Source organism: Biomphalaria glabrata, chromosome 8 (genome assembly GCF_947242115.1).
Source record: "Biomphalaria glabrata chromosome 8, xgBioGlab47.1, whole genome shotgun sequence".
NCBI classification, from domain to species: Eukaryota; Metazoa; Mollusca; class Gastropoda; family Planorbidae; genus Biomphalaria; species Biomphalaria glabrata.
The window spans coordinates 12,500,339-12,615,629 of record NC_074718.1 but is presented as its reverse complement, the minus strand read 5'-3'; the positions used below and the strand labels follow the sequence as shown (position 1 = coordinate 12,615,629).

The 115,291-nt window shown below is 37.3% G+C and overlaps 5 protein-coding genes and 6 non-coding genes across 11 annotated transcripts; 9 read left to right on the top strand and 2 right to left on the bottom strand.

Annotated features, from left to right (window-relative positions):
* The first annotated feature begins 7,845 nt into the window (after nucleotides 1–7,845).
* Nucleotides 7,846–7,917, top strand: Trnag-ucc (transfer RNA glycine (anticodon UCC)). Its single transcript has one exon. It is a non-coding gene; the product is annotated as a tRNA-Gly (tRNA).
* A 7,766-nt stretch (nucleotides 7,918–15,683) lies between these two features.
* Nucleotides 15,684–18,775, top strand: LOC129927717 (zinc finger CCCH domain-containing protein 18-like). The gene is made up of 4 exons (XM_056038081.1): nucleotides 15,684–16,050; nucleotides 16,503–17,315; nucleotides 17,505–17,654; nucleotides 18,753–18,775. Exons 1-4 carry the CDS (start codon nucleotides 15,684–15,686, stop codon nucleotides 18,773–18,775), a joined length of 1,353 nt encoding a protein of 450 aa, XP_055894056.1.
* A 2,295-nt stretch (nucleotides 18,776–21,070) lies between these two features.
* On the top strand, nucleotides 21,071–21,141 carry Trnag-gcc (transfer RNA glycine (anticodon GCC)). Its single transcript has one exon. It is a non-coding gene; the product is annotated as a tRNA-Gly (tRNA).
* A 2,984-nt stretch (nucleotides 21,142–24,125) lies between these two features.
* Trnag-ucc (transfer RNA glycine (anticodon UCC)) lies at nucleotides 24,126–24,197 on the top strand. The gene has a single exon. It is a non-coding gene; the product is annotated as a tRNA-Gly (tRNA).
* Nucleotides 24,198–37,493: 13,296 nt separating this feature from the next.
* LOC106060208 (alpha-amylase-like) lies at nucleotides 37,494–52,775 on the top strand. The gene is made up of 11 exons (XM_056039511.1): nucleotides 37,494–37,642; nucleotides 38,695–38,828; nucleotides 41,351–41,502; nucleotides 42,434–42,628; nucleotides 45,233–45,404; nucleotides 45,766–45,905; nucleotides 46,723–46,879; nucleotides 48,076–48,248; nucleotides 50,872–51,034; nucleotides 51,859–52,012; nucleotides 52,532–52,775. Exons 1-11 carry the CDS (start codon nucleotides 37,600–37,602, stop codon nucleotides 52,564–52,566), a joined length of 1,518 nt encoding a protein of 505 aa, XP_055895486.1. The 5' UTR covers nucleotides 37,494–37,599; the 3' UTR covers nucleotides 52,567–52,775.
* On the bottom strand, nucleotides 40,364–40,435 carry Trnag-ucc (transfer RNA glycine (anticodon UCC)). Its single transcript has one exon. It is a non-coding gene; the product is annotated as a tRNA-Gly (tRNA).
* On the bottom strand, nucleotides 43,894–43,965 carry Trnag-ucc (transfer RNA glycine (anticodon UCC)). Its single transcript has one exon. It is a non-coding gene; the product is annotated as a tRNA-Gly (tRNA).
* Trnag-ucc (transfer RNA glycine (anticodon UCC)) lies at nucleotides 49,770–49,841 on the top strand. The gene has a single exon. It is a non-coding gene; the product is annotated as a tRNA-Gly (tRNA).
* Nucleotides 52,776–59,076: 6,301 nt separating the features above from the next.
* LOC106060207 (alpha-amylase-like) lies at nucleotides 59,077–75,290 on the top strand. The gene is made up of 11 exons (XM_013218007.2): nucleotides 59,077–59,717; nucleotides 60,312–60,445; nucleotides 60,799–60,950; nucleotides 64,656–64,850; nucleotides 65,428–65,599; nucleotides 69,332–69,471; nucleotides 70,351–70,507; nucleotides 71,150–71,322; nucleotides 73,316–73,478; nucleotides 73,954–74,107; nucleotides 75,042–75,290. The coding sequence occupies exons 1-11, from the start codon at nucleotides 59,675–59,677 to the stop codon at nucleotides 75,074–75,076; spliced, it is 1,518 nt and encodes a 505-aa protein (XP_013073461.2). The 5' UTR covers nucleotides 59,077–59,674; the 3' UTR covers nucleotides 75,077–75,290.
* Nucleotides 75,291–82,435: 7,145 nt separating this feature from the next.
* Nucleotides 82,436–94,563, top strand: LOC106052694 (alpha-amylase-like). The gene is made up of 11 exons (XM_056039513.1): nucleotides 82,436–82,595; nucleotides 84,035–84,168; nucleotides 85,801–85,952; nucleotides 86,922–87,116; nucleotides 89,173–89,344; nucleotides 90,383–90,522; nucleotides 92,222–92,378; nucleotides 92,562–92,734; nucleotides 93,452–93,614; nucleotides 94,060–94,213; nucleotides 94,424–94,563. The coding sequence occupies exons 1-11, from the start codon at nucleotides 82,556–82,558 to the stop codon at nucleotides 94,456–94,458; spliced, it is 1,515 nt and encodes a 504-aa protein (XP_055895488.1). The 5' UTR covers nucleotides 82,436–82,555; the 3' UTR covers nucleotides 94,459–94,563.
* Nucleotides 94,564–97,848: 3,285 nt separating this feature from the next.
* On the top strand, nucleotides 97,849–112,654 carry LOC106080281 (alpha-amylase-like). Its single transcript, XM_056039514.1, has 12 exons — nucleotides 97,849–97,968; nucleotides 102,664–102,745; nucleotides 104,585–104,718; nucleotides 105,447–105,598; nucleotides 106,736–106,930; nucleotides 107,488–107,659; nucleotides 108,391–108,530; nucleotides 109,265–109,421; nucleotides 110,146–110,318; nucleotides 111,232–111,394; nucleotides 112,182–112,335; nucleotides 112,522–112,654. The coding sequence occupies exons 2-12, from the start codon at nucleotides 102,706–102,708 to the stop codon at nucleotides 112,554–112,556; spliced, it is 1,515 nt and encodes a 504-aa protein (XP_055895489.1). The 5' UTR covers nucleotides 97,849–97,968; nucleotides 102,664–102,705; the 3' UTR covers nucleotides 112,557–112,654.
* The last annotated feature ends 2,637 nt before the right edge of the window (nucleotides 112,655–115,291 follow it).

The following is a 115,291-nucleotide window of genomic DNA, read 5'->3' as shown; positions in this document are numbered from 1 at the left end:
TGAAAAAAAAATGGCGGCGATTGAGCTATAAATTCTAGGACTAACATTTCAGCCAATATATACCTTTGATCTTTAGTTTTGAAAAGTACAAAACTGCCATATTCCCAATATTTTGTCTTTGTTTCATAATCATAGACATAGGCAAATATATATAGGTTTGTGATGTGGATCTACAAACTGATCTTTTCCCAAATATTTCCGATAATAATTTGTTCTTTATCGTCCAGTCTATATATATATGTCTATGTGTGTACCATAGGACTCGATGGAGGAACAGAGGAAGTAAGATGGCCGATGATTAGCGATCAATGACATAAATAAATATAGACTGAAAAAAGGAAGTAACTTCATGTAACTTGAAAACATGTATATCTATTGTTGTCGGATTTCCTAATTATGAAAAGTTGCATGATCTTCATTCTTAGAGATTAAACAAAGCTACACTGCCTCCTTATTTACAATATATATAGGTGTGTATCAAAGTTAAAAAAGCACTTTTATACTGTTAATAAATGCTTTTTAATAAAGTACACAAAATTTTCGTTTCATAAAACTCTTTAATTGGCCAGTCTATATTTATTTATGTCTATGTGATTATTAGTTTGGCTCTAGATGTAGTTTATAATTGATTATTAAACGTTCTGTTTTATATCACTTACGTTGAGGTTAATTGCTAAGTTATAGCAATATTCTAATGATAATAGGCCTTTATAATAATAATAATAATAATAATAATCTTTATTATCCGTAAGGAAATTTGTCTTACAATTTGTGCATTACACCAAACAAAAAACATTATAACTATTAGAAACCGAAGTGTACATTCACACCAGACGCACTCATAATTTACATGTGACAAAGTTTATACCAGATTGTTCTTATTTAATAATTTGATTGCCAGGGGAACAAAAGAGTGTTTGTGTCTGTTTGTCTTTGCTATCGGTGTCTTGTATCTCTTTTGTGATGGTAAAATCACAAAGTCCTGACACAAAGGGTGATTCTTTATTTCGAGGATCTTGTTAGCTTTTTTATAGATGTTTGTCTCAAACAACTGCCCAAATGGGGTTTGTTTTTTGCCAATGATTTTGCCAGCAGCATTTAGGATAAAACATATTATCAAGGCCTTTTCGCTAACATTAAACGAGGACAGTTTTCTTAGTAATCGTAATCTTTGCTGCCCTTTTTTGCTGATATAATCAGTATTTGCAGTAAAATTTAGTTTATTGTCTAGGATAGTACCAAGGTATTTAAAGGTTTGCACAATTTCAATAGTCTCTCCAGCTACAGAAACAATATCATTTCCCTTCTTGTCCCTACGAAAATCGATTATCATTTCTTTGGTTTTTTTTACATTTAATAATAAAAAATTATCTTTACAGTATTCCTCAATGTGTTCTAGTTCTTTGAAATACTCATTTACGTCTGAGCTCTCTGAGAGCAGGGCAAGAAGAGCCGCATCATCAGCGAATTTTGTGAAGGAGCAACAATAACTATCGGATTGAAAATCATTGGTGTACAAAATGAACCACAATGGCGATGTTACAGCCCCCTGGGGCGCCCCTGTGTTAACTATGCGTTCATTAGATATAACATTGTTTACCCTAACCCTCTGAGCTCTCTGGGTCAAAAATTCATTAGCCCATAGTATTATGTATGGACTAATCTGCAACTTCAATGAGTAAATGAAGTTGTATAGTGTTAAAAGCTGATGAGAAGTCCATAAAGAGCAATCTTACATAAGTATTCGGTAAGTCCAGATGTTTGTAGACACAGTTTAAAATATTTAGGATGGCATCGTCTACACCTTTACCCTTTTGGTAAGCAAATTGTAAAGGGTCTAACTTATTACAAAGATCATTCAGAAGAAACATTTTAACCAATTTTTCTAAACATTTAGACACAATGGAAGTAAGTGAAACAGGTCTATAGTCATTCATTTCCTTTGGTTTGGAAACCTTTGGCACAGGTACAATTATAGATGACTTCCACACAGGTGGTATCTCATGGTTTAGTAATGAAGTAGAAAAAATATCTTGGAAAGGTTCAGCTAGTTGTTCAGCACATTCTTTTAAGATTCGCCCTTTTATTCCATCAGGCCCACCAGCTTTCATTGGGTTGACGTTTTTGAAAATGTTACAAACTTGCTCTTTAGTAATCGCTAATTCTAAGCAGTTGTTAACATTGAAGATCTAGAAATACACAAAATGTTCCTGAACATTAATTTATAAAACTTTTGTCTGAATAGGGCCTTGATGCGGAAATACCCGAAGACGTAATCTATTCAATGATTAAGATGTTCTAATCTTCTAGCCCAATTTAATTTCGTGTAAACAATGTTCTACTTCGTTGTTAAGTAAAACAGGCTAAGTCGTGGTTCAAAGTTGGTCTAAGTCATTTTGAAAAAGATTATTAAAATACCTGCAGATTTGGACTTTGGTCACAACGGACTGACCAAGGCTGTGAAGTTTAAAGCCTACAAATACACGATCTCGAGTTTATAGCAATATTTTAATGATAATAGGCCTTTAGATCTAGAAATATACAAAATGTTTCTGAACATTAATTTATAAAACTTTTGACTGAATAGGGCCTTGATGTGGAAATACCCGATAGGTCGATAGTCAAAAACCTGTGGCAGTAAGATCATGGAACAGAGACGAAACCTTCAAAATCCTTTGGACTAGTTTTAAAAAACACGCAAAAAAAATGTTTAAAAACTTTAAAAACAAAGCTTATTTAAGTGAAAGAACCGCAAAAATCACTGCCATATATCTCAAAAGCATAGGAATAAATTCCCTTCGTTGTATATAAAACACAATTATTTATTCCCACCAATTGGCTAACTGTTTGGCAATGTTTTTTTTTTTTATTGTTTCATGTATTTTTATCGACTAGGAATAATTATGCGAAATTTCAATTTGATCCGAAAATTGAAATTGGGAGAAAAAACGTGTCCAAAACGTGATCAGGGAAATAGCTCTACAAAAACTGTAGCAGACAGACAGAAAGACAGAGTGAGTTGATTTAAGTTTTTTAATAATTTTGTAGAGCGCTTTTCACGCTTTAATATGCTCAGTGCGCTATGGACCAATCTATTGTAATAACTTAAGTGAGGCAACTCAACGAGGACATAGACGTTTATTTACATAGAGACATGACAAACACAAAGGGCATCTGCCTTGAGTACAGCATCTCCATATTGGCTCTCTACTTAGGCGGTAATCGTTAGTCTCTTCATGTCGACATCTTGTTCTAGTCTGGTTACTAGAAGTGCGCATCTCTGCACTAGCCTGGACGGTGGTGCGCATGGCAAAGTCATAACATTGCCCCCGTCTTAGCACTTTTCGTCCCGAAAAGAAACGCTGCAGCGGAGCTTTGACAGTTCAGGTGGAGGTCGATCGGTGGGAACCACAGACATTAGGGTGTCTGTTGCCCACAAAGCCATCTGCACAGTTTCCCAGGTCGTCGCTTCCTCTTCTTCCAGTTGGCAAGTCTACGCTTGAGACGATATCGTGGTTGCTGCTTTGACTTAATGACGGTAGTCTCTGATGCCAGCCACTTAACACAAATGGAGGTTGTGGCGATCACTGTAGATTCCAGGGTTGTTGTTCCAAGACGCTGAGTCAGCGGACCTTTTTCATGGATGTCTCGTGACATAGTTGTAGGCCCACTGGTAGCCATGGTTTCAGGCACATAGTCTTTCTCAGCTTCATCTGTAAGGTATGCCCATGAAGCATCCTTGTAATGTTCATCCACCGCTACATTTCTGTCAAGTTCAGATCTTGTAGCTGGGTTTCTTGGCATGGGCACTGTCCCCGCAGGACGCCGCATATACAGTTCATGTCAATCGCCTGGATGCAGTTGCCAAGCATCGAGTTCTCTCTTATGCCGCTGCCAAAGTCAAATTCGTTGTTTCTGTCTCGGCCATTGTTGGGGCCCGTATTCGCAATTTCACTCGAAGACATCAAAGGCAAGGAATCAGAAACGGTCTTGAGGCTTTCATGGCTTGAGTTCTTATGAAAGGTACTGACAGATAAACAGAGGTCTTTAAGGTCCACAGCAGACCCAACGTTGTCTTGATCTGTCCGGCCCGTTAAACTAAAAAAAAAGGATGTAGAAATTGCAAAATTAGTTCGGTTAAGATAAGGAGGGTTCGTTCGTTTCGGTTCGTACCGAGCAGTTTCAAAGTTCGATTTCGGTTCGGTCATAAGTGAGGTTCTAGTATGTTGGCCGATTTGGTGGAGTGGGAGGGGCGATATCATCATTCCCCCCCCCCCCTCGCATAAACATTCGAGTTAAATAATAATAATAAAAAATACTTAAATATTTTATTGTAATTCTAATAATTCCATTATTCAAACTTGGGACAGAAAAAAAGGGGGGGGGGAGTTTAGAATACGCTTAGCGCCGCGTCCCGCCCGGAATTAAACCTCTTGCCGAATTGAGCGAAAACCTGCCACATCTTCAAAGCTATCTCCATGAAGAAACTTTTACATCGCTTACAATTTATGTATGCAACACTATTTCGAGAAAAAACAAAAAACAACTGACCATAGGCCTGCTTAATATAGGTGTGAGACACTGACTCATTAAGAAATTTTTTACAACCCTTGAAATTTATGTAGGCAACATTATTTTGGAATGAGTATTGCCCATATGTCTATTATATGTTGCAAAGTATTTGTTTTATGAAAAATTCAAATGAAAGTGTTTTAACTAATGCTTTTCATTAAGCCTAATAACTTAATTTCGCTATTACATAATTTCATAACATCGAACCGAGCCAAACCCGAACTTTGGACCTGACCGAACCGAACCGAACCCGAACTATACTCGTCATCGAACCGAACTGAACCCGAACTTAAATCTGACCGAACCGAACAAAACCCGAACTTTAAAAGTTGGCTCGATTCCCATCTCTACTTCAAACAAGACAATAAACAGATTCTAAAGTTATTATTCTATTATTCGTTTTTAACTAATTTTCAATCAAATAAGAGTTCCTTTTAGGCGAGTGTCTGCATTAGTAACGATAGCAATAAAAAAAATATATTTCTATATATAAAATAAAATAAAACGCTCTGGATTTAAACCTGATGACCCCAGTCAGTCGAACGTGGACAGGATTCCTACCCGAATCAAGTACACATTTTAAAAAGCTTGCAAAGCATTTTTAGGAAAATAAATATTTGATTTTTTTCATGATTGCCCTAGCGGTGGTAGCTTTAAAATCTAATGTTTTATTTATTATAAAATAACAGCAATCTATTCTATGCGCTTAATGGCCCGGATTGATTTAACAATCATCATCACTCATTCATCACTGACTCTCTCATTAGCCGAGGAAGAAACGATACGAAAATATCGCTTATATCTCATACCTTGGACAACGAAGATATTTTCATGATTGAGACCACAGCCGTTAAATTAACCAAATAGATCTAGCATTCTTTATTCGCCATTTCAACACCACATGTTTTTGAAAGACCACATAATTCAGAATTTGCACCTCAATGTTTTTAATAGCTAAAGTTTGTACAAGTTGTCCTTCCTGTTCGCTCCAACATGTAGGCCTAATTTCAATTCTACAAATTTACACTTATTTTTAACCTGATCTAGAAAAGAAATCTTTACCATCTGAATCTGAAGTATTTTATAACGACAACCTTCTGTTAAAATGAACGTCTGTAATTTATTTTATCTATGGCCTCCTTCGGTCGCGAAGCGACTATGGATCATCTCATGGAAATGAGATGAATTCCTGGGCATTAGCTGTGGTCGGAGCGATGTCGCCCACACATCAGTTCCCCCCTCTCCTCGTAGCTGATGTATCTAAAGGAACGGCAGTGCCTATACAGTTTGGGGTCAGCGGTTCTGCCAGAGTGTAGCACTGGGTGCATCAAACGGCCTTAGGGTCGCCATCTCCTGATTTTTCCTCAGGGTTGACTCCCGAAGCCTTTCCTATGATTGGGTAAAGCTGCAAGGCAACAGAGGTTTGAATTCAGAGTTATCCTTCTCTTAGGTGGGTAGCCAGCCATGGCTAACGAGCTCCTCCTACCCGAAGCTTACTGGTTAAAGAGCCAGTTACTCGCCTTTGCCCCTTTCTCCAGTTAGTGAGAACTGTTCCGCCGGACTCTATATCTGAGCCACACGTGAAGGTCAGGAGTTGGACTGGTTGTCAGAGGCTATTTGAGACGCATGCCAATAGGAAGCATTTTATAGGTAGTGGAGTGCTTACATCCATTACCACTTCCGGCAATGACAACCTTGCGAAACCAATTTATAATAAATAATTAAATGGACATGTAGATCTAAAACTAAAAATCCAACAAATTCTCACAGTAAATATGAGGCTAAGACCTACAAATCTAGATCTAAGCATTGTTTCTTATAGAGCTCTTCTGAGAAATGGAAGTGGAGTTGGGGTGAGGCGATATTTAATTTTTTTTGAAAAAAAAAAAAAAGCAATATAAGGCCTATCAACTGCATTTTATTTTTATCGAAAATGGAAAATAACTTTTACATAATTTGTAAAAACAGTTGTAAATATGAAGTTCTTTCACTTAGATGAGCTTTATTAAAAAAAAAGCATTTTTATTTTAAGTTTTTGACAGCATATTCCTGATTTCTTTTGTTTTTGAAACTCAAATATTTGCTACGTGGATCAATGCACTGCGCTAAACATATAATTGTACACTTGAAGGAACTATACTCATAGATATACTAACCATCAAACACAGAATAAGAGTTAAACTAAAAAACACAAAATTCACAAAACGGTGAAACAAATCGAACTAAAAAAATAAGCTAAACAAAACAAGACAAAGAGAGTGAATGTAAACTACCAAATCATAGGCGGCCTCTATGTGTCCGCTGTTTAGTAAGCTATGCCATTAAAATGAGGTTTCGATACGTTCAGACCAATTATCAGTAGCTCATCTTCAATCTTTAGAAATCGAAGATTTCGTCCATAATCAGAAGCTTTAATCTATCAATTTATTTTCAAAATCCAATCTGCCTCGAGGAGTCGTGGTGGCTGAATGGTAAAGCGCTTGCCTTACGAACAGAATGTTCCGGGTTCGAATTCTGGTTAAGACTGAGAATTTAAATGTCGGAATTGAAGGCGCCACTAATTCCATCCAGCTCTAATGTATATCTGACATTAGTTGGGGAGTTGGGGAAAAGTAAAGACGATGGTCGTTGTGCTGGCCACATGTCACCCTCCTGAACCGACACAGATGACCTTAACATCATCTGCCCTATAGATCGCAAGGTCTGAAAGAGGTACTTTATTTTTTAAACTGCCTCCCTAGAAAATGCAAATTGACACCATTATTCCCTGTGATTAAATAATCTCAAAACGTGACCAGACTTGTTGACTGTCTGTAAAAAGCAAGCAAGAACAAAGCGATGAACAGATGGATGGCAATATCTGATGTATGTCATCTTTTCCCGCTCTCTCTATATATATGGCTCTCTTCTTGGCACCCTGCTAGAAATCCCCATAAAGAAGTATTGATAGGCAAAAGTAAACTTTAATATTCCGAGTGTTTCTGAAGTGTCGATTAGCACCTGTTTATTAAGAAGGTAAAGTGCCATAATCCTTGACCTACCATGGCTGATTTCTTCAGGGGCATCGCATGGTGAAGAGGTGACCTTCTTGCTGTGTTATTACTGATACAATATGGAAATACTAACGACTCGTGTGCTGAGATACGTTACAGGTGAAGTCCAGCTAATTGATCTTGTCTACTCTAAATTAATTAAGCACGGCGCCTGAGGGGCGCTTAAGACACACTTTCTTCCCTCAAACTCTAAGACGGCCTAAACAAATCTTCATGCGTAGCGTCGGTGGTGTAAAGGTTAGCATGGTTGCCTTCCAAGCAATCGATCCGGGTTCGATTCCCGGCTGACGCATTTTAAAAAATCTTTTCTTTTTAAAGTTGTTATTCCTTTTTTCAGACCCTCTTAAGAAGAAAAGCCGTTACTCGCAGTGTCCCTCTGTCATGCTGTTAAAACTACAAAACCATTAAAATTCCTATTTCACCTAATTTCTGACTTGCAAAGTTTAGGTGTACTGGCTACTATTTTGTCTTCTCAAAATGAGCTCACATGTTTAATTGTTTTTTAATTCTAATGATTTTTTTTTTCATAACTATGCATTTTGTCAAATAAGAGTATAGAAAATATAGTTTCAAACCTTGCAATCTATGGGGCAGATGATATAAATGTCATTTGTTTCTGTGGCCCACGGTTAAAGAGGGTGTCATGTGGCCAGTACAACGAGCAAACGCCTTAACTTTTTGCCACCTAATGTCAGGTACCGTACCTATAGAGCTTGGTGGACTCAGAGGCGCCCTAAAGATCCCGAAATTTAAAATATCAGTCTCCACCAGGATTTGAACCCGGGACCCCTCAGTTAAGAAGCCATGCACTTTACCACTCAGCCTCCTTAAAATGATAGATAAAAAAAACCTATATAGTTTTATTCTGAATAGTCAATAGGTCCAATATTTAAAGGAATATTCAATGAAATTATTGTTTTGTAATTCTTCGTTACATCTATACACACAGTCTTGTTATGTGTCAAAATATTCATTTGGAGTTAAACGACCTGGGTTTAAATGACAGGGGACTAATTGTCCAGGGACCAGCGATTGATTTAGGCTTAGGGCAATGAGGCATCTTGACATCGAATGATAATGTCAAAAGTAAAAAAAAAACATTTAAAATAAATAGGTAATGAATGAAAATAATCCTAGCAAAGCCGGGTTAAGTAAGTAGCAGGTATATCTATCTATAACTATCCAGTAGTATAGATAGTTTGTAGACTTGAGAAGTTCATATGGTATTTAAAAGCAAATTGTATTTTTTTTTCATAATTATGACTTTCGACGCTAAAGGAGGCTACACAATGTGACGTTTATTATCAAAGAAAGTGGATACAAATAGTAGGTATTAATGTTGTCAACTATTTCCAGTATTATCTCCCTTGTATAAGCGCACTAAATGTTTAAACTAAAATACAAACGAAATGAGTGAATAAAGAGATCGTACTTGACAGATGTGGTGGTATAAGTTGAATGAGTTCCCTTGAGGGTTCTTGAGTCCTGAGTGAACATTTTAATGCATTTAAAAAAACGATCATGTAAACATTCACCAAGATACCCCTTTCTTCCCTCCCCCTTTTTTCAACTAATCCAAAAAGCGAAAAGATCATAGCGCATTCTGAAAGCTAGAAGCTAAACAAAAACAACTGGTAGACTATTTCTAATCGTACAGATTTATTATGTCTGTGTCATTGGTAGGCTACATATTTAATTACTTGCGTCATCCAAGCTTATTGATACAATATGTAGGTCACAGCTGGGGCTGAGTGGCCACTGGAAACATAGCACTCCTCGTTAATCTTTGGACTCAAAGACAAGCCTATCATTTTTGAAACATAGTTTGTAGCTTCTGTAAATACATGAACTGCCATCACCAATGACACAAGTCCCCTGTGAGTTTGATGGCTTATAAACATCTTACTTCTTTGCCTTCTATTAAATGTTCCTTCTCTCTGTTCCACTACTTACGTTTATTTAAATATCATTGAGATACGTAACATGTCATCGTTTAGAAAATAAAAACAAGAATCTCAGCAACTTGTGTACAAGTCAGAAGTCATTAATAACAATTGCCAAGGATGTAAAACTCACCCGCTGCCTGACAGTTGGAGTCTATGCTACCATAAAAAGAAAGCAATTTTTTTTCCTTAACGGAACACATCGCATATTCTGAGTATTTAGCGGAACACTTGGGTAATTATTTTTAGAGAGATTAAATCACGTAATGGCCTACTAGTTAATTATTCCAGTAGTTCGCGGAACACAGTTTGAGAGACACTGAGATGAGGGATGATTAAGTATCGAGATCCTTAACGGTGAATTCCAATCGAAATATTACGACAGGAAAATCTTTCAATAATATTGTAATAACTGAAGTGAGGCAACTCAACGAGGCACATCGATATTTATTGACAAGACATCACAGGTACACAAACAACATCTATCTTAGGCACAATCTCTCCATATTGGCTCTCTACTTGGGCGGAAATCGTTTGTCTCTCCTAATGTCAACATCCGACTTGTTTAGTCACAGATAGTGCGCACCATCTTTCTGCACTATCTTGGATGGCGGTACGCATGGCAAAGTCATAACATTATGTATGGACAACTTTAACAGTTCATTTATTTATGTGTGTGTAGAAAAACAAACAAGTCAAATATCATCAATACATTTTCTAAAACCCTTTTATACATCTTATAGAGCAATTATTTTGCTCTTGATAATGTTAAACAATAAAAAAGGGAAATTTTTTTTATCCCGCCCCATTCTCCCCCTTCCCCCACGCCCCTCCCCGAGAAATAAAAAGTCCTGGCTAAGTGAATGTATATATCTAATAGACTTTTGTCAGTAGGTAACACATAAATAAACGAATAGAACCTAAATAAATAGTTCTAGGCCTCCCACTCTTTCTAGCAACGCCACGAAATACTTGTCCCCCCATCAGATCGGAACCTTACAAGTTGCACACTTCACGTTTAGCAGAGTGGGTTTTAACAGTACAAGTGGCTCTGGGCCACTAGGGGATCAAGGGGGGAGGGGGGACCGATGACTTTGACGGGCGAAATTTTAATTAAAAAAAAAACTTACACTTTGTGTACAATATTAATCATTTTTATTAAGAATATTTACTAATTATTTAATTTTAATCAGTATACCTATTCTAGTTTTTGAAATCTTAACGGGACATACGGACAGCTAGTAATCAACCTTTTTACAAACAAACAAAAAAGACTTTTATTTACAAATATATCAAGGTTCAACTTAAAAGTAGTAGTGAAATGAATCTTTAAACAAGATAGAGCTCAGTAAAAAATTCAATGTTTCTGTCTGATGTCTCCTGTTTCTCCTCTTCCAATTGCCCACCTGTATTTGATTCAGTGGTTTCATCAGAATCTGTTCAGCATACACCCCAAGACATCCGCCCAACTGTTATGGTTACATCACAAAAGCCCGCACACTCTATAAACTTCCCTAACACGAAGATTATGTTAGGACTCTCCCTCACTCCCAAAGCCCATACCACCTTTGGCGTTCCACCTGGTCAGGTAGGCCACATATGTAATCGGCTCTTTTTTTCTCTCTTCCTGGCACCGAAAACCAAAGATAAATTAATTCATTTGTCATTCGAAATTCTCTTTTTAGATTACTAGAGATAAACAATCTCTTTGCAACCATTAATTAATTACTTTGTTTTTGGAAATTCCCTTTTTGAGACAACCATTTTATTAAAAGTAGTACTTTTCACTTCATTTAAAGTCGCCTTACGAGAAGGCAATACATTAGACAATGATTGGACTACTAAAGATGTATTCCTTAACCATCACTAATTATTTTAGTTTAGTGTAGGTTATAAAAGTAAATTGGTCAAAAGGAAGTAAAAATGGACCTCTTGGAGGTTCGCCTTAACATTTAAAAAATAACAGTTTGACCTTTCTCTTTAGGTGGGTGGGATAAACCGACAGACGAGGCATACAAACTGAAAAATAAATACGTTAAGAACAGTGTATAATGAGGGAGACACAAATAGCACACAAGACCAACAGACCTTCGGAATACAGACATGCAACGCACGATACAAGTAAAAAAAATGAAATACACACACAACAACGCTTACTGCACACACAACACAACATAACACAAACACACACACAACAACGCTTACTGCACACAACACAACATAACACAAACACACACACAACAACGCTTACTGCACACACAACACAACATAACACAAACACACACACATCAACGCTTACTGCACACACAACACAACACAAACACACATACAACAACGCTTACTGCAGACACAACACAACATAACACAAATACACACTCACACAACACACACACACAACACAAAAAACAACAACACACAAACAACACAACACAACAAAAGCACACACACAACACACACATACAAACACACACACCAAAACAACAACACACACACAACACAAAACACCTAACAAACACAAAACACACACATACTACAACAAACATACAGACAACACAACACAAACACACACAACACAACATCACAACAACACACACAAAACACACACACACACAAAACACACACACAACATACACACAAACACAACAACACACACAACATACACATACAAAGAACACACACAGAAAAAAACACATTACACACACACACACAACAGAACACACAACACAACAACACACAACAAAACACACAACAACAACACAAACACACTCACACAACACAACACAACGACACAACTACACACACACAACAACACCACACGAAACACAACACACACCAAAAACACAGACAACAAAACATTACACACACAGACACATTCTACTTTCTGCATATAGTATAGATAGACTTAATAATATTCTAATAATGATAGGCCTTTAGATCTTTCTGCTTTATAGTATAGATAGACTTTATAATATTGTTATGACTCTACATTGCGCACTGTCATTTGGCGCGATATTGTGTACCATAGGACACGATGGAGAAACAGAGGAAGTAAGATGGCCGACGATTAGAGATGTAAACAAGAAGGCCTGAGATGTGACTCTGGGTTTGGCTCTAGTTGTAGTTTATAATTGATTATTAAACGTTCTGTTTTATATCACTTTCGTTGAGGTTAATTGCTAAGGTATAGCAATATTCTAATGATAATAGGCCTTTAGATCTAGAAATACACAGAATGTTCCTGGACATTAATTTATAAAACTTTTGTCTGAATAGGGCCTTGATGCGGAAATACCCGAAGACGTAATCTATTCAAGGATTAAGATTTTCTAATCTTCTAGCCCAATTTAATTTCGTGTAAACAATGTTCTAATCTTCTAGCCCAATTTAATTTCGTGTAAACAATGTTCTACTTCGTTGTTAAGTAAACCAGGCTAAGTCGTGGTTCAAAGTTGGTCTAAGTCATTTTAAAAAAGATTATTAAAATACCTGCAGATTTGGACTTTGGTCACAACGGACTGACCAAGGCTGTGAAGTTTAAAGCCTACAAATACACGATCTCGAGCTTTGCCTTTCTCTAGGAGTTTGAACAGTTGTGAAACAGTGAGTCCATTGAAGTCCCAGTTGTCATAATCATAGTTGAAGTTAGGTCGATAGTCAAAAACCTGTGGGAGTAAGATCGTCTAACAGAGACGAAACCTTCATAATCTTTCGGACTAGTTTAAAAAAACACGCAAAAAAAAATAATCTTTAAAAACTTTAAAAACAAAGCTTATTTAAGTGAAAGAACCGCAAAAATCACTGCCATATATCTCAAAAACATAGGAATAAACTCCCTTCGTTGTATATAAAACACAATTATTTATTACCACCAATTGGCTAACTGTTTGGCAATGTATTTTTTTTTTATTGTTTCATGTATTTTTATCGACTAGGAATAATTATGCAAAATTTCAATTTGATCCGAAAATTGAAATTGGGAGAAAAAACGTGTCCAAAACGTGATCAGGGAAATAGCTCTACAAGAACTGTAGCAGACAGACAGAAAGACACTGTGAGTTGATTTAAGTTTTGTAATAATTTTGTAGAGCGCTTTTCACGCTTTAATATGCTCAGTGGGCTATGGACCAATCTATTTTCGTTGACTTACGGGGGATGTGGAATCTGGGAGAAGGTTTCCATGCTGCCGTTTGGCGCTAAGCAAATACAACTTTACTCGATGAAGGAAAATTTAAGCAATTAAACAAGTTACATAAAAATAATATAAATTATTTAGTCAAATATGTTTATAGCAATAGTCATTTAAAATAACAGTAGCCTATAACTTAATATGATTCCAAAAATTGATGCCAAAATTTTTTCATTATCAATCAGGGTTTCCCTACAAACTACGAATTTCATTCATCATTTCATTCATCATTTCATGTACGATAGTTCCTAATGACACGCTAGGTTGATATCATTGTTTCGTTGGCTTCTGTTGTGTTAGTGCTGATGGCGGGTCTTTTGTTAGAGCTTTCTTTTGTGTTTTATTGTGACGAACCGTTTTAGCTCACTCAAGATATCACTCAGGTCTAAGCATTTAATTAATTTATTTACTCGCTATTAATCATCAATTGTATTAATTTAGCCAATCAAGCGCTAAAAACACAGCCACCACCCCTCCAACCCAACCCCACCCCTTTGGCATCGATGTCACATTTTACTATCCCCACTTTGACACGTGTCACACTAGACTCTTGACAAGATTACACTCCCTCCATCTATCGTGGCAAACATCCGTTGACCCCTCCCCATTTCCGGGAGCGGCTGGTCACTTAAAGTACCCTTTCAACTTAATGCCTCGGGCAACGCTGTTCGTCTAGCACTAGCCATTATCAAGGTATAATCTCCCTTGATTTTGGCCGAGCTCCGATAATCTCCCCTTCATAATTCACCTGACCACCTGGGCTGATTTCCTGGACTTTCAACTCGCGCCTTCGCGCAATGTCTATCTCCCGGAAACTCTCGTCACGGTCAAGCGTGGACCCCCTTTGTCAAAGACGTCAAATAGTCTAGACCACCTTTGCACCTATCTCCCGCCACTCACCCCCCCCCCTTCTATCCACGTGTATATGGACAAACTTCATCGTCCGATCTCATTCACGCTGGAGAGCCCACAGGGAGCACATCTAACTCTTGCTTGAGCTCTAGACTATTTTCATTCCCTTATTTCACTTTGGATTGGTGCTTTTATCTATAGGCTACACCCGCCTGAAAACTTAGCAACCTAAAGCTGATAGCAGATTTGCTGGCACCAGATCTGTAGACATCAGACCTACTCATCCTTCAAGAGTCCAAGTAACAACGCTAGCCACAGACTCGTCACTGGCTTAACTGATTGGTAGACGCAGCTTAGCTCTGCAACCATACAAGTTGGACTGCACACGGAGCCTGGATCCACTACGCCAGCCCACCAGCAGACAGCATCAGTATCAGCCACACCAGTCTCACCAGTGCAGCACCGGACCAAAAGCTAAGCAACCAGCCTAATGACACTCAGACCACTTGGTTCTAATATCTGATGATGATAGTCCTATATATGTAAATACGCTAGATCCCATACTAGCAAATGTACGGCATTTCACCTTTCATTATCTTATTTTGTATAATAAACTGTACATAAGTTTACATCTAAATATAGTATTTGTTGCCTGCATCATAACGCTGTGCTTGTGGTTTATATGTGCAAGTAAGGATTCTCAAACTATAAAATCCCCTAGACACCCAAAACGGCCAATATCTTAATCCGACTTGTCACAATGGCGAGCCTAGTCCGGGATTTACCCAACTAATACTGCAAGCACAGCAGGCAACTCCCCAGTATTTTAACTATCATCATTGTTAGAGTACAAGACTATAGAGTGTCATTCAGAGCTATATTATTTACATATTTTGTATTGCTGTAATTGTACTTCTTTTACAGGTTCTTAAGCACCAAACAAAGGTTAATACCACCTTTCCTGTAACTCTTAAGTAATTGCTTTCAGCAGCTCCATCATCGTCTCCACCTCTTACTCTACCTTCCGCCTTTCCCCTTCATCACCCACCCCTCACCATCCTAGCACCCCTCACCACCATGGCCAGTGGCACACGCTCCAAAGCGGACTCTGACATGAAACAAAAAATAGCTGAACTCAGAGAACTCGCGGCCGTCATGTATGACGATGAGGCAAAGCAGAAAGAATATGTGAGGGCAGAATTTGAGAAGGAGAGGGAAGAAAGTAGAAAGGAGAAGGAAAGGGAACATGAAATAGCTATGGAAAGAGAGAAAAGGGAAGCTGAAGTAGCTGTAGCTATAGCTATAGCTAAAGAAAAGGAAATCACGGAGCGAGAAAGGGAAAAACAAATAACTGAGAGAGAAAGGATAACCGCGGAGAAAGAAAACGGAACCGCCAGTCAAGCTTCCTCCGGATCTCGCCCGGCTAGCCCTGCCTCCCAGCAAAGTTCCTCAAACGGCCTACCCCACATGCCAATGGAGCACTTCGACGACAAGACAGAAAACATCGAAGTTTATCTGGTCCGCTTCGAAGAAGTTGCGAGCTACTACGGTCTGCCAGAGGAGAAATGGTGCTTCCGGCTATCCCAATGCCTCAGAGGCAAAGCCTACGAAGTATACTCTAAACTCCCCTCCAGCCAGCGGGAAGACTACGCAGCCCTCAAACAGGCGCTACTCGTCCAATTCGAGCTGACTGCCGAGGCTTACCAAAAGAAATTCAGGACATCCCGCCTAGAGCGCCGAGAGACCTACGGAATTCTCTGCGACAGGTTGGACAAATACCTGAAGAGGTGGCACACTCTTAGCGAACTGCCAGAGACCTTGGACGGCCTAATGAGCCTCATACTCGCAGAGCAGTTGCTAGAGTGCCTGCCGAACGAAGTCAAAATCTTTGTTAAGGAGCAGCAAGCCGCTACACCAGCCGCATAGCTTCAGCTGCAGACCGGTACGCGACTGCCCGCAAAGACGTTAAGGACACCAAAAGCAAGACCTCAGCCTCGGACAAACCAGAGGACCAGCCAACTTCTTCCAATAAACACGCTCCTTCTAGCCAACCCGCTCCTTTTGCTAAACCCCAGCACCAAAAAGCACCTATCCAAAGACCAGCCACGCCTACTAGCTACGACAGACGAAGCCACCCGCCTCGACATGGCCAGACCAATAACCATCACCGTGACCGGAACAGCACGAGTGATCACAGGCCCAATCGACAGCAGCAGGCTCCACGTACTGTGTCAGCCATGACTGAGCTCCCTGAACCCTCTTTGCATAATCAGCCATCGCCTCTTGATGAGGAAGAGGAGGACTATTACGTCATATCAGCGCTGACCGTGGCCCCTGAACCCACTGCTTGTGGCCTTACCCAACCGATACCGCCTCACCCCACCATATCACCTCCTGGGGTAGAGACTATTCTGATTAACGGATCTCCTGTCCAGGCACTATTCGATTCCGGATGTGAGGTGAGCTCTGTCATCAGCAAAGCACTGGTCGACCCATCGGATCTCACTGGTGGATCAGTGACGGTCCAATCTCTAGACCGTGGCATTCCTCCGAAGGCTTATCCTGTCGCTAGGGTCCACGTAGAATGCAAGTACGTACATGGCACCATTGATGCAGTAGTCATGGACTCGCCAGTGTACGACTTCGTTCTAGGCTCCAGGTACATACCTCTAGGAGTTGTCAATAAACCATACTTCTCTCTGCCTGTCGGTAGAATGACAAAGCAGAAACGTGGCAGCAACCAGCCGGTTGGAAGCCCTGGTCGCCACTCTATCAAACCCTTTACTGGCTCTTCAGCCAAGCTCAAGCCGCGCCACCCTGGCACTGGCACTGCTAGGAAGTCACGAGGTAAGCGAAATACCTACACTCGTGAGAGTTTTTGTAACTCCCGCTCTTCAGCTATCAAACCACTAATGCCTGGCACTGATCCTGCCAGGAAGTCACAGAGGAAAGTAAACTTTCACTCTCGTGAAAGTGGGCCTCATCACGGCTCCACCCAGACTTTAAGGCCACTCTTCCCTGACATTGACCGTGTCTGGAAAATTAGAGGTAAGCCGATCAATCGCACTCACGAAGAAACGCCTCACTATGGCTTTAGAGATAAGCCCCGTCCAACATACGCGCATTGGGCCCTCCGCCATAACGTCCATCCCACTTACTGGTCTGCCCCAAGAAGGAGATGTACCCAATCCTATCCACCCGGCCTATTTCTCCAGGTTTCCAGAATTGCTCCTTCCACGTGGCAATCCGCCTGCGGACAGAACCTAGGCGACAGCGGACCCTTAGGACGGACACCCCTCTGGACCTTGGCAACCTCTTAACTACTGGGAAAATTTTCTTAAATGCTACGACCGACAGTAGACGAAACTTGAGTGATATCAACGTTAGTACTTTATAGATCTTTTAACAAAGACCTATCTTACGCGGGGAGGGTTGTGACGAACCGTTTTAGCTCACTCAAGATATCACTCAGGTCTAAGCATTTAATTAATTTATTTACTCGCTATTAATCATCAATTGTATTAATTTAGCCAATCAAGCGCTAAAAACACAGCCACCACCCCTCCAACCCAACCCCACCCCTTTGGCATCGATGTCACATTTTACTATCCCCACTTTGACACGTGTCACACTAGACTCTTGACAAGATTACACTCCCTCCATCTATCGTGGCAAACATCCGTTGACCCCCCCCCCCCCTTTTCCGGGAGCGGCTGGTCACTTAAAGTACCCTTTCAACTTAATGCCTCGGGCAACGCTGTTCGTCTAGCACTAGCCATTATCAAGGTATAATCTCCCTTGATTTTGGCCGAGCTCCGATAATCTCCCCTTCATAATTCACCTGACCACCTGGGCTGATTTCCTGGACTTTCAACTCGCGCCTTCGCGCAATGTCTATCTCCCGGAAACTCTCGTCACGGTCAAGCGTGGACCCCCTTTGTCAAAGACGTCAAATAGTCTAGACCACCTTTGCACCTATCTCCCGCCACTCACCCCCCCCCTTCTATCCACGTGTATATGGACAAACTTCATCGTCCGATCTCATTCACGCTGGAGAGCCCACAGGGAGAAACATCTAACTCTTGCTTAAGCTCTAGACTATTTTCATTCCCTTATTTCACTTTGGATTGGTGCTTTTATCTATAGGCTACACCCGCCTGAAAACTTAGCAACCTAAAGCTGATAGCAGATTTGCTGGCACCAGATCTGTAGACATCAGACCTACTCATCCTTCAAGAGTCCAAGTAACAACGCTAGCCACAGACTCGTCACTGGCTTAACTGATTGGTAGACGCAGCTTAGCTCTGCAACCATACAAGTTGGACTGCACACGGAGCCTGGATCCACTACGCCAGCCCACCAGCAGACAGCATCAGTATCAGCCACACCAGTCTCACCAGTGCAGCACCGGACCAAAAGCTAAGCAACCAGCCTAATGACACTCAGACCCCTTGGTTCTAATATCTGATGATGATAGTCCTATATATGTAAATACGCTAGATCCCATACTAGCAACTGTACGGCATTTCACCTTTCATTATTTTATTTTGTATAATAAACTGTACATAAGTTTACATCTAAATATAGTATTTGTTGCCTGCATCATAACGCTGTGCTTGTGGTTTATATGTGCAAGTAAGGATTCTCAAACTATAAAATCCCCTAGACTACCAAAACGGCCAATATCTTAATCCGACTTGTCACATTTATTTTGCTTTATTCTTTAAGTTGTAGTTCTAAAATCGTTAATAATATAATATTGTGAATGGCGGCCTCAAGGAACGCGTATTTTTCTTCTTTAGGGACGCAGGCTTGGGAGGCATACCAGATTAACAGTTCCAGTGGTTTGTTCTGGTATGGTCCGTGCATCCATGACATTGGGCTGTGGGCTTCGCTTAGTGATTGAATTATGACACTGAACTTAAGGTGTGCTATATCTATTGTAAATACTTTGATTAAGTGTACTTGCTTTGTGACTACCATTGAGACTTGATCATTCCTATCAGAACACTTCATTTGTTCATTACATTTCTTGCTAAACTTTCGCTCTTGTTGTTCACTAATGTCAGTTCACGTTATTATTAACTAGTGTTCTTGTTGAACCATTGTAGTTATTAACTGTTCAGTTGATTGACATGTATTCGATGTTTAGCAAGTCACAGTTTTATATGCTAGTACTCCTTGTTCTGGTTTACACTGTTCAGGTGGGGAGGGGGGGCGAAACCCGGGAACTCAATGCAAGTAATAATAAAATTTGAGATTAAAGTGTTGTGCGACATAATATACAAATATTAATATGTAGCTTATATTATATAGATATTCAACCAATTTTGTTCACAAACTATGATTTCTCCATAAAACTAGGACCCCCCCCCCACTCTAAGGGTTTAGATGGGAAGGACAATAGATGTATTCGCCCCTCCCACTCCACCAAATTGGCCAACATACTAGAGGGGGGGCGAAATAATCTTAAAAAAAGGTTGAAATATATAATTAGAATATACTTTTAACATAAGTAATAAATTCGTATACAAATTGTGTTATTTCTATACTACAATTCGTCCGCCCACCCCTACGGGAGGGGGAGGGGAGCGATCCCTTCCCCGTATCTGACAGTGACTAAAGCTTTGTTTTTTGTAAAAGTATCTAAAATGTTTTTCTGTTGTGACTGTTGTTGTTTATATTACCACCAGACACTTAAACAGCTCGGGTCCCTTATTTGTACATACACTGTGTGAAAAACTCTCGGTAGTTACCATGTTTCAAATACTACCATTTTGGGCACCCAGCACTGTTTTACTGTGAAATTACATATATTGGTTACTTTCCTTGGGTACCTTCGATGAAGTCCAGTAGGGAATCGGCGCCGGAGGCGCCATTATCCCGTTGATGGTTAGAAAGGCTTTTATCCAACCACCAGGCCTGGACATGGGGCTCTTCACCCCTGTCCTGTCTGAGGGCACCCAAAGGTAGACGGCCATATCGGTTGACTGGCCCAGACCGGTCCGTGCCGTGTACACAGCGCACCGTCCCGGAATCTTAAGTCACCCGCTATAAGTGTCAGGGACAGCGCTAACTGCGGGGAGCTTGTCTCATATTCCTATACTGTAACCGCCACTGTTCCGTGCAAGGGCCGCCAATCCAGCAATCTGGAACTGATGACGACCCCCTTTGTGGAACGGCGTGGCGGACTTTTTGGACTGGGTTGCAGGTTACTTGTTCCATCCCCACCCCGAGTGAGATAAAAAAAAAAAAAAAAGCTCACCCAGGGAGACCTGCTAGAAGGCCTTGTTCGCTACTCGTTCTTAGCCTGTCCAGATCCACCTCTGGATGTTTCCACCGGAGGGCCACGCTGAGGCGACTGGTAGCTGGAATTTCCTTCCTTGGGTACAGAACTATATTAAATTGTGTGTTAAATTTTGTAAGTCTGCACTTTCATTGTTTATAAACCAATATAAAACATCGCATCGGTGGTCTAGTGGTAGAATACTCGCCTGCCACGCGGGTGACCCGGGTTCGATTCCCGGTCGATGCAATTTTTTTTTTGTTGTAAGTGGAAAAAACATAAAAAAATTTCGACATCTTTTTTTTCTTAAATAATAATAACAATTAACATTATGTCAAAAGAAATTTTTAATTTCTTCAATTTCGTTAAAAAAACGTACTGACAAAGTGACATGTAAAAAAAAAATTGAATAGGGAAATTAATAGTATATGTAGATAACAAACTTGGTCTTGTACAGCCTTGTAGAAGTCTTTACCATTTCTCAATCCTAGTTCATTAAATTAATTGGTTTTGTTTATAACTTTTTATTATCTAACGAGCTGAAATTTTTCAATTAAACCCATAATGCTTAAAAACACATAGTATACATATTTAAGATATGTCGCTTCATGAAGTACTTAAATTCATGGACAATTTTTATTTGAATGTTCCGTTAATTATCTATGGTACGCAGGGAAACTAGCTAGTAATATTGTATTTTTCTTATTACTTAGTATAAGTAATTGGTGATTATATATGCCCAACCTGCGATCACAGCTGTGTATCAAGGATTGGCCTCTTTAGTCACACAAGAAGTTGCAAAGGGAGAAGATCGTCTCTCAAGATGTAAAATGCCACAGTATCAGCAACACACCGGATACACATTTGAAACCAAAAGAATATCCGCTGCCGAGGACAGACGCAGACGGCGAAAAGAAAATCTTAATCGACCACCTGCGGACAATGGTTTTGCCTGCACTGTTTGTAGCAAAATATGTAGGTCACTATTGGGGCTTCGCGGCCACTGGAAATACTGCATTCCTCACTGATCTTCGAACTCGAAGATAAGCCTTATTTTTAGAGTCGGCAATACCCTTATACTTAGGTATCTTTCATATACACACTTACCCTTATACTTAGGTATCTTTCATATACACACTTAGTAAAATCGTTTACTGTATCCAGTTGAAGTGTCAGACTCTTTAAAGATTTGCTTTACTGAACGTAGTACAGGGAGACAAAAATATTTGTGTTAGATTAAACACTACTAGCGAACTATTTTTGTTATCGTTGTAGTAGCAAGTACTATTTTCTTCTGTGGAGGGACAGAAGTAATGCCGAGGTGTTCAGCATGTTTCATAATCAGGGGCGGACTGGCTATGTTGGCATTGGGGCAAATGCCCGGTGGGCCGGTACCCAAATAGGCTGTCAGGGCCACAGAAAGGGCCGTATGGATGCCACTATGAAGGTTTTATAGGCCTACTATTTTCTGATAAAAGTGACCCTTTGAGAGTCGTGTTTAAAGAAAAATTAACAGACTCTACAGTGTACTACTAATTTAATCTAACACATTTTCCCAAATAATGAGATAGCCTACACCCGTAGACGGTGTATACCTTTAGGCTTCCTCCTTTTAGGACCTACACACTTAGCTATCAAAAAGCAACATAAGGCTTATATCGCATTTGAAGCTATGGAGTTCACTGTAGGCATGCATACAGTTATAGATACATTAGGAAACTAAACCTAATGATTTTGATGACAGATAGACCTATAATTGGATGTACTTCATATGGTATACAATGTGTGGGCCGGATGGTATAGAAATGCCCTGGCCGATTTTGACACCCATTCCGCCCCTGTTCATAATGTATCAATGTATTTAAAAACAAGCAAAATATTATTTTCTTTTACCTTTACCGATAGACGACAAGCCCTTCAACGCAAAGAAACCGACTCTTATAGGCATATGGAATGTAAGAGCCCTGAACCAATGCGGTAAACTGGCCCAACTTTTATTTGGAGAGTCAGTTACACAGATCGAGTCTCAAACAAGGAAATCCTATGCCGAACTTGGAGTCGAACACTTAGTGAGGTTGTGACAGAGCGTCGCATGAGGTTTGCGGGACCTGTTCTACGACAAAATGAACTACGCATACCAAGAGTTGCGATGACATGGAGTATGTCTATCTTACCAGGTTGTTAAAATCAGTTGGACACACGGACTATTTCCAATCTGGGCAGGGAGGATGTGTAGCTATTTTAATGTAATGATAGATCTACGAAAATGCTTGATTAACCATGCCAGTGTGTTATTTTCTTGCCTGACCACTCGACATTAAGCAAACACTATTGCAAAACGAGCAATGAAAAAAATGTTGGGTAGTCTTGTAGCATTATCGACTACACACGTACAGTACACTAGGCCTACATGTGTACGTCTAGCTGACCAGGTTGTTAAAATCAGTTGGACACAGTCTATTTACTTTATGGTCAGGAAGGGTGTGTATTAAGATGCTTAATTTTCTAGAGTTGGTTATCCCTAATCTTTTAGATCTATATAGGCCTAACTGTCGATTTAGACCTAGCTCTCAATAATAATTAAAGTCTTAAGACTAGACTCTATTATACGTTAAGGGTTCCTCTAATGTTAAGCTATAAAAAAAGGTTTACTTGATGTTCCTGCAGTTAATGAATTATTGTTTGCCGCATATGAATTGATTAGAACCACAAAATATTGACCTAACTCCTTTATCAGATTCCCACTATAAACAGAAATTAGACCCCACCACGTGACTCAGAAAAAAATCGAAACAACCCCATTCATAATATTGCATAGAAGCTTTTGGCAAAAATGTTTAGCATTTTATAATACTGCTACTTTCAAGTGCAGATGTTGATTCCCATAACTTTTACCAGCATCTTACTTTACCCTCTTCAAATGTAGACTCACAAAATAGTTAACTGCATCAATTTTTTCTTCTTCGATAATCAAAGCTATTGATATCACATGACCAGAAAACAGGGATGTGCGTTTCAACCCTGACCACATGTTGAAAAGTTTTAAACATTTTAATTAAACATTTTAGTTAGTTATTTTTTTTGGTCCAGCTAAAAATTGTTAACTTTTAAGTTAACTTTTGCCCATCACTAAAAATAGCAACACACTTGAAACCGTGCTCCATGCTAGCATAGGCCCTGAGGCAGTAGTGATACAAACAAGAAGATTATATTTAAGCTTCAATAGAATGTCAGCGTCGGTGGTGTAAAGGTTAGCATGGTTGCCTTCCAAGCAGTCGATCCGGGTTCGATTCCCGGCTGACGCATTATTTTTTTCGGTCTATTATTAAATGTTTAAATTATTATTTTGATATCCACCAGGTAGTGGTCAATTTTACGAATTTAGAGACGGTAGTCTAGAACTAGACATCTAACCTAAACTGTCCATCACTCTTGGGAGGTGGTAATTAAAGTGCTTGGCTACCGAAATGCCTGGGGTCTCGAGTTTGAGTCTCGATAACAACCCGAATCTTTAGAACGCCCCAACTATTTACGGTATCATTAGCTGGGGAAAGTAAAGGTGGTTGCGCGTTGTGCTGGCCACATGACAAACTCGTCATCGTTTGGCCATAGAAAAAAATGGTATTTTCATCATCTGACCTATATTTCGCAGGGAACACTTTACTTTTTTTTGTTTGTTTTTAAAGATCTCATGGGAAAATGTCCGTTAGTGTAATTTTAAACCCTCCGCTTTGATTCAGATCTCAGTTAAATTATTATTATTATTATTGTCATTATTATTATTATTATTATTATTATTAGTAGTAGTAGTACCTCCCTTGATAAAGCTTAAAAAATATCCCGCCATGATAACAGAAGAAGTACAGTTAAAGACTCTTTACTATCTAAGAACAAAATGCATTTCGCCTGCAGTTTAAAGTCTTGCGTTAAAAAAAAAAACAATCACAAAATCTTAAGTCTTGTGAAAAGAACTGTACAGTCTTGTTGTTGAACAGCATTTGATTCTGTGCTGCGCCAAGTCAAACAGCGTGTCAAGGTCACCACCAGAACTAGAGGATGTTTACATTCTTGCATTTCCCAGAAGTTGTTGTAGAACTCAAAAGGAAATAACAACAATGTCAATTGTCGCAGTAGAGATCATTCACTTCTTCTTCTTCTTCTCGCCAGCTTTATTGCTGCTGAGCTGTCAGCTCTTTTGCAGACTGTGCCAAGGAAAAATGGTGTGCTATTTTCTTCAGTTATTCAGCACTCCCGTACAGGGTGCTGGTTATATTGGGCTGTGGTTGTAGTTGGGTCTTCCTACGGTGGATTAGGAAGGGGCATTCAAATAGGATATGCTTTACGGTTTCATAGGTGTGGGCGCAGTGTCTGCAAAGGGGGGAGTTTTGTGGAGTTTATTTTGTTCAGATGGTAATTTAATAGAGGTGTGTGTTCAGATCATTCACAAAATTATCGAAATATTCTGACAGTGAAGGGGCAAATTAGAAATTTGTGGTCCAGTAGTGATTATGTTGAATTTATTTCTGTGAATTTGGTAATAATTTTTTTTAAATTTTTTTTTTTTTTTTTGCGTATTCTTATTTGCAATATTCTTGAATGATTCAAATTTCGGAAATTAAAATATTCAATTTCATAACGCGGGTTTCTGTTAGTTCATCATTAAATTCCGTAAGTTTCTGTTAGTTGACCATTAAATTCCGTATGTTTCTGTTAGTTAACCATTAAATTCCGTATGTTTCTGTTAGTTGACCATTAAATTCCGTATGTTTCTGTTAGTTGACCATTACATTTTGTATGTTTCTGTTAGTTGAACATTAAATTCCGTATGTTTCTGTTAGTTGACCATTAAATTCCGTATGTTTCTGTTAGTTCACCATTAAATTCCGTATGTTTCTGTTAGTTAACCATTAAATTCCGTATGTTTCTGTTAGTTGACCATTGAATTCCGTATGTTTCTGTTAGTTAACCATTAAATTCCGCATGTTTCTGTTAGTTGACCATTAAATTCCGTATGTTTCTGTTAGTTGACCATTAAATTCCGTATGTTTCTGTTAGTTGACCATTAAATTCCGTATGTTTCTGTTAGTTGACCATTAAATTAAATATGTTTCTGTTAGTTGACCATTAAATTCTGCATGTTTCTGTTAGTTGACCTTTAAATTCCGTATGTTTCTGTTACTTAACCATTAAATTCCGTATGTTTCTGTTAGTTGACCATTAAATTCTATATGTTTCTGTTAGTTGACCATTAAATTCCTTATGTTTCTGTTAGTTCACCATTAAATTCCGTATGTTTCTGTTAGTTGACCATTAAATTCCGTATGTTTCTGTTAGTTGACCATTAAATTCCGTATGTTTCTGTTAGTTGACCATTAAATTCCGCATGTTTCTGTTAGTTGACCATTAAATTCCATATGTTTCTGTTAGTTGACCATTAAATTCCGTATGTTTCTGTAGTTGACCATTAAATTCCGCATGTTTCTGTTAGTTGACCATTAAATTCCATATGTTTCTGTTAGTTGACCATTAAATTCCATATGTTTCTGTTAGTTGACCATTAAATTCCACATGTTTCTGTTAGTTGACCATTAAATTCCATATATTTCTGGTAGTTGACCATTAAATTCCGTATGTTTCTGTTAGTTGACCATTAAATTCCGTATGTTTCTGGTAGTTGACCATTTTATTCCGTATGTTTCTGGTAGTTGACCATTAAATTCCGTATATTTCTGGTAGTTGACCATTAAATTCCGTATATTTCTTGTAGTTGACCATTAAATTCCATATGTTTCTGTTAGTTGACCATTAAATTCCGTATGTTTCTGGTAGTTGACCATTAAATTCCGTATGTTTCTGGTAGTTGACCATTTAATTCCGTATGTTTCTGGTAGTTGACCATTAAATTCCGTATATTTCTGGTAGTTGACCATTAAATTCCGTATGTTTCTGGTAGTTGACCATTAAATTCCGTATATTTCTGGTAGTTGATCATTAAATTCCATATGTTTTAGTTAGTTGACCATTAAATTCCGTATGTTTCTGGTAGTTGACCATTAAATTCCGTATGTTTCTGGTAGTTGACCATTTAATTCCGTATGTTTCTGGTAGTTGACCATTAAATTCCGTATGTTTCTGGTAGTTGACCATTTTATTCCGTATGTTTCTGGTAGTTGACCATTTTATTCCGTATGTTTCTGTTAGTTGACCATTAAATTCCGTATATTTCTGGTAGTTGACCATTAAATTCCGTATGTTTCTGGTTACGCTTAATTATAGCGGGACCACTCTTTATAGTAGACCTCAACACTTGTCTTCGAACGTCACTTCCGCTTATGCTTATGTTAAAGTAGCGTGACATGTTGTGGTGCAAAAAATATACACCTTACATCCATTAGGCCAGGCTAGGTCATAAAAAGGTCAGGCTTGGTCATGATGAAGTCATGTTACCAGTTTATGTCATTGGTAGACATAGGTATAGAGGACGCATGCGTAGACGTAGGTATAGGGGACGCATGCGTAGACGTAGGTATAGAGGACGAATGTAAACCCCTCCTTTCAAATCCCACCCCCAGCCACAAATAATATATATATATATATATATATATATATATATATATATATATATATATATATATATATATATATATATATATATATATATATATATATATATATATATATATATATATATATATATATATATATATATATATATATATATATGTACATATGTTATTGTGACAGGTTGGGAAAAGTGATGTGTGTTTGGCGCGTTTAATGTCTAGGGGATGATTATTTTTGAAAGCTATCACACACCAACCCGTCAGCATATAAATCGGGAGCAGGCACGCAACGAACAATGGAGCGCGCTCGAAAGGAGAGGGTGTCCGCTCAAGGGGCGCAACTCTTGTTAAAGTAAAATGAGTAAAGGGGGGATAATTGATATCTCTTTTCTAAACGCAGTATTAGTGCGCTAGTAAAATTATCAAGGCGGTCAGCCGAGATAAAGGAAATAAAATAAGATGTACAAATATATACATGGTTGCATCAACGACCAATTGAGCAACGTAGCATTAATAGATTAATGCAATACTTAAATAAATACCTATGTCATGTTTATGTTTTCTACTTACGACAGTGAGAAATACACAATGCACTAGTTAAATATAAATGAAATAATAAAATGCACATAACAATCTACACTGAGAAATATGCACAAAGTACCAAAGATGGAACTTGTGATTAAGTTCGGCTTACCACCAGGTATTCCTCTAGGAGTAAAAATAAGTGAAATAGTCCAGACTCGACTGTTCAACGAGAATGAGAAATAAGAGGGTCTGATTTGATATGGGTCTACTTTATATTGGCCTGGAAAATGCGGGCGGAAACAGGAAATGTCCTAGGCTAAGAATTATCCTACACGTGGGTGAATTAGACTTGAGATGGGAGTCGCACCTTGGAAAGGTCAATGGGCATGTTGGTCCGCGTGATCTCCTAGATCAAAGAGAGACGTGGGAGAAGGGGGGGATGGTGACTTCAACTGCGCCCGTCAGACATCCGGCCGGTAAGATCAAAGAGACTGTGTGTATCTTTGCCCCGGTCAAGGGAAGATAAATCGAAAGACGCGGCCTAGCTATCTCCAATGTGGTCAACTAAGTCTAGCCTGGAGAGGAAAAGGTGGTGCGGGTGAAGAATTTGGGGGTAGGATGGGGAAATAACTAAAATAAAATAAATAAATAATGAATAATAATAATTAATGCTGTGATAAATTTGAGTGACTCTGACAGCGAGCTTTTGACTTGTCACAGTTATCATAGAGCTGTTTCCTAAAGTGGGGTACTCCCAGTGGTACGGGAAGACATTGGAGGTGATACGCATTGCATCTCAATAACTATGCAGATTTTTAAAAAAAATACCCATTCATACTGTTTATAATTATAATGTTCTGTTAATAAGTTATAATAAATTATCAATAAGTTTTAATTCACTTTCTGTTAATATTATTTTATTTTATATTTATACAAACTCATAATCGGTGTTGTTATACATCTTCAAAATAAATTTCACAAAGATCGGGAAATGAATAGGATGTTTTTGAAGGTCCATAAGATAATATTTTATTTCACCAACTGAACACTTGTTTGTTAAAGATTTATAGTCTTCGATATTTTTTTTTTAGTTCTTTCCTAAAGTTTTCTTTTAATTTTTTTAATAAATGTTTATTCAGTACTGAAGAGATTACCTTGCCAACAACACATAAGACACTAATGTAAGTTTACGGTTTACACAACAGTTCACATTAAAATTGTTCATAACCTGTCCAAACTTGACGATCACTGGGTTGTGCATTCTTTTTTTTTTTAAAGAAGGAGGAAACCTCAGAATTTGTGCTATTCAATTTTAGCTTTATCATCATAGGAATCCTTGGGCCTTAGGCCTCTTTTCTTTGCCTCTTTTTTGGGCTTTATGTGCCTCTTTTATGGGCCATCTTGCCTCTTTTGTGGGCTTTTTTTTTATAGGTTTTTATTTGTAAGTTCTAATAATTTACAAGTAATTAAATCATAAACAATTGAAAAGTGATTAATACCTTAGAAATATAATAATAGTAATAGAAATATTACTTAATATCAAAGACATACTACCTAACCATTGAAACCACTAGAGACAGAAAATTGATACAAGTATCCTTTACCCCAGAACAATCAACACAATATAAAAATTCCCTGACCCCCAACACCCCATTTCTGGAATACTAATTGGACAAGTATATGAAAATCAAGCTACATAATTTTCTACCCTAAAATCCATTATTTTCCTAAATGTCAATTCTAAGTGATTAGTATCATTTTATTTTTTAGTTTCGGCAGCTTGTTTAAAACAATAGACAAGTTAACATTTACATAGTTGCCACAGTTGGCTTCTAATAAGTCCCTTACAGTACTTTTAACTTTAAGGAATAATGGACATTCCAAATACACATGTTTCTCATTATCAGCATTTTCAAGATGGCATAATTTACATTTACGGTCATTTGCCCGTTTTCTAACCATAGGGGTCATCCCAAAGATAAGTCTATAACTTATCTCTCTAGCTTTTGGTGGGATATGTTTACTGTGTAGGTTTATGAATGTGTCCTTGAATCCTGTCACCCTCTCCCCCACTTAATCCTATTCACTAGACTTTCATGTAACAGCTTTTTGAGTATTGTGTATGACTCTTTGGTTTTGTTGTGTATTAAATGTTCATTACCAGGTAAAATTCTTGAAATAGATCTGTAAAATGGATGAGTGACTGTACCAAAATAGTGAGGAGTATCATTCTGTATTGGAAGAAGACTAATTAATCTTAAACCATAATAGTAAATTGTCAAGGGAAAGTTTGTTGGGTTTCTAACTACTTGACCTACAAATTTTAGCCTTAGCGAATTATTTTTGTTTTGACATCTTGTAAGTTTATCCCCCCCCCCATCCTCTTTGTTTTGAATGAGTGTAGTGTGCTTAATGCTCCTACATTAAGGGTTGCTTAATGCTCCTAAATTAGGGGTACACCGAATAGTACTTTTTGATATCCGGCCGGAGTCCCAATAGTGTTTTTAAATATAAAGCTTCTAATTAACTTGTTCAGCTTGTTTATGAATTAAGGAGGTGGCTCTGTAATGTTAGCTAAATAGACAATCTTTGGAATGACCAAACTATTTATCAATACAGCTCTACCAAATATTGTAGAACCTGTGTGCTGAAAAAGTTTAATCAAGTTTGAGGCTTTGACAAAAATATTCTCCCACTGTTCTTTACAATAGAACAAAGGATTACAGGTATAGACAATACCACTAATCTTGATTTTATCTACAATTTTGACAGCGCAATTCTCTTTGAATTTCCATTTCCCTAGTCCCATTACAGAGGATTTATTTATATTTATATTTGAACCACTAGTGTTGATATGGTGCGCAAAGGTGCACGCGTTCAATATAATAAAGTATCATTCTCCGCCATGACACTAATGGTTGTTGTTTGTTTATTGCTGACTGTGAACCTAGATCATAATTAACATGGTGGCAGCGGTATATTAATGATCAGAGGTAATCATTAATCAGTATATAAAGGTTTATTGTTTGCAATAATAAATAGGCAACAATTCAAGGCTACGCCGTGCAATGGCAGCTAGAAATTTCCTTCCTGTACCCGAGCCGCTCGAGGTAGAAGGAAACATGGCCGCTAATTGGCAAAAGTTTCACCGGAGCTGGCGAAACTATGAGTTAGCCACTAAATTGTCGGAAGAATCAGAGGAGGTCAGAGTGGCCACCTTTCTAACAATTATAGGGACAAAAGCGATGGACATATATGAAGGTCTTGAAATTGAGAAGGGAAAAGAAAGAAAGATGGAAGAAATAGTGAACAAATTTGAAAGTTTTTGCATTGGAAAAACGAATGAAACTTATGAGCGCTATGTGTTCAATACGCGTGAACAGCAAGAAGGCGAGGACATTGAAAAGTACATAACAAATCTGAGAAGACTAGCAAAAACGTGTTGTTTTGAACGCCTGGAAGATAGCTTGATTAGAGACAGAGTAGTTCTTGGTATTAGACATGAATGCCTCAAAATGAAATTGCTACAAGATAGTAGTCTCACATTGGAAAGGTGCAGAGATATTTGCAGAGCATACGAGACCGCCAACAAACAGTTGAGACAAATGCAAGCCGACCCTCCAATCATTGAGAAAGTATCAACACCTTCAAGAACAAACATTCAGAAAGGTAAATGCAGGTATTGTGGAAAGATTCACGAATACATTAAAGAAAAGTGCCCTGCATGGGGTAAAATGTGCCTAGCATGCAGGGGGAGACATCATTTTGCTGTAATGTGCAAAAAGAAAATTCAGCAGGTGTCAGATGATATGTCTAACGATGAAAGACAGATACAGTCGGACACAAGAGATGATGTCATGATGGTAAAAAATGAATGGGTGATGTCTTTGGAGAACCACAAAACGAAAAGGATGACAGCAGTTATGACAGTAAATGGTCACCGTGTAAGGTTTCAAATGGATAGTGGAGCTGATGTAAATACCATCCAGGAAAAATACGTAAATAAGAATCAGATAGGAAAGGCAACGCAAAGATTACTAATGTGGAATAAGACTGAAATGAGACCCTTAGGGAAAGTCACTCTAACGACGAGAAATGAGAAAACTAACGAAACATTTGAGGTGGAATATATAGTTGTACCAAATAATCTAGCATGCCTTCTAGGTCATGAAACTTTAACAAGAATGAAGTTAATCAAAGTCAATAAAGATAGGTTCATAGCATCAGTAGTGAATAACCAAGAAGAAGACTGTAGTCCAAAGTTTACTGGTGATTTGGGTGACTTAGGAGAAGTGTCTTTAAAGATTGATAGCAGCATTAAGCCCAAGGTTCTGCCGTGTAGAAAGATCCCTATTGCTTTACAAGAAAGAGTTAAGGAGGAGTTAAAGACCCTAGTGCAGAGAGGAATCATAGAACCAGTGATAGAGCCTACAGAGTGGGTGAGTCAGATGGCAATTGTGGAAAAAGCTAATGGAAAAATTAGGATCTGCATAGATCCACTAGCCCTGAATAAAGTTTTACTAAGGGAATTCTATAATCTTGCTACTTTAGATGACATATTGGCAGATTTGAACGATGCCAAAATATTCAGCAAATTGGATGTGCAAGAAGCTTTCTGGCATGTCAGACTAGACACAGCGTCATCTAATTTGACAGCAATGATAACCCCTTTTGGTAGATACAAATGGAAACGATTACCATTTGGACTGAAAGTGAGTTCAGAAATTTTTCAGAGACGATTAAATCTAGCACTAGAAGGACTGAAAGGCTGTTTCAATTACGTTGATGATATTATAGTGGTAGGAAGAGGAAGAACGAAAGAAGAAGCACTCAGAAATCATGATATTAACCTAAGAGAGCTGATGAAGAGATGTCAAGAAAAGAAGATTAAACTGAACCATGAAAAGTCTGTTTTTAGAACAGCTGAGATTAATTTTTTGGGTCATATTATTACAGAAGCAGGAATAAAACCAGACCCGAACAAAGTATCTGCGATTTTGAGTTTGAATTCTCCAAAAGATATTTCATCAGTCCGAAGATTCTGTGGCATGGTTCAATATCTTGCAAGATTTGTTCCAGACTTGTCGACAGATTTACAGCCCATAACAGAGTTGGTCAGAAAGAACACACCATTTGTTTGGTCTGATCAATGCACACGAGCTTTCAACAAGATAAAACAGAAAATATCGACTCATGGCACATTGATATATTTTGACCCTAACAAAGAGCTTACATTACAAGCAGATAGTAGCCAAAATGGGTTAGGAGCAGCGTTATTACAAGATGGCAGTCCAATAGCATATGCTTCTAGATCATTAACTGATACTCAGAAAAGATGGGCACAGATTGAAAAAGAATTGTTAGCAGTGGTTGTTGGTTTGGAACGTTTTGACCAGTATACGTATGGCAGGACAGTTATAGTTCAGAATGACCATAAACCACTGGAAAACATCCTTCAAAAACCACTCAGTTCTGCTCCGAGAAGGCTACAAAGTTTAATGATGCGTCTTTATCGTTACGATATCCAGTTTCAATATGTCAAAGGCAAAAATTTGTTCATAGATGATACTTTGAGTAGAGACCCATCAGAGGAAAAGAGTGATATCCCTGATGTTTGTGTCAATACAGTGGGACTGGCAATACCAGATGCAGTGCTGGAGAAAGTCAGAATCTAGACAGAGAAAGATAGAACATTGCAAACACTTATTCAGTATATCCTAAATGGATGGCCAGACAAACATAATAGTTTACCTGAACTCAAACAATATTTTTCACTTAGAGACATGTTAACATACGAAGACGGACTCCTGTTGAAAGGAGAACAAATAATCATACCGATATCACTTCGCAAGGAAATAGAAGAAAAACTCCATGCAGCACATCTGGGAGTAGACTCAATGAAAAGAAGAGCAAAAGAAACAGTTTTCTGGCCTGGATTATCAGCTCGAATACAGGAAATAGCCAACTCATGCTACATTTGTCAGAAAAATAAACCAGCAAATCAGAGAGAAGAATTAATACAGCACGAAATAGGTTCTAATCCGTGGGACAAGATTGGAATTGATTTATTTCAAATGTGTGACCAACAATATCTAGCCATAGTGGACTATTATTCAAATTTCATAGAGGTAAAAAACATGCAGTTGACAACAACACACGCAATTATAAAGAAACTGAAAGTTTTATTTGCAAGATATGGGGTGCCCAAAGTTTGTATATCTGATAGCGGACCTCAGTTCACATCGGTATATTTTTCCAAATTTATGATGGAATGGGGAGTCACTCATTTGAAATCTTCTCCAGGACACCATCAATCCAATGGAAAGGCTGAGTCAGCAGTTAAAATTTTGAAGAACATAATGAAGAAATCTAGAGAATCAAAGTCAGATGCTTATGAAGCTCTTCTGGAATTTAGAAATACTCCAAGGCAAGACACAAATCTAAGCCCAGTTCAGATGTTTTTTGGTCGGATGACTCGAACACTGATACCAAACAAAAGGAGTAACATTAAGATTTCTACATGTCAAGAGAACATTATGAGAAGGAAAGAAAAACGTCAGATGAGTGTAAAAACATCTTATGATAAGAGGTCAAGAAATTTAAGTCAGCTGAAAACTGGACAGATGGTCTATTTCCAATCTCCTAATGACCCAACATGGAGACGTGGAAGAATCCAGTCTCAAGTCAATCAGAGAGCTTATATTATTCGAGGTGACAATGGTGCAGTGTACCAAAGAAACAGAGTGCATATTAACCCGAACAGAGAAACAGAAGAAGATATATTTCCCGATACTGATAACAACTTACAGGACAATAGAACTCAGGATCAACACGTTCGCCACTCATCAACTCATCATTCCCTGCGACCAAGGGATCAGTTGAAGAAACCGACAAGATTCAATGACTATGTGTCTTAATGAACTATTGAATGTTGATTTTTAAATGTGATATGTTTCATACTGATTGAAGCGTATACATGTATGTTATGTTTAGTTGTTTATGTTGTGGTTTTGTTTTATTTTTTTTCTATGATACTCCCCGAAATGTTTTATTTTTTTTTATTTTTTTTTTAAAGAAAAGGGGATGTTGATATGGTGCGCAAAGGTGCACGCGTTCAATATAATAAAGTATCATTCTCCGCCATGACACTAATGGTTGTTGTTTGTTTATTGCTGACTGTGAACCTAGATCATAATTAACAACTAGCTTCTCCGAAAAATGTAAAATTTCTTTAGTATATTCTCAATATCTTACCCTGAAGATGGAAAAAAGGTTGTATCATCCGCATAGGCTTTGACTTTGATGGTTGAGAAGGAACGACCCGGTATATTTATCCCAATAATAGAGGGATCTTCTTGATATACCTTATAGCATAAGATGCATTACGAATGAGAAGATATTTGAAACACGTCTGAAAATATACATTTCATTTGTGTATTTAAAAAGGTAAGAATTGTCACGCATTTTAACTCTCTGGTATCTGAAATACTTGTCATTTCCAACTTTATAATTATGAGAAGTTTCTTTTTCAGTAAACATTAAGTCGAAAAAATAAGGAACAGACTATTAGACGTGGAACAGACTATTAGACGTGGAACAGACTATTAGACGTGGAACAGACTATTAGACGTGGAACAGACAATTAGACGTGGAACAGACAATTAGACGTGGAACAGACTATTAGACGTGGAACAGACTATTAGACGTGGAACAGACTATTAGACGTAGAACAGACTATTAGACGTGGAACAGACTATTAGACGTGGAACAGACTATTAGACGTGGAACAGACTATTAGACGTGGAACAGACTATTAGACGTGGAACAGACTATTAGACGTGGAACAGACTATTAGACGTGGAACAGACTATTAGACGTGGAACAGACTATTAGACGTGGAACAGACTATTAGACGTGGAACAGACTATTAGACGTGGAACAGACTATTAGACGTGGAACAGACTATTAGACGTGGAACAGACTATTAGACGTGGAACAGACTATTAGACGTGGAACAGTATCTCAGATTAAAATTAACAACCAGGGAACCAAATTATATGATCTGTCATCTCAGCACATAGATGCAGTCACATAGAAAAGGGAGTGGGGGGGGGGGACTAGGAATACAAAAATTATAAAAGGGTTACACACAAGTCAAAAGTTTGATAACACCGTCATTTAGGATTTCGAGGCCATGGACATCGATGTTAACCGTTGGGAAGATCAAACTCTACACACCTTAAAAAGACTCCCTTTTGGCCAGTGTGGGAGTCAAGATGACTAAAAGAATGTCAGGGAATTTGTTTAGACGTTTGACCTTCAAACACTAATGTCCTTAAAGTCAAGTCAGACTAAAGTATTTTGTCTAGTACTATGGCCGACATATCCATATATGGCTTTTATTTTGTTTTATTTTTATTACGACCATCTGGTCACTGACTGGAGATAGAATTGGTCGAACTACATCTGCATAAAATGTAGGCCAATTAATTTAATCACGACAATGAATTTTTTAAAAAGTTAATCCATTATAAATACAAAATAAAAATGTCTTCGAATTTTAAAAGAACAAAATAACGACATTATCTTACATAACCAGCATGGCTGTGTCTTAAATGTGTAACAAATACACAAGACATGAGCACTTGATCGCATATCATACAGACTTGAAGAAGATATTAAACTGTAACATATAGGACAAAGAGAAACACTTGATAGAATGTTACTTACATGAAAGAGAGAATCACTTGATAGAATATTACATACATGAAAGAGAGAAACACTTGATAGAATGTTACATACATGAAAGAGAGAATCACTTGATAGAATGTTACATACATGAAAGAGAGAAACACTTGATAGAATGTTACTTACATGAAAGAGAGAAACACTTGATAGAATGTTACATACAAGAAGAGAGAAAATTGATTAAGCGTTTTAAATAAGAAACAGAAAAAGACTTGTACAAATGTTGCAAACATTAAAGCGAGAAAGATTTAATCAAATGTTACAAAAAATATTTATGATAGAAAGATTACTATCAAATTTTATTAAATTTTTAATAACAAGGGATTATTTTGTTACAGTGTGTGTTTTGTTGCCTGTTTGTCATAAGGTTTATAATTTTCTTAAGTTATTTATTTTATACTTTTCTGATGGGCTACACCCGGTACGGCCCGCACCCCCAACAGTGGCGCCAATGGCATTCATCATCTTCCAGGACTGGAAACAGTTGGTCCGCGGTTGTTCGCTATTCACAGCGATCCCATAAGGATCCTTCTCCTACCTGACACCTGGGGACGCAGTGGTAGACAAAAGTAGCTCCCCTCATCATCTTACACCATAGCATTGTTTGTTACATCTTTTACTTTCCTTCTTGTGTTGGTCTACACATTGAAATGACCAGATCACTCAACGAGCAAGTCCTTAAGCAAACAGAAGATTCTAGACCAGCTGATTAACGAGCTTATCTTTTGACTTATATATTTAGTTTGTTTTTTTAAATACTACGAGATAAAAAAAAATCCCAGTAGAGGCCATTAGTACGATAGGCATTAAGAAAGAGTACTTTATAAGTAAAACAGACTTAGTGTCTCCATGTAAGTCAGGGACGACAACTATGTTATTGTTCTACGTACCGATAACTCTTCTCTTTGATTTGGGTAAGTTTAGTACGCTAACAAGCGATATATATATATATATAATAATTCAAAAAAAAATCATAACAACATATCTCAATACTGCATGAATAGGATTTCTTTTTATATATCAAATAAGTTAATTAATTACCATTAATACAAAATCTAATTGGTTGATTTTTTTATTATATTTTTTTTTTATATTATTGTATTGTCATAACTGTGGATAATTGCAGTGTTATATCAGAAACAAAGAACGGAAAGTGGGAGGAAAAACGTGTACAAAATGTAAAAAGGGAGACTAACTAGTGAGACTTAGTGACAAGTTATCTTTCTGATCTCCGACTGGCCAGTTCAATAAATGAAGATGTTGGTCGACATGAAGTCTTCATTCTAACATGATATCTCTGTACACCCGGACATACAAACAAATGTTGCCATCCTTCACCACGAGGAAAAGAAAAGAGTTCTACGTAAGGATGAGCACATTGGCCTAGAGACCCCTGGTTATGAGCGTCATGTCTATATTTGTGGGATAATTGTCCGAGTCTTACCCCCCCCCCTTTTTATTTTTATTTTTCGGCCCTAAAGGAGTTTATGCCCTATCTAGGGAACTACCAATCTAAATCTATACAATGCTTAAACATTCTTAAGTCTGGCCATTTTTTTCTGAAAGAGCATAATATATGGCTTCTTCTGTCTCGGAAGACAATGAATGCGCTAGTGTGGCTAATTAAGCCAATGGACCTCGTTCGCCAATTGTTAACAAACAACATTTTGCCACGTGATTCTCTATATCTTCTATACAAATTACGCAATCCATAAAGGCTGTCACGTGATACGTAATTTTCATTGTTTTATCAATATTATCATGTGGCTAAATGTTGTTTGTTTACGATTGGTGAATGAGGTCCATTCTGGAGCGGCATATTTAGCAACAGCATAATATTGTTATTTTTAATGAGTTCTAGTTGAGTCTTGATGAGCTTTACCTTTAAAGTTTGAGCTACCGACAACACTTTTAGAACTATTTCTTTCTTTCTCTCTCTCTCTTTTTTTTTTGTCATATTCTAAAGCCTTCTCGGCCTTCACTGACCCTCACTGTATTGGGGGCAGAGACGGTGTTGTCCATCTGTTTGAATGGAAATGGAACGACATAGCCGCTGAGTGTGAGAGATTTCTTGGACCGTATGGATTTTGTGCTGTCCAGGTAGGGCACTGCATTGTTTTTTTTTTTTTTTTGTTTTTTTTAATAGAACATAAACATTAAAAGTAAAAATGGCAATATATCAAAAACATTTACGCCAAAGGAAGAAGGCTACAATATTTGTGCAATTCAAGAGAATCAAAATTTCATTAATGGCGGAAGTCCCAGAAATAGCAAGCATATTGGTGTCTCCGGTGTCAAATGTTTTCCATGTTTCGGAAGTTCATTCAGAATTAAAGATAATTTACTTCCTAGTCCAAGCCTCCCGCAGGACGACGGGGGATGGAAGCCAGCAGGGTTTGAACCCGGGACCATCGATAAGTCCAAACGACAGTCCAGAGCGCAAGCCGCACGACGAGGCAGCTCCTAGAAGTAAATGAAGTGTTGATAAAAGTTTCTTTCGTTTATGAAGACTCGAAAACTAAGTTTCGTACTTTTAATCAAATTTTAAACTCGTCTATTTGATTTACTTTTCAATTCTGAGGCTCCATTGAACGTCCTTGGCATTGGTGAGTTGATCGTGAACATCTCCAGTAGATCAACTTCTAGATGGGAAGGGCAGGGCCGGCCTTAGGCCACTGCAACCTATGGGCCCGCGCTTTCATAGGCACAGCACTAATTCTAGGTGTACATTATTAAATTAAATCATTATAACTTATAACAGGGATTCTGCGGCTTCTTGATTTTCCAGGAGCTCCTGCAAATCTCCTGAAATTGCAAAATATACGGGTGTCATTGAATATGGAAAACGCCAATGCTAGGAGCGATTTAAAAAAAACAAACAACTATATTAAACAATACCCGTAAATGTGGCATCCGATGATAAAAGCTTTTGGCGCCTGAAACTAATCAAAAATTACTTGAGGCCAGTAATTTACGAAGATAGATTGAAAAAATTTGGCAATTCTTGCTATTGAGGGTTATCTATGTAGGAAACTGAATTTTTATGATATACTGTATGACTTCGCTACACGCACGGCTCGGAAAGTTAATTTGATCGTGATTTTGTACTTAGTAAAGAATGTATAAAATGTAAAGGCGAATTTATTTTCTAATATAATATCTTAATTTTTCAATTATTATCCTTCTCCCTACCTAGGCTAGGCGCCGCGCTATCCGTTTCAAATAGCGCCGCGCGCAATCCGTTTCGCATAGGGCCCCGCAATAGTTAGGACCTGCCCTGGGAAAGGGTTCAGCATAAATAAGAATTGGGGGAACTCAGGGGCTTCCTGAAAATCCGGGTTTTCATCGACGTTCGAACCCGAGAAGTCTCGGTTCGGAAGCCAAGAGCCTTTACCAGTCCCATTCCATGAGATATTGACCAACAGATTTGGTCAGATGTTTGGGTATTTAACTTCCGTCATTATTCTCATAAAACTCGCAAGATCGGGACACTATCTGATGATCATCATAATAAAAAATGTCACTTTAACTCGCAAGATCGGGACACTATCTGATGGTCATCATAATAAAAAATGTCACTTTAACATTGAAGATTGTATATTAAAAAAATCGAATCGAAGAAGATATAAAAAAATTGCGTCAGCCGGGAATCGAACCCGGATCGACTGCTTGGAAGGCAACCATGCTAACCTTTACACCACCGACGCAGTTACTTTAGTGAGGCACAGGTTTAGTTTGTTTGTTAGTGTCACTACTGCCTCGGGAGTTGTGTTAAGTTGGACACATGAGTGTAAAGAAGTTGTGATCATTTAAACATCTTTAGAAAAGAAAAACAGTTGTTTGATTCTAACATCATTCACCAATAACAAAATCTTCAAAGCGATTAGGCAGATATTGGATTTTTAAAAAATAATAAACTTAGTAAGAATACCGCTACATTTTACTGCATTGACTTTCATGCAGGGGCGGACTGGCTATATGGGCATTCGGGCAAATGCCCGGTGGGCCGGTACACAAATGGGCCGGTAGGGTCACCTAAAGGGATTCATGAATGCCACTATCGCACGCATTGAAAGGTTAAAGGTTGTATAATATTTTCTTATAAAAGTGGCCCTCTGAGCGTCGTGTTTAAAAAAAAATCTTTACAGACTTAACATTGTAGGTCCTAATTGTCCTAATACTAATTTAATTTAACACATTTTCCAAAATAATGTAATAGACAGTACTACTAGTATGCTTCATCCTTATACGGCCTGCATACTTAGCGATGAAAAGGGTCATAATTGACTCATAATGCTTATATTTCTAATAATATAAAGTTATCGATACATTATTAAAAATAACATAATGATTTTGAGGACAGGTAGGCCTATATTTGGAGGCCCACCGTATGATCTACAATTTATTGGCCGGAGAGTATAGGAATGTCTGGGGCAATTTTGACACCCAGTCCGCCCCTGCTTTCATGTGTAATAGTATTTAGTAAATTTAGTTGTTCTTAAAAGTATGTCAAGGATTTGGTTCTCACCCCCCCCCTCCTCATGGCTGTATTTTTCTTAGGGCCGAAGAGCGGGTCTAAACTCTCCTTTCAGCATTTCTTTAAAAGATAAAAACCTTTTCAGACCTCCCCAGCCAATGAGAATCGAGTTGTGACCGATCCCAACAGGCCTTGGTGGGAACGATACCAGCCAGTCAGTTACAAACTTCAGACCAGGAGTGGAACAGAGGCGGAATTCAGAAGTATGGTCCAGAAGTGTAACGCCGCTGGAGTCAGGTTACTATAACATAAATAATGAATAAGAAATATAGGCCTAACCACATATAGGCCATAACCCGATTGCAACCCTTAAAAAAACATAATAGTGTCCTCAAAACAAATAAGTAGTAATAGTCTCTGACCAATGTGGCCATTAATCGGGCCCTTAATTTAATCACTCAAGAAATTTGAGTGGCATAAAACAGATTGGGATTGTCTACTTGAGAAGTGGTCTCAAGTTTAAACCCCACCACGAATCTAGCTGAGTTGTGCTCACTGAGCGCCCAAAGGGAGCAAGGAAACTTTCTACCTGATACTCCTCCTCCCCCACCCCCAAATATTCATTAAAAAAGATTGAACCACAGCGCACTGGGCAGTCTACAGCATGGAAGACGCGGTATGCATGTGCCTTCCAAATAGAAACTCCATCTCCTGACCTTGATGAGGTGTGACACTAACCACATAGTGGTCCTGTCGTTTTGTTTGTAGCCCCAAGCAATTGGAATAACTAAACCGATGTATGCGTGCTTTACTCTTAGTGTTTAACATGAAATAAACTCAAAAAGACTTCTTCTCAACCATAGTTGATTAGAACTTCTATTTACAAATATTAAATATACATATTCAACTTAAAAGGAATTATGTAGCAACACAATAAATGAAATGATTAATTTACACAAAACTCACTAGAAATACGTCGTGACTGTGTTCTGGTTTATCTCCCGAGACTCCACTCCAACTTTCACTTCGATTACATTATGTTAGAGTTCTCTTTAGATATCTTTAGTATTTAATCTGTTATATTTTAGTTATTGTTAATTTACTATGGCAGTGTTCACAACTAACCCTAGATAAACCTGAATCAAAGCTGACTGTAACTAAAGTGTCGACTGTTTATACGAATTTACTTTTTTTTTAATTCATATTTTTCACATTCAATTTGTTAAAGGATATATGTGGATGTTGTTATTAACCACATGACGGGAGCTGGAGGAACCGGACACGGCACAGGGGGATCCTCCTACGACGCCAACGCCTTACAGTTCCCCGGAGTTCCCTTCGGTCCAACAGACTTCAATGACGGCAGCAACTGTCATACAGGAGACTTGAACATCCACAACTACAACAACCCCGAGGAAGTCAGGTAAATTGAGGTTTTACAGGAACTGTGATTTATAACAATTCTATGCTCTACAAATTTGAGTGTAAAACTACACACTAATCTTTGCATTAAAAAAAATCGAAATATATTACTAAGATCTTTTCGCGCGTTTCGGAGCATTGGGTGGCAAGCTTTCTCAATACAGATCTACCATTGGCAATGTTTGAAGCCCCTTGCCACCTGGTGTCACTAGCGGATCCAGAACTTTGGAGTGGGGGGAGGCGATTTTTTCCAAACCCTAACCCCCAGTAAACTCTAACCCTATGCATATATATATATGAGAATTAAAAAAAGGCAGCGTTTCTCGACCTTCGATGATAATTCTAGGTGTAAGTTATTAAATTAAACCATTTTATAACTTATAACAGATTTCACGCGGTCTCCTGGAGATCTCCTGAAATTGCAAAATATACGAAAAAGTCCCGGAAATCTCCGGAAATTATTAAGCTCTTTTAAAACTTATAAAAATCTCATGAAATATATAGACAAAAACTGTCATTTTTGGGGGTGTCATTCAATATGGAAACGCCAATCCTAAGCGCTTAAAAAAAACACGGCATTATGCAATACCCGTAACTGAGGCATCCTATGGTAGAAGTTTCTCGCACCTCAAACTAATCAAGAATTACTTCAGGCCAGTAATTTACGAAGATAGATTGAAACATTTGGTAATTCTTGCTATTGATCGTGATCTATGTAGGAAACATAATTATTATGATATACTGTATGACTTCGCTACACGCAAGACTCGTAAAGTAATTCTGTACGTAGTAAAGAATGAATTAAATGCAAAGACGAATACATTTTCTAATACAAACTCTTAATTTTTACTAATTATCCTTATCCCTACCCAAACTTGGCCCCGCGAAATCCGTTTCGCATAGGGCCCCACAATGGGTATGCCCTGTCGGTGATTTATTGACGGGTGAACACAGAGTAGATTACTTGTTCTCCCCCCCCCCCCTTCTCTCTTTTTTTACGTGGGGTAACTCTAGTCCGACTTTCAGATATGAAAGAGTGATCTTTCCATGACTTCTTGGTCGCAACGGTTTAGTCCGGCCCTGCTATTTAGTGACAGGTGAATACTACTTGTTCTCACCCCAACACCCGCTAAAATTCGTAGGGTAGAAATAAAAGAGTGATCTTTCCTTTACTTCTTGGTGTCCAAACTGTTGAGCCATTAAGAGAATTTCATATATGGAAAATATATAGATTGTACATAGAAAAAAATTCAAGTAGATAAAAAATGCGTCAGCCGGGAATCGAACCCGGATCGACTGCTTGGAAGGCAACCATGCTAACCTTTACACCACCGACGCAATTGTTCAGATTGGGCATAGGCTTAGTCATGTTGTTAGTCTCACTACTGCCTTAGGAAGTTGTGATCAATCTAAAGAAAATAAAAATAGTTGTTTCATTATTACAGTAATAACAAAATCTTCAAAGCGAGGAGGCAGATAGTGGAGGTTTTTTTTTTTGGTTAATAATAAACTCAGTAAGAATATCGCCACAATTTATTGCATAGACTTAAATGGATAACAGTATTTAGTCAATTTAGTTAAAGTTGTATTATTTAGATTACCACAGTCTTCTAAAACGTACTTCAACGATTAGGCTCCCTCGGGCTGGTGTCCACTGTTCTGAGGTCTTCCATGAAAGTGTGGAGCCAAGTTATACGAGGAGGTCCTGTTTTCGCTTTCCTCGCATCTGCCTCCATGTCATCGCAACTCTTGCTGTGCGTGATTCAATCTGTCTGAGGACAAGACTGCAAACCCCATGCCACGTTCAAAATATATTGGCCGAAAAAAAAAAAGTGTACTCCTAAATAGGGCTGCACAGCCACTCAGGGGGCTGCCGGACTCCACTGCTGCTCTGTGTCAGTGGTGAACGACCATATGGCCTGAGCCCCTGTGTGCAGGGTTGCAGCTACGGCTTCCAGTGTGCCCACACCTACCGCTTCACTGCTTGCTTGTCGCCACAGGACTTTGGTTTGGTTGGGGGGGGGGGGATGACAAGTGACTTGCGCTGAGGAGGATTCGCGCAACACGTCGACCTCACTCTTTCGCCCTATAGCCCGTATTTTCCGGAAGCAAGATTTGGAGGCGCGGTGGGTGAGCGGTAAAGCGCTTGGGCGCCTCTGAGTCCACCCAGCTCTAATGGGTACCTGAAATTAGTTAGGGAAAAGTAAAGGCGGTTGGTCGTTGTGCTGGCCACATGACACCCTTGTTAACCGTAGGCCACAGAAATAGATGACCTTTACATCATCTGCCCTATAGACCACAAGGTCTGAAAGGGGAACTTTACTTTAACTTTTACTATCTTACATAAATAATGTTCACGGTACTGGTACTGTGTTCCTGGCACTTGCAGCTATGCGTAGTTTTCGAATCGGAGGGTCCATTGTTTTTGCCCTGGTCAGGACTGACCCGTATTTCACTAAATTTAATTTAACATTTTCTGTAATTAAAATTTGGTCCCTATTGAATCTTTTTTATCCATGCATGATGCAATATTAGGTTCTTGAAGTTGGGGAGTCTGTTGATCTAGCTAAAGACTTAACAGCTTGAGAACACTTTCTCTTCTCAGAAACTGTCGACTTGTCAGTCTGCTGGATCTCAAAATGGGCAAAGACTACGTCCGTGGCAAGGTGGCTGACTTCTTGAACCACTTAATTGATCTGGGTGTGGCAGGGTTCAGAGTGGACGCAGCCAAACACATGTGGCCCGCGGACTTAGTGGCTCTTTTCAGCCATGTCAAGGTAAAAGTTCACTTAGACTTCATTCATTCATTCATCTTTTTTTTTTCCAGAGACAAAAATGTATTTCGCGTTAAATAAAGCTTTTACCAAATCTATCTGTCCGATACAAATGTTTAACTCGTAATTTCTTGCGCTCCCCATTATTAGATTAAGTTGAAACATTACACAATGATTTAGAATAGATGACAACACAAGAATCAATCAATGAGTTACTTATATAGTGGTAATTAATTTGGTTTTAGTAGCGACAAAGAGAAATAAATATTAATAGTAATGGCTGTAAAGGTTGAGATTTTACTCTTAGATAATTTTTTATTTTTTTTTAAGTATTTTTTTTATGAATTTGCTTGTTTCATCATAGAATCTTCCCTCTGGAGGTCAACCATTTGTTTACCAAGAGGTCATCGACCAAGGTGGAGAACCAATCAAGGGAGAAGAATACTTTGCTACTGGTAGAGTGACCAATTTCAAGTTTGGTTTGGAACTGGCTAAAGTATTTAGGTAAAAGGTAGATTTGGTCTAGGATGTAACAAACGTTTAATACTAGGACAAAGTAAGATTGGTTTCAATTTGGGCTTATGTTTTTATTCAAGATAAAGAAATTGACATTTCGGTTTTGGCTTAAATAACATACAAAGCAAATAACGGAACCTTTTATTTTGCCTTTAGTCTTCGATTAAGTAAAATAAATTTGGCTTTCATGTTGAGAAAAGCACTCTGTATATTGAGTTCATGTTAACACACTTTCTATTCAGATTAGTTTGCCAGTTTGAATGTCGTTTTTGTTAGCTCCTCATATTGCATTGAGTCTCTACGTTACGTTTGTATATAGCGCTAAAGAAATTACACTTTTGTATATTATTGCTATGTAACAGTGATATATATTTTTGTATTCTCTAGACTTGACTGCTTTACATTTTGTATTCTCTAGACTTGACTGTTTTACATTTTGTATTCTCTAGACTTGACTGCTTTACATTTTGTATTCTCTAGACTTGACAACTTTACATTTTGTATTCTCTAGACTTGACTACTTTACATTTTGTATTCTCTAGACTTGACTACTTTACATTTTGTATTCTCTAGACTTGACTGTTTTACATTTTATCTTCTCTAGACATGACTGCTTTACATTTTGTATTCTCTAGACTTGACTGCTTTACATTTTATCTTCTCTAGACATGACTGCTTTACATTTTATCTTCTCTAGACATGACTGCTTTACATTTTATCTTCTCTAGACTTGACTACTTTACATTAGTTGTTTTCTAGACTTAACCCCAAACACTGGAGTTTTTTGTTGTTTTTTTTTCTCAAGGCGACAGAATCCTATGAAATTTCTCAGCAACTTCGGTGTCGGCTGGGGCATGTGGGCCACCGACAAAGTTGTCAACTTCATTGACAACCACGACAACCAGAGAGGCCATGGTGGCGGAGGCGGTGTTCTCACACATTGGGAGCCACGCCCATACAAGGTAAGAAATGCCAAGAGTCCTTAGATGTTTCGTGAGAAATTAGTGAGAACCTCTTCGTTTTGTAATCAATCCAAACGTCAAAAGTTTTCTTCATTGATAAATTATTATAGAATGGTATGTAACATATCATATCAAATATTAATGGCTCTAGACTTTTTCAATTGATTAAATGCAGTCGCCACTGGGGGTCATGAGTTCGAATCCTGGCGAAGGCTGGGATTTTGAGCTTTAATTTTATTTAGGATATCCTCGCAACAGTAAAAAATAAAAGTGGTTGGATGTTGTACTGACGACATTACGACCTGGTCGAAAGAGTTCTTAGTATCATTGTCTCCATGGACCAGCAAGAGCTGAGAGGGAGACAACCTGCAAGTTATGTGCGAGAGTCGGAAATTCGTATGAAAATTCATAGAAATTACTCCCATCTATGTCAATCCTCTGCCATGAGCAAACTGAGGAAAATCCGGAAGAGTTTCATCAGCTTCCCAGTCAAATTTAAATTGTATGCTAGTGATCTTTGTACTTTCGTATGTTTGTAAAAGTTGGACACTGAAAGCTTAGTCTAAAAGAAGAATCTGAGCTTTCGAGAGAAAATGGTACAGAAAACTGCTGGTTGTGATAAGCCTTTGTCTTGTAGTTGCTGATGCCTGCCTGACTTTGACAGATTACTCTGGAGATGTCTTGAGTTTCTTGTGCGAGTGTATTCTTATGCAACGAACTAACAAGAACAAAAACTCACACACATTAACACGCAAGAGACAAAGACCAAACCGTTAGATAACACATAGGGCGACAGTGTAATACTGAAAGGCCACAGTCAAGTCTCTGTCTATAAAACACATTATCCCTAAGAAGCCCTAACACCAACTGACTTTATTTATGTAGGTAATCTCTAACCCAACAAAGTCATGACGTCACTAAGTTGCGTTTAAAGTCCGTCAATTACATAACATAAAAGAAAGGACCGGCCTGTGTCTTGATATCCTGCTATTAACAACTGGTGACCGAAAAAAAAGTGAAGGGATTTGATTACGAGAACTGTCACGCGCCGTTTCGACGAAACTCGAGGGACAGATGCGATTTAGAGTTCTTGCCAGACTGATTAAGTCTAAGTTAGAATACAAATAGATAAAGAAATAAAGAAATGTATCTATAACTATTTCCAAATAACACACATATTTATAATGTATATTCAGGTTGCCTCAGCCTTCATGTTGGCCCATCCTTACGGCTTTCCCCGTGTCATGAGTAGTTACGAATACAACAGGGCCAACAACTACGAGGGGCCACCACACAACGCGGACATGAGCATCAAGTCCGTTACACTAAGTGGTATGACCTGCACAGGTGGCTGGAGTTGTGAACACAGGTAAGCAGTCATTAATGAAGTCCCCGGATGTAAGTGTCTGAACCATTTAAACCTATGTTTCTTCTGCAGATATAGGCTTTGTGATTGTGAATGAAACTAAACCATGTAGGTAATTAAAGGTTTTACAGGCTAGGTTTCACATCTCCCAAAGAACAATATATAGGTCAATGCTAGGTCTTGGAGATATGCAATTTATGATGTATAATACAATTTTATTTATACTCAGTATTTCTTTAGAAAAAGAAAAGGGGCATTTCTTATTTCATATGCTAAGACTAATTCATGCATGTACTGTATTTAGACTGCATTTAGGAAAACTAATAACTTAGCACAGTTCATATAATTAAGTGACATGTACGCAGGATTCCTTAGGCCTCTGCAACCAATGCGGCCGCAGTGGACCCCAAACTTTCATAGGCCCCTCGCTCATTCTAGGTGTAAATTATCAAATTAAACCAATATAACTTCTAACAGGGTTCTCGCGATTTTCCAAGAGATCCTTGAAATCTCAGGAAATTGCAAAAGTTCTGGAAATTTCCCAAAATTATTCAAAGCTCCTGAAAACTCTCCTGGAAAATGGACAAAATTGTCATTTTGGGGTGTCATTCAATAAGGAAAACGCCGATCCCAGGCGCGATAAAAAAAGGGGGGCAATTATCAACTTTCATTAAATAAATGTGTAAAACAAAGACTAATTTATTGTCTTGTAAAAAATCTTAATTTTCACTTATTATCCTTATTCCTATTCAGACTGGGCCCCGCGCAATCCGTTTCACATTGGGCCCGCAATAGTTTAGGGCCGGCTGTGCATGTACGACTAAATTAATGTCAAAATGACCTATGAGGATGGCATTTAGAGCAAGTTGTGGAAAAATGGACCACAATATTTCTCATATAATTGAACCATAAATTTGATTCCTCCCACGTTTTGTTTTTAACAAAACTTATACTAGATCGCACTGTCTGTCTGTCTGTCTGTCTGGTGGATTCTTTAACACATTTTTCTCCACTTGCGATTCCCGGATCAAATTGAAAGTTAACACATTTATTCATTGTCGATGACGACACATCAATCAATATAAATTAACCATTTAGTTAATCAATTAGTGGTAAATAATACATTTTGTTTCATAGAGACTCTAGAAAGACGAGAGATAAGACTTGCAATATTGCGAAATATATCAGCGATCGATCAGGGTGCACTCCCTTCATTCAATAAAAGATTTGTTTAAAGAAATTTTTTTTTTTGCTCGTTTCCCTCTTAATAAGGCCCCCCCCCAAAAAAATTACATACTGATTGATTGACGAATGTTTTTTGTCAATCATTGTGGTGAATGCAGACGTCAAACTGATTGACATGCGCTTAAAATTTCGGGTTAAAAGTCACAGCACAGGACTTATTGGTTTACTTTCGTCTATCGCTTGTCAACATAGATGCCTTCTTGATACTCAGTGTAAATACCAAATGTCCGTTACGTTTACTGCATAAGATACTCCAAGATGTCACATCATTCTCTACAAGCGTCGGTGGTGTAAAGGTTAGCATGGTTGCCTTCCAAGCAGTCGATCCGGGTTCGATTCCCGGCTGACGCACAAACTTTTTATTTTGATAAATATTTTTCTTTTTGTTAGACGCGACCTTAAATGGTGACGAGTGGAGTAACCGACCCAGGCCGCGCGCTTGAGGTGACCCATCGATAGCAGAAATTATCATTATCTAGTTTGTTCCTATTTTTTTGTGCCAAATGTTTCTGGATCATTAGTTTCGTTGGTTAAAGATCACTAAATCAATAGTTGAGGACCGGAACAAAAGGTAACAAGCAAGGTCTTAATGCAGGACAATGCAGTGTGTAATGTTGTCAAACAGCCTCTAGTACAGTACCTACGTAATAATATGGCCTACACCATTAGAGGCGGGTGAGTTCGTTAGCGTCATGTGGTACGGTATATTGTCCTCGCTTACGTTTTACCTGCACGCGCATGACAATCGCCCGAGGCCCCGCCTACTTGTAAGGCCGTCTCTGTTTATGACAAAATTATATCCTCTCACTGTCTGTCTGTTTGATGGGTTAGACACTGCGGTTCTCCCACACCCATTCTCAGATCAAGTTGAAAATTTTCAGTACTATTTATTGGTATCGACAAGACATGAATAAATGAAAACAAAATAACCAATAAGTTAATTAATTACTATTAACTAATTAATTATTTTGTTTGATACCACAAGGGAAATTAATCCTTCAGTATTCATATGTACTGCTAAATATGTAGGCGTTCTTCACATTGGGTCATTGACCATGGTATGTCTCCCGTTCTCTGATCAACTTTCAACCACTATTTATTGTAGCTAACAAAACATGAATCAATTAAACATTAACCAATTAGTCAATTAAGTATTGGTTATTAATTATTTTGTTTCATATCAAAGAAGGGAAATGAATTCTACATAATTTAGAGATATAATTCTAAGTGTGGAGTTCTTTCTCTTAGACAAGCTTTGTTTTTTAAAAAGGATTTTTTTTTAAATTTGCCTGTTTATGTCCTATGTTCCTAATTTCATTGAGCAAATGTTCTACTACACAGACATGGACCCATTCAATACAATCTATTTCTCAATGTTTAGGTGGCGTCAGATTTACAACATGGTGGCATTCCGCAACATGGCCAGGGGAACAGCTGTCAACAACTGGTGGTCCGGATCAGATTATCAAATCGCCTTCTCCAGGGGGAACAAAGCTTTTATAGCCTTGAACTTGGAGTCCCATGACATTAATACCAATCTACAAGTAAGTCTGTGACTAGATTATTATTACAAACAACAATAAGAATAAGAGTAATACAAAATGAGCGTCACTTGGAAGAGTTATAATGCAAAAAGGTATATATATATAAATAATATAGTAATAATAATGCAAATACTCGCCACATGAGGTTCTCGGGCCTATTATCTACTATTCTATGGGAGACCTATTTTGACTGACAAGATAGTGGAAATAACTGAAAGGGAAGAAATAACAACACAGGAAAACCTAAGCTTAGAGATTAAGCGGCCATGGAAGCTATATAATCAAAAAACAACAACAATATACCATCTTCTTTTTTGAAGTAACGTCTGTATTATATAAGATAAGATAAGATATCAACCAACAGGGGGAGAATGACAACTTACCTCGTAGATACATTCGGAGCTACAAGCAATCCTAGGAGGATGCTCATTACCCGTCAGAGGGCAATACTGCTGAAACTTCCGGTTTTAGAGGCGCTAGATATTCTTCTTCACCTCTACATCTTCCTCGAATACGTGACTTAACCTCTGCAATAAAACAAGCAAAGTGTTCCGCTAAATACTTAAAATGTGCGAAGTGTTCCATTTAGGAAAAAGTTAGGAAAACACTGGCCTATTCTATACTATGTATTATTCTTATAACTTTTAGCCAGTTAATAAGAGAAGGACTTGTACAACAATTTAACCCCTTACCACTGTATCCGCCGATTTAGTTTATTACTTCAAGTGCGTGCAGTTATAATGAATATATTTTAGACCTAGTTGGATAATTAATATAATGGCTATCGTTAAAAATATAAAATGACTTAGTATCATTCTTTTTAGACTGGCTTACCAGCCGGGACCTATTGTGACGTCATAAGCGGCAACTACGAGAACGGGCACTGCACCGGAAAGACGGTCACCGTAGGTGCTGATGGGCACGCCCACATTCAGGTGTGCTCCAGCTGTGACGACCCCATGGTGGCCATTCATGTCGGTAAGTCTTTAAAATAAGCCGAAGATCAGCCAAAACTTTTATGAGCGAATTTTTTTTATGTCGATCGAAAACTACGAAGACAAAATATGCTAAATTATATGCATGTATCTATAGTTATTTATGTCTTTGTAATCATGTCATTGTAATTATTCTATCTTATATTGTTTTATCTATCTATCTATCTATCTATCTATCTATCTATCTATCTATCTATCTATCTATCTATCTATCTATCTATCTATCTATCTATTAATCTATCTATCTATCTATCTATCTATCTATCTATCTATCTATCTATCTATCTATCTATCTATCTATCTATCTATCTATCTATATCTATCTATATTTCCTTCCTTCCCTCTTCTATTTCTCTCTCTGATATATATATATATATATATATATATATATATATATATATATATATATATATATATATATATATAGGCCTATATGTCTATTAACTATATTATATAATCAAATTGTATTTAAATGTTTCGATTTTCGATGTTCTTTCCACAGGTGCTAAAGTAGGTTCACCAGCTCATCGATTTTAAAGTCACAAAATGATGTTATGCTGATATGTTCACACCTGAGCATTTTTCTTGAACTAAAAATATTTGTGTGTGTGTTTTGGTATTGTATTAAGGAATGCAATGAATGAACCATTTTATCGATTGTATTATAGACAAGCTGCACATTGTCAAGGGACTGAACTGAGATTAAAATGTAATCGATCCCTACCAATTAAACGTTTTTAGCTGTTTATGCTGTGTGTCTGTTGTATTGTCTGTCTGTCTTAGTTAAAATGACAAAAAATAAAAGTGTTTTTTTTTTATCTGATCTTATCATGTAGGCTTATAGTTTGTGGTTCTTTTCCTTAGATAAGCTTGTATTTTTTTGAAGATTAAAAAAATAAGGTTGATCATGGATTGGTTCATGTTATTTATTTGTCGCACGCTCAAATTTACGTGGCCCATTCAATACGGCCATTTCTACAAGTATGTTTACATGCCGAAAATCAAACAAGGTTTAGGCTTGCCCTATTAAGTCAGGCATCAAGCAAAGGCTTGTTCCACAATTAAAGTGATCGCAAGTAATCAGACTTTAAGTCAAGATTTTTAATGTACTCAAATAGATTTGTGGTTATTGTTTATCTCCCATAGACCATAGTTTATGTAGGCTGAAACTTTATGATTTTAGCGGCAACCGAAAAGGGAATAGACGCTATTAGTTTTGTGTGGTCTGTCTGTCCGTCCGTCCGTCCGTTTAGATCTCGTAAACTAGAAAAGATATTGAAAATCCGATATCATGATATTTTAGATCTTCAAAGTTCTGATGCAACAATTCTTTTTTCGTAAATGAAAGCGAAAAATTTAATTTTTAAAATCAACTATACAAGCAGTTATTTCATACAAATACACCATTTTTACAACTATTCATATTTTAAACACATTTATGCAAACGGTTTTAGATTTTTGTAAGATATAAAAAAAAAAAATTAAAAAAAAAATTATTGGGGCAAGCTTAAAGGAGGACATGGCTGCAGACGGCCTCCGAAAGAGACGGTCTGAAAGAGACCTTGGGGAGCTCTTGCGAAGGTCGCGGTTCACACGTTTGAGGTCCAGGGAAAAGCCCCTGTCGAAGACAGGCGCAAAGGAGAAGCAGTAGATACCTTTAGTGGACAAAGGCTTTGTCTGCAGTAGATGGAAAAAAATATGCAGGTCACAAGCAAGTTTTTGTAGTCATGTGAAACACTACACTTATGTATAACATTATTATTATCTTATCTTATCAGAAAATTTCTGACAGAAATACATAGCTAACCTTGTCCATAGTTTATTGTAATGAAAGCGTCAGTTGAATGCAACATATCTTTCTTGGTCTGGGCCTAAGCTCTATTGCTGTGTCAATAATGTGTGTACACTTTAAAAACAAGCCAGCTAAGAAAAACAAACAACACAAAGCTTATGAACTACAATCTACAGCCATATTATCTCAATACTGTAAGATGTATTTCCCCTTTTTCATATCACACAAACTTAAGTTAGTACCATTAATAATTAGTTAATTTAGTTAATTAATTGTTTAATATTATTTTTCGACAATTCATGTTTTCATAGTGACAATGAATAATTGCGCAAAGTTCCAATGGGAAGTGGGAGAAATAAGGTGTAAAAAATGTGTACCAGACTGAGAGACGGAGTGAGTTGATACAAGCTTGGTAAATAAAAATTAGACAAATAAAACAATAGGTATGTGTAGTTCAATAAATGTGGACAATAAGTAAGACAATGGACTGACCAATCCAATGTTGTACATTTATCGTTTAACGAAATAATTTTGAAACTCCATCAACAATACCAGGATATTTTTAGTTCCGTTTAAAGGTTAAAAAAAAACACAACATGAAAAACAAAAAGCCCTCCCCCCCCCCTTTTTTTTTTTTCAAAAACATAAACGCTATCACAATACCTCTATTCGATTTACACATTCAGAATGGACACAACTTTCTGGGTTGGGTAAAAGGTGGCTGGGCGCGATTCACGAAAAGGGATTGAACAATTTTCCTAGAAATTTCATGATTGATTTATATCTTTGGAGAAACAATCATTAGCTCGCATGCGACACTGGGAAAACTGTGGTTTGACTTTTTTTTTTTTTTTGTTGTATAAAAAGAGAATAATTTAAATTTGGATAGAAAACTAGAAAATATATTTCTCGCATTCATTAAAGAGTTCAATAAATTTTTTTTTGGTTTATTCAGACTATAGGCCTACTTTCCCTTACAATAACACAGAAGACAAACAGGTTAACGTATCCACGCTGAGCAGTCAAGGTTATTGAGAAGTTGTATATAGTTCATGATCATTTACACTGTTCAATGTAATATACCCGCTGCAGTTTATCAATTATAAAGTCATAGTCGCAGATATACGAGCATATAATAGTATTGAGCAGTGAAGGTTATTCAGACGTTGTATATAGTTCATGATCAAATATTCTCTATCTCTCCGTGGCGTCCTCCCATGATCCGACGGAATTATTCATTTGCTCATTCGTAGTTCACTTCTCTGTTATGATTAAACTTCAAGAAATTTGTAATAAATATTTTATTTGGCATAGGACTAAATGGAATCCATGCTCTTTTTGTTGTTATGGTACGATTAGGAATTAGTTATTTGTTTCGGGAATAAGTAATAAGAATAAAGTAAGAACGAAATAGGAGTCGACAGAAACAAGACGCTCTTGATCATTATATAAGTAAGTATTGTACGGCCATAGCTGACATTCGACTGTTCCCTTCACTGATATCAAACATATTTGTTTTTCAACAACGAGTCTACTACCTCTATTGATTGTTCAGCCTTTCACCGGTGTTACTTAATTAGTTTTGAGTATTACCTCCAATTCATCGTTTGTATTCGACACCGCGGAAGCGGCGTAATATTATATAACACAAATTAATGTTTATAAAACTGACAAATAATTTAATGTGGTCATAGCAACGATGGGATCGTCAATACGGAGAGGAGTTAATGATCTGAAATATTTTGCGCACCGTCTAGAATCTAGATCTAAAGGCCAATCATTGGAATATTAGAAAGTCTTGTAGATTTATACATTTACTTAACCACGATTTTTTTCTAAAGGGGGAGGGGGCGTGGAATGGTTCAGAGTACAAATGTTTCTTTTTACTAAACATTTATTATTAAAAGTAAAAAAAGAAGTATATTTTTGAAGTATTGTCCTTTCCAAAAAAAAAAAAAAAAAATTTAAATATTTTTCTTTTTTTTTTTTTATTACATGAGGGATCTTAAAGTATTTACATGCATATGCATATACATTATAACCATAATTGAAACTAAAAGAGATAATTTATTTTAAAGGATATTTATAGTTCTTAAGTTTATGGCCATGCATTATGCATTTTGCATCGCTTAATTGTTTAGTAAAAAACTTAAAGCTCGTAATTAATGTATCTGGTACTGTCCTCTATCTAAAACCCATAATTTTACCAACCTTATATCGGCTCACTCTGTCTGGCCAAATGATTATACACTTTATGTCTCCGACACCCAAAATCAGATCAAGCTGAAATTTTGCACAATTATTTCCTTTACCTGACAACACAGGGGAAAATCGTACTTGACTGAAGTGGTGGTATAAGCTGAATTAGTTCCCTTTATAGGTTGAGAAAGCTAAAAGCATGCTATTAGCGCTAAACGAAAACAACTGGTACAAAATATTTAAATATTTCTAATCACACAGATTTATTTCTTGTCGGTCTAGATCTATTACAAATTTAATTAGATGACTGATCTAAATTAATTGCTACAATTACACTTCGTTTAAGCTTTTTCTTGTTTTCTTGTTCCTGTGGTTTCGGGTATGCTCCAGCGCTATCTGTGGCTTGCAGGCACAACAAGGAATCAATGAATACCTCACAAGTGCCATCGTTACATAAGGAAAGTAATATATGGTAACATTGGCCTCAAAAAAATTTAATACATACACAGTAACACTTAAATACATTTTTCTTAATCTGCGTTCTACACTATTTAATTCAATCTTATATAACATGCTTGTTTCAGTTTATGTAAACTTATGTTAAGTATAACAAAAAAAATTCGACTAGATTTTAACTTTATGCCATTCCTTGTCTCAGACTAAAGGGACATAGGCCTAGATTTTCTTGTAATGATAATCTGGTTTAAAGTTGAAATCAGTAACGTTGTTTATCTGAGAGCTGACTTAACTCTTTAGCCTTGATCGAGATGTACAGTACCAGATACACTTATCTATACACTTTGTATACGCATCGACCAGAGGTTCTCAAAGTCGGAAATTACGTCTTTATAAATATTTCAAATATTTTTACAAAATAAATCATATTTACAAATAAATCGTCTTTACATTGAAATAATCTGTATTGTGCAGTCAGATGGGCGTTTGACTGTAAAATTTGGATGGTCATGATAAGACTAAGACGTTTGGCTGCACCTGGATGGTCATGACAAACAGGTTCTACTATTACAGCTCTTTTCTACATTAAGAATGGGAACATATTTTAAGAATGTCAAATTCTTTATTCAACTCTTTACTCAATTCAACGAAACATTTGAGGCGAGTTCGGGAAAACCCGATGAAAGCATGCTCAAAAATAGTCTGATTTCATTTTAAAGTTATTATATCTTGAAAACTATAACGGTCAAACCAGATTTTATACCGAATGGCTATTTAGCCATGAATTGTTTCATCCAAGGATATACACAAATATCACATTTCTTTGAAAATTTATTAGAGCCGTTTTCAAATCCATGTCCACCCAGTGTCCGTCCAACCGTGAAGAGTTTCCAAGCTGATAAGAGTTATTGTTAAAAGACCCTTAATTTTAAATATTAGTATCACAAAGAAAATACATGGCAGAATCACAAAAACAAACAGATAAGAATTCCTTTGTTTCCCTGACAATCATTCATTGGTTACATTGAAACTTTCTGATTATAATCTTCCCTTGTGATGTTTTAGTGAAATGTAACACTACGTTCATGATCATCATCAAACTCCATTAGGGTGAGGGCTTAAGAGGCTCAAATCCTCTATTGCAAAAGCCCTGGACAGAAACCCTGTTGTTTTGCGTAGTGCATAAATGTCACCATACAGGTCGAGAATTTTCGATTTCCCAGACCTGTCGAGACGGAGATCAGCAAGTCTGGGGAAGTCAAAAAGAGTATGAGGCACGGTTTCCTCTTCTTCCCGTGAGTCAAAATATGGCCATAGCCGTGAGAAATATGAGCCAACAGGACATTTGCCTGTTCTGCACTGTGCTATAATAGCTTGGTCAGACCTGGACAGCCTCCACAATGTCTCATGTGCTCCCAGACTCCCAGCACTCAAGCCAGAGCATGATGAAAACTCACAGCCTGTTCGGTGAGTGGTGTTTGTCCTCCCTGGTGGGCCAAGGAGTCTGCAATAGTGTTGCCAGTCACACCTATGTGACTCGGTACCCACTGCATTATTACAAGGGTGCTATAACGTTGCTTTATGTTGTGTGAAGCCATGATGACAGTGTCCATATTGGGGGGCCATGGTCGAGTGCTTTGCAAAGCCTGTGGTACAGGTTTTGAGTCAATGACCACAACAATCTGTGTTGCCCCCAAATGTCCCTCGGAGAGATCAGAGCTGAGAATTACGTTAACTATCGTTATAATGCTTTATTATGTGTAATGCACAAATTGTAAAACAAATTTCTTTGAGATTTAAAAATTATAATACTAATAATACTTATACTACTACAAATAATAATAATTATTATTATGTTAAAAACAATCATATTCATTCCGCCAGGGTCGAGCTTGGTTTTAGAGAAACAATATTCATTGTAATACCTTAAACAGTGTCCACTGAGAGTACTGCTCCCTTACAGGTCATGGGGATCATCTTAGGAATGCCTAGGACTTCGAAAGTGGCTGAGAAGTCAGTTGTCATATCACCTCGGTTATTATTCATAGTATAAACTTGTGATTTGCTTTGGCCACTTTAGTCCAGGAGAACCTACACATGTCACAAACTCTAAGATTTAACAGATTACGTGGGGATTTCTCTCAAGATGGAAAATATATTTTATAAAAAGACACTGTACAAAGCGACGTCATTTCGAGGCTGGAGGCTGGATATTTGAAATTCACTTTCTCGACATTGAGGTGTCATTACTTTCTGTAAAAGTGACGAATAATAGATTTATTTAAAATGCAATATTAGTAAAAATAACTTGATATACAAAAAAAAAATCATAGTTCATATCAAATTTCCCCCTTTTTTTGTCATAGCCTACTATTATATCTCTTCTTGTTCGTTCTCAAGTAAAAGTGAAGTTGTCTTCCCTTCGCCTTTTCTATTAATATATTACCATGAAGTGCATCAGGATGAATATTGCATCATTTCTTTATAATAGTATAAAGTATCTACACTTGTTTCAGCGAAAAAGGAACCGGAACTAAACAAACAGCAGAAGTGTATCTCACATGCCCCGCCCACTTGACGGTGAAATCGAGGAGTAATGTTTTGTACTCTGTGTAAATGATATGTTCTGTAGTCTCCTTAGTTAGTTGTTGTTGTTTTTACATATCTCCTGACAGAAGAGTGGCTTCAGCAACGTATCTTCTATGATTTACCAAAAGAAAAATTTATCATTGTTCACGGTCGCAAATAAAACGCCGCCTACGTAGCCCTGCACTGTTGGGGTCTTCAGTGTCTTAGGATATTCAACTGGACAGCGTCATAGAGCGTTTTCCCGCTATAGGATGTAGGCGACGTAGGCGGTGCTAATTTACCTAGGTCCTATTACGTTTTTCCTGCATTCTACCTGGCTTAATAATTAGTAACCACAAGATTGCTTGAGTTAAACCAATTGTATTAGCCCGGAATGAAAACCTGACGAAGTCAAACATAGCCTAATAACTTTTTAAGTTTACTAGAAAACACAGTGACATTCGGACAAAATGACATGTGGTATTCTACTTTGATGTGTACGTTCTGTATAAATAGGACAACTTTGGTAAATGTGTTATCTGGCCATATTTAGGCCATTGATTTTGAAAGGACGTCTGCTCTGACCTGCCGAAATTGAAATAAAAATATACGAGTTACTTCCCCTCAGAAATGCTGGTCATTTTGCTTGTAACTTTATTCACAAGTCAAAAAGGTAATCAAAATTCATTCCACTATATATAGTTCCACTATTAGAATAAACAGGCATAATAATGTAAATTATCTCTCATTTTTTAACGATTTATAAATAATGCAAAATCAAATTTACAGGGAGTTCCATTTTTTAAATGAAATTTTAAAAGGTTTATAAAGAGTAGTTTTAAGTAAGTAAGGTTCTCTTTTCAGATCTAACAATATATAGAGTTAATGACTCAAAAGTCATCGGATTCTGTGGTCAAGAGTTAACGACTACCTCCTTTACTTTTCACCAACTAACGTCATGTACCCAATGGAGCTGGGTAGACTCAAAGGCCGCCTTAGGACCCCGAAATTAAAAGTCCTAGGTTTCACTAGGATTCCGAATTCAGGACCCTACCTCTAAGGTCTGGCACTACGCCACCTATACCAGTTTATTATGTTATTCCGTTCGAAACCTGTAAGGATGCGTCATGAGTGCTTTTTGTATGTTGTGCGGCCTAACGGGACAAAGTATGTTAAATAACGTCTTAAACACTATTTTGCTATTCTAAGATTGGTGTAGTTAATTACATTAAAAAAATCATAATTTCCTGTATTTCTCTCCTTGAAGCCCTATCAGCCTACACTGACCCTCACTGTATTGGGGGCAGAGACGGTATTGTCCATCTGTTTGAATGGAAATGGAACGACATAGCCGCCGAGTGTGAGAGATTTCTTGGACCTTATGGATTTTGTGCTGTCCAGGTGAGTAAAAGAGTAACATATCTTATTATGTAGATACACATCGAAATTTTCATATATAACCCCCCTCCACACCAAGCCTTTCAAAAAGGACTTTAGGGATTATTTTTTAATTTTTTAAATATACATAAGATCGTACATAGCAAAGACACTTTAGCCATTACATCGATATTCACCACAAGTCTAGTCTATTATCCATGTTTCTATTGATAGTGCTGTATACACTCTATTTATTGCTATACGTTATACCATTTATTTCAGGATTAAGATGATATCTCTGCACATAAACTCTGTTGTTCGTTGTTTTTTTTTTAAATTATTTCGTACTAATATGAACACTTCATTTCCTTGCTTAGACCTCTCCAGCCAATGAGAACAGAGTTGTTACCAATCCCAACCGTCCCTGGTGGGAGCGTTACCAGCCTGTCAGCTACAACCTTCAAACCAGGAGCGGCAGCGAGGCAGAGTTTAGAAGTATGGTTCAGAGATGCAACAACGCTGGGGTCAGGTATGTAGCTGTAACATTAACTAACAACAACAAAAAAAAAACTAAATGTAAAAAAAAAGATACACTTACAGTCTAAATACAATTAAGCCTAAACAACAACAAAACCAAGTTAAACAAGATTACAAAGAGAGTTTGTGTTATCACACAAACTCAGAGACGACCCCATCAAATTCACCAATGGATGAGAAATATATTCAAGCCATATTTTTGTTTTGATCGTTTAAAGAAATTTTAAAAATTTAGCGTTATTTTTCAAATAAAAGCAAACAGAGCCACACGTCTTTGATAAGACTCTTCTAACTCTTCTGGAATAAGTAGAGTAGCGTTAAGTGATCACTTAAGATTAGCTTGGAAACCTACCAATACAGTGTCGGTGGCACCTAGTGCGGTAGTTCAGGGTGTGGACAATTTAATTTTAATTTTCCCAACTTGTTTGTCAACCCCAAAATGGTGTCGACCGGTGCGGACCGTACCCCTCGAACCCCCCCCCCCCCAGTGACGCCACTGCTCCAAGATATATCTTGAGATTTTATTATTATCTTTTGCGATGTGTCCACTTTTGCCAAGATATAATTTTTCCAACTTGGTTGTCACCCCCAAAATGGTGTCGACCGATTCGTACCGCATTCTCGCCCCACTCCTAATGACGCCACTGCTCCAAGATACCTACTTCTTCCCAACAATTTCGATTAATATATAGGAGTCGACCTTGTAAGAAATAAAAAAAAATTAGCCTGCACAACTTAACAGGTTTCCCATTCGAACAGCATAGGCTGATACACTATTACCCACTAGTAGGCCTACTAATCCTGATCATAATCGCTCTGTTTACTTAATAGGTCTAGACTAGATCCAGAATATAGAATATATATAGAATCTAGATCTAGACAAGATCTAGATTTCTTGACGTTCTAGATATGATATAGTCTAGATCTAGAATCTAGAACTAAAATCTAGAACTAGAATTCAGACTAGAGCTAGAATTGGAATCTAGACTAGAACTAGATTTCTAGACTAGTTATAGATCTAATTTAGATCTGGATCTAGACTCTTGAATCTAGACGCTTGAATCTCGATCTAGAATCAAGACTAGGTCTAGAAGCTGACTAGGTTTAGGTCAGACTAAATAAACTCTAGATAAAGATCCAGAACAAGTTAAATAGCCTAATTGTCAGGTCTTTGTAGTTTGATTATATTATTATTATTATTAAATTATTAAATATTACTGTGTAAAGATATTACAATTAATATTATTTCAATGTGTGGGTATTTATTATAATTAATTTTTTAATTGTAAAAATTTTAGGCCCAAGTTCAGCCCGACAGTCACACCATACACACCCAGTTGTACATGAACTAATAAACTAGTGTATGATGATTTCAATTTAAAAATTAATTTTAATATAATGAAATATTTACAATGATAATGACATCTAATCTATGAGATAATAATCAAATATAAGTGCATACAGTATGACATGAAACAAAAATAAATCAATACTTATAATAAGCTAGTCACTAGTTAAAACATATTCACCTTAACTCATAAAGTTTAATAAGAATGACCATTCAATCACAACTGGCAATACAAGTAGATTTATCTTCTAGCCAGGATACTCTTCACCGACGACCATTAATCAAAAGTTCATAGTTCACACTGTATCACCAGGTCTGGACACAGCAACCCGCAGTCTGGAATCTGGAACCTCGGACTCGTGAAAACAAACTTGAACGTCAGACAGACTAACTGAGATGAAAAATCTCAGTCCTATAGCCTCAAGCTGAGATCTCAATACTGAAAACTGAGACTGGAAACTGAGACCCTCTAGAAAGATAAAAGAACAGATTCTTCTAATCTTCTAATCTAATTATAAAAAATACTAATACGATCGAAACCAAATAGAATTAACAATACAATGAGAAAGTAAAACTCACCCTCATCATCATCATCATCAAACTCCATTTGAGTGAGGGCTTGAGAGGCTCAAATCCTCTCTTGCAAAAGCCCTGGACAGAAACCCTGCTGTCTTGCGTAGTGCATAAATGTCGCCATACAGGTCGAGAATTTTGGGTTTCCAAGGCCTGTCGAGACGGAGATCAGCAAGTCTGGGGCAGTCAAACAGAATATGAGGCACGGTTTCCTCTTCTTCCCCGCAGCGGGGGCACCGTGAATAAAAATTTGGCCATAGCCGTGAGAAAAATGAGCCAACAGGACAATGGCCTGTCCTGCACTGTGCTATAATAGCTTGCTCAGGCCTGGACAGCCTCCACCACGGGGAAGTGCGGTCAGGGCGCCTCATGCGCTCCCAGACTCCACGGGCTTTTTGGGACTTGTCCCAGCACTCAAAAACAAATTTCCATTTCTGTTTTTTGAATTATAGCCAGGGCTTGATGAAAGCTTACAGCCTGTTCAGTGGGTGGAATTTGCCCTCCCTGGTGGGCCAAAGAGTGACTCGGTACCCACTGCTTTATTACAAGGGTGCCCTAGCGTTCTTTAATGTTATATGAAGCCATGATGACAGTGTTGATATTGGGGGGGGGGGGCATGGTCCGGGGCTTTGCAAAGCCTGTAGTACAGATTTTGAGCCAGTGACCACAACAATCTGTGTTGCCCTCAAATGTTCCTCGCCGAGTTGAGAGTCAATGACTTTTAAGGCTTCACAGACTGCCATGGTCTCCGCATCAAAACTGCAAACACTACCACATGGTCCAAAGATTTTGACTGAGTATGAGCCAAGAAAGTCGATGTAGGCTCCATAGCCTGCTCTTCCAGAATCAAGATAATCCAATAAGAATATCAACCAAGGAACAACGATAAGACTATCCCCTATCAGATCCAAGGAGAAATTCAAGCTCACACAAATGCGATTTGTCTCTTCAACACAAGATGGAGAGAATGAAGCAAACGATTGATGACGAAAGTCATAACGCGCAGTCACTCTACGTCACAAGAAATTATGATGAAGTAACAAGGGGAGATCATTCCACTAGCCTACACAAGAAAATAGACAATAACTCAGAGGGCGTCATCAACTAGTGATGAACGCGGCGCTATAGGAATGTAAACATTTTATCCTGCAAAACGGCGTCATCAAAATAGACGAAAGCAGTGCTATTAACTATGCAGTTACTCAGACACTAGTCTAGACTAGAATCTAGACTAGATTTACAAATCTAGAAATATAATCTAGATCTACTAGAGCTAGATTTAGGTCAACATTATGGTCAGGATTAGTAGGCCTACTACTGGGTTATAGTGCACTTATGCTGTTCGCATCAGATTCACTTCTTGATGTGATACTACTGCTTACATAATAAATAAATCTGCACCCCTAAGCTATTAGAAGATAAACTATGTATGAATATGGAAGATTGTATAGTTATCTATTGTTTCTATTTGTAACGTTATTGTTCACTAAGCCTCAGACGACGACCTATATATACCAATACTTCAGTCAAGTACAATTTCTTTCCCTTGTTCGAGATACCAAACAAAATAATTAATTACCATTAACTAATGAACTAATTGGTTTATTTTTTTAAATTGATTCTTGTGTTGTCAGGTAAAAGAAATAATTGTGCTAAATTTCAGCTTGATCCGAGAAAGGGTGTGGGAGAAATAGCGTGTATGAACCTTTGGCCTGACAGACAGACCGAGGGAGCTTTTTAAAAATTGATAAAGTCAAATGAGTTTCTTCTGTTTAGGATCTATGTCGACGTAGTATTGAATCATATGACTGGAGCGGGAGGAAACGGACATGGTACAGCAGGCACATACTACGATGCTGGCGGCCTGCAGTTTCCTGGAGTTCCTTACGGGCCGACCGACTTTAACGACTACAGCAATTGTAACACCTGGGATCTGAACATCCATAACTACAACAATCCCGAGGAAGTCAGGTGAGCTATATTAGTCTGATTTCTTCAATGTAAGTAAAGTAAAGTCCCCTTTCAGACCTTTGTGGTCTAAAAGGTCATCTGTTTTTTGAGGCTAACGAGGGTGTCATGTGGCCAGCACAACGACCAACCGCCTTTACCTTTTCCCAACTAATGTCAGGTACCCATTAGGGCTGGGTGGGATCAGAGGCGCCCTAAGATCCTGAAATTAAAAATCCTAGTCTTCACCAGGATTCGAACCCTAGACGCCCGGTTCGGAAACCAAACGCTTTACCGCTCAACCACCGCGCCTCAATTTCTTCAATGTAGGTAATGATAAAAAAGCATTAAACACACCTGCCAACTAAGAGTTGAAATATTTACGACAAAAATGATTATCTAATATGTAACATGGCGTTTATGCTCTCCTGTAAGTCTTTACATTGGATTGGACCATGTTATACTGATATTATGTACAAGGTTCTTGTTTAACTTAGTTTCTATTTGAAAATTATTTATTTGTTCAATTAGTCCAGATAATCAAAGAAAACACACACAGAAATTATTCGTATGTAAATTTGAAACCTATATCATTTCCCAGAAATTGTCGACTGGTCAGTTTGCTTGACCTGAGGATGGAAAAAGACTACGTCAGGCAGAAAGCTGCAGACTTCTTGAATCACTTGCTCGACCTCGGTGTCGCTGGATTCAGAGTGGACGCAGCCAAACATATGTGGCCAGGGGATATAATAGCTCTCTTCCACAAGGTCAAGGTAACGCGATTTTCATTTTTGAAGTTATCTCCGCTGCATTTATTATTTATATAATCTATAATTCTCGGATCAAGTTGAATTTTCTCACAAGTATTCATTGTGCCAATCAAGGCATGACGCATACAAAATCAACTAATTAGTTAATTAAATATTGATAATTCATTTAGTTTTGTTTGATATCGAAAAGGGGAAATAAATCTTACCGTATTAAGAAATACGGCCTTCGCATAAGGGGAGGAGTTTATGACGATCTAGTTCAGCGGTTCTCAACCTTTTTAGCTCCGCGACCCCAAATACAATTTTTTTTTTTGGTAGGAGGCGATCCCCAACGATAATTTTTTTTTGTCACAGGTCTCGGTGATTTAGCTAATGTTATAAATGTTTATCAAAATGTATTTAACTTATATCAATGATGTTAATTCCGTAATTAGAAACATCATAGTAAAAGCTTTATTTAGTGTAAAATAAATTTGTGCTTCAATTTAAAAAAGAAATAGAAAATATCTTTCAATTATTTACTTTTCTGTTGCGTTTTTATAATATTTACGTTGCATTTAGACCTGATAACCAGGGGCGGAATGGCCATATGGGCATTCGGGCAAAAGCCCGGTGGGCCGGTACCCCATTGGGCAGGTAGGGCCACCCGAAGGGCCTAATGAACGCCAGTAATTTTACCATCACAAAAGAGATACAAGACACCGATGGCAAAGACAGACAGACACAAACACTCTTTTGTTCCCCTGGCAATCAAATCATTAAATAAGAACAATCTGATATAAACTATGTCACATGTAAATTATGAGTGAGTCTGGTGTGAATGTACACATTGGTTTCTTATAGTTATAATGTTTTTTGTTTGGTGTAATGCACACATTGTAAGACAAATTTCCATACGGACCATAAAGATTATTATTATTATTATTATAAATTGTTTTAAGATTTATGTTATTCTCTTGAAAGATAACACTTTGAGCATCGTGATAAAAAAATCTTTTACACTAATAGTAATCTAAAGCATTGATGTAAATATCCTTCATCCGTATAAAGTGCTTCTAGCAGACGTGACTAAACCGTACGCAAGAAACTTAAGGCATTTATTTCTTATAGAGATCGACGTTAGTGTGAATCTGTTCGGATGAATCTATAAAGGGACCAACAACAACGTTCCAAGTCCTAGAGATGACATGTCCAGCCACAAACGAGTTCTTATTGGTTTGGTGGAGTTGTCACATGATCTCGAGTTGGTCCCGCTACGAGGTCCTTCACAAATCACAATTATTATTTTAAAGCTGTTTAGAAATGTGTTAGGCTAATTGAAATCAAAATGCAAGAAAAAAAAATCTAAAAAAGAAGGAAAAAGAAGGAGCAGAAAGTACGTAAAGACAACTCTTGCTAGAATCGTGTGGGGCCTAAAATGTAGAACAATTATTAATGTTCTCTCGCACAAGAGATTCACCAACTTTATGACGACAGCATTTAGGAATAAACAGGCTCAACGTCATAAGAAACACTAATGCCAAGACGACAAAGTTATTAACTTAAGTTGAAATTCAAAGAGGATTTGCTAGAACATGAGATTATCTTGACAGCATTTGTTTTACTGAACGTAAGGATATTAAGAACACGTGGACATGTTCTGTTGTGTGTGTGTGTGTGTGTTGCCAGCTTTAAAGTTTTTCCAAGTTATTGAGAAAGCAGTATATGTGAGTAAAGTGCTCTTTCAGATCTTGCGATCCATACCACAGGGCAGATGATGTTAAGATCAACTGTTTCTTGGCCAATGGTCAACAAGCAGTGTGTCGCGTGGCAAACGACCAACAGCCTTTACTTTCTCAACTTAAGTCAGGTACCCGTTAAAATTAGGTGGTCCCAGGAGAGCCCTAAAATCCCGAACTTCAAAATTATTAGAAGGGCTGTTAAATAATGGAGGATGAAGATTTGTAAATTGAAGTTCATAGGTCTGAGAAAATGGCGAGGAGTGAAAATGAATCCTATACACTATATTCGTTGATGGAGGATCCTCAGATGTCTTGAATGTAAATGCTAATGTATAAAGTAGCAAGAATTGTTCACAATGAAGGATTCCCCATTCCAAGTGTTATACTTTATTCATTTAGTAATGACGATTTCAAAATCATCTAATAAATTATCCATATACTAATCGTTCTCGATACATTATTAAAATTAACACAATGCTTTTAAGGACAGATATGATTGGATGCCTATCATGTGGCATACCATTTGTGGGCCGGATTGTATAGAAGTGCCCAGGCCGGTTTTCACACCCAGTCCGCCCCTGCCGATAACTGACAGGCAGAAAAACCTTGTTCCACAAATATGTAAATTGTTGGTAATGAAAGAGAAAGTCTCCTATAGAACAGAATGACTGCAAACAATTGATCCAGAATTTTGCGACTGACATTGTATCCTCTGGCAGTATGTCCGTGTCTATCTTTGCCACTCGCACTTTCACATTTTTTTTATTGTAAATCTCAAATTGAAATCTTTATACAATATGATACAAATATGCCTGTTACATCGCATTAAAAAAATAAACTCCGATGAAAAAAAAAAAATTTTTTCGATGGTGTTAGGCGACCCTTTGCAAATGGTCATTCGACCCCCAAAGGGTTTGATGTTTAATCTCTACCCCTTCAGTCAGTGTCCTGATGTTTAATCTCTACCTCTGCAGTCAGTGTCCTGATGTTTAATCTCTATCCCTGCAGTCAGTGTCCTGATGTTTAATCTCTACCCCCTGATGTTTAATCTCTACCTCTGCAGTCAGTGTCCTGGTGTTTAATCTCTACCCCTGCAGTCAGTGTCCTGATGTTTAATCTCTACATCTGCAGTCAGTGTCCTGGTGTTTAATCTCTACATCTGCAGTCAGTGTCCTGGTGTTTAATCTCTACCTCTGCAGTCAGTGTCCTGATGTTTAATCTCTACCCCTGCAGTCAGTGTCCTGGTGTTTAATCTCTACCCCTGCAGTCAGTGTCCTGGTGTTTAATCTCTACCCCTGCAGTCAGCGTCCTGGTGTTTAATCTCTACCCCTGCAGTCAGTGTCCTGGTGTTTAATCTCTACCCCTGCAGTCAGTGTCCTGGTGTTTAATTCTACATCTGCAGTAAGTGTCCTGGTGTTTAATCTCTACCTCTGTAGTCAGTGTCCTGGTGTTTAATCTCTACCTCTGTAGTCAATGTCATGGTGTTTAATCTCTACCCCTGCAGTCAGTGTCCTGATGTTTAATATCTACCTCTGCAGTCAGTGTTCTTATGTTTATTCTCTACCCCTTCAGTCAGTGTCCTGATGTTTAATCTCTACCCCTGCAGTCAGTGTTCTGATGTTTAATCTCTACCCCTTCAGTCAGTGTTCTGATGTTTAATCTCTACCCCTGCAGTCAGTGTTCTGATGTTTAATCTCTACCTCTGCAGTCAGTGTTCTGATGTTTAATCTCTACCCCTTCAGTCAGTGTCCTGATGTTTAATCTCTACCCCTGCAGTCAGTGTTCTGATGTTTATTCTCTACCCCTTCAGTCAGTGACCTGATGTTTAATCTCTACCCCTGCAGTCAGTGTTCTGATGTTTATTCTCTACCCCTGCAGTCAGTGTCCTGATGTTTAATCTCTACCTCTGAAGTCAGTGTTCTGATGTTTATTCTCTACCCCTGCAGTCAGTGTCCTGATGTTTAATCTCTACCCCTGCAGTCAGTGTTCTGATGTTTATTCTCTACCCCTTCAGTCAGTGACCTGGGGTGGACAACCTTTCGTCTTCCAAGAAGTCATCGACCAGGGTGGAGAGCCCATCAAAGCAGAAGAATATTTCGCCACAGGGCGTGTGACAAACTTCAAATTTGGTCTGGAACTAGCTAGAGTTTTCAGGTTAGTGCAAGCTCTCTCTCTCTTTCTTTCTCCCTCTCAGTCTCTTAATCTCTTAATTAGTATCCATCCATCCATCCATCCATCCATCTATCCATCCACATGTACCTATACATATAAACATACATACATTTAAAAAATAAACTTTATACAATTTTAAACGGTGCTGGTAAGATATAGGCAACAAATACTTGGACACCTAATCGAGACAAACATTGACTGAGTCAGCCAGGAAAATGGCATAATTTAAGTCATTGGTTGACACGCATGGCTATATGCATGACACGTAGGACCTAATCATTTAAGTAACGTCTGTATTTTATATGATAATAACAAAACTATGAAAGCTATAAAAAAAAATAATAAAAAAAACTCTTCTTCACGATTTTAAAATTTTTACCATCACAAAGGAGATATAAGACACCGACCCCCCCCCCCCCCCCCAATAAAAAAAAAGAAAAAAGAACAAAACAATAACACAAAAACTCTTTTGTTCCTTTAGCAATTAAATCGTTGAACAAACTAACTGTTGTAAATGTAATATTAAAGAGAAACTGAGGTATGAATGTATATCTTGTGTGCTAGCGTACACATTGTTTGCTCTAATCATGTATTGTTTTTTTTTTAATGCACAATTGTAAAACAAATTACCTTACAGAGTCCGAACGACCTTCCAGCGAGCAAACCGCACGACCAGGCAGCCATCCTCAACTTGGAGTAGTGTTTTCTATTCCCATTAATAATGCATCAAATTTGTTCTTATATAATCCTTGTGTTCCCTAGCTGAAGATTAAGTCCTATTAAAAGAAAAAATCTAACAGTTGAGCGAAATTCTCTCCCTTATCTATCAGACCTTTTTTTCTTGTTTCGTATGTCTCCTAGACGTCAGAACGCGATGAAATGGTTGAGCAACTTTGGCGTAGGATGGGGCATGTGGTCATCAGAGAAGGTGGTCAACTTCATAGACAACCACGACAACCAGCGGGGGCATGGAGGTGGCGGAGGTGTTCTCACACACTGGGAGCCCAGGCCCTACAAGGTATAGTATATACTTTCTCAAAAGTACATCCATTTACTTCAGGTTGTCCCACACCCGGAAATGAAGAGCATACACTTACATCTAGAACTAACAGAACACAAAAGCAACTCTTCAGATTGGTTGTCTTTACACGATCGTTCATTTTCGTAACTACAAAAAAAAAAATCCCCAAAATGACTTCTGGTATATACCCTTCCTTAGAAAATTATTTAACCGAGCCAGGCTCGGTCACCTGGTATCTGAATATGAATTCAATTCAAATTCAAAGTGTTACGAGGTATTGCTTCCGTTTCCTTACAAATAATTGAGGTCACACAGGAAGCTTATATGTTTCGACTTTGAAAGATGCCTACGTCTGAAATAGAGTTCTTCTCAGTATGTTCAAGTCAAAATTACTTTCAAAGATTTGCATTGGGTTGTCAGATTGTCAAGTCAAAACAATTACATTTTGAACATTGTTTCAACACAGAAATACAAGCAGGAAAAGCACACGATTTTCAAACTAATAGATTAGATTTTTGTAAAACTCCTGACTAAAGTCAACATGCCAGTTGTACAAACATTGGACCAAATACAATTCTTTTCGTTTTTCGTTTTCCAATCTTTTTTTTGTTTGTTTTTCTTTTTGGTTGAACATTTCAGCTAGCTACGGCCTTCATGTTGGCCCATCCTTACGGTATGCCCCGTGTGATGAGCAGCTTCGAGTACAACAGGGCCAACGACTATGAGGGGCCCCCTCACAACGGGGACATGAGCATCAAGGACGTGACATTGAGTGGAATGAGCTGCAATAACGGGTGGAGCTGTGAACACAGGTAACGTGTTCTTTGCCTCACTAACATAAACATGTAAACATAGGTTGATTGGTTTCCCTTCCGGTTTTTATCGGTATTAGTGTAGCTTCAGGGAACTAATCAAATCTTCCATGTGATTTTAATGAAACACATTTTCAATTAAAGCTTGAAATGATGCTTGACAACAAAATAAAGTCAAGCTGGACACAAGTGTTGTATATAACTTCAAGCTGGACTCAAGTGTGGTATGTAACTTCAAGCTGGACACAAATGTTGTATATAACTTCAAGCTTGACACAAGTGTTGTATATAACTTGAAGTCTGAGGCTGAACACAAGTATTGTATCTAATTTGAAGGATGACGCTGGACACAAGTGTTGTACATAACTTGAAGGCTGAAGCTGGACACAAGTGTTGTACATAACTTGAAGGCTGAAGCTGGACACAAGTGTTGTACATAACTTGAAGGCTGAAGCTGGACACAAGTGTTGTACATAACTTGAAGGCTGAAGCTGGACACAAGTGTTGTACATAACTTGAAGGCTGAAGCTGGACACAAGTGTTGTACATAACTTGAAGGCTGAAGTTGGACACAAGTGTTGTACATAACTTGAAGGCTGAAGCTGGACACAAGTGTTGTACATAACTTGAAGGCTGAAGTTGGACACAAGTGTTGTACATAACTTGAAGGCTGAAGCTGGACACAAGTGTTGTCTATAGCTTTAAGTTTTTATTTCCTGCTTTACAACTGCTCATGTGGCCACTACCAGTGCACGGACAACACCAAGCTGAAAATTCCCCCCTCCCCAACCCACTTCAAGATGTTCCCGTCCATTGTGTTGAGTGTACCTTGTTATTCGTTCCTTGAGACAAGCCTCCGGTCTCTGTAAACTGTCTAACCCAGTGATGCCCAGCCTAGTTCGACCTGCGGGCCATTTTAATTTCCGACACTAGTGTCGCGGGCCACATGACCGAAAAGATACAAAAACGTAATGAAATAGAACTAAAACTATTTTATTAGAAATTCGTGGATCTAGCACTTACATTAATTAGTGAGATGTTTGAAGTTTGTCTTCTTTTATACACTTCGGAACAATGGCTTCATTTCTCTACTTACAATACGAGCAACATTCTATCTAGCTTAACCGCCAACTCATTTTCTTTTCTGTTTTTGGCAACTTCAATTCTTCAATCTCTAGGCGAAGTTTAATAATATTTTATTCGCGAATCAAATCAAGAATGCTTCCATATTTGTTTGATGTTTTGTTAAACAGCCACACTATCTTTCCAAAACAAATACATTGGCTCATTGTCATGTTCGCAAAAAAAAAGTAGTAAAGATCCATTCACTTTTCCTGTTAGATTATACATCTAGTCACATTTCATAAACACAATGTCAAAGGTATCAATCCATCAGAGGAAAAGTTAGGGCCCTAACGTAGGTAAAAAATAACTTTATCAACCCTTTGGAGAGGGGATTTTCTACACTTTGTGCTGTCGTTTCGGCGGGCCGGATGGAAACACTTCGCGGGCCGGATCTGGCCCGCGGGCCGTATTTTGGGCATCACTGGTCTAACCCATCTTTGGATGTTCGTAAGTTATGTTCTAAAAGCTGCACTGTTACAAAAAGTTTCTTTCTCAAACTCCTTCTGCTGAGGAGTCGCCATGTGGTGTGTGGTAACGCTAACAAGGCTCGTCCTCGTGAGAGTAAATTAACAAGTGATATTTCAACAAAACACGAAATAAAATTGACACCGTGTCCTTAATCAGATGTGAACTAACTCAGTACATTACAATGCTTTCGAAATCAATGAATGAGCGACGATTTTAGAGAGTTTATTTGAACGAATACATTGTGTGCTGTGACATAATTCGTTTCCTTCTAACACTATTGTTTTATGGAAGACACACTTGTTGGATACATTTCGTCACGTATAAAAAAAATAATATAATTATTATTTTAAATCCCTAAACCTATTATTGTAAAGAAATTGTTTGCTTTTTTTTTTGTCAGATGGCGTCAAATTTACAACATGGTTGCATTCCGAAACTTGGCCAGAGGGACACCTATCGCCAACTGGTGGTCAGGAGCAGACTACCAGATAGCCTTCTCACGTGGGAATAAAGCGTTTATCGCCCTTAATTTGGAAGGCTATGAGATCAACCAAATGCTTCAGGTAAATATCACGAGAGAGAGAGAGAGAAAGAGAGAGAGAGAGAGAGAGAGAAAGAGAGAGAGAAAGTGTGAGAGAGAGAGAGAGCATCTGCTCTTATCAGCATATCAAGAAAAAAAGGTCCTTTCTTTCAAGTTGTCCAGCTAGCCTTTCTTTGGACGACCCTTTCTTCGTGCTTCCTTCACTATAGATTGAAGGATGACCATTAATAGTGAGTCACGTCTTGTGATAGAAGAGTAGAACGAAACAGCCTCAAAGAGAAAAATATTTAGCAACGCAGTACTTGAATAAGAATATCACTTCTTTGCAACATTATTTAATTGGTTTTCATTTCTGCTTTAAGTAGAACTCTTATTGAACCGCGATGAGAGGCCAGCTAGGTTTCTTTTATGTCACTGTTAAACCTTTGATAACTGAATATAAATCGTTTCTTGAAAATTAAATGTTGGATTATGTCCGCCTCTTTTTTTTTTGACAGACTGGACTTCCTGCTGGTACCTATTGCGACGTCATCAGTGGAAATTATGAAAACGGTCAGTGCACTGGCTCAAGCGTGACCGTTGGTGGAGATGGAAGGGCGAACATTAGGGTTTGCTCTAGTTGTGATGACCCCATGGTGGCTATTCACGTAGGTGAGTACTAGTCTGTTCGAGAGAAAACCTCAAGTTTCAAATTGGCCTTAAGTTTCTCAAGATCAGCTTGGTTGACAGCGAGAGTGTGTGTCCACTGCAAGGACTTTCATTTACGGCAGATTTGCCCAACCTTTTTCGCGGGCAAGGGGGAAACCTTATATATTTGAGAGATATTTGACACCTGCTGTATCAATGTCAAGTTCAATGTCATCTGTGACATCATTATGATCTGATGGCAAAAACAGCGAGGTGCTGTATACCACTACGTCATAGGCAGGAGATGTCTCGCGAGTCGTATATCAACATCTCTGGTCTAAGGTATACTACAGTGACCATAACTTTAACTTGAATATAATTGGTCTGGGGGGATGTTACAAGAATCTTGACTTTAATTTGAACATTGCTGGTCAAAGAGATACTACAATGACCTTGACAATAAAAAAGAATTATGTGTAATATATTCTGATAGATATCAAGTAACTTCTGCCATGCTCTATAATAGTCTATAATCTAATGGAATTCACTGTTACTTAATAAGAGCCTGTAGCATTTGTTTTGAATCTTTTCTGGACAAGTTGACAATGGCGATGCATCCGTCCATCTCTTGAACTCGCAGTTTTGATAGTTCCCCTTTTCTCATGTCACTCCTTAAATGATTGTTTTAACAAGGTCAAACAAGGTCATTTAAAACACTAAATTCGTGTGCAATAAATTTAACGTATAAATTGTGCATTTAAAGAAGACGAGGTTTTTGTTTTCTATGTGAAAAAGAATTAAAATGATCCTTTTATTAATCTTAAAAGAGATAAATTGCATCTGTGCTATCAATTCTAGGTTTAAACTTAGGCTTGGTTTTACTCAAGATGTGTTCAGACATTACATTTGCCTATTTACTCTTGACAATTTGATAATATTGGATGCTTTTTGTTTCCAGGTGCCAAAGTTGGTTCACCGGCTCAACGCTACTGAAGACGATTATATTTTGTATACATTTGAGTCGCATGTGTAGAAATCCGCATTTTATGATGAGCAATGCCAACTTTCATTTATGTTCAATTCTATGCAATTGTACTAAAGACAGACAACGTGCTACAAAATGCACAAACTGGAGTGTTCTTTTATCAGACAAATAGAAAAAGACTGTTTTTTTTAAATAAAATAAAAGACTTTGTTGTTAAAAATCTTCCTATGACTTATTTTACCAAATTTTTTATAAGTAACTGATTGTGTACTATTGGATATGCTGCGATCGAGAAATGAACACAAGAGAGAGAGAGAGAGAGAGAGAGAGAGAGAAAGAAAGAAAGATGAAAAGAAAGAGAGAGAAAAAAAAAGAAAGATGAAGAGAAAGAGAGAGAGGGAGAGAGAGAAAAGAAAGATGGAAAGACAGAAAGAGACAAGAAAGATGGAAAGACATAAAGAGACAAGAAATGTGGAAAGACAGAGACAAGAAAGATGGATAGAAAGAGAGAAACCAAAGGAAAGATGCCCTTTATCAGGCTGTTAAAGCCTGTATTAAAGAGACTTAGTTTTTTAGTCTGAAGATAAAAGAATTGTGCAGTATTTCGCGCGGCTAAGCATACCCAGCTTTGACCTACATACTTCGTCACTATCAACGCAGACAAAGCCTTAGTGTCGATCTAAATTCTATTTTGACCTTAAAATACATAATTAAATCTACATTGCACTATTTTAAACAGGTTTTAAAAGATGAATCTCAGTTTTTTTTCCCTCCTGATTGTCCTGCACTAGGTCTGGGTTTTTGAACCGGAACTAATTAGGGTTGCACTTGATGACCTTTCTGTCCTACCTGTCTCACTTTGCTCAGAACATTCCAAAGCGTCTGCTACGTGACGCCTAAAAAAAAAAAAGAAACTAAGAAATTAATACGTGTAGGTAATGTAACAATCAAAGTAGATGGGGAAATCCCTGAAATCTTATAGAACAAAAGAGCTGCGCAAGATGACGCCAACAGCAGGCAGCCAATGGGGGGAGCGTAAACATTTCTTTGAGCATATTATTGGTTAGTTTGTTCCAACATGATCATGATCTGATATGTATTCGACTATTAGTTATTCATTGAGTGGAAAATGTACATGAGATATGTCACACCAACTGAAATGTTACTGATTATGACAAAATATTCCTACAAAATCACAAACACGCCGTAGTGTTGTTGTGCCTGTGTGTATTTTGTTAAGGAAGGCAAGCACTGTACAATTAAAGATTGAAACTCTAATCAACTAAAAGTGACTTGACAACCATTGAAAAAAAAAGTACATTTCAAGGACATTATTGTTGGACACAGAATACATCCGGTCTGTAGACTTATCTTTCAAGTCTCAATACAGGCCAGGCACTCAAAGGACACGTGAAATAAGTGCATTATGACCTTAGCTGAAGGATAACCTAGTTTGTTTTTTTTCCCCTCGAAACTTTGTAATCGCCTGGCAAAGAATAAGAATATGTCTTTTGCTGACTACCTCTCTCGTTCCTTGAAATGAATCGTCTGTGTTTATAAAAGTATGACTGAGGATGGTGGCCGGGAGATACATCGATCGCCTTCCAAACCAGAGAACTTCGAGCTCAAATCCAAGTGCAAGATGAAAGTTTTTAGTGAGGGACGTCCCTTGTTTTCACCAAGTTCTACGCCCATGACATTAGTTGGTAAACGTGAGGCAGCAGTTCTATGCCCATGACATTAGTTGGTAAACGTGAGGCAGCAGTTCTATGCCCATGACATTAGTTGTTATACGTGAGGCAGAAGTTCTATGCCCATGACATTAGTTGGTAAACGTGAGGCAGCAGTTCTATGCCCATGACATTAGTTGGTAAACGTGAGGCAGCAGTTCTATGCCCATGACATTAGTTGTTATACGTGAGGCAGAAGTTCTATGTCCATGACATTAGTTGGTAAACGTGAGGCAGCAGTTCTATGCCCATGACATTAGTTGGTAAACGTGAGGCAGAAGTTCTATGCCCATGACATTAGTTGTTATACGTAAGGCAGCAGTTCTATGCCCATGACATTAGTATGTAAGGCAGAAGTTCTATGCCCATGACATTAGTACGTAAGGCAGAAGTTCTATGCAAAGTACGTGCTGATGTTGACAGTCTATTGCTTCATTACATCGGAAATTTGGTCTATATTTGAACTATGACTTGCAAGATAAGCCTGGAGTCTCTAGTTTCAAGGGAAATGAAATTTAAAAAACAACAAAAAGAAAAAAACAAAAAAACAACAACAAGGTCACTAAATTGTACAAAGAAATGGCACACTTGTCCTTGAGATCGTAGTTTAACGTGTACAGATCTTCCCAATTAGGGCTCATTTGTTTAGTCACGGTGCCATTTTTAAAGAAATGCACTATGGGCCCTTAACTCAATTAGAAACTAATACGTTCCCCTTTCAGACCCTGAGATCTTTAGGGCAGATGATGTAAAGATCATCTGTTTCTGTGGCCCACGGTTAACGAGGGTGTCATGTGGCCGGCACAATAACCGCCTTTACTTTTCCCCAACTAGTGTCAGGTACACATTAGGGCTGGGTGGAGTTAGACACTTAGTTAATATTTTTAGTTTATGTAGAGACGCACCAGAATAGACGGATTTTGAATGCGACTAGTGACGCTAGGACTTAGTTGGTTGGGCTAGAGGCTACTTAGAGACAGAAAATCAGTTGGTGATAGGATTTCATAAGGGTAGGACGTATGTATTGACAGAGACATCGACTGTGGCACACAATTATATCACTCTTATGAAACACACAAAACACCAGTCCATCAACTTATAAATATATAAATGCATAAATACCAATCCAGGAAGTACACGTCCAACCTTCCTGAACCGGGAGCAAGACCTTACTGACTTAACACATTCTCTCGCACATTCAACGAAGACTTAATCACTCAGTTCACAACACGTGCAACACTTCGCATTCATAACAAGGGGATATAACAAACATACCAAAATATCAAACTAACATTCATTCTCGCCATACCTCTCCCTGACATCCCCCCTCTCACGATATGACTGTTATTAAATAACAGTCATTCAAATATATACATAAATATACATACATACACACACTGTGTCATACACATACTTATATACATAAACATATATATCTACACACAAATGTATTAAATGTACATGAAAGTGAAATAGCCCTTATTAACCTAACAAAAGAAATATATCCAGCTATTTACAACAAAGGGAAAGAGAGAAAAGAATAAATGAGAAAAAAAAATAGTGGCATGGAGAATTAAATTACAATTTGAAGTCGGCAAGCCTAGTCCTTTCCACGTTAATATTTAATATGGAAAAATCAAAAATATAAGAAAAGATCAACTCTTATGTATAGCAATAATATACGACAAGATACCATCTCTAATAGTTAAAGGCACGTTTCACATTGTATTGGGAAAAAAATGAATTCTAACAATTATAACTAATACAACTATGCTAAGTCTTGACAGTGTATCTGCTAGTAGACAATGGTCTGTGGTCAAACTGGATTGTGAATTCACGTAAGTATCAGAGGTATCTGTCTAGGCGTCGGACACTCGCTGCTGATGACATAATGCCACTCTCTATGGATAAGCTCTCTGCCGAGGTACTTTACCGGAAGGATGCAATCCACTTGGTGCAACACACAGCAAGCTATTTCGGATGAACTGTTTAGATAATACAATATATTAAGATTCGGTACAACAACAAAAATTAAAATACAAGAAGAGGACAAAGAAGGCTGAATTTTCTCTATTGCCAAGTCGCACTCGGGAATTCAGGTGACCCTCGTGGACATTCCCTTCTCAGCAACAGGGAGAGGGGAAACACTACGTCAAGATTTCTTTTTTCTTGGAAGTTTTAGGTACAAAAACATTTGTAGCCTATTGGGGTCTGGTTTAACTTTACCCCCAACAACAACTTGACAAACTTCTTTAGGACTTTTTTTTCGTCTTCTAGGGATTTTTAGGTAGAAAAACATTTGTAGCCTATTGGGGTCTGGTTTTACTTTACCAGTACCAACAACTTGATAAACTCCTTTTGTTAGGTTTAATCTTTTTAATGGTTTGTGTACTCTGTGAAATGGTCTCAGAAGATGAATATTATTATTGTCAATAAACTGACAATCAATAAGTTCCTCATCAATAAGTTCCTCAGTAGTTAAGACATTGTCTATTACTTCAATTTCTATCTCATTAATATCATTAATTTCCTCAGTAGTTAAGACATTTTCTATTACTTCTCCAATTTCTATCTCATTAATATCATTAAGTTCCTCAATAGTTAAGACATTTTCTATTACTTCTCCAATTTCTATCTCATTAATATCATTAACAGTATAATTACAATCATTTAGTTCCTTACTTGATAAGAAATTCTCAATTTCTTCATTATCTTCTATCCCACTTATATTATTATCAATATCCTGACAGTTATTTTGTTCCTCATTAGTTAATATGTCATTTTCAATTTCTATTTTATAGTTCAGGTCTCCCTGTAATGACAGTTTTACTTCCAGTTACATTTCCAACTTTACCACTTCTATTGCCTTTCTTTCTAATTCTAATTTTGATCTTTCTAGATCTAGTTTTTGTCGGTTTAAATCTTTTAATCTTTCTAGATCTAGTTTTTGTTGGTTTAAAACAAACTCTCGTAATTCATCACCCTCAATTCCAAACATGTAGGCCTGTTCTATTAATACCTCAATTGACCTAGGTTTAAACTCGTCCAGTTCTATTTCCAACTTTACCACTTCTATTGCGTTTCTTTCTAATTCTAATTTTAATCTTTCTAGATCTAGTTTTTGTCGGTTTAAATCTTTTAATCTTTCTAGATCTAGTTTTTGTTGGTTTAAAACAAACTCTCGTAATTCATCACCCTCAATTCCAAACATGTAGGCCTGTTCTATTAATACCTCAATTGACCTAGGTCTAAACTCGTCCATGGTAATCACAAATAATAAGAAATATTACTGAATAAGCGCAAATTAATTTATAAAGGTTAAGTTAACAATTAACATTGTTCAATTTACATAAGACAATAAATTATAAAAAGGATCAACAAAAAAAAATAATTTCACCCTTTATCTCCCCTACTGAAAAGGCAATGTACACTCGACCCTGAATGCTCGATACAACAGACAAAAGAAAACTCAACTTATCTGTGTCTGATGCCAGGAAAAAAAACGACAACTCTTCCCACACGACGGTGTTGCTTTAAGAATGTAGAACTTCTGGAGTGTCAGGTCGCTGTTCGGCCTCCTTGTAAACGCTTTATGACTCACAGCAGATTTAGAGAATGAAACAAATACAAAACAAAATTATTCAAACATTGATATGATACTAATAGTAATAATAATGGGTGCATACAAAAAAAATGATTATCTAGTCAGTTAGTGCAATAATAATCCAAAAAGATACCAGCTATACAAATAATCAAATCAGTTCAATCAATGCGCGACGATCAAGTAGTCCCATAGGTTAGATACAGTGACGCCGGCACTTGCTGTTTCATTTACGTTCACCAATGACCAAGGGGGCGTCGATTCGCAAAAGTCCAGTATAATCCATCATCAATGTAACAAAGGTAGATAATTCACGATTACTTGAGTAAATGCATTCATGTAGAATAATCCAATAGTAAGTGAATACTAGTAGTAGTAGTGTCTCTTTAAATGGCGATGTCCCTTTAAATGGCGATGTCTCTTTAAATGGTGATGTCTCTTTAAATGGTGGGTGACGCAATGACCTCGGTATACAAGAAGTAGCTGCAAGTCCACATTAGTCAATGACCATTCGTAGAGTTCTAGTAGACTGCTTGACTTCAACAATAACGTGTTGATGGCAAACACAAACAAATAGTTCCTCCGTGTTCTCGGTGTGTGTCAAAATGTAAACAATGTCAAGTTCTTCAGTGTGTGTCAAGAGACTCTCAAATACTGGCCGAACGAGGCCCAAAAATGTCTACGAGTAGTAGGTTACAAATAATACAGATTGAAGTTGAATCCAACTTAAGTAGACAATGTCATGTACACTAGTTACTGTCCCAGACTGGACTTGAGTAGACAATGTCATGTACAATAGTTACTGTCCCAGACTGGACGAAGCTCAAAACATTCGTCGGTATCCTTTTCTTTGCTTGTGTTGCTTATTCTTTATTTTCTTATCGACTTCTTCAACGTGACGAATGACCCTCAGAAGTCAAGAATAATACTGTATTAGTACACTGGTTAATACACTGGTGTTAAATAATACAGATTGTCTTGGCTGATCGAAAACGACAAATGATAGATAACAGGTACAACGATACCTGCCCGGACGAAGCCTCCAGATGTCAGAGGTCTTAATTATATATATAGATGCTGCTACTGCTCTGCTTGTCTCTTGTCTTGTTGTGTTACTTAACTTGGCTCTCTAGGGGTTTCTTGATTACTAAATAATACTTGCTTGATACTTTCTTGGTTACTCAATTATAATTCAATACTTGCTTAACTCAAATACGAACACTTAATATACATCAACTCTAACTCCTTATATTCACGAATATCGATAATACTTTAATACTTAATAAAGCACACAATTATATCACTCTTATGAAATACACAAAACACCAGTCCATCAACTTATAAATATATAAATGCATAAATACCAGTCCAGGAAGTACACGTCCAACCTTCCTGGACCGGGAGCAAGACCTTACTGACTTAACACATTCTCTCGCACATTCAACGAAGACTTAAATCACTCAGTTCACAACACGTGCAACACTTCGCATTCATAACAAGGGGATATAACAATCATACCAAAATATCAAACTAACATTCATTCTCGCCATACCTCTCCCTGACGTGTGTGTGTAGAGGTTAGTTACTAGTTCCTAGTTAGTACTAAATATTTCGGCATTGTTTTTTTTTATATATATATATATTTTTCCCATAAACTTAATTGTAATGTGAGAAGCTATTGCCAGAAATGAAAAGCACATTTAGAACTTTTTTTTTAATTGAAAAATTAATAAACATCTTTATTGCCGTTTCTTTAACAAAAAGAAATGTTAATATTAGCACAATCTTCAAAGTTTACACTTCTGAAGGTAAAATCAAAGATTTTTTTAAAACCACAAACGTAACGTAGAATGTAGATAATACTGTACAGTTGAAAGTGCGCATCAAGGTTGAAAAAGTAGTCCATTTAATTTTTAAAAGAAAATGCTGTGTAATATTTACTATTTTGACCAAAGACAAATATCTAATCACACACACACACACACACACACAAACACACAAAGACAACACATCTGCGCATACATACAACTGTGCACCAAAAAGACTATCTACATTTGGGACAGCGCTGACCTCCAAAGATAAATATCCAGATTGTCGGTCCAAACTGGCATAACTTCATTTAGTGGTCTGGGTTGGAGGATACAGAATCTTCAGCGATGATCGGGCCAGTTGTCTTGGCAACGCTTTTTCAGTATGGTAAGTGCATTCCCGCTTTTTTTTTCTTAAAGTGTTACTAACCTGTTTGTGGACATCCAATAAAGGATGACAACTTAACAACCAGGAGTTCAGAGATCTGGAAAGTAGATATCTCTTTGTGATGTGTGAGTAAAGATAGAGAGGAAATCACGGATCACAATAGTTAGAATATCAACAGAATAGCCAGTAATCCCAGAGATTAACTGACCAACGAATTGAACAATATACCGGATATTAACTGACCAGAAGAGACATCGACATTGAATTTAGTGTAGGGAGAATGACCAAAATTCCATTTGTAAAATGACCAGCGCAATAATTGAGTGGCTGAGTACAATAAACTGCTTGGCTACCTAACCAAAATAACTTGAGTTTCGAAATTGATTAGATTTTTTTCGCGCCTGCATTAGTTTGCACGAAGACGTCCCCTCCCCTCCTTCCCACGCACAAACACACGAACGCAACAAGCAAAATACGAAAAATACCTTTAAAAATGAAGCATTTTATCTCTCAATACTGCGAGGGTTCCTTTTCAGACCTTGCGTCATTCTATAGGATAGATGATGTTAAGGTCATCTGTTTCTTTGGCCAACGGTTAACGAGCAGAGTGTAATGTCGCCATCACAATGACCAACCGCCTTTACTTTCCCCAACTTAAGACTAAGGTACCCATTAGAGTTGCGTCGACTCAGGGCGCCTTAAAAATCCCGAAATTCAAAATCGTAGTCTTCACCGAGATTCGAACCTAGGACCCTAGGTTCTGAAGCAAAGCGCTTAACCACTAACTTTGTAACAAAGAGACCATAGAGCATTAAGAACATAGAAGACTGTGCCATAAAAAGACAAAATAATAATAACCAACTGAGCTGAAAGTTTACTTTTCCCACTGAGAATTTTGTTGAAATCTCTGGTTCATATTTTTACCAAAGTTCTTACAATATAAATTCTTCTTATAACTTATACACGTATTAGTAATGTTACTGTTTCAATTATAAATAACATACGTTCCTTCCAAAGAAAAAGATGAGCGCTACATGCTACGCGTATCTCTGTGTTAATCTTCTCCTACTAGTTAATAAGAGACTTTAACTTTACGAAGTCATTGGTATTCCTGGCTGATTCAGGCAACCCGTTTGATGCTCAAATGTCACTTGAGAAGATGTTGCAACAGTAAGATTTCGCCCTAGCAAATGAAACAAGAAATGTGCCTTTTGACTTTGCGTCTTTCTGATTACTTATCTTATAAACAACTGCAATACAAACCCATGTAGCTTATATCACAAGCTACGTGTAGGATAAATACAGGAATCCTATCATAAGCTACCTATAAAACTAGCAAAGTATTATTACAGATGAATTATTAACATCGGCATTCGATCATAAGTCATATCAACACTCAAGTTGGTCAGAGTTTTATGACTGCTCTTCTCTGTTTCCAGCTCTCTCGGCCTACACTGACCCTCACTGTATGGGGGGCAGAGACGGTATTGTCCATCTGTTTGAATGGAAATGGAACGACATAGCCGCCGAGTGTGAGAGATTTCTTGGACCCTACGGCTATTGTGCTGTCCAGGTAACAATGAATGTTAATTGTGTTATCTTATCTAGCATTGTCTCTGTGACCTACGTAGTGTTAGACTGTAGTTAGACAATCCATTTTTTAAAGTCTTACATTACTTTTGACCTTCACTTAGGAATATCGGTTAAACGGTGATTATATATTTCTTCCTTTAGTATTTGTGTGTACTGTAGTTCTTCTTCGTTTTAGGTTTTGTTTTTTGTTTTTTTTTAAAGTCTCACAAGAAGATATAGCTTTTTCTAAGGAGCCCTTGTGTAAAACTTTCCTCATTCTGAGACCAACGATTAACGAGAGACCAGCACACATAAAGCCTTTTCATTTCCATGTTCATGGCAATTCTTTTGAGCATTGGGTGGACTTTCAACGTCTAAAAAATGCCATGTTAAAGTCACATCTTACTAAGGAAATCTAAGACAGATTTTAGAGTTTTGGTTTCTGATGCCAAACGCTTGACCTCTCTCAGTACTATTTAATAAACACGACCTAACTAAGCCGCTTTCCCTATGGGCTTTTAGGCTTTAGTGGGCTTCTAGGCTTTAGTGGGCTTCTAGGCTTTAATGGGCTTCTAGGCTTTAATGGCCATCCCTCAACTCGGTACTTCTTCAACTTAGGCTGCACGCTTATCTTTAAGTTCTGCTAAAGCTACACGCTTATCTTTAAGTTCAGCTAAAGCTGCACGCTTATCTTTAAGTTCTGCTAACTAGATAGCATTTATTTTTTTTTAATTTTCTTAGATCTACAATGGTTGCATTATCTTCTATTAATTTTTTTAAAGTAGATAACCTTTTTTTTTCTAATGTGTATTTATACCAGTTCTATCTAGACTGAGGTATTACCTATTTGATTCTATCTAGACTGCTTGTCATACCTTGTATTGGTTCATATCTTGTATTGGTTCATATCTTGTATTGGTTCATATCTTGTATTGGTTCATATCTTGTATTGGTTCATATCTTGTATTGGTTCATATCTTGTATTAGTTCATACCTTGTACTGGTTCATATCTTGTGTTGGTTCATATCTTGCATCTTCTCTCTCCTTGCTTCAATGTTCCTATGTGTGAACAGTGCTTGCGGGTGCTGGACGGGAATGGAATGGGAGAGATTAGAATGCAGTGATTGGATCCCACGGTCAACTTCTAACTACTTTCAAAATGCGCAAACTTAAACTCTATGGCCATATCATAAGGTCCTCAGGACTCGCAAAGACATTCCTTCAGGGAACCTTCAATGAAGTCCAGTAGGGAATCGGCGCCGAGGGCGCCGGTATTCCTTCAGGGAACAGCACCAGGTAAAATAAGAACATGCAGACAGAGTAAACGCTGGGAAGCCAACATTGTCATTGAAAGAGATTCTATCCAAAGCAAAAGACAGGAATGGAGAAAGACAGTCAACAGTCCAAAGGGGATAGGTGAAGGTTGTCACCTAAGTCCGTTTCAGCAGACAAACATGAAGTTTATTTTACTACAATAATAATAATAATAATAAGACTGTGACAAAGGTGAAGGATGGGAATAGCACGGGGTCAAGGTTTCATAAATTGTCAATTCATCAGCCAGTTGGTTTCGTTGGCTGGTCAGGTAAAGATTGAAAAGATGTTCTGACTCTATATGCTGCTTTTGTCCAGACCTCACCAGCCAATGAGAACAAGATAGTAACTGACCCTAACCGTCCATGGTGGGAGCGTTACCAACCAGTCAGCTACAAGATTCAAACCAGGAGTGGCTCCGAGGATGAGTTCCGCAACATGGTTCAGAAGTGTAACAGCGCTGGGGTAAGGTGGGTACCCAAATAGTTCTGTTAACACTTTTATTTCAAAAAAAAAAAAGGAACCTGATTTTTGTTTCTTTACATTTTGTTTCAATCCAGTCTGGAAATCGAGAAATAGAAAGAAGAAAGAAAAAGGGGTGGGTGGGATGGGTAATATGTCAAATGATTTGCGTCCATTGTCACGATAAAGCTAGTGCTATAAAGCTAGTGCTATAAAGCTAGTACGATAAAGCTAGTCCTATAGCGAAAGAACGTATTTACAAGTAGATAGATATGCAAGCGTATTGAGGGTGAGATACTTTTATTTAATGAAAATATTAAAAAGAAACTAAAAAAAAAGCTTTGATATTTGGCAACTAGAATGCCTTCTTCAGTAATAGAACAACAATAAACACTAAATAGACCTAGTTATGTGGTCTTTAAGAGTTCTATGTAGGCCTATAACTTTGTACATCATGAGACAATTGTGGGGTAAAAATATTAAAATCGCGTTGTCCTCTTTAAAGTTATTTCCAATTTCTAGAGGCAACTGAGTGGATGTTTTAAATAGAGTGAAGTCTGACCACTTTTTCTATGTCGCAGTAACTACTTGGATTGCAATACTTATTTTTTTATTACAAAACTTATTTCAATTCACTTTGTCTGTCCGTTTGTCTATCTGGTAAAATGTTTGAACACATTTCTCCCATTTCGGATCAAGCATAAAATTTAAACAATTATTTATTGTACCTAACAAAACATTAATCGATTAAAAAATTTACTAATTAACCAATTAATTATTGGAAATAACTTCTACATTCTACAGTGATAGGCCTATAGTTGTAAGTGCGGAGTTCTTCCCCTTAAATAAGCTTTTTTTTAAAATAAAAACACACACACAAAATATTTTTTTATATTTTGCTTGTAGTTGGGTAATTGAAATAAGATGTTTTGTTGACGGGTTCTCACGTTAATATTTTAATGTCCTATGTTTTCAAGAATTTACGTCGATGTCGTCATCAATCACATGACCGGTGCTGGAGGTCGAGGTCAGGGAACTGGTGGAAGCTCCTACGACGCAGACAACTTGCAGTTCCCTGGAGTTCCCTTCGGTCCGACAGACTTCAACGACGGAAGTAATTGTCATTCCGGCGACTTGAACATCCATAACTACAACAACCCAGAGGAAGTCAGGTGAGAGTTGAATTGTTCTTTTTTAAATAAAATTTCTTAATGTCTTGGCGATGTTTAGAATATTTATGGAAGATTTGGTTTGACTATTTGTGTGCTTGTAAGGGAAAGTATGCAACGCTTGTGTTTGTATTTGCTGCGTGTTTTAGTTGGTGCAATTAATTCGTTTAGGATGCTATTCAGTGTGTGTTTACAATGTGTTCATGGCGCCGCGCTGTGAAAACTGTCGCACAAATTGCTGAGGAAAAGAGAACAGCGCTGGCAGAAGAAAAGTGCCAGAGAAGAAAAGCAAGGCAAACGACACTAGATCCAGCTGGAATAACCTGCCCGGTGTGCAGCCGAACATTCCGGGCTCACATAGGTCTCACCAGCCACACGAGGAGGCACTAAACCCCAGTGCAAAGCCCCCAGCCCCCTGGATGACAAAAGTGGTCATCATTAAACCACGATGGACCAACTATTAAAACTATATATATATATATATATATAAAACCATGTGTTCATTTTGCTGTTAACAGTGTGATTGGAATTTTTTAAAAATGTTTTTAGTGCTCCGTTAATAGTGTGCTTAGGTTGTTTTTTTCCAATGTGCTTAGAGTGGTTCATATATTGTGTTAAGATGAAGTTTTTTTTGGATGATGGTTTAAAGTAAGTGCTTAGGGTGGTACTGACATTTTTGTTCTGTGTAGTACTTAATCGTAATTTGAAAATATGTTTAATAAATACCACACAAAATAAAGTTCAATCTCAGCATTTCTAGAAACAAGAAAACAAGATTTCAATTGAGAGAGAGAGAGGGGGGGGGGGACAGCGGGATTGACAAAGAGATGAAAACATAGTACTGAAGAGATGAAAACATAGTACTGAAGAGATGAAAACATAGTACTGAAGAGATGAAAACATAGTACTGAAGAGATGAAAACATAGTACTGAAGAGATGAAAACATAGTACTGAAGAGATGAAAACATAGTACTCAAGAGATGAAAACATAGTACTGAAGAGATGAAAAGAAAGACACGAAAAGTCCAAAAGAGTTAGAGAGAGAGGTAAAGCAGAGCAATGTAGAGTTGAGAGAGAGAGAGAAAGAGAGAGTGAGAGAAAGAGAAAAAGAGGGAGAAAGAGAGAGAGAGAGAAAAAGTTTAAGGAATGAAATACCATAAAGAATAGAAATAATGAAAAAAAAAAGAGATGTCAAGAAAAACACAGCTTCTTTTTCTTCTTCTTCCTCTTTCTCATTGTTATGTTGGAGCGTTCAGGCGACTAGACCAATACATGAGATGAACTGCGCAGTAGTTTCCAAATCAGGGAGCTCTCCATATAGTTTTCTTTCTTTTGTTTTTTTTGGGGCCAGTGTCTTGTTCGGGCCTCTTGGTAAAGAATGCAGTTTTCAACAATATGGTCAGCATTCCCCTGTGACACTCCACATGGGCAGATTTCACTGGTTACAATTTTTGAACTTCCGGTACATAAGTTGTCTCAATCTGTTGTGTACAGTTCTGAGGCAAAAGATTAGACGTTGATCTTGTTGAGATAATAGGCATCATCTTTCTTGTGATTCAGATGAGAGCTTGTCCATGTCTCACTTATTTTATTCTCTATTAGTTTCTTCATTTCTTCTGGATAGAGTGCAATGTTTAATTGTGTGTTTGTTCTCAGACACTTGGCGAGTATGTCAGCCTTCTCATTTCCTTCTAGTTCTATATGTGCTGGTATCCAGCACTGATCAATCTTTAAACCATTTATATCCTGCTTTCCTTTCTAAGCTAAACATTACAAAAGTATGCTAAAGAAAAGCGTGTCCTAGCACATAACTTGTTCCTGTTTCTTTCTTTAAGCTTGCAATGCCCTCAACCTTTTTACACTTTGTTTACTCTATCACCAATGCCATTCTTTCTCTTTTATACTTTTATGGAGACTACTGTTCATTATAATAATGATAAAGTACAGAATAACGCTTTAATATTTATTTTATGGTACTCTTAGCAAATTAAGATTTTTTAAAATCTGGATTAACAATTCCTTGAAAAACAACAACTACATTTTTCATTCACTTTCCAGAAATTGTCGTCTTGTCGGACTGCTCGACCTACAGATGGGCAAAGACTACGTCAGAGGTAAAGTAGCCGACTTCCTCAACCACCTGATTGATCTGGGTGTGGCTGGATTCAGAGTGGACGCCGCCAAGCACATGTGGCCTGGGGATCTGGTGGGACTGTTCAACAAAGTGAAGGTAAGACTTTAAATTACAGATAGATAGATAGATAGATAGATAGATAGATAGATAGATAGATAGATAGATAGATAGATAGATGGATGGATGGATGGATGGATGGATGGATGGATAGATGGATGGATGGATGGATGGATAGATGGATGGATGGATAGATAGATAGATAGATAGATAGATAGACAGATAGACAGATAGACAGACAGATAGATAGATAGATAGATAGATAGATAGATAGATAGATAGATAGATAGATAGATGGATGGATGGATGGATGGATGGATGGATGGATAGATGGATGGATGGATAGATAGATAGATAGATAGATAGATTGATTGATAGATAGATAGATAGATAGATAGATAGATGGATGGATGGATGGATGGATAGATAGATAGATAGATAGATAGATAGACGGATGGATGGATGGATGGATGGATGGATGGATAGATAGATAGATAGATAGATAGATAGATAGATAGATAGATAGACAGACAGACAGACAGATAGATAGATAGATAGATAGATAGATAGATAGATAGATAGATAGATAGATAGATAGATAGATAGATAGATAGATAGATAGAGATGGATGGATGGATGGATGGATGGATGGATGGATGGATGGATGAATAGATAGATAGATAGATGGATGGATGGATGGATGGATGGATGGATGGATGATGGATGGATAGATGGATGGATGGATAGACAGACAGACAGACAGACAGACAGACAGATAGATAGATAGATAGATAGATAGATAGATAGATAGATAGATAGATAGATAGATAGATAGATAGACAGACAGACAGACAGATAGATAGATAGATAGATAGATAGATAGATAGATAGATAGATAGATAGATAGATAGATAGATAGACAGATAGATAGATAGATAGATAGATAGATAGACAGACAGACAGATAGATAGATAGATAGATAGATAGATAGATAGATAGATAGACAGATAGATAGATAGATAGATAGATAGATAGATAGACAGATAAGGTTTAATCAAATATCAACTTCTACCAAAGGATCTCCCTAGTGGAGGACGTCCATTTGTATACCAGGAAGTCATCGACCAGGGAGGGGAGCCAATCAAAGCCGAGGAATACTTCGCTACTGGCAGAATCACCAACTTTAAATTCGGTCTGCAGTTAGCTAATGTCTTCAGGTCAGATATTTATTAAAGTCCTCTTCTAAGTTCTTTAAGTCCTAGCCTTGACCTTTCGACCCTGGGTGATTATTATTGTTTCTCTACACGACCTTTATTCGCCTTAAACAAATTAGCCACTAATAAAGACTGGCTCAACCTGGTGTTCAACAAAGGGCGGTAATAATGTGTAAACTATGAATAAACATGTACTTCAGACATATTGCCTGTCTTGAGTTGAACAGTATAGTCTGCAGATAACTCTATAGTTGAACATTTTGATGCAGTATGTTGAAGTTTTAGCATCAACATAACAAATTCATCACTTTCACCTATCCCTTAGTCTGTTGAACGTTAGAGCACCAAATATGATCTGTCGACACTCTTTCTCCATTCTTTTCTGTCTTTTACCTTGAATAGAATAATAGAATTTTTCAACGACAGGCCCGTACATTCTTTAATGTTTTCTTTCGTTTGTATAGTCCTTCAGTATATGTCGTGTAGTCCTTCAGTATATGTCGTGTAGTCCTTCAGTATATGTCGTGTAGTCCTTCAGTATATGTCGTGTAGTCCTTCAGTATATGTCGTGTAGTCCTTCAGTATATGTCGTGTAGTCCTTCAGTATATGTCGTGTAGTCCTTCAGTATATGTCGTGTAGTCCTTCAGTATATGTCGTGTAGTCCTTCAGTATATGTCGTGTAGTCCTTCAGTATATGTCGTATAGTCCTTCAGTATATGTCGTCTAGTCCTTCAGTATATGTCGTGTAGACCTTCAGTATATGTCGTGTAGTCCTTCAGTATATGTCGTGTAGTCCTTCAGTATATGTTGTATAGTCCTTCAGTATATGTCGTATAGTCCTTCAGTATATGTCGTGTAGTCCTTCAGTATATGTTGTATAGTCCTTCAGTATATGTCGTATAGTCCTTCAGTATATGTCGTATAGTCCTTCAGTATATGTTGTATAGTCCTTCAGTATATGTCGTATAGTCCTTCAGTATATGTCGTATAGTCCTTCAGTATATGTCGTATAGTCCTTCAGTATATGTCGTATAGTCCTTCAGTATATGTCGTCTAGTCCTTCAGTATATGTCGTGTAGTCCTTCAGTATATGTCGTATAGTCCTTCAGTATATGTCGTCTAGTCCTTCAGTATATGTCGTGTAGACCTTCAGTATATGTCGTGTAGTCCTTCAGTATATGTCGTATAGTCCTTCAGTATATGTCGTCTAGTCCTTCAGTATATGTCGTGTAGTCCTTCAGTATATGTCGTATAGTCCTTCAGTATATGTCGTGTAGTCCTTCAGTATATGTTGTATAGTCCTTCAGTATATGTCGTATAGTCCTTCAGTATATGTCGTATAGTCCTTCAGTATATGTTGTATAGTCCTTCAGTATATGTCGTATAGTCCTTCAGTATATGTCGTATAGTCCTTCAGTATATGTCGTATAGTCCTTCAGTATATGTCGTATAGTCCTTCAGTATATGTCGTCTAGTCCTTCAGTATATGTCGTCTAGTCCTTCAGTATATGTCGTCTAGTCCTTCAGTATATGTCGTGTAGACCTTCAGTATATGTCGTATAGACCTTCAGTATATGTTGTATAGTCCTTCAGTATATGTTTATTCTTCAGTAAGTGATGTATAGTTTAGTACAGATCTGGTTAAGTAGTCTTTTGTGACCCGCGCGCTTATATTTAAAATATGCCCATTTTTACCTACAGACGTCAGAACGCCATGAAGTTTCTGAGCAACTGGGGCACTGGCTGGGGCATGTGGGCATCAGACTCAGTGGTCAACTTCATTGATAACCATGACAACCAACGTGGTCACGGTGGAGGTGGAGGGGTTCTGACACACTGGGAGCCCAAACCTTACAAGGTACATCATTCTCTTACATTTACCTTCCTATTCTCTTTGTTTGACTATCTAAACTCTTCCTTTTCTTTCCCTTTCTTGTTTTTTTTTGTTACATTTTTATTCCTTTATTCATTTCTAAAAGAAAAATGCGAACAAAAAATTAGAGAATTTGATACAATAACGTGCATGGTATGTTCAAACTAGATGGCCACTGCCTTCATGTTGGCCCATCCCTATGGCATGCCTAGAGTAATGAGCAGCTACGAGTACAACAGGGCCAACAATTACGAGGGGCCACCACACAATGGGGACATGAGCACAGCAAGCGTCCAGATTAGCGGCATGTCCTGCACCAACGGTTGGAGCTGTGAGCACAGGTAGGTGGTCAGCCAAACTTTTAGATTACATTTAGATTTTATTTGTCTGGGCATCGTTTTGGTCTAGGGCTACATTTAAAAGACATGCTGGCTACCCTAAGACTGAAACGCCTTTTAAAAAATAAATTGTTATATCTTTTAAAAAAAAAAAAACTAAGAGGATCACAGAATTTTTCTCCGTTTCGATAGAGAATATGAGAATTAAAATAATTGAGCAAGTGTTTCCTATTCAATTGATCCCAGAATTAAGCATTATTGTTCTACAAGAACAAACATATAGATCTACTTTTCTACATTAATTAACACATAGATCTACTTTTGTACATTAGGGCCTAACTAACATATATATATAGATCTACTTTTCTACATTAACTAACATATGCATCTATTTTTTCTACATTAAATAGCATAAAGTTCTACTTTTTAACATTAACTGACATATAGATCAACTTTTATCTAACAAATATGAACAACTGTATGGTCAGCGTCATTTGTGCTTAAGTATATAGGCCACAACTGGGTAAGACTTTCCACGCAATAAGCTTATCTTCCCGTGCTTAGCTAGCATAACGCAGCTTGAGTCGGGTCTCGAACTTGTGTCCCCTTGATACGTAGCCAAGTAGTTGTGCCTCTCAGCCTGAAATGCCTCATGAAAGTTGGCGTGGTTACAGATCATGTTACAATTCGTTACGATGTCAAACATTGGTTTCATTACAGATGGAGACAGATCTACAACATGGTCGGCTTCCGAAACATGGTCTCTGGTACTGCGCTCAACAACTGGTGGTCAGGCGCTGACTATCAAATTGCTTTCTCCAGAGGCAACAAAGGTTTCATTGCCCTAAATCTGGAAGGTTTTGACATCAATCAAAATTTACAGGTCAGTGAAACAGTTCAAGAATAAATCTCTCAGTTGTAATAGTAGTACAGAAGTAAAGTTCCCTTTCAGACCTTGCGATCTACGGGCAGATGACGTAAAGGACATCAGCTAATGTAACCCACGGTTAGCGAGGGTGTCATGTGGAGAGCACAACGAAACGTATAGAGTTTCTAACTAAAGATTATTTCCAGACCAATTTAATGTAAACTTCTCATGTTTAATTAGCTAACGGACTCAAGGAAATGATGTCGCTAGCACAATTTCAAAAAAAAAATATATAATTTCATTCAATTTTTTTTTCTTTAGTTTAATATATTTCAACACCCAAAATTAAAATCTATAAATGTTGTAATCAATCAGTATCTTGGTAAAAATACGTTTGGAAGGAACTGCATTTTTTTCTGTATTAAAAATAAATGTGGTTGTTAATTTGGAAAATCCACAGACTGGTCTCCCTGCTGGAAGGTACTGTGACGTCATCAGTGGTGATATTGAAAACGACAGATGCACGGGCAAGACTGTAGAGGTCCACAACGACGGTACCGCCCATATCAATGTCTGCTCAAACTGCGACGACCCAGTGCTGGCCATTCACGTTGGTAAGTCTTTCGATTGGTACTCTCTGAAATGCTATAAACGTCACAAGCCATTCTGGCAAATCCTCAGATTTTTTAAACTAAAAGTAAAAACCAGTGTTAAAAGTAAAAAAGGAAAATTATATTTAACCAAAGAACTACAAAATATTTAATCATAGAACTAACAAATATTGTTACTGATGTTATTTCTTGACTTCATCTTATACATTCCAGGCGCTAAGATTGGATCACCCCCAAGACGCTTTTAAACCCAACACAGAAGTTTTCAAGTAGAAACCCATCAATTTTTATTAATTTATTTTATTCATTGACGTATTTCACAACCATTAAAACCAAAACATTTATACAAAATAGACATTTTTCTGTTTTTTTTTCATTCTTATGTAAGTTACATGTTTATAAATAATTAAATATAAATCCGCTTTTTAAATTAATATGCTTATAAATTAAATTTCCAAATCTGAATGTAATTAAAAAATAATTTATAAAAATCAATAATATTATCAATAATATTACAGTAGTTTTACCTAAATACAAACTGTCAGAATGACATTTATATTAACATCACATCTGTTAAGAATTCGACTTCCTTCAACCGAAGTAAAAAAAATGCCCGTGAGATTGGATTACATCAGTCGTAAATTTCTTCAAGAAAGCCAGCGTGTGCCTATACCATCTAGAGTCTGTATTTCAACGTTCGCAAACTTTACATTACATTTTCAATGTCTGTATTTACTTTTCCTGTTTCTTTACACCCTTGTATAAGCTAGTTAAGGCAAGCTGGTATTTTTTTTTGTGTTGTTGACAGTCTGCATACTAACATTGCCCTGGGCAGAGACTTGTAGTTTTGGATCAGAATTAATATCTTTCATTTTTTACAAAACAATTTCACGTCATCTTATGTTCTCTTGCACTGTAGCATTTATATTTACATGCTAATACACTCAAGATACGATACTACATAAAACCAAACTGAAGCAGAATTGTGTTGTCATTTTGACATCACTTTTTTTTATTGACAAGTCAAGTAGTTTTAAATATTTTGTTAGTTTATTTTGTAGACTGTCACTAAATCCCCGTCTGACTCTGATTTAAACTTCTGAATGATTTGAGTTGCTGGTATAGGACTAATGTACTGCAAGTAGCCCATGTAACAGGAGACCACATTGTTATGTGTTATGTTTAACCTATTTTCGGTGTTAAAATTTCAAATAGTTTCTCAAGATGTACACATAACATTTTAGTAGACATTTTTTAATCGCTTAGAATTGGACTATAGCGCTTCAATGAAATGTTTAGTATCAATATGGAGACAAGTGATAGGATCATAGCGTATTGAGACAAGTGATAGGATCATAGCGTATTGAGACAAGTGATAGGATCATAGCGTATTGAGACAAGTGATAGGATCATAGCGCATTGAGACAAGTGATAGGATCATAGCGTATTGAGACAAGTGATAGGATCATAGCGTACTGAGACAAGTGATAGGATCATATTGTACTGAGACAAGTGATAGGATCATAGCGTATTGAGACAAGTGATAGGTTCATAGCGTATTGAGACAAGTGATAGGATCATAGCGTACTGAGACAAGTGATAGGATCATAACATACTGAGACAAGTGATAGGATCATAGCGTATTGAGACAAGCGATAGGATCATAGCGTATTGAGACAAGTGATAGGATCATAGCGTATTGAGACAAGCGATAGGATCAAAGCGTATTGAGACAAGTGATAGGATCATAGCGTATTGAGACAAGTGATAGGATCATATTGTACTGAGACAAGTGATAGGATCATAGCGTATTGAGAAAAGTGATAGGATCATAGCGTATTGAGACAAGTGATAGGATCATAGCGTATTGAGACAAGTGATAGGATCATAGCGTATTGAGACAAGTGATAGGATCATAGCGTATTGAGACAAGTGGTAGGATCATAGCGTACTGAGACAAGTGATAGGATAATAGCGTATTGAGACAAGTGATAGGATCATAGCGTATTGAGACAAGTGATAGGATCATAGCGTACTGAGACAAGTGATAGGATCATAGCGTATTGAGACAAGTGATAGGATCATAGCGTATTGAGACAAGTGATAGGATCATAGCGTATTGAGACAAGTGATAGGATCATAGCGTATTGAGACAAGTGATAGGATCATAGCGTATTGAGACAAGTGATAGGATCATAGCGTATTGAGACAAGTGATAGGATCATAGCGTATTGAGACAAGTGATAGGATCATAGCGTATTGAGAAAGTGATAGGATCATAGCGTATTGAGACAAGTGATAGGATCATAGCGTATTGAGACAAGTGATAAGATCATAGCGTATTGAGACAAGTGATAGGATCATAGCGTATTGAGAAAAGTGATAGGATCATAGCGTATTGAGACAAGTGATAGGATCATAGTGTACTGAGACAAGTGATAGGATCATAGCGTATTGAGACAAGCGATAGGATCATAGCGTATTGAGACAAGTGATAGGATCATAGCGTATTGAGACAAGTGATAGGATCATATTGTACTGAGACAAGTGATAGGATCATAGCGTACTGAGACAAGTGATAGGATCATAGCGTATTGAGACAAGTGATAGGATCATAGCGTATTGAGACAAGTGATAGGATCATAGCGTATTGAGACAAGTGATAGGATCATAGCGTATTGAGACAAGTGATAGGACCATAGCGTATTGATACAAGTGATATTAAAAATTAAATGTCGCTCAACAAAGATGGCTAAGACGGATTTTAGGAGTCAGCTATAGAGATCGGGTCTCAATCAAAGAAATCCTATGCAGAACTGGTAGTCGACCCCTAATGTAAAAAAATTTCAAAGAATCGTTTGGCGTTACTGTTAACTTGAAATCAAACTGAATAACCTATATTATATGTTTTTTCACAAATTGGCAAGAAAACTAAAATTAATATATCAGAAGAGCGATTTGAGTTAGTGTTTTGATATTGTATTTTTAATTACAAAATGTACAGATTATTATCGATAATGACATTTTCTGCTTATAGTACATTTATTTATTTGTTTATACTAGACTAAAAGTTAGATCTAGACTATATCTAGATCCAAAAATATAATCCCAAATTCTAGATTAGAATCTAGATCTATATAGTACACAATCTGGATTAAGTCTAATTAGTTATCTATTTGCATAGTTAGTTTTTAAAATTAAATGATTCACTTTGAGAAATAAAAATTGTAGCCATTGCATCAGAACTTTGTAATGTCTTAAAAATCATGATGTTCGATTTTCCTATTTTCATTTTTTTCTTTTCTAGTTTCTGAGATCTAAACGGGTTGGACGGACGGACAGACGGTCCGACAGACTACACAAAACAGAAAGCGGCTATTCCCCTTTCGGTGGCAGCTAACAAATGGAGTGGGAAGCTTATAGAGCTGACACAAATGGTGAATAAGCATGGCACGTAACATCTAACAATAGCAGAACTAAGGTGTCAAGGTTATTAAGGAAGAAGGCAAAGAAAATGTGGCGAAACGTAGGCAGACGTGGATTCGAACCAGTGATCCGGACCCTTCGCCTACGCTTAACAGCGACAAGGCACCAAACCAACATCAACCTCCGCAGCGGGGACTGTAATGGATAGCAAGTGGGCGGTCTGTGCGTGCAATCACGTGGTCCAGGGCGTTGATGCGGGACCAAATAAGTATACTTGTTAAAACGCTCTTTCAGCACTAAATCTTCACACCTCATGTACGCTCTGTTATCAGGTAGCGCAATTATTTCTAATTAGGATGATACATAATATTGCTTTACTTTTGTAGTTATTACTTCTAGATTCTTAGAGATATGGTTAAACATAGACGAAAAAAAAAAAGTTGACATATATATTTGCCTATGTATCCAAGCTAACAACAATATGTACTCAACATAGGCAGTTCGTATTTCTTAATGTATTGTAAACATTTAGTAAACTTTTTGTTTTCTACGTGCTTACGTTTAATGTTGCCCAATTCTGCTGGAAAACAATTCAATACAACACAAATATTCAATCTCCAACAGTTATGAGCCCGCACGATTTCTCAAGACTTTAATCTTGTATTAATACAACTGTTCTCTCGAAGGCGAAAATCTAACCGTATTTTGTTCATAAATTCACTTTGTATCGTAAGTTAAAGTCTTTAACATAAACTTTTATAATTTCCTCTCTATAATCGTCCTCCCATGATTTCTGCTCTACAGGATAAGGTATTTTTTAAATTCATTTTTAGCGGCCCCCGAAAGGGGAAAAGACGCTATTAGTTTTGTGCGAAATGTCTGTCCGTCCGTCCCGTTTAGATCTCGTAAACTAGAAAAGATATTGGAAATCCGACATCACAATATTTTAGACCATTCAAAGTTCTGATGCAATGGCTACTTTTTTTTTTCTGAAAGCGAAAAATCTAATGTTTAAAATCAGTTATGCAAGCAGTTTTTTTAATGAGAAAAAGCTAATTAGTATGCATTATAAGTTAAACCTAATTTAAAATGAATACTAATCTTATGAACTTCATTTTACTGATCATTTGTTTTATTGCGGAATTTTTTTTTTTTTTTTTTTATTTTTTTTTAGGATTCGAATAAGAGATTGAGCCTTTTCAAAACAATTAGATCAATTATAAGACATCAGTTAGGCCAGGGTAGGCGCGGTGGCTGAGCGGTAAAGCGCTTTCGAACCGGGGGTCCCGGGTTCGAATCCTGGTGAAAACTGGGATTTTCAACTTTGGAACCTTTGGGCGCCTCTGAGTCCACTCAGCTTTAATGGCTACCTGACATTAGTTGGGGAAAAGTATAGGCGGTTGGTCATTACATGACACCCTCGTTAACCGTAGGTCACAAAAACAGATGAACTTTACATCATCTGCCCTATAGACCACAAGGTCTAAAAGGGGAACTAGTTAGGCCAGGTTCACATCTAACTTTACATTCACTTACACCTATATTTTGATCTGTGGGACCGTTGGGGCACTACACAAGATCTGTTAACCTTCTTTCTCCATTCTTATCACTCATTTATCTTTGATAAAATTTCATTTGGATGTTCTTTCTCAAAATATTGAAGCCGGGGGCCGATTTTGAGTTTGTGTTTCCACACAAACTGTCTTTTGTAACCTTGTTTTTCTTATTAAGTTATTGCATACTTTATGTAATATAAATCTGTGTTCGGTAGTTCTAAATTCGATTCTCTCTAAACCAGTGATGCCCAACCTAATTCGACCTGCGGGCTATTTTAATTTCCAAAACTCGTCTCGCGGGCCACATGATCGAAAAGTTACAAAAACTAAATGAAATTGTTCTGAACTATTTTACCAGAACCCCTTGGATTTAGTACTACATTCGTGTCATATTTGACACTTCATTTCTCTATTTAAAATGTTAGCAACAGTGTAGATGTCTTTAAAATCGACTCATCTTCATGTCTCTTTTGGTAAATATTCCCATCGATCCTCCAACGTCTAGTTGTAGTTAATCTATCTTTTATTCGTGGTCCAAAACAAGGATGCGCCATGTTTAATTTATAATGCTGATATATATGTTAATGTTGTTGTTTTTTTAAACAGCCACACTTTCTTTATAAAATAAAAAATGTTGGCTTATTATCATATTCCACACATAAAAAAAAACATAAAGATCCGCCCACTGGTCCTGTTAGATTCTACATTTCCTGATCATAGACGCACAAACATGAAAACATTTAAGGTCATGGTATCAATACATCAGAGAAAATATGAAAGTAAAGTAAAGTAGTAAAAATATTTTTTGCAATTTTTTTTTTTTTTTTTGGAGGGGGAATTTTCTCCACGTTGTGTCGAAGTTTCGGCGGGCCGGATAGAACCACGTCGCAAGCCGGATCTGGCCCGCGGGCCGTATTTTGGGCATCACTGCTCTAAACTATTGGCTATATATCTTTTTTCGTACTTTTCTAATACTATCCCTCTCCCAATACCCAACTTCCGGGTTCGCGTCCTTCAGGTGGTTTATTTGACACCACCTTACACTTGCAATACTGACGTGTGCAGACAAGACACGGCACTTTTTAAAAGCGTGGTCGAGAGGCCAAGTGCGCTTGAACTTGGCTTGGCTTAGCTACCTAGAAGGGGGCTCGAGGTTCGGCACCCGACTCGGGCAGAGTTGAGTTTACTGAGCGCCTAAAGGCAGCACGGAAAACCAACTCCTTAATATCCCCTCCCCCCGCCACTGGTCCACAAATGAGATTGGACCAAAAGCGCTCTGAGATTGCTATAAGCATGAAAGTAGCGCTCTATAAAAGATATAATAATAATAATAATAAATTATTGCAAAGCTTATAGCAGCTCACTCTGTCTTTCTGTTTGTCTGTCTGGTACAAAGATTAATTAAATTATTTCTCCAAGTTTCATCTTCATCCATGAATGGGAAGTTTGAGAAATAATGTGTACAATTTTTTTTTACCAGACAGACAGAGTGAGTTGATATAAGCTTTGTAAAAATTTAGTTAAAAAAACAAGGTTACAAAGACTATTTGTGTGGATACACAAACTAAACATTGGCCCTGGAAAAGGTCCGTTCAGGCAGGTAAAAAGGCAGGTTTCAAATATTTTCGGAAATAATATCAGAAACTATGAACTACAAACTATCAACAGCTACAACCCTACGTATTGAAAGTGTTGCTGATACTGTTGTATTGTTCGTTCGACTAACGACTTAATACCACAGGATACGGAGATTTATTATTATTTATTACATTGTTAATGTTGATAAAATGAACTGATAGTTATGAATCTATGAAGATATAGTTAAATCTGAGCCTGGCCTAACTGTGGTCTAACTGATGTTATTGAATGGTTAATTGTTTTTGTAAAAGGTCAAACTCTTTATTCAAAATCATTTTCTCTTTTAAAAAAAAATCCCTTTCTTTATATAGGCCCCCTATATCTTTGTTTGTATGGTGTTGTACTATACGTGTTTAAAATTATAGTCTGTTTATATGCATAATAAATAATAATAATCATCATCATCATCATCAAACTCCATTTAACTGAGGGCTTGAGAGGTTCAAATCCTCTCTTGCAAAAGCCCTGAACAGAGACTCTGCTGTTTTGCGTAGTGCATAAATGTCGCCATGCAGGTCGAGAATTTTTTATTTCCCAGACCTGTCGAGATGGAGATGCATAATACATAGATTTTTAATAAATAGATTTTTTGTAAATATTGTAGTTTGTATGACAGAAAGTTTTTAATTTGGTAATACAATTTTTTAACAATTTTTGACAAAAATTACAAAAACGTTTGCTTTATTGTGTTAATACTGTGCTTAATGGTCATGTCCATTACTAGTCACCTGTGTTTCTTTTTTACTATTAAGTGAATATTTTTAAAAAGGGTGTATTTTTATTTTAAAAAAACTGCTGGCATAGTTGATTTATTTAGTTTTTCGCATTCAGAAAAGACAAAAATAGCCGTTGCATCAGATTTTTGAAAGATATAAAATATCATGAAGTCGGATTTTTCAATATCTTTTTTAAGTTTACAAGACCTAAACGGGACGGACCAACGGACGGACAGACCACATATGACTAATAACGGCTATTCCTATTTCGGGGGCCGCTAAAAAGAGAAAGATTGGGAGATTTTTCTTAATAAACAGATAAATTAATGTCCAGGACGCTATATTGAAAGTTCACTGTTACCAACTCAATAAATGATACAAACTAAAGAGATTATAAATTTAATTTTACATTGCTTAAAAGTACGTAACAAATTAGTTTTAACGTTTTACAATACATCAGTGATCAATGCTTCTTTTATTCTATACACCAAAAAATAATCTATGTTTAGTTGTCCCCCATAGATGAAAATGTAAAATAAGGAATAATTTTAACGAAGGCAAACTATTAGTAAGTGTAGAATTTAGTCCTTGACATGTCTTAAACCTGGGATCTTCTCCTGTGGAACAAACCTTTGTAGCACTTCAATACATCTTTAATTAGTTTTCCCTGGCACAATTAACATAGCTCTCCATTGTAAGGGCCCTCCTTAAGTAATGTTTTTGCAAGCTAATTTTCTTTTTGGGGGTAGCGATTCGCGCAACAAAGTTTCCCCATAGCGGTCTGAGACCATCCCGCTGTACCTCTAGGTAACGTTGTCCTGCCTAATTATCTTCAGGCCACCTTATATCATGACTGATTTTAAAATATATAATTATTTTCTTTGAGTTGGTTACCTGTCGGAGTACTGTTTTCTTTAAACTATTTACTTTACTTTGTTTAAATTAATTTACAAAGTCATAACTCACTAAGCAGACCAACACAGGACAGCAACATTGACACTTTTTTACTAAGTCAATTACTAATTACATACACTTATACATACAATTCAAAGAAATAAAAAAATCACTTTGTTATGGCAATATAACACAAAGGATCCATTGTCTGTTTAAACTCTAGGCAGACCCAGGTTGTCATTTGATTTGAGCAAAGCTATCAACAATGATTTCTCATGTATTACTGGTGACGTTTTTTCACTATGGTAAGTTATAACTGTTTACATTAGCTCTAAGCAAGCCTCGTTTTGACAAGCGTTAAAAACAACAACAAAAAAGCAAAGCAATAGAAAAAAGAATACTTTAAAATCAAAGCTTGCCTAAACGGAAAGAAACGCTCTTTACTGCCATTTACTTTAAATTACAGGGTTTAACTTACTTTTCGCTATATAGCAAATGTAACTAATTTTCTAATTGATAAACTAATTGGTTAATTAATGGATAGATTCTCGTATTGTCCTCAACTATCAAATAATTATGCAAACTTTCGACTTGATCCGAGAATGGAAAGTGGAAGACAAAAATGTTAAAACGTTTTAAGGGGATGAAATCCATATATACTACCAAATCTCTTATTAAGTGCATTTAATCAACTTATTTCCATATCAAGCAAAGTAATTTATCAACAACAATTTACTAATTAGTATTTTTTTTTATTGATTTGTGTCTTGTTAGGTTCAACCGTTGAAGGATTAAGTGTGCAAAGTTTGATCTTGATCCGAGAAAGTTCTGAGAGAAAAAACATGCTCAGACTTTTACCAGACAGACAGACAGATGGACTTGATATAAGCTTTCTAAAAAATAAAGTGAATCAAGTTTGCGAATAGGAGAAGTAAATAAAAATTTAGATGTTCTTGTAGGCTGGGCTCTTATTAGAGATAATCTTCCATCTTCTGTCAAAATGTTCCAACATCAAGCGTTTCAAATAGCCTCTAAAAAACAAAGTCAAAAGTTACTATAAAGATTATTTCAGCTCACTCTGTGTGTCTGGTAAAAATCTTGTACACATTATATCTCCAATTCCCCATTCTTGAATCAAGTTGAAATTTTGCAAGTTACTCAATGTCCACGACAATACATTAATCAAAAAAAAATTAACAAATTAGTTAATTAACTAATGGTTACTTTTGTTTCATTTAATAAGGGAGATACTTCTGGCGGTATTAAGAGATACAGGAAGTAATTGTGCGGTTCTCTCCCATATTTTAATTTCTTTGTTTTTAATTTTTGGATTCAGAGACATCCAATGCTATTATGAGAGTTTCCCTCTCCATGGTATTTTCGTGACACATCTGTGACGCTCCTTAGCAAAAACTTTACCATTGGGAAACCATGCATCTTATCAAATCAACTAGACATTGACATGGTAGTTTGAAAATGAAAAGATGATGAGTGATGTATCAAATAGATCTTAGCTAGCTACTAGGTAGACTTCATTATTATAGAAACTCAACGTGAGGAAGCGCTTGAGAGGCCAGAATTTAAACATAGAAACACTTGCAGCAGTGCGCAATGCACGTGCGCCAAACAAAGCCGGTGACAGCAATCATTATAAAAGGCCTCAACACTGACTTACGGCAATGCTACGTCGTAACCGGTAAACAGTTTAGACCAATAGCTCGTTGCCACGTCACAGGTTAGTGTTTAGGCCTTCTGTAACGAGTGGTCTTCCTTCCACGTTAGGCTTGATCCTTGCATAGTACGAACCAATGAACATGAGCCGTTCTTCAACGTGCTGTAATAGCTTTTCAGGCCTTGGAAATCTGCACATTAGGTTCGTCCGGTCTGGGTTCCTGATGTACTCACTTACTTCACAGGCTTAAGACTTGCACTTGTTAGCTGTGGTTTATGAAAGATAATCACCGCCATATGTAACTCGAACTAGAAATAGAAGTCTCATTATGCTACAATGTTCAGAGAATATTCAGTTTGTGAATAAAATAATAAAATAAAAATTTTAGATCAGTTTAGATTACTTATTTAGGACTCTAATATAATGTTAAAACATATAATCACCAACCTATATAAATATACGCTATCATCAGCCCTTTCGGCCTACACTGACCCTCACTGTATTGGGGGCAGAGACGGTATTGTCCATCTATTTGAATGGAAATGGAACGACATAGCCGCCGAGTGTGTGAGATTTCTTGGACCATATGGATTTTGTGGTGTCCAGGTAAGGCAACATAGCATTTTTAATACCTTTATAATGGTTTGATTGAACTAGAGAAAGTAATTTATATTCTTCACTTGACGAAAGCTGTCCTTTGCTTAGCGTCCTTGATATTGCTTAATTTGTCTAATTATTTCAAAATCTCTCTCACGCTTCCTGTTTTCTCCAATTCCTCTCATCAGCTTGCAAACTATTCATGCTTGGAAACTGAAACCTAGAACCTGGACTCGGGTTACAAAAGGAGCTCAGCTCTAATGTATAATGCTTTAATGTATATCTTCAGGACAAAAGTAGTTAGTTAATCGGTCATACTCTGATAAGTCTGTTTTGGACGTTATAATTTTTTTAAATATTATAATCATCTTAGAATTAAAGTAGGTCTATTTTGAAACTGATTGATTTAAAAGTTTAAATAAATATATTATTAGATCTACATTATAATACAGAGATGTCAGCTTTCAACTGGCTTTTTTTTTTCGCATTTTATTGTGTTTTTTTTTTTTTGTGTTTCATTGAAATACTTGTTTACTGATTGTCTGATTTTGCTAGTTACATTCTCTAGCACACTTGGTCTCTAAAAATGAGATCAAAATCTTGTTGATTAGTTGTTTGCCCGATAAAGAATGAAAGCTTAGATCATAATACATTTAAACAAATTGTTTAGACTGCTATTGTTAACTCTAAGGTAGAAAAATGGAAGTGAATTATGAGGTTATATTTCGTTATCCCAGACCTCACCAGCAAATGAAAACAGAATTATCACCAACCCTTACCGTCCTTGGTGGGAGCGCTATCAACCCGTCAGCTACAAGATTCATACCAGGAGCGGCTCTGAGGATGAGTTCCGTAACATGGTTGAGAAGTGTAACAACTCTGGGGTTAGGTAGGTTCCGACATACATTTTTTCATTACATTTAAAATAAAAAGGTCAATTCGTTTTTCATTAAAATATTTCATGCCAGTTGCTTGTCTGAGAAGCTATATAAAGGACAGTTTACATTGGCGATTTTACCAGAAGGGGTTCCGAACAAGACATTTTACAATATAAGAAACTATGTTGGGACAACTCGGGTTACGTAGAGACTTTCTTTTTGACACATTTTTTGTATCGCGCTTTCTTTTTATAATAACGCCTGTTTGCTATAAACATGAGATGTAGTGGCCGAGTGGTAAAGATGATAGTTACCAAAAAATGAGGAATTGATGAATCTTGAGTTCTAATCCAAATGAAATTTAAAAGTTTAAGGTTTTGGGATTTTAAGACACCCCGGACTTTACCCATCTCTAGTGAGTATCTGACTTCAGTAAAGTAGCTGATCACTGTGCTGGCTACCTGCCACCGTCATTTTTTTTAGGCTAAAGAGACAGACGTACATGATATACCAGTGGTTTTCAACGGGGGCAAAAACGCCCCCCCCCCAAAGGGTCGATTTCATTTAAATGGGCTGTGAGGGCGCGCTGGCCCAAAAACTGGCGCGGTGATGTACTGGACTCAAATGGGGCTAACAGAGCTGAAAGAAGCAACTGGAGATGCTCTGAAGCAAAACGAATAAATATCTTTCTTCCAGAGTAACGGTGATCCATCTGAGGTACATAATTTATAATTAGTTCTGCTTCTAGTTTATGAACAGAAACAACGTTTAATGATTGTTTTTTACTTCGGAAATTCTACAATTTAAAAATTCTACAATTAAAAATTCTACAATTAAAAATTCTACAATTAAAAATTCTACAAATAAAAAGTCTAAAATTAAAAAATTCTATAATTAACAAATTCTACAATTAAAAGAAAAAAAACCCTGTTATATACTGTGCCTCAAGGAACTCAAGTTCCTGAAAGGGTTAGCTACCTTTTTTTTCTTTAAAATATGACAATAATACAAGTCTTTTTGCTTGTAGATGAAAATCTAGCATAATTTAGTGACTTCATGTAGAAAATTTGTTTAATTAAACAAGAGTCTAATTAACTAAAGTACATTGCAGGTTCAATATTATTGTGTCTGGTATTATTTGTAATTAGAATTTACGTCGATGTCGTCTTTAATCACATGACCGGGGCTGGAGGTCAAGGTTTTGGCACGAAGGGAACTTTCTACGATGGAGACAACCTTCATTTTCCGGGAGTTCCCTACGGTCCGACGGACTTTAACGACGGAAGTTTGTGTCATTCTTGCGACATGAATATCCACAGCTACGACAACGTTGAGGAAGTCAGGTGAGCGTGGTCCAGTTTTTAAAATTAATTATACAAAATATTGAAGGAAAATTTTATTTTCCACTTTTTTAAAGCCGATACACTAGCTACTGTGCCAGCAAAGTGCTTATGAAAATAAAAGGTCTCAGAGTTATCTATTGTTAGTTTCAAACTTTTAATCGACGACCTAATTCTCTAGACAAAGTGTAAAGGGGGCTAATTCAACTTATATATCTACCACAACATCTGTCAAGTACAATTTCTGTATTCTTGTTCGATAGCAAGCAAAATAATTCATTACCAACAATTAATTAAATAATTGGTTACTTCTTTTTTTTATTCTTGTTTTGTCAGGTACAAGAAATAATTGTACAAAATTTCAACTAGATCCGAGATTGGGTGTTGGAGAAAGTGTTTAAAAAAAAATTCCGCAAGACAGACAGACAAAGTTTACATATGCTTTGGAAAAATGTACTTAGTTCTAAATCTTAAAGCTTCATTATTCTTATCTATTTCTTTGTTTTCACTTGGCATTGGTAACTAGTTCTCAATCCTGAGGTGTCTAATCTATTCTACAGAAATTGTCGTCTTAGCGGACTTCTAGACTTAAAGCTGGGCAAAGACTACGTGAGAGATGAAGTGTCCGGCTATCTGAATCGCCTGGTTGATTTCGGAGTGGCCGGATTTAGAGTGGACGCCGCAAAACACATGTGGCCTGGGGATCTGATAGAACTTTTTAATAAGGTCAAGGTTAGAGGAATTGATTTTTTTTTATTGTCTTTAAATAAATTAATAACATACAGTGTTGTTGTTGTTGTTTAAATCAATTCCATCTTTTTTTAAGTTGATGGTGATTTATAGTATGATATTCTTTTTATTCCTTTTAATACTACGTTATTGCAATGAGTCCATCCAGTGTGCACTGCACAATCAAGGTCTTCTATTGACAGTCCATCCAGTGTGCACTGCACAATCCAGGTCTTCTATTGACAGTCCATCCAGTGTGCACTGCACAATCAAGGTCTTCTATTGACAGTCCATCCAATGATATTACATGGGGACTGGAACTTCATGTTTACTAAACACTGCTCAATTTCTAGGAAAAATATGTACAGCTTTTTTCGAATTACCGGTCCACCCAGTTTTTAGCCACAACCCAAGAAAATACTGCGAGCTGATAAATAGCAAAAAGAAATTCCCATATTGGGTATAGAAAGTGCCTCTAAAAGACACAATTAAATATCAATCCTGTAATAAACATGCGCAAAAGTATAAGACGGCTTTGTGCAAAATGCTTGTGTTCATTGCCTAAACTCGAATGATAATAATAAAACAATGATTAAAGAAATGAAACTAATTTTTTTTTAAAAATTCCTTAACAAAGTTTTCCAGAAAAAAAGTCATGTTGACAAATCAATAATAAAATTAATGTCTATATGTATGCTTCTTTAAGTTTAATAAGTGTGTGACTTATATCAAAGGATCTCCCAAATGGAGGGCGCCCATTTGTGTATCAGGAGGTTATAGACCAGGGATGGGAAGCTATCAAAGCCGAGGAATACTTAGCTACTGGCAGAATTCTCAACTTTAAATTCGGACTGCAGTTGGCCAATGTTTTCAGGTCAGTACTTATACCTACAATAATATAAATCTAAATCAACAAAATTAAACGAGTTTTAGGTGGTTGAGCTTATGCCCACTGATAAAAAGCGAATTTAATCAAGTACGAAGGATTTTTCAATAATTATGTAAGTTGCATGTTGCTGAGCATCTATTGTTTAGTCTTTCGACATTTGCTAATAGTTTCTTCATCATTTGCTGTGTGGTCTGTTATAATAAGCTATTATCTATTCAGCCTCTATATTTGATATTTCAGCATCTGCTTTGTGATTTTGGCAGCCGCAATTTTGTCTTTCTGCATCTTTATTTTGATCTTTTAGCAATTGTTGTTTGGTCTTTCTGTATCTTTAGTTTGGTCTTCAGCAACTGTTGTTTGGTCTTTTTGCATCTTTAGTTTGGTCTTTCAGCATCTATTGTTTGGTCTTTCTGTATCTTTAGTTTGGTCTTCAGCAACTGTTGTTTGGTCTTTCTGCATCTTTAGTTTGGTCTTTTAGCAACTGTTGTTTGGTCTTTTTGCATCTTTTATTTGGTCTTTCAGCATCTGTTGTTTGTTTTTTCGACACCAGTGATTTAGATTTCCAATATTTTTTTGTGTAAATAGTCTGTATCTCTTGTTTACCTTTTTAGCATCTTCTTTTTAGTCTTTTAGTATTAGTTTCTTAGTCTTTTGTTTTGTTTTGTAAGCTGTCCAGAATGCTTACATTATATTTAAAATATATTCATCTTTCCCCACAGACGTCAGAACCCCATGATGTTTCTGAGCAGCTGGGGCACTGGCTGGGGCATGTGGGAATCTGACAAAGTGGTCAACTTCATTGATAACCATGACAACCAACGAGGTCACGGTGGAGGTGGAGGCGTTCTGACACACTGGGAGCCCAAACCTTACAAGGTACATCATTATCTAACACTTCTCTCTGTTTTACTAGCTAAACTCTTCCTTTTTTTCCCTTTCTTTTTTTCGTTACATTTTCTCTCCTTTATGCCTTTAATACATTGCTTTATAAAAAGAAACAGAAAGATCTAAGGTATCACATACAAGGAAGGCACCAGAAACGAAGAGAATAAAAACAAGATTAATACATCGATTGGACCCCACAATGGCCTGCTAACTACTGACAAATACGTAAACGAAATCTCTATGGCTATATTACTAAGTCCTCAAGTCTCGCAAAGACCTTTATTTAGGGATCAGTGTTTTCCTCTGACTCTCTCTAGCACTCTTCTTCTTCTCTCTTACTCACTCTCTCTCTCTCTCTCTCTATATATATATATATATATATATATTTGTGTATGACTATATATGTCTCTGTCTCTCTGACTGTATCTCTCCTTTTATCTCTATGTCTCTCTGTGGGCCAGACTGTAAGCTAATGTCAGAAACCTATTTTGAAACCAAGTCCCACACCTATATTTAAATGAAAATCTTGACACAACTATCGCACCTAAAACGGATAACCTAACACTGTAAGGACTACATTTTATGATCTTTGGATATAGAAACGCAACTAAACCCATATACAATTACAAAAACTACAAAATGAGCATTTAAAGCTTGAAAGATATATTGAAAATGATTATTATGACATGGATAAAATCTTTTATGTTTAAATTAGATGGCCACTGCCTTCATGCTGGCCCATCCCTATGGCATGCCTCAAATAATGAGCAGCTTCGAGTACAACAGGGCCAACAATTACGAGGGGCCACCACACAACAGCGACATGACCACGGCCAGCGTCCAGATTAGCGGCATGTCCTGCACCAACGGTTGGAGCTGTGAGCATAGGTAGGTGGTCAATCAAATGGTTAGATTACAAATTTTATTGTTGTAAGGTTGGGGATTCGTTTGGTCCAAGGATCCCAGGTAAAGACATGCACGCGATCAGAAGATGGAAACAAATTCTTTTCATATACATTATATAATGTATTCCTAAAGTACTTTATCCATTGAGAACAAGAAGGAATAATTGAATAATTTTATCCTATTCAGTTCCTTCCCCATATCTGTTGTACCGTTGGGGCACCACACAAAATATGTCGACTGTCTTTCTCCATTCTTCTTTGTCTTTGATGTGGATAGAATATTTAATAGCAGGCCCGTCTATTCTTTTATATTGTTTTCTCATTTCTTTCTCTGTCTGCCTCTTCTTCTTTTTCTGGTACTGTTCCCAGAAGGAAGATCTTTGCAAGTCCGAAGACCGTGTAATATGGCTTTAGAATTTTATAGTTAGCAGGTCATAGTGGGGTCCAATAGCTGTAATAAACCTGTCTCTAATCTCTTCGTTTTTATGCGGTCTTTGTATGTGATGTCTAGTATCTTTCTATAGCATTTCAATTCCATTTCTAGGATCCTCCTCTCTTGTTCTGCAGTCAGTGTCCAAGACTAGTTAGTATTTGACATTTATTAACAACTAGATCAACTTTTCTGCAAAAGACAAAAAATTTCACCTATCATACACTCACAATGGTATAGTTTGCGTTAATGGTATAGTCAGCGTCATGGGTGCTTTAGTATGTAGGTCACAACGAGTTTAGAATAGCCTCGTAGTATACTACATCTTCCCGTGATTCCTTTAGTTGCTAAGCAACCACGACACAGACGCGAACTTGAGCCTGTTGATAGTTAGACTTGGAGGTTAGTACAGTTACAGATATAACGTTACAATTCGTTACAATGTCAAACACTGGTTTCATTACAGATGGAGACAGATCTACAACATGGTCGGCTTCAGAAACATGGTCTCTGGTACTGCGCTCAACAACTGGTGGTCAGGCGCTGACTATCAAATTGCGTTCTCCAGAGGCAACAAAGGTTTCATTGCCCTAAATCTGGAAAGTTTTGACATCAATCAAAATGTACAGGTCAGTGAAACAGTCCAAGAATACATCTCTCAGTTTTTTTAATAGTAGCCCTCTTTAGTTCGTGAATGTTGGCTGAAAACAAATGAGACTATAGAGACACATAGCAAGAACATCAATGTACCTTAGTGTTAAAGAGCAGTTTGTTAGGAGAATGCTGAGTGGAGGTATATCCGTTGGAGTAAGTCTCGAGCTAGATCCATGTGGAGTCCGTTATTCAAATAAATCATGGAACAAGGAGGCAAGAAAAAGAAACTGCACTCACTCTCTTTATTTTTTCTCTCTCTCTCTTTTTCTTAATCATACTCTTCCCTACTCTTTCTCTCTCTTTCTTTCTCTTTTTCTTCTTTTTTTTAAATCTCTCTTTTTCTTTCTCTCTCTCTTTCACTCTCTCTTTCTGTCACTCTTGGTCTTTGAATCTCTTTCTTTGGCTCTCTCTCTTTCTCTCTTTTTTTTTTCTCTTGATGTCGCTCTCGTTCTCTTTTTTCTCTCTTTCTTTTCTAACTAAAGATCATTTCAAGACCAATTCGATGTAAACTTAGCACGTTTAACTAACGGATACCAGAAATTAATATGGCTTGCATAATGGCAATGTTTTGTTGTTTTTTTAAATACATTTTATTTCCCAAAATTAATATGTGTGTGTGTGTGAGTGTGTGTGTGTGTGTGAGTGTGCGTGTTGTAATCAATCAGTATCTTGGTAAAAAAAAAATTTTAAAAAGTTTTAAAGGAACTACATTATTATTGTATTTAAGAAAAAAAATGTAGTTCTTAATTTCAAAATCCTCAGACTGGTCTCCCTGCTGGAAGGTACTGTGACGTCATCAGCGGTGACATTGACAATGACAGATGCACGGGCAAGACGGTAGAGGTGTACAACGACGGTACCGCCCATATCAATGTCTGCTCAAACTGCGACGACCCGGTCCTGGCCATTCACGTTGGTAAGTTTTTCGATTGGTGCTCTCTGAAATGCTATAAACGTCACAAGCCAATCTGGCAAATGCTTAGATTTTTTAAACTAAAAGTAAAAATCAGTGTTAAAAGTAAAAAGCAAAATTGTATTTAACCAAAGAACTACAAAATATTTATACGTGTGTTATTTCTTATTTAAATCTTATACATTCCAGGCGCTAAGATTGGATCACCCCCAAGACGCTTTTAAACCCAATACAGAAGTTTTCAAGTAGAAATCAATTTTTTTACATTTATTTTATTTATTGATGTATTTAGAATAAATAAACCAAAGTATTTACACAAAAATGCAAATGTTGGTTTTTTTATATAAAGGAGTGTAGATTATTTTTTTAAATTAATATATCCTCTATAAGGTTGTAATAGCTGGACACTGAACTCTGAGGCTGGAAGAAGAATTCAAGATTTTGAGTGTAAATGCTACAGAAAAAAATGATGGGTATCAGATACCAGGAAAAGAAACAAATGAATTTGCACTTTTACAGTTCAATACTTTTAGAAATTAAACGCAGTACAGAATCGCAAGCCTTTTAGAACTGGAATTTATAATAGAGTTGCAGTCAGTTGCATGCCTACAAACCCACGCATCAAATAAGACATTGAGAAAATCAAAGACTCAAACCTTGTTGCATTGTTTGAGGCCATCGTGTTTCATGGTTAAATAAATATTTGTGTGAAGTTTCAACTCGATCCAAGAACACTAGCGGATCCAGAACTTTGAAGTGGGGGGGGGGGCGATTTTTTTTCAAACCCTAACCCTAACGCCCAGTAAACCCTAACCCTATGCATAAACGTGCGTACACACACACACACACACACATATATACATACATATATATATATATATGTTTATATATATATATATATTAGAATTATAAAAAAGCAGCATTTCTCAACCTTCAGCGAAAAACAAAACAACAGGGGCAGCGCTATAAGGTTCTCTTGTGGGGTTCTTGCTTTTTTCACTGCAGAAACGCATTCTCCTGACAAGTACAGCTCTTTATTCATCAATGGATTTCGGGGCGAAGCCCCGACGCCAAAAGCGTTTTCTTGCATTCTTCACTGCAGAAACGCATTCTCCTGACAAGTACAGCTCTTTATTCATCAATGGATTTCGGGGCGAAGCCCCGACGCCAAAAGCGTTTTATTGCTTTTTTCACTGCAGAAACGCATTCTCCTGACAGGTACAGCTCTTTATTCATCAATGGATTTCGGGGCGAAGCCCCGACGCCAAAATCGTTTTATTGCTTTTTTCACTGCAGAAACGCATTCTCCTGACAAGTACAGCTCTTTATTCATCAATGGATTTCGGGGCGAAGCCCCGACGCCAAAAGCGTTTTATTGCTTTTTTCACTGCAGAAACGCATTCTCCTGACAGGTACAGCTCTTTATTCATCAATGGATTTCGGGGCGAAGCCCCGACGCCAAAATCGTTTTATTGCTTTTTTCACTGCAGAAACGCATTCTCCTGACAAGTACAGCTCTTTATTCATCAATGGATTTCGGGGCGAAGCCCCGACGCCAAAAGCGTTTTCTTCTTTTTTCACTGCAGAAACGTATTCTCCTGACATCTACAGCTCATTATTCATCAATGGAGTTCGAAGCTCATTATTCATACTATTAAAAAAGGACCTTTTGAATAATGTTGTACTTGAAAATTATTTTAATATGAATTTATAGGCCCTTAATACATTGCAAATAAAACCGATTTGTTCCTTGAAAAGATACCCCACATATTTAGATTTTTGCTTTGGGGATCGCCGCCGAAAAAAAAATTATTCAATAAATAGTATTCAATATGATTGAGTTATAAATTGTGAATTATAGTCCCAAATTTATTTAACTAGAAAAATATCAGATTGAGTAAAGGTTGGTAAAAGGCGACTATGAAAACATTATTTGAGTTTATAACTCATCTCAATCATGGCTCTAATACTGAAAAATTTCGTTTGAATTCTAACTTTTCCAATGCAAAGTCTTACTTAAAATAATTATGATAAATTCATGTGAAATTAAATTAACTCTGTCTGGAAATGGGAGGAGCGGTAGAGTGAAAACGATTAATCCTCGCTCCGTTAATAATTTCTGCTAAAGATTGCATTTGGCATTAAAGAATAGAGGTTGGGCGACTCAATATAAGAATTTAATTTATAGTGTATATAAATTATGATGGGGGAAATGCGATTGCATGTATCGCCCTCCTGGTACAACCCTTTTTCATTTAAATTTACTAATGATACTATTTGAGATTAGCTTGTGGTATGACATAATATACAATGGGTCACATATCAATACGTAGTTTATATTATATAGATATTCAACTAATTTTGTTCACAAACTATGATTCTCACAAAAATAGGACCGCCCCCCCCCAGCATTCAGAGGGCTAGAGTGGGGAGGGCAGTACATGCAATCGCCCCCCCCCCCCACCCCACCGAATCGGCCAAAATACCAGAAAGGGAGCGACATAATATAAAATGTATATATTAAATCAACTAATTTTGTTCACAAACTATGATTTCTCCATAAAAACGGACCGCCCCCCCCCACTCAAAGGGTTAAGGTGGGAAGGGCAGAAGAGGTATTCGTCCCCCCGCCCCCCCCCCCACCAATCGGCAAACAGGGAACGACATAATATAAAGATCGGTTAAAAAATCAATAACAAGTCTACACAATATAGATATTACATTGATTCTATTAGCGAGCTGTGATTTCTACAAATTAATTGGACCGCCCCCCCCACTCGAAAGTGTATGGGGGGGGGGCGGGATTGATACCATCGCCCCCTCCCGTTCCCACCAATCGGCCAACATACTAGAGGGGGGGGGGGGGCGAAATAATCTAAAAATAGGTTGAAATATAAATAATTTGCATATTTATTTTTAATATAAGTAATAAATTCGTATACAAATTGTGTGAATTCTA

Excerpts from the sequence above, each read along its gene's own strand:
- LOC129927717 (XM_056038081.1), top strand. The coding sequence starts at position 15,684 with ATGGCCAGTGGCACACGCTCCAAAGCGGACTCTGACATGAAACAAAAA. Across the intron at positions 17,316-17,504 it reads ATACTTCTCTCTGCCTGTCG|CTATCAAACCACTAATGCCT; the intron begins GTAGAATGACAA and ends CCCGCTCTTCAG. Across the intron at positions 17,655-18,752 it reads CCGTGTCTGGAAAATTAGAG|GCTACACCCGCCTGAAAACT; the intron begins GTAAGCCGATCA and ends TTTTATCTATAG.
- LOC106080281 (XM_056039514.1), top strand. The coding sequence starts at position 102,706 with ATGATTTCTCATGTATTACTGGTGACGTTTTTTCACTATG. Across the intron at positions 109,422-110,145 it reads GGGAGCCCAAACCTTACAAG|ATGGCCACTGCCTTCATGCT; the intron begins GTACATCATTAT and ends TGTTTAAATTAG. Across the intron at positions 111,395-112,181 it reads ACATCAATCAAAATGTACAG|ACTGGTCTCCCTGCTGGAAG; the intron begins GTCAGTGAAACA and ends CAAAATCCTCAG.
- LOC106052694 (XM_056039513.1), top strand. The coding sequence starts at position 82,556 with ATGATCGGGCCAGTTGTCTTGGCAACGCTTTTTCAGTATG. Across the intron at positions 82,596-84,034 it reads GGCAACGCTTTTTCAGTATG|CTCTCTCGGCCTACACTGAC; the intron begins GTAAGTGCATTC and ends CTCTGTTTCCAG. Across the intron at positions 90,523-92,221 it reads CAGTTAGCTAATGTCTTCAG|ACGTCAGAACGCCATGAAGT; the intron begins GTCAGATATTTA and ends TTTTACCTACAG.
- LOC106060208 (XM_056039511.1), top strand. The coding sequence starts at position 37,600 with ATGTTATTGTTCTACGTACCGATAACTCTTCTCTTTGATTTGG. Across the intron at positions 38,829-41,350 it reads ATGGATTTTGTGCTGTCCAG|ACCTCCCCAGCCAATGAGAA; the intron begins GTAGGGCACTGC and ends AAACCTTTTCAG. Across the intron at positions 42,629-45,232 it reads AACAACCCCGAGGAAGTCAG|AAACTGTCGACTTGTCAGTC; the intron begins GTAAATTGAGGT and ends TTCTCTTCTCAG.
- LOC106060207 (XM_013218007.2), top strand. The coding sequence starts at position 59,675 with ATGCTGGTCATTTTGCTTGTAACTTTATTCACAAGTCAAAAAG. Across the intron at positions 65,600-69,331 it reads CTCTCTTCCACAAGGTCAAG|TCAGTGACCTGGGGTGGACA; the intron begins GTAACGCGATTT and ends CTACCCCTTCAG. Across the intron at positions 69,472-70,350 it reads GAACTAGCTAGAGTTTTCAG|ACGTCAGAACGCGATGAAAT; the intron begins GTTAGTGCAAGC and ends TATGTCTCCTAG.